This window comes from Cheilinus undulatus, linkage group 10 (genome assembly GCF_018320785.1).
Source record: "Cheilinus undulatus linkage group 10, ASM1832078v1, whole genome shotgun sequence".
In the NCBI taxonomy this organism is placed as follows: domain Eukaryota; kingdom Metazoa; phylum Chordata; class Actinopteri; order Labriformes; family Labridae; genus Cheilinus; species Cheilinus undulatus.
The window spans coordinates 866,263-990,000 of record NC_054874.1 but is presented as its reverse complement, the minus strand read 5'-3'; the positions used below and the strand labels follow the sequence as shown (position 1 = coordinate 990,000).

The window sequence follows — 123,738 nt, the reverse complement described above, 5'->3', positions numbered from 1 at the left end:
CAAGAATAGATTAAAATGCAAAGATATCTGTAAAAATGATGCATCATTTGTTGCTCGGCTAGCTGGATAAGGGGGCCCTGTGTGATAATCTTTCTGGGGGCCCTGAATCCTAGCCACACCCCTGCTCAGCTGTGTTTATAGAAGAGTTTAGTCACTGTTTATTCCTCTTTAGTTCAAAACCAGTTTGCTTTATCTTCCAGAATTAGAAATGTCATTATTTCTGTTCAAAGTTCAGTCATTCTTTAAAACCCATGTGATGTAAACGTCCCCCTCCCCTGTCCTTTTCTTTGAACAGTTTCTAAGTTCACCACCAGAGGGCGCTGTAGGATTCTCTCCTGAACTCAAGGAGAGAAGTAGAAAGAATGGGAGACCAGTCTGCTCTTGGATCAGAGAAACATCCGGACATGGCTTTAAGAAGAGTCAGCGTCAGGCTGTTCACTCGTTGGATTTCTGTCTGTTAATGTGTTTCACGAAATGCAGATTTATTTAGACTTTTATAACACCGCTGGATAATCAATAACCGAGGTTAATCAACCACTAATGGCCTGATTTAACGATGCAGGTGGGGGAAAATACAGGAGCCAACATGTGAAAAAAAATCTGGAAATTTTTTTGCACTGCAGATTGTAAACTATGGAAGATGATTATGGCTACTGATTTATTTATTTTATTTTTGAGATCTAACATTTCTGTGTGAAGGTCAGCTGTTTCATTGGTCAGGGTTAAAGTTAAAGACAGTTTAGGAGATGTCGGACCATGCAGGTCAGTGGGTACTGGACTGTTTTAGTTTTATGTGTAATGTTGGTACCAGGCAGCAGTAGGAGGAAGCTCTGGAGATCTCTGTTCAGCCCTGTGGAGGCTTTGTCAGACTGGGTGAAACAGACGACCCTGCTGAGCTGCTGGCTTTCATTCTGCACGGTTGTCTTGTGGAGGCCAACAGTAACGGATCAGGGATTCTTCACTGAGTCTGTGTGCTTTTGAATCTCGTGTTTTAATCTAAAATTCAAACTGTGAGGAAAAAAGGACGATTTTTGACTCACAAATCAGATTCTAATGTTTTTTCCCTCGACGAGACACGTTCAATTACAGACATAAAAATTTAAAATATCTCTGTCTGGAAAATTTTGAAAATATTTTAGAAAATGTAAGACCTGAATTAAAAGAAAAACAAAACAACATAGGATTGATGACTAAAAATATATATATTTCAGTGCAGAAATTCTACATATTGTATATTTGGTGTCAAACTTCTGAGAAAACCCCCTTTGAAGTCAAAATTCTGACTTTCCTCACAGAAATCCAACTTTAAAATAGGAATTCTGAATTTAAAATCTGAATTTTAAAGAGCCTCAAACTAAAAAAAATGACTGATGATGATTTTTATAAACTGGAAAAATAAGAATTCTGATTTTAAAGTCAGAATTTTGACATATTTTCCCTCAGAATTTGAAAAAAGTTAAATCTAAAAAAAAATGGCCTAAATCCTTTTCTGTTGTAAACGTTTATTTTCAAGAGTTGGATTATTATTAAAAAAAAAAAAATCCAAGTACTACTTTTCAAACAACTACGGGGCCTCTTAAGGGACATGGAGTTAAAAAATTCTCCCTTAAATTTTTTGAAAGAAAAAAAAAGAAATGGGAGGAAAAAAACTTGACAGTTTGCGAGATTTCGCAAACTGTTAAAAGTTTTTTTCCTCCCATTTTTTTCATGTCCCTTAAAAAAAAAAGAAAAAAAAAATCTCCCTTACATTTTTTTTCTCCATGTCCCTTAAGGGGCTCCGTAAACAACACTTATAAACAGGGAAACAGAAAAAAAAATCGTATAAAAATATAAAACTACACCTACGTTTAAACTGTTTAGAACATTTTTAAATGTTTTTTATTCAATAAACAAATTAACTAAAAGCATAAGAATCAACTGTAATTGAAAACACAGCGTTAACACGTAATGATTATAGAAACTCGTGAAAATATAAAACTAATAATTTCGCCGTGAATCTCTAAACCGCCCTTTTCTCTCCGTGAAGCAGCAATGAGGCTAAAAAAACAATCTTCAAAGAAGTCATGATCCTTTTTTTGTTGTCTGCTTGATTTATATATAGCAGCCAACATGGGCGGTGCTACCGTCAGTGTACCCACTACTCTATACAAACATAACGCCCCGTCCACTCGGAGCGCGCTTGTAAATAAAACACGCGAGCCGTCCGCGGTTAACACAAGCGCTGATTGGCGGACACCCCTTCACGCTCAGAGATTGTCAGTCAGCAGGAGCTCGACAAAAACAGCAGCTTGTTTTTATCAGTCGGCGACTATTAACCAGACATCGTTGTCACAGCGTTTATGCTACTATTACCGCATAATCACAGAGCATCCGACACGCTGTTTGACTGGCGGGAAGACCAGGATGTAGAGTTGTTGCCGTCGCGCACGTTCTTTAGCGAAAGGTAAGTACGCTAACATTAGCTGCTGTTAAATTGGTGCGTTAGCATGCGAGCTAGTTAGCTAGCTGTCGTTATTACAGGTGGCTTAACTTAGTTGTAAGAACACAGAGCTGTGCGATGATATCTGATAGCTCCTACTTTTATCTTATATATGTGTGCTGTTTGTTTTGAACGTAGTCGCTCAGGTTAACTAGCTTCTTTCTGGCTAAGTTGGTTAGCAACAGTCACTAAGCTACCCTCCACCTATTTGTCTCCAAGGTGACAGTGGATGTTGCTACCTCCATCTCCCCTCTCCAGTCCCCTCTCTGTCTGCCTGCTGGAGGACTCTCTTCTCCCGACACCGAAACAGGCTGGGTGTCCTGTCCTGCTGTCTGGGAGTGGATCGTGCTGTGGATGACTAAGCTGACGGGGCTCCGTGCCTGCGGACGCCGGGCGGCCCGATGCTAGGAGCGGGGAGGACGTAGAGGTGCGGGTCGGTGATGAGATGTCAGCGCGGGGATGCCTCGTCTTAGAGACTGTGCTGTAGTCCAGGGTATACACGAGTGTACCTGCCTGTCTGACCTGGATCACAGACTAGCTGACCAACTCTTGAGCCTAACTTGTGGTGATACATTTATGGATGGTGGGGTCGCAGCATGCCCACCCCCTCAACAACCATCACACCCCTGGCTGGAGCGGGTAGCATCGCTGAAGGGGGAGAGGAGCCCATGTCTGCCGCCTCCTCCTCCTCTTCTATCGGCTCTTCTTTCCGCTTCATCCCTGCTTTCTGCCTGGGCGTGGTGGCAGCAGTAGTGTTTCAGCTGGCCTGGGGAGGCTTGACTCTCACCTCTTTCTTCCTGAAGTTGTTCATCTATGTGTCCTTTGCCCTTCTGTGTTTCCTGGCTGGGAGCTTCGTCCTGCTGGTGAGGAAGAGTCCTCTCAAAGTCAGCTGCTTTCATAGAAGCAGGAGACAGTCAGCTGTACGGCTGGACTTCTTCACCAAGCTTATGGTAAGAAGACCTAACAATCTCAACATGTTTAAAAGCACATCATTACAGAAGGACACTCATGCATCTTATTTTACTCCATTTTCTCAAAACAGCATGGGAATTTTATCATTTCTTTAGGAATTTCCTTGTTATGTTAGGAAAACTAGCACTGCTATTTAAAGAAAATGAGACAAATAAGCAGAAAGCTCTAGACAAATGCTGAAATATGCACTTAATCATGGGAGTATTTTATAAATACATGTCTGATTTTACTCTCTGTCCATTTAGGGATTCTGTATATAGAATATCTGCCATGTTTTTTTCCTGGCACTCTGGGAAGAGCTTCACGGCCCACTTTTGGGTCCTGACCCACCAGTTGAGAACCACTGCAATAGATAGACATGATTTATATCTGACTGCTGTATAGGGCTGGGCAATTAATCGCAAATTAGATTAAATAGCAATACAGCCTGCTGCAATTTTCAAATCACAGAAGTTGCAATATTTCTTTAACCTGAAATGTGTCAAAATGCCAGTTTGATACATTCATTTTTTGCAACGGCAGAGATTTTGTGCACGTTATGCAAACATTCGAGTGTCAGTTTTTTATAATGGTTTTCAAAAATCCTCATTTTTGTGTTTTATGTATGTTTTTCTTAACCAAAATGATAAAAATGATGAAGTCCTTAAACAAAACAAATGACATCACATTTGCAATACGAGCAAAAATAGTTATCTCATTCGATCTAAAACTGATGAAGCCTTGCATTTCACCACGAAAGTCATACTCCAGCTGAGATCAGCTGGTAGCCAGCCTCTCCTCCTCCACCCCAGCCACCTCCTTTATAGCTTAAAGCTTGTTACACCCTCATATTCAGATTCATGCCACTATGGATTAAATGCATCAGAAATAATTTAATTGTTGTAATAGACATGGTCTTATTTATGGAACTATTTTTGCTTGAATTTGCTGAAAAATACATACAATTAACCCAAGAACAATTCCAGATTAAATTGCCATCATATTATTTGGGAAAAAATTGCAATTAGATTATTTTTGCAAATCGTTCAGCCCTGCTACTGTACAGTTTAATATAGTTTATTTCCACATTACACAAGGATAAGAAGAAAACAAAGTACTGAAAGTGGAGATTATAAGGCTCAGAAGCCTTCATCTCTAGAAAGAGGCTCATTTCTTCTTTTGCAGGTCATTCACAATCTCAGCCAGGAACACTACAGTACCCATAATTCCTAGAGTGTCACAGCAATATCTATGATTGATGGGGTCTACTGCAACCATGGAAATGTCTGTCTATGTTTATAACGGCCATCCATGCCACCGTAGTATGAGACGATAAATACTTATAACTAGGTATTACGTCTGTAAAATTTAAAATGTGAACACTACAAAAATGTGTCTTCTATAGGAGTATAAAAATGGCACATTGGGGTACAATATTCAGATCCCTTTCACCTTTTTCAAGTTTTATTAAGTTTCAGCCTGATGCTACAGTAAAAAAACTTTTAAAATTCTCTCATTAATCTACATGCAGTACCCTAACATGACAAAGTAAAATTGAATTTTTGAAATTTCTTTAAATGTAGGAAAAATAAGTCTCTGATCTTTGCTGAGATGTTTCTACACATTAATTGGAGTCCTCGTGTGGATCCCAAGAGAACAGTAGCCTCCAGAATTCTCTGATGAAAGAAGTTTGGACCAACCAGGACTCTAACAAGAGCTGGTCACCCAGCTAAACTGGGCAATTAGAGACCAAGAATCTGATGGTCCCTCTGACTGAGCTCCAGAGATCCTGAGTGGAGATGGGACAAAGTTCCAGAAGGACAGAGTGGAGAGATGGGGACTCTCCTCAGAGAAAAACACATGAAAGTCTGATTGGAGTTTGCAGAAAACTCCATATGAAAGCTAACCTTCCAAGCAGATGGGTAAGCCGTTTCCATGTTTCTCACTGGTGAATCCATCTTGCTAAGCTCCCGTCTGAACCGTTTTTGCCCAATTAGAAAGTGGCAGGACCAATCAGCGACGAGGGGCAGGACCTTCGGGAGCCAGTTTTATCAGATCTTGACGACATTTCTTCGTTAGAAGAAGAACAAAGAACAGCAGTGAGTTGTTTTCTTTTCAAAAACCACAAAAGTCGTGTACTGACATGTCTACAGTCGCCATAGTTGGCGTTATGCTGTTCTATATGGAGCTACGAACACACACCTCAGTGGTGGCTACGTCACGTGTTTTGTTGCTCTGATTGGCCCGTAAAGATGTGACAGACAGAACGTTCATCCAATCACCCTGTAAGTTTTTTTTTTTCAAAGACTCTGTCCTTTCCCAAACGCTGTCTGTCAGAGGTTTTCTAGATGGATGTGCCAAACCAATCCATCTGGCATGTCAAGTTACAAGTAGGCCTCAGTATCAGGAAAAAACCAAATAATACTCAACCTTAGCCCTGAATATTTTGAATGAAGACGCCGATGTAAAACAGACTGTCGACTTCCTCTCTCAGCTCTGACTGACTCAGCCTTTCTTTGACAGGAGACCGGTGAATTTGAATTTTAAAACTAATCTTTATGTTCCGACAAAAACATAGTAGGAGTACCCAGGATTATTTTTTCCTCCTTTCTCTCTTTTCCTCCCATTTTTCTCTGACTCTTGCTCTGCTGTTCTATAATAGATGAGCTAAAGTAAAGCTGCTGGATTTAGGCTCACTTAAACACACAGATATGCACTCAAACGGACACCAGGAGAAAATGCATGCAGCTCCTTTGACCTTTGACCCTTGGTTTCTGCTCTGATATCATTGTCAGCTGTGAGGCCTTCTATAGAGAGGGGCGTGGCTTTAGAATGTCCAATCAGGTTAATTTAGCACAGGTGGACTCCAGTCAAGGTGTAGAAACATCTCAACAAAGACCAGAGACATGGAGGAACCTGAGCTACGTTTACAGAGATGCTGGAAAGGCTCTGAATTTTGATGTCAGGGTGAGATTTCTGTTTTTAAATCTCTGATAAATTCTCTAAAATTCTGTTTTTACTTTTTCATGCTAGGGTACTGAGTGTAGATTAGGGCCGAACAATTTGGGAAGAGAATCTGAGGGTGCTTTCACATTAGGGGCCCGGTCCCGGCTCCAAGTGCACTTGAGCCCATAGTCCGGTTTGTTTTGGTAGTGTGAATGCAAACAGACCGCACCTGGGCCCACTTGGGAAGGTGGTCTTGGGTGCAATTCAAGTGGACTCTGGTACGGTTTGGATGAGATGTGAATGCAACTGCGCTCGGATACGGGACAGAGCGTCCAATCAGCTTTATGATGTCAGCATAAAAACTTAACTTCTTTCCGCAGTGCGGCAGTTTGTTCACATTTTTCCTCTATAAGGGGCGGAAATCATCAGAATCCAGTCAATAAACGGTCTGTTGTAACTCACCTTACAGATGAACACAAGTTGGTTTCAGTGAGAGGAGGTGCAAAGGCAATAAAAGTCTCCTGTCACCTTAAAAACCGCTGTATCTGCACAGCACGAGCCCATTTAATCCTCTGAGCTGTAGTAGATGTGCAGAAATGAAGAGTGAAGTTGCTGGCATCTTGAAAGTGATTTTAATCATCCATGGCTGCAGGATGGACTTTTTGCGGGGTCAAAGCAAAAACAATCTTCGCTCAGGTCATGACCACAGTGGTTTCCATGGTAGCTTCTTCTTCTTTCTCCTCCTTTGCGGGGTTGTAAACCAGCTACTTGCATCCCACCACCTGCTGTTTCAGACCGAGTAAATACGCAAGTGGGCCCTGGCACGGATCGATGATGCTAGTGTGAAAGCAAGCCGGGGGGGAAAGGGGAGGGTGAGGAATTGCGCCGCGGTGGTTCAAAACAACTGGACCTAATGTGAAAGCGCCCTAATTGTGATTTTTTTCCCCTTCAGAGATGCAAGTCAATATGCAATAATGCATTTGCATTTTTCAACAAACACAAGCAACAGATTATTCTATATTAGAATAAAACAATATTAGACTAAACTAGGGCTGAACTATCAAAAAGTGAACATTATGATTCATATTGCAAATTAAACATGATTTTTATGCTGTTCTCATTTTGATTAAGAAAAACGGCTACAAAAACAAGGAAAGTAAGATTTTTTTGTAAACTGTTATTAAATGACTGCACAATGTGTAGGCATAAACATGTCTCCTGCAAAAAAGTTTTAAACTGCTATTTTGACACTTTTCAGTTTAAAGAAAATACTGCGCCTTCTCCAATTTGAAATTGCAGCTGGCCATATTAAAATTTAATCTAAATTTGGATTATTTTTCCAGCCCTAGTGTTGATCAATGTGAATTAAAATGAATTTAAAAGACTGCAGTGTCAGGATGAAATGTAACAAAATTGGGAAAAATTAAGGGGTCTGAAAACTTTCTGAATGATATTTCTGTATAGCCTGAGTCCATGCATATTAGGGCTGAACGATTTGCAAAAATAATCTAATTGTATTCTTTTTTTCAATATTGCAATTGTGATTGAATATGTTATTATTATTTTGTCCCTCATCTTCTGTATTTTCAACAAATTCAAGCGGTAAATTATTCTATATTATAACCTACGTTCAGTCAGGAACTGTCATCATACATTTAACCATTTTATTGCTAAATGGATCTACAGTTTTACTTGCTGAAGGCTGTGCTTGAAAGAAGCTCCTTGGGTTGGTCAGGTAGATACATTTATGAGAATGGACAGTGAAAACAGTAAATTATTTTTGAAGCATTTAATCCATAGAATGGATCTGAATATGAGGGTACAGCCAGCCTTAAGCTATAAAGGAGGTAGCTGGGGTGGAAGAGGTGAGTCTTTGCCAGCAGCACTGTGGTGCATCAGCATTAATGCAAGCAGGGATTAGTGAGAAATATGTCGTATTTAAAAACTTATCTGACTGTTCTTTTTTCTCATACTGCAAACTTGTTATCAAGTGCTTTATTGAAGAGGATTATCATTTTTATGTCTCTTGTTTTGATTAAGAAAAACCTACATAAAACACAAATAGGGTTGTTTTTGTAAACCACTCTAGAAAAACTGACATTTGAATGTTTGCATAATGTGCATAAAAATGCTGCTGCAAAAATGAACGTATTAGAATTTGAATGAAACACAAGATACTTGTGCCCTATAAAGAGGATCAGTGCTCAGTGAAGAAATCCCTACTCCATTACTATTTGCCTCCGCAAGTCAACCGTGCAGACTGATGGGTAGTAAGAACCCCACACTTCACCCTCCTTCGTCAGTGTTTCGTTTAAACTGGTATGTTGACACCTTCAAAGTTAAAGAAATATTGCAACTTCTGGGATTTGTAAATTGCAGCTGGCCATATTACAATTTAATCCAATTTGCGATTAATTGCCCAGCCCTCATGCATATTCAGTTATTTCTCCTGACTGCCTGGTGGCATGAAAGATGCTGGCCAGCTACTGCCTCACACTTATGTTTGTTTATTTATTTGTTTGTTTGTTTAGTTTGTTAGTTACATGATCAATAAATGAAGATGAATCTGGGCTGGTGTGTTTGTCAGAATTTCAGTCCCATCAGTCACAGTTCTCTTCCTTTTCTTCCTGTCGTTGCTCAACATTTCCTGACTCTATCTGCCCTGAAGAGAATGGGAAGTGATGATCAGTGGTCTGATGCTGTTGTTGTCTTTCAGGCCAGATTTTTGGTGCCACTTCCTGAGTCCAGTCAGAGCAGGAGGGTGGTGGTGTCGCACAATGTGGACAAAGCTCTGAAAGAAGGTAACACAGATTTTCTGATATACATTCTGAAAGTGCTGCGGTTCGAGATGGGTTCATAAAAGTTAACTGTGTTTGGTGAAGAGAACACAGAAACAGCACAGCTATAAAAATACAGATAAACTACCATAATATAGGTGTACAAGCCTCTGCAGCCGGCTGCTTCATCCTCACTGCCGAGCTCCTTTTTTACATTTGGAGAGCTTTTTGTTATTTATAGAACAGTAAAGTGAGCACAGCAGAGTCAGGGTTTGTAAATAGATCAAATATAAAAGCTTTATTCACAGCTCTACTTAAACACACAGAATATAGGGCTTGAATCCAAACAGCAGGAAGAGATCCCATGACCCCCCCAGGCTACCATCATTTGATATTTTTCTGCTATCAATGCTGAGGCCAGCTGATGTTGGTGTTACAGATCAGTGTTGGCACACAGACACCCCGGTGTGCTGGTTTAACTGGTGTTGGATTAACTGGTGACAGTTCAGGCAGATGTTTATTAGTGCCTGCAGAAACATTCACTTCAAGTGTTTGCCGAGTAGTAAGAAAATTTAAAGCAAAAAAATGCTTGGACAGTAAATACAAGCGACTGTGCAGATGCCTGTTAAACATTTATATACCGGAGTGTACAGTGTTACTGAGCAGATGTTTAGAAATCACATTGTATGAGCACTTGTTGACATGCAAAGGCAAGCTTTAGAATTACTTGCATTGCACAGTGTAGCATGCTCCAAAATACTTTGAGTTTAAAAAAAAAAAAAACAACAAACATTTATGAGTGTGTGTTTGCAGGAGAAGTGCTGCAGGATTCAGCACCTGTTATTATGGATTAACGTCATCATCTCTCATCACTGATCTACACCCAGAAAGTAGAATTTAAGTGTTTTTAAACTCCTAATGTCACAGATGGAGATGTAAGAGAAGAGAAAGACGCAGTAAAAGACAGAAGATGACATCACATAAGAGCAAGCCTGTAAAAATTAGTTTTAAGAGGTGATTTAAAAGATGTCACTGATTCTGCATGCCTAATCACATTATTATATGACGTCAATAACAGGAGTTTTCCTTCACTTTTAAAGCAAATAACTAGGGTTATTCCGATTTTGATCAGTATCAGAAATACCTCTGATACTGCTTCAATGCAGGTATTGGTATCAGAATCATACTGGGAAGGAAAAAATGGTATCGAACATTTCTTCAAAAAACATCCACCCAATGTTGACATTTCTGTTGAAACCAGCAGATTAAAGCCTGGATAACAGTGATACTCAGCATGTGGCTCTGTTGTAGTGGTTTGTGGCTCATTATTCCCCCAGAAAACCTAAAAGAAAGGAAACTTTGACCTCAGAAATGATCTATCGCATGTCACATTAACCCGTTTGTTTCCCACACTTACACAGTCAGCATGAATTGTCAAATTTAATTGTCAACTTCTTTTTGTCTGTATATTTCTATCACCCTTACTTGCTGTTTTTTGCCCCCTTTTAAACCAGTTTTTGATACTTTAGTCCTGCTTTTTGCTATTTGCAGCCTTTTCCCCCTTTTCACCCAATCAAGCTGCCTTTTGCCATTAAGTGCCCCTTTTTCTAATTTTTTTCCCATTTTCCCACCTTTTGCTGCTTTCTGCCAACTTTAGTCAACTCATTTTTGCCATTTTCACCCAGTTTTTGCCATTTTATGACTGTTTTGCCCCTTTCACCCATTTTTACACCTTTGACTGATTTTAATGCCACTTTTAATCCATTTTGCCATTTTTGTCACAGTTATCCAGTTTTGGCCCCATTCTTCTGCTTTTTGTTGTATGCAAATTCACCTTTTTTGCTACTTGTTGCCACTTTTTCGCCCATTCAAGCTGCCTTTTGCAAGTAAATACCACCTTTTTTCTTCTCACCCAGTTTTTGCCACTTTTCAAAGTTTTTTTTTGCCATTTTATGCCTATTTTTTTCCCCTTTTACCCATTTTTTGCCCTTTTTTGCTGCTTTTTGACCATTTTTGCCACCTTTAACTTATTTTATTGCCGCCCATTTTTGCCACTTTTCACCATTTAGACTGTGACTCTTGCAAAGGTATTTTTCAACAGTTTGGCTCTTTGGTTGAGCAGGGTAGAGTAACACTGGTGAATAGGATGGTTCTATGTCAGAGATTGGCTAGAGGACATCTGAATAGGGCATCTCCAGTCACAGCCCTAGAAATGAAGAACTTCTAAGACTTTAAAGTTGGACATATTCCAGGTAATCCAGATATTCCACAGAGGTTTAGTCATTTTAGATTTATTAAGAAAGTGTAGGGCAAAATTACACTGATTGTACCTTTAACAGTAATGACATGATTATGATTGATCACAATTCGACATCATTGTTAAATAATGCAGCACTAGTCTTTATAGTTCTAAAATACATTTTTATTTTACATTGCCTTCAACAATAACGCCGACAAATGTTACATTAATATAGTTTTCATGAAATCAGTCTGAAAGTCTTTTGCCTTTTAGCTGATTTAGAACAAAACATCAGACCAAGGCGCTGTCTTTTCTTCCCTTTCACATTAAAATGGGTGAACTTCTCCCTGGTGTCTCAGTTTCCTTTTTAAAGAAGTGTTTGGTAGCTGCAGTGTAGGAATCTCCTTCATGAGAAGTTCCTGACACCACTGGAAAGTTTTCTACTTCTGCTTAGTGAAAACTGCTGACTGAGGCTTTCTGATGCACACGCTGAACGGACGCTGCTCCTTTTCGCTGAAGTAGGGCACAAAAGAAGACATTTCTGCTCATTACATCCCGTTTACACACACAGAGCCTCCGTCAGTAGAATGGCTCGTCTGTCTGCAGAGGAACAGATGGCTTCAGGATTTACACCAGGGGTGTGTGTTTGCACATTCTCCTGTGTTTGTTTTTTAAAGGTTATTGGATCACATTTGGTACAGACGTATAAATGATTCTCTGAGGCTCACAGTCAAGAGGGGCTGTGTTTGTAATTCAGTATTGTTTTATAGATCTAGTGTTTATTATTCAGTATTGTTTTATAGATCTAGTGTTTATTATTCAGTATTGTTTTATAGATCTAGTGTTTATTATTCAGTATTGTTTTATAGATCTAGTGTTTATTATTCAGTATTGTTTTATAGATCTGGTGTTCAGGTTCAGGTTTTTACCTTGACTCAGGCATCATTGTAATCACCTAATTGTTGTTTAATATTTCATAAATTACCACCTGCTGAAAATTATTTTTATATCCAACAGAGAAAGACATAAAAATGATGAAGAATCCTTCACATCTTGTCTTGAAATACTGAATAAACCCTGACATGTATGCATAAGATGGGTTAAACCATAACTAACCAGGCCTGCTCTAATGTTAGTCATGTGCAGGACCACTGTCCACTCATTAGCTACCCTCATAAACTGTTTATGTTTAAACTCTTTATGTTCATACAGATGGACCCATTTCCTCTAGTCACTGATCAGAGCAGAAATGATCAGTTCCACATCATTTATGGGTGTTTTCTTTAGTAATGACTCAAAGAGGAGGACACACCACACTCCCCCTCAAAGCTAAACTGAATTAGCAGCCTCACATGCTGAAATATTCACATTAATGTCAATTTCACTGTAGCACAAGTGCTGCTTAAAATACTTCAGCTGTTCCTCTCAACCACAGAGAGATAAATGAACCTTTATGCTGTGAAAATTAGATTAGTAAAATGAATAAATGAAGGAAGGAGCAAAGCCTGGGCAATATGGCCTAAACTTTCTATCAGGGTATTTTTATTCTTTCTCTTTGCAGTATATAATATCTGACATTACAAAATCGAAGAGAGATAATGCGTTTAAATGCATATTCAGGAGCTACAACCTCACCTCTGTCCCTAAACATTACAACATTAAACATGCAAATAAAGACAACAGGTTTACAGACTCTGTCTTTTTATTTAGGATCTTTAGATTACTAATGCCCTCACTGAGACCTGAAAGGTTCAGGGTTTTTCTCCAGATTGTGTATGTATATACACTATATTGCCAAAATTATTGGCTCACCAGCCTTTACTCACATATGAACTTCAGTGACATCCCATTCTTAATCCATAGGGTTTAATATGATGTTGGTCCACCCTTTGCAGCTATAACAGCTTCAGCTCTTCTGGGAAGGCTTTCCACAAGGTTTAGGAGTGTGTTTATGGGAATTTTTGACCATTGCAGAAGCACATCTGTGAGGTCACACTGATGTTGGACCAGAAGGCCTGGCTCTCAGTCTCCACTCTAATTCATCCCAAAGGTGTTCTGTGGGGTTGAGGTCAGGACTCTGTGCAGGCCAGTCAAGTTGATCCACACCAAACTCTCTCCTCCATGTCTTTATGGACCTTGCTTTGTGCACTGGTGCACAGTCATGTTGGAACAGGAAGGGGCCATCCCCAAACTGTTCCCACAAAGTTGGGAGCATGGAATTGTCCAGAATCTCTTGGTATGCTGAAGCATTCAGAGTTCCTTTGACTGGAACTAAGGGGCCAAGCCCAGCTCCTGAAGAACAAGCCCACACCATAATCCCCCCTCCACCAAACTTTACACTTGGCACAATGCAGTCAGACAAGTACCGTTCTCCTGGCAACCGCCAAACCCAGACTGGTCCATCAGATTGCCAGATGGAGAAGTCCGATTGGGCAGTCTAGAGAAGGCGCCTCCACTGCTCTAGAGTCCAGTGGCGGCGTGCTTTACACCACTGCATCCCACGCTTTGCATTGCACTTGGTGATGTATGGCTTGGATGCAGCTGTTACCATGGAAACCCATTCCATGAAGCTCTCTACCACTGTTCTTGAGCTAATCTGAAGGCCACATGAAGTTTGGAGGTCTGTAGCCCTTGACTCTGCAGAAAGTTGGCCACCTCTGCACACTATGACCTCAGCATCCTCTGACCCCGCTCCATCATTTTACGTGGCCTACCACTTGGTGGCTGAGTTGCTGTCGTTCCAAGTGGCTTCCACTTTGTTCTAATACCACTGACAGCTGACTGTGGAATATTTAGGAGCCAGGAAATTTCACCACTGGACTTGTTGCACAGGTGGCATCCTATCACAGTACCACGCTGGAATTCACTGAGCTCCTGAGAACGAGCCATTCTTTCACAAATGTTTGTAGAAACAGTCTGCATGCCTAGGTGATGATTTTATACACCTGTGGACATGGAAGTGACTGGAACACCTGATTTACATTATTTGGATGCGTGAGTGGATACTTTTGGCAGTATAGTATATGCATATATGTTTACAGCAACTAGATTCAAACATTTCTAGAGTGTTAGGACACAAACTTTGGATTTCACTTTACAGGGTCTTTAAAACTAAGAAGTACACTCACACTCACAAATACAAATATACAGAAACACTCACTCACTCAGACACTGAAATACGGCTGCATTAAACACTCACTGACTGCTCTACCTCACAGCTTTTTTTGCTAACTGTTTTGCTCATTGTCGTTCTGTTTATTGTGCCTCATATCTGCATGTACTGTTCAGGTAATGTTTGTGTTTCATGTCCGGTTGGTAAAATAAAAGGGAACACTGAAAGAAAGCAAGGCAAACAAACCTCAGGGCACACGTGAGCTGGTCTGGCAGCTTGGAGGTTCTCTGTGATGGAGCAGCTCCTTACATAGACTCTCAGTGTTGTTTTCCCTTTACATGTTGACAGGGCTGTTTATTTAAGTCACATTTTATTACTTACAGGTTTAATTTTAAATCCAAATAATAATTTGCACATATTTTTTTGAGCATGTTGGGGGTATGCAAGCTTTCACACCAGTCGATTTTTCCAATGTTTTGCTCCAATAGGTGTAAATCTGAATCAATCAATTATTCTCCTTCTTCATTGGATCAGTGTCTGTTGTTGAAGGCTGTCTGACTGTTCTTAGTGAACTCTGCCTGCCTCTTTAGTCGTGATTGTCTTGTGTATATCATAGTTTCTCTCCTTCTCTCTTTCCTCAGTGTTTGACTACGCCTACAGAGACTACATCCTGTCCTGGTACGTCCCGTTGAGCCATGATGAGGGCCAGTTGTACTCCATGCTTTCAGAGGACTGGTGGCAGATGATCGGACAGTTAAGATCGAGGCTCGCTGATTTCGACCTTGTCAACGTGGTGTGTTATGATAGCATCCGAATCCTGCACACTCACTTCACTGACCTCAAGGCTGCGTCTGCAAGGTACACAAACACACCCGGATTTCTAACTGTCGGTGGTTTAAAACTGGTTATCTTGGTTTTATTTTGATTGACTTCATGGGATGGCTGCCAGTGGTTGGATCAATCAATCTATCAATCAGTGGTCCATGTCAATGGTGTGAAGATGTGCAGATGGCTGCAGACAGGCAAAGGAATATGGTTGTTACCAGCAACATGCGTACTTAATTCTGCCACTACTAGACCAGCGCTGCCTTTTGAGTTGAGGACTGTCATTTGTCCACATAGGCTGCAAAATGTTCTGTTCCCTTATTTCTTTTAAGATTCAGAAAAAGTTAATCTTTCTGTGGTTTAGTTCTTTTAAAATCTTCAAACCAGGAAGTAATTTACCTTTAGTAAGAGACGCTTCAAAAATCCCAAATCACACACAACAGTCATTCACAGTTTTTTCAAAATATTGAGCGTAATTTTGATTTACCTGGAGAAATTTCAGAGATTAACCATGATGGGAAACTGTAATAGTGGGACAGCCCTGGTAAAAATAAAAACCTCTGCACTGACAGACTGTTTGTATTGTTTATAAAGGGTTAAGGAGGGTTTGAGTCTTATCAAATATGTTTTTGGTCATTGTATGTCTCTGCTGCTTGATATTTCCATTCTGTTCTGAGCTGACACAGCTGATCTGGAGCTCTAACAGCAGTGTTACTCTGTGTCACTGAAGCAGATTTTAACAGACTATCTTCTTTTCTCCAGACCGGAGGAGTGTGCACGGCCGTTTCCTCTCCATCCCTGTTTGGTCAGTGCAGACTCAGAGCTGGCCTTCCTCCGCTGTGTAGCCAGGATCCTGCTGCTATGTCTGCTGCCACAAAAGGATGCCAAGTCTCACACACTACGCTGCTGCCTCACTGAAGTCATCACTACTAAAGGTACTTCAGCTGTGTTTCTGTGAGGCTGTAATCTTCATGTGTTCACATGCAGTCGAGGATAAACTTAAAATATGAAATAAAGGAGTTCGACTGCTTAGGACTTACCAGTAATGTTAGTCAGCGGTTCTAGTAAGGATGTTTGTGGGTGAATAATCTCTTATCTAGTTGAATGCATATTTTATTGGCATATAACACTCAGGGAACAGAGTTTGGGTAAAGAAAGCGGTTAGGTTGTGGCAGGGTTCATGTCCGGTTTGTGGCTCCTTTTCTTCATGTCACTCCTCACTCTTTCCTCCCTGTTTCTGACTCTATCAACCTGCTCTATCTTCAGAAAACAGTCAAAGCTGAGCCACATTTATTTAACACGGGGTAACAGTGTTAGCGTTGGTTTGCAGAGTGTGGGAAGCTTTAGCATTGCTAGCCTTCAGTCGTCCTTGCGTGTTAACGTCCACATACCTGTGACTACAGTTTGCTCCAGATGAATGATTGTACCCTAGTATAACCTGTCCCAGCCTGATTTATCTCTGTTTATTGATCAGAATGCTGCCAAACAACACTGTTGCTGCATGATATGATCAGTTCTGTCCATTCAGTGTGTTTTAGTTTCACCCCGACTGTAGAGCATTATGGCAGCACGCTGCAGACTGCTGAGGAATCTAAAGGACCTTCAGACGTCCTTCTGCTCCCACTCCTTGTTTATTGATTGCATTAGACAGATGTACTGCTGAGCTAGCAGCTTAATAATGAGGAACAGCAGAGAAAAGTAATGTATGAAATACAGGATGTAGGCCAATTAGAATAAAACAGCTACAGTCAGAGCTGCAGAGGGTAAAATAAATCTGTGGCACAGAGGGAAGGATGAGTGGAGGAACATAATCTGGAGGCGTGCAGCGACAGCCGTGTTTGTTTCCAGCAGGAGTATTAGCAGAATCAATGTGTGCACAGCCAAAACTAGACCTGGAATAATAATGGAGGAGTAAACACACTGGAGCATCAGTTCTTCTTGAACTACATCTAATACTGGATTAAAAAAACTTTATTGACACACAGCCATCCTCTGAAACACAAACTGGATGTTCCAGATTGTATTAGTGGTGCGAAGGATCACAGATGTCTCTGTTTGAATTGGATCATGGATCAGACAAAATAGAAGTGTGCATAAAGGACTTCATTGTTTTTGGAGCAAACACAGCTTTCTGTAAAACTGTTTATTTATACGTGTACAGCCTTAGAGAACAGGCTGTTTAGTCACTGATGATACGTTTCTGATGTGTTCACCTGTAATCTGATACCGCTGTGATCATCGCCAATGTGGTCAGATGAAATGGAGGAATGCAAAAGCAGCATTTAAACCCCCAGAAACACAGAGACATCAATTTTAAGGTCTTTGCACACTCAGTCTGTTATTTTAGGATCCGCTTTTTGGGTCCATAATCCAAAAAATAAATAAATAAATAAAAAAATAAGAAAAAGAACATCCCACTCACTCAGACCTTGCTCGCTGAGTCTGATGCATTTATTTTTGTATTCCCTGCAAAAGTTTGCAGAATGTGGCAAATGGTTTTGTACTGCGAGGGTCAAATGATTTTAATGGGGTTGAAGACGAGTAGCATGTGTAAACATAGAAACTCTGAGTGATTCCGACAGGAGTGAACCATCCTCAGAGAATTCCTTCATTTAGTTATACCTTTTTAACTTTGCTCTTGTTTGTGTGCTCTAGTTTTGAAGCCCCTGGTAGAAGTCCTGAGCGACCCAGACTCCATAAACCGGATGCTGTTGTCTCAGCTGGAGCAGAGGGAGCAGCAGGCTGAGCAGCAGAAGAAAGCCTACACCTACGCTGCCTCCTATGAAGACTTCATCAAACTGATATCAACTTCTGCTGATGTCAATTTCCTCAAACAACTCAGGCACGGCATTTAAACCTTCACCCTCAGCATGTGGCTGACCTGAATAGAGATAAACTTCCTTTGATGAACCAGACCGCGGAGACAGCTCAGCTGTCACTAACCAGTAGTGTCTGAGCTGCTGTGGGGTTACCATGGCAACAGACAGTGTTTCTGCAGCAATGGTCTGGATGTAGAAGAGGGGTTGATGTGATACTGCTGTTGTCTCATCTGAACAGTGGCACAGTATGATAAATACAAGTGACACCTTAAACATAGACCCAGTGTTAGAATAACTGCACATGTGAATCAGCTGTTTAGATCTTATTTACATGGATCCATTAAGAATTCAGATTTTACCTCAAATGTGATTAAAACTCGACATGTCTGTATCTCTTTCTAGGTATCAGATCGTGGTCGAGATTATTCATGCCACCACCATCAGCAGTCTGCCTCAGCTCAAGAAGCAGAAAGGTACAGTGGCACCTTTATTTATACTTAATTTAGCAGGGAGGAGACCCTCATTTTGGTCCAGAAAAACTTCCACAATAGAAGGAATGTAGGAATTTTTGTAAAACATCCCTAAAAGATTACACTTAAATGTTTGCATGATGTGTTGAGTTTAATTTAAAATTTGATTAAATTACAGTGTGTGTATTTCTTTAACCTGAATTTATGTCAAAATACCAGTTTAAAAATATTTTTTTCAGCAGAGATGTTATGCATTACATAATTATACAGTCATTGAAGTGCCATTTTTAGAATAGTCTACAAAAAAATCTTACTTTTTTTTAACACCTCTTTCTTATTAAAATAAAAATAATTCATATCAAACTTGCAATACGACTCAAAATCATCACAGTTAGGTATTTTTCAAAATTGTTCAGCCCTGGTTTAGTCTATTATTGTGTTGGTTGTAAATAGGGAATGATGCATTGCTTGTGTTTGTTGGAATATACATAAAATGAGGAACTTAATGAATGATCGCATTTCATTACAATATTGGGTAAAAAAAAAAAAAATCCAATTTGATTATTTTCCCAAATCGTTCAGCCCTAGTGTAGAGCAGAACATCTCTGCTGCATAAAAGTTTTAAACCAGTATTTTGGCACACATTTCAGGTTAAAGAAATATTACACCTTTGATTTAAAAATTGCAGCAGGCCATATTGTGATTTAATCTAAATTTGGATTTACTGCCCAGCCCTGCAGGATACCAGGGAGGGCAGCCTCGCCATGCTGTGGAGATTATTCCTCATAATAGGTGCAGCTACACTGAAGGCAGACTAACCCCACTCTCCTAAACCGTGGGGGTTTAAAGAGATCCAAAAGAGATCTGGATGTACTGGCTGAGTTGTTTTTAGACAATAGTGTAGTTAGGGCAGGACGACCCCCCTGTTTACCTCCTAAAAGAGAGGGCACAACACAGGGGACTGAGAGCATTCAGGTAAACAAATATCAGAACCTCTGCAGCTTTACACCGAGCTGCTGGCAGTAAACAGTATGAACCAAAAACCATGCTAGAGTTGTCACCATAGCAGACCATACTACTTCAAATCACATGATGATGACATCCGCTTCTACGCCACAGGAAATGAAAACATATCTCCAGAAGCTCAAAAAAAAAACTGGTAAATTTATTGTAATTTTTAAAATTTCTACCTTCCTATTAGAAGAGTATTCAGGTCCTCCTGGTCTTACGCTGTTGTGAGGTCTGGATGTTGACTGATGGACTTCTTTGTGATGACTTATCTTGGGTGCATCTTTGGGTATTATTGTTAGACCGTGTGTCTAATGCTGACGTGATCAGGAGAGCGGGGGACACCTGGCATTCCCAGCCCTGACCAGCTCATTTGGTCGCCCATTGCTGGTTGAAATACAAGAGAAGAAATGTCTTTTTTTCTTCAAAACTTCAGAACTTTAAGTACTATTGAAGGTAAAAACACAGATATATCATTTAAGACACACGGTGTCAGATGTATTAAAGTCAAATCCACAGGAGCTAACTGTCAGACACTTTCATTAACAGCTCAAATCAGCTTTAATTTTACTGAAGGTCATCTGAAGGTCAGATACGTGACCTTTTGGCTGTTTCAGTAACTTGAATGGTTGCCTTTAGGCAGTAACTGACAATGATGACTGAACCTGAGAGGAAGTGACATAACAAGATTTCTGCCCTCCAGGTGTGCATGTCTCTGTCTCAGGCTGATGTAATATCGATGCTAATGGGATTACGATGCTGTCAGAATCTGAACGGTGTTTAAATGGTTGGCTGTTCACCAGCAATGTCGCTGTCTTGTGTAAATTTTTGACCAGATCTTTTCAGACTTTTCTTTGACCTGTTGCTTTTGCTTCTCTCAGATCGTAAAGGTAAAGAGTCAGCAGCCATGAAAGCAGACCTGCTCAGGGCCCGGGACATGAAACGATACATCAATCAGCTGACTGTAGCCAAGAAACAATGTGAGAAACGGATCCGCCTCCTCGGTGGACCAAACTATGAGAATAACGAGGATGGAGGAGCTGACGACAGCGATGAGCCTCAGAGTCAAAGGGTAGGACTGGTAGATGAGGACCAGCTCTACCAAGAACCTGCTGATAGCAACATTACCCGCACAACTAAACACCTGCAGTCTACTCGTAGACGAAATATGTGAGCTGAACACAGCTGAGGTTTTGTCTTTTTCCTCTCCAGATTCTCCAGTTTGACGACATCATGTGTAATCCAGGTTACAGGGAGCATTTCAGAGTTTACATGGAAAAAGTGGATAAGAGAGCTCTGATCAGTTTCTGGGAGCTGGTGGAAACACTAAAAACTGCTAACAAGGTAGGATTTAAGCACATTTTAGGGTGAATACACTAAAATCAGCTGTAGCCAGTCGTATTTAAAGGATTCACAGAGACATGCTACATGGATATGAGCTATTACCTGTTAGCAGGTGTTAGCAGGTCAGTAAACCACATCAGTAACTGGATATGTGTTTGTTCATTTGCGACAGAATGAAGTTCCCCAGATCGTCGGGGAAATCTACCAGAAGTTCTTTGTGGAGAGCAGAGAGATCCCGGTGGAAAAGTTCCTCCTGAAGGAGATCCAGCAGAGTCTGGTGGGGAACCGAGGAACCCAGGTGTTTGTGAGACTACAGGAGCAGGTAAGGGCCAGATATATGTGGAGGGAACGTTTACCACCACAGAAATGTTCACTGTTTCAGTTTGAATGCTCTCTGGTACTAAAACGCTTCTGCTCCTCCTCCAGGTGGCTGAGACGATGAGAGAGCGTTACTACCCCTCCTTCCTGGTGTCTGACCTCTACGAGAGGCTGATTAGACGAGACGAGCAGCTCAGCCAATCACAGTGCAGCACTGAGGAAAAGGAAGAAGGGGTCAGAAAAACAACGTTTCAGACCGGTTAACATCCTGAATAAGTTATTTTTGAATCTGTAGGTGTGTCTGAGTATGCTAACGGTTATTTCTCTCTAGTGTCAGGGTCTGGATGTTGGAGAGGAAGTGGGTGATGAAGGCAGTAAAGGAATCAATGAGCAGGCCAGTTACGCTGCTACCAAGCTCTGCCAACTCTATGACAAACTGGAGTACAAGCGACAGGCCTTAGGCTCGATCCAGAACGCCCCTAAACCCGACAAAAAGGTAAAAACTACGAGTGACAGTGACAAAAACAAACCCTGAAGTCATAGCAGCAACCGCTCAGAGGCTCACAGCATCAAACAGGCTCCCATCCTTTTTTCTCTGCCCCCCCTCCACATGTAGCTAAGAGAAGCTGAGCCCCCCTAGAGAGGAGCATTGCTGTCACAACTCCACATCAGTTTTAACTGTTTCATTTTTAAAACTCCTCCTCTGAAAATATCTCTGTATTTTACTGTTTAATAAGTCTTTCACCATAACTTTAATTAACGTATGCAAATCTGATTATGACAACCTCAGAGCGGACAGATCCTGTTACCCACCCTGAGATCTTCATTGCCCGCCTTTGGATCCTAACCTGGACTCCAGGTTGGGATCCAAAGGCATAAAACATAGATCCATAGGTCTGTGGTTCCCATCCTTTTTCCTTAGCCCCCCACCCCCAACCCGCTCATATCTAAAGCCGTTTTTACACAGAGATTCTGCAATAAAGGCAAAAAGGAATTCCCGTCTCTGTTCTGCAATTAGCAATTCACACAAAGGTGTAACAGAGTCGTGCACACCAGAGCTTACACACACACACCCCGGCGTCCTGTAATCAGATGGCAGCCACTGCCTGAGCTGCTGCTTTCAATGATCTTTCTGAGTTCGAGGCCTGACTTTAAGCAGTGTCACAGCGCACGTATTTACTTCAGAGTACCGAGCTCACTTGAACACATCATGGAACTTTTCAGACGCTGCTGTGAGCAGAGATGTGTCTGCTCTCTCCTCTCCTGTACAGAATGTGATCAGCTCTCTAACCTCAGTCTCTCCAGTTAATCCACATTATTTTTTGGTTTTATCCCACTGTTGTTTTCTCCGATGAAAAGCCACTTGATTAAACTGCGCTGGTTTTTAAATATCCCATTTATGGAGACAGCAACACACACTCGCCGTTGCGGAATGCCGTGACGTCCTTTCACACTCGTTGTGGAAAAGTCTGTTGCGGCTCTGATACTACCTCTCGATCCCGATCAGAGGTGGGGTGAGATTGACCCCCATTGCGGAACGGTCGCTTTCATACAGAACGGCGTTGCAGAACGAAGGCATAATAGACATGGAAAAGGGGGGCAGTGTGAAAGTAGCTTAAGAAAAGCTGAGCCCCCAGGACCCACTTGGAAAAATTAAACATCAGTTTAATGGTTTCATTGACAAAATACAAATGTAATAGGCCTACATACACCTGTTCTTGCTAAAAGATGTATTTATAAACTATGTATTATTATGACAGTGTATTAGGGCCACTCTTAAAAAGTAATGATAAAGAAGATTTTTTAATTTTCAAGAAAAACTTTAAGATTCTCGAGTCTTTGAGATTTCAAAGTAAGTTTAATTTATGAGAACATTTAAGATGTTTTCTTTTCAATTGAAAGTTGTGAATCTACATGTATGAACGCAGAATTTGGGGATTTTAAAGTTGAAAATCTAACCACTATTATCAGTTTGGTTTCTTGTTATTTTTTTAAGCTTAATAGGGGGCGACCTACCCGTTGCAAATATAGGGGTTTTGTTATAAATTTTGGATTTTTGTTGTAAATTTAGGATTAGAAAAGTTTGAGATCCTTATGTCAAAATGTAGGACTTTATAAACATGGAAATTACACGAAGTGATTTCTGGCAAATAAACAACTTTATAAACTCAAAAATTCTGATATTTGTTATCTCCTTTTGCTCAAACATGAACACATCCTCTTCATTTGTTATATATAAGGTTGCCCCCATCATATTTTGTTTCTAGAAATAATTAAAAAATATATATTTATTTATTTATTTTGACAATGTCAGAGCAGACAGGGTCCCGCGCCCCCCCTGAAATCTTTGGCCCTGGTTGGTAACTGATGATCCAGACCAGTGATTCTCAACTGTTTGGGTCCTGGGACCCACCAACAACTCCTCAAGGAGAGTTGAGACCCAATTTTTGGAGATGTTTTTGGTTAATCAGATGTATTTTATTAAAAAAATAGTAGAGCTTGGCCTAAGACACTACAAAAAGTGTAACAAAACAATGAAACGGGACAAAACATGCAAGTTTTCTAGAGTCTCAGAGACAATTTGGTGCAATTTTTTCCCAGGCACACATCTGCAACCCACTGAAAAGGGCTTCATGACCCACTTTTGGGTCTGGGCCCACTAGTTGAGAACCACTGATCTAGATCTTATAGTTGTTCATCCCTGAACTTCAGTGAAGTTTGGAGTTGTCCTCTCATTTGTGGTGGATTTAAAAACTGAATGATCTTTAAAAAGTGATCTGCCATGAATCATTTAAATGTTCAAAAACAACCAAAGATCAGCCGTGTTTCACTCTGAATGCTTGTCAGGTATTCATCCCTGTGTGGTTCAGTCATTTATCAGTCTTTGTCCGCTGGTTTGAGCCCTCTTCCTTGTGTGTTTGTAGATCGTGACCAAACTAAAGGAGGAGATCGGCGCAATGGAGAAAGAACACAGTGAACTCCAGCGGCACATCAGCAGGACTGACTGGTGGTGTGAGAACCTCGGACACTGGAAGGCAACCATCACTGCTGCAGAGGTGAGGGTCTGATTTCAATGTCATATATGTTTTTATTATTAAAACAATAAACGCTACCAATACCAAAAAACAAGGCAGAAAAAGAGAGACGTGTCCTCAATCAATGCTTTAGAAAAGTAGGTTGAAGTTTCAGCCAGAGGCCTCACAGCATTTACGTCCAATCACCATGGATCCCTCAAACAGAACAACAACAGAAGATTTCCTAACATCCTTCAGCCTGTTGCACCAGCTATATGAAAGCTCTGTCCTCAGTTATGATGAAAAGTTAGCTCTGGTTCTGTGGTCATGGTGTAGTTTCACCATGGAGACAGGAGGTTGATCTGAACTTTTAGAGTGTTACGTCCAAACTCATTCAAATATTTTTGCAGATATGACGTTTTCTGAAACGCTGACATTAAATTTTACTTTAAAGGGGACTAAAACTTCAGCGTTTTCTTCGAAAGACTGAATCTAAAATATGTGCTAGAGTAAAAACTGCAGGAAACAAACAACAGATTAGGGCTTAACAATTTGCAAAAATAATCAAATTGCGATTTTCTTGCCCAATATTGCAATGGCCATTCAATATGCAATTATTATGAGAGTTCCTCAACTTATGAAGATTTTAAAAATCTTATCTAATTGCAGTTGATTTTGTTCTTGCTGCAAATTTGATATCAATTGCATTATTGGATAGGTATTATCAATTAATGCTATTCTCGGTTTGATTAAGAAAAACATGCATAAAAACCAAAAAGGAGGATTATTGTACACCATTCTAAAACATTTGAAACTTGAATGCTCAAGGTTCTTTATTAGTACCCAAAAGGGTAAATTTGCCGTGCAGGCAGGAGAACAGCATCACCGCGACAAAAGCGACAACAGTAGTTCACAATTCAAGACACAGTCCACAAAAATATATTAAAAAACTGACATTAAAATTTTAAATAAAACATTGCTGATTAAAACCAGGTCATGATAAAATGCTCTAGATGACATCTATTCTAAAATAATAATCCAAAATGTTTGCGAAATGTGCACAAAAGTTCTGCTCCTGCAAAAAAAAATTAATGCATCAAACTGGAAATTTGACATATTTCAAGTTAAAAAATATTGCACTTTCTGCGATTTGTAAATTGCACTAGGCCATATTGCTATTTAATCTAATTTGCGACTAATTGCCCAACCCTAAAACAGATTAATCTGCATGCATTTCCATCAAACCCTCAATTCTCAGCTGGTGAGTCATAAAGCTATTTTCAGCAGGTCTCAGATTTGTGCCTGGAAAAAAACCTGCAGCAAATAGTTTAAGATGTGCTTTTATTTTGTTACAATTGAAAAACTGAAGACATTAGGTGATGATCTGTCTTTAATGAAGTGTTGGTGGGTCCTGACTAAGGCTGGGCAATTAATGGCTAATTAGATTAAATTGCAATATGGCCTACTGCAATTTACAAGTCACAGATGGTGCAGTATTTCTTCAACTTAAAATGTGCAAACATTCAAGTGTCACTTAAAAAGAAATGCTTAACAAAACTCCTTCTTTTCTTGTTTTATATCTGTTTTGTTTTCGTCAAAATAAGTGAATTAAAAATGATAATCCCCTTCAACAAATCAATTGGTATCAAATTTGCAATATGAGCAAAAATAACTAGTTAATTCTAATATTGACAGAAGTCATACCCCCAGCTGCAGTCAGCTCATAGCCAGCCTCACCTCCTCCACCCCAGCTGCCTCCATTATAACTTAAAGCTAGTTGCACCCTCATATTCAGATTCATGCTACGATGGATTAATTGCTTCTGAAATAATTTAATTGTCTTCAATAGATATTGTCATTTATGTTTCCATACATATGGGAGCATCTAGTCATGTGCTTTCTGGAAAGTCAAAGCGTGGTGCTGACTAACCCAGGGAGCATCTTTAGAGCAGAGCATTCTCCGACAAGTTAAACTGCATAATAAAATGATTAAATGTATGAATGTTCCTGACTGAATGTAGGTTATGATATAGAATGATTTATTACTTGAATTTGTTGAAAAATGCACAAGTTGAAGAGCCTAATAATAATCGCATTTTAAATTGCAATTGCAAAACGGGAAAAAAATTGCAATCAGATTATTTTTGCAAACCGTGCAGCCCTGGTCCTGACACTAGTCCAGTTGTGAACCGCTGCATGAGACTTGTGTTCCTCATATGAAAACGCTGTCATGGTCCTTGTCTTTGTCTCTGCAGTGAAAAGCTTGTGTTGATAATGTGTTTATGTGTGTGACTGTTCCAGGCCACAGAAGAAGGTGGTGAGACGGTAGCTTCTTACAGTGTTTGTGTCAGCCTGACGGAAGGAGAGGAGACAGAAAACAGTCGCTGGAGCGTTCAGAGGAAACTCACCGAGTTTCAGATGCTGCACCGCAAGCTCACCGAGGTAACGCCAAAGCAGCGCCTCCAGAGGAAACCCTTTCTGTGCTAGCATCAGTCAGGAGTGAATTAAATGTTTTCTGCATTAACACTCAAAGTGCTCTGGCTTTTCTGACTGCTCAAATTCCCCTCCCACTGTTAGCAAACAGTACATCTGTGCATTAGTGCTTTACAAAGGCTGTTAAAACCACCGTCACTGATCTGATAATGGATTTATTCAGACTGCACACATTAAAGGCTGTTAAACTCATACTAAAGAGTTTGCATGTCCTCAACTGCTTATATGTGAGCTAGATAACTTAAATGATGTTTTCTCTTTGCTTTTGTTTGTTTTCATATTCGTACGCTTACTGATTTTTTAATTCCTCCGACTTTTTCATTTTTACTTTGCATGTTTGCACCAATCTCCATCTCTGGAGTAGGAGTCCATAAATATTCTCTGCCTTTATTATCTTCCTCTCTAAAATGAATTGGTACAGATTATATAGTGAACTGTTTAGTTTTTGATGACTGTACTGTGGTAAATCTATTACTTGTTGATCGTATATTTTAATCTTTCTGTCCTCTCAGTGTTTCCCATCGTTGAAAAAACTCCAGCTGCCGTCCATCAGTAAACTTCCTTTCAAGTCCATCGATCAGAAATTCTTGGACAAGAGCAAAACGCAGCTCAATGCCTTTCTCCAGGTAAACATGCCAACAGTGTCCTGATGACTTTGCTGCTGACTGGTGAGAGGGAAATCTCAGCCAGCATCTGCTGGGTGGAGTCTGGCTCCCAACCTGAGGTCTAGGGGGCGCCAAAGATCTAGGGAGTGCAGGGTTTTTTTGGCTCCAAGATTGTTGAAATGAGAGTTTGCATGAGAACTAAAATCATTATTGCACACCTATTAAAGAGTTTATACCAAGGTTTTATGATAAAAACATGTGAAGGCCTTTTTCTAGGGCGGAGGTCATCAACTCCATTTGCACAAGGGCCAGATTTTTCTTAACAGGTGCTGGACTTGAAATTAACGACAATAAAAATCAATATTTTGGTCTGAGTAATATTTTCTTTTAAAAATATTATGTCCTTCAAAAATTAACAGAACTTTTGAGCCTTTTAAGATCAGTCCCTATCACCTATACTGCAGCCAGCCACAAGGGGGCGATTGAAATATTTTTGCCACATATTTCTGGACCCCTCATGATGCCCATTACTAAGTTTGATACTAATGATATGTCATGGTTGGCCAAAAACACAGTGAGGAAACAGATCTTCAGTGTAGATTCTCAGAAAGGGAAATTGCATCCTCAAAGAGACTTGCTTGGAAAGTTGATGTCAAAAACCACAGCTTTAATCAAGATAAGACAGTTAAGTATACGTTTTCTGTGCCAACTATACATGTGTGCATCTTGTTTGATAAGTTGCTGGACTGAATGTTTTATTTAAAGTGTAAAGAAAAAAGTTAAACAGTGGAATGCTGGGGTGCAAATGGCCTGGCGGGTCGTGTACGCAGGTAGGCCAGGTTCAAGTCGGCGGCTCCTTTCCTGCATGTCTCCACCCCACTCTCTCATTCCTGTTTATTATTCTATCTACAGTCCTCTATCAATAAAGGCATAAAATATATACCTTTAAAAAAATATTGCATGCTTATTTATCACTCTCAAATTTTCTGAATTTAATAATCTTCTGAGGGCCGGATGGGAAGCTGTGGCGGGATGATCACTGTTCTAAGGGTTTATCAGTGAAACAGCTTTTTTTTAAACATCTCTTTATTGACCAAAACTTGTCGAGTTTGTTCGTTGTAAAATAACTGATGTTTTCAAGAGCAAGAAAAGGGTCATTCCTTTCAACCACTGAGACACACTGAGCAAATAATCTTTTAGCCGCCAAGAAACACACATTAAGCAGTGACTTTAAGTTGTTTGAAATTTACAAAATCAATCAGTGAACAGTTAATGTCAGTGTTGATTTTTGACAGTGGTGTGCGACTTTTAATTCCTGTTGGTCTGAGGGGGGGGTTCTGAGGAGAAAGGTTTGGAACCAGTTTGTTTAGAGTTCAATAATGCCTGAATTTAAAAGATAAAAAGGTGATATTTATGAGCAACTGATTGGTCGTAACGGATATAGGCTTGCAACAATTAGCTTAGAGCAGGGTGTCAAACTCAATCACAGCAGGGCTGAAACACCAGAGAGAAGCACCCAGGGCTCTGTTCTGCTAGTAATGTATTGCTGCTAATGTCTTACTCCATCTGTACTGCCTGCTGGACGATGCTAACGTTTTGTCTTTGTGTGGTTTCAGCGTCTGCTGACAGATGAGCGATTGTGCCAGTCAGAGGCTCTCTACGCGTTCCTCAGCCCGTCCCCCGAGCATCTCAAGGTATCGTTGTCTTTAAATGTTTGGTTTTATGGTCTGGATATTAGGAATTGTTCCTGCAGACACCTCAAACATGGTTTAACAGTGCTGAAGAACCAAAGTAAGGTCACAGTTTACACGTGACACTGAAGAGACTTATCAAGGTGAAAATGAGTCTAACTGGAAGTGACTTGGTTTGTATGAGGAAAGCTCTCTGATTGGTAGATCAGCAGACCAATCAGAGGGTCTCTTATATGGTTTGTGGCCCTGTATTTATACTTTAATCTTTATTCATCGGGGTAAACTTCATTAAAATTGTTTTATTGTGAGATTTGTGTTTTATTTTTTAAGGTGATGTCAATCCAGAAGAAATCCTCCTTCTCTCTGGCCTCCTTCCTGGAGAGGTTACCTGGAGATTTCTTCTCTCATACTGAGGTACACATTCATGAATCTCTACAGCGTTAATAAACTGTCACTGAGGCTGAGCTCTAGTCTGTGTAGGCCGTGAGTGACTGGTATTCTTGGTGTTTCCAGGAGGAGGCTGATGAAGACAGTGACCTGTCAGACTACGGTGATGAAGTTGATGGAAGGAAAGACGCTCTGGCTGAACCCTGCTTTATGCTCATAGGAGAGATCTTTGAACTCAGAGGAAGTGAGTGGGTTTGGTTCAGTACTCTTTTTTAAATGATTAAAGAGACAGAGGCGACACGGAGGAGCCAGGAGTCTCCTGAAATACGAGACAACAGACAACATGATCTTCATGTCTGCTGTGGTGATCACTGTCTCTCTCCTCTCTCTCTGTCTTTGTTTTCAGTGTTTAAGTGGGTGAGGAAGACTCTTATTGCACTAGTCCAGGTGACATTTGGACGAACTATCAACAAGTAAGTTCAAGAAAAACAGCATTTGTTTCTGTTTTATTTACAAAATGACCAATATATGAGTAAAAGAGGAGAGAACTGACCTGGAACGAGTATCAGGAAGTGAGCAGGAAGTGAAAAATTACAGGACTCAATAAAAATGGAGGAGTCTAGGACTGAGACCAGAGTCTAGAGGAGTCTAGGACTGAGACCAGAGTCTAGAGTCTAGGACTGAGACCAGAGTCTAGAGGAGTCTAGGACTGAGACCAGAGTCTAGAGGAGTCTAGGACTGAGACCAGAGTCTAGAGGAGTCTAGGACTGAGACCAGAGTCTAGAGGAGTCTAGGACTGAGACCAGAGTCTAGAGGAGTCTAGGACTGAGACCAGAGTCTAGAGGAGTCTAGGACTGAGACCAGAGTCTAGAGGAGTCTAGGACTGAGACCAGAGTCTAGAGTCTAGGACTGAGACCAGAGTCTAGAGGAGTCTAGGACTGAGACCAGAGTCTAGAGGAGTCTAGGACTGAGACCAGAGTCTAGAGGAGTCTAGGACTGAGACCAGAGTCTAGAGGAGTCTAGGACTGAGACCAGAGTCTAGAGGAGTCTAGGACTGAGACCAGAGTCTAGAGGAGTCTAGGACTGAGACCAGAGTCTAGAGGAGTCTAGGACTGAGACCAGAGTCTAGAGGAGTCTAGGACTGAGACCAGAGTCTAGAGGAGTCTAGGACTGAGACCAGAGTCTAGAGGACTCTGGGACTGAGACCAGAGTTTAGAATCAAGGACTGAGACCAGAGTCTAGAATCAAGGACTGAGACCAGAGTCTAGAGTGTCTAGGACTGAGACCAGAGACCAGTGTCTAGGACTGAGCCCAGAGTCTAGAGGAGTCTAGGACTGAGACCAGAGTCTAGAGGAGTCTAGGACTGAGACCAGAGTCTAGAGGAGTCTAGGACTGAGACCAGAGTCTAGAGGAGTCTAGGACTGAGACCAGAGTCTAGAGGGGTCTAGGACTGAGACCAGAGTCTAGAGGAGTCTAGGACTGAGACCAGAGTCTAGAGTCTAGGACTGAGACCAGAGTCTAGAGGAGTCTAGGACTGAGACCAGAGTCTAGAGGAGTCTAGGACTGAGACCAGAGTCTAGAGGAGTCTAGGACTGAGACCAGAGTCTAGAGGAGTCTAGGACTGAGACCAGAGTCTAGAGGAGTCTAGGACTGAGACCAGAGTCTAGAGGAGTCTAGGACTGAGACCAGAGTCTAGAGGAGTCTAGGACTGAGACCAGAGTCTAGAGGAGTCTAGGACTGAGACCAGAGTCTAGAGGGGTCTAGGACTGAGACCAGAGTCTAGAGGAGTCTAGGACTGAGACCAGAGTCTAGAGGGGTCTAGGACTGAGACCAGAGTCTAGAGGAGTCTAGGACTGAGACCAGAGTCTAGAGGAGTCTAGGACTGAGACCAGAGTCTAGAGGAGTCTAGGACTGAGACCAGAGTCTAGAGGAGTCTAGGACTGAGACCAGAGTCTAGAGGAGTCTAGGACTGAGACCAGAGTCTATGACTGAGACCAGAGTCTAGAGGGGTCTAGGACTGAGACCAGAGTCTAGAGGGGTCTAGGACTGAGACCAGAGTCTAGAGGAGTCTAGGACTGAGACCAGAGTCTAGAGGAGTCTAGGACTGAGACCAGAGTCTAGAGGAGTCTAGGACTGAGACCAGAGTCTAGAGGAGTCTAGGACTGAGACCAGAGTCTAGAGGAGTCTAGGACTGAGACCAGAGTCTAGAGGAGTCTAGGACTGAGACCAGAGTCTAGAGGAGTCTAGGACTGAGACCAGAGTCTAGAGGAGTCTAGGACTGAGACCAGAGTCTAGAGGAGTCTAGGACTGAGACCAGAGTCTAGAGGAGTCTAGGACTGAGACCAGAGTCTAGGACTGAGACCAGAGTCTAGAGGGGTCTAGGACTGAGACCAGAGTCTAGAGGAGTCTAGGACTGAGACCAGAGTCTAGAGGGGTCTAGGACTGAGACCAGAGTCTAGAGGAGTCTAGGACTGAGACCAGAGTCTAGAGGAGTCTAGGACTGAGACCAGAGTCTAGAGGAGTCTAGGACTGAGACCAGAGTCTAGAGGAGTCTAGGACTGAGACCAGAGTCTAGAGGAGTCTAGGACTGAGACCAGAGTCTAGAGGAGTCTAGGACTGAGACCAGAGTCTAGAGGAGTCTAGGACTGAGACCAGAGTCTAGAGGAGTCTAGGACTGAGACCAGAGTCTAGAGGAGTCTAGGACTGAGACCAGAGTCTAGAGGAGTCTAGGACTGAGACAAACTGAGCTCTATCTCTGTCCTGTAGTGACAGAGTTTAAAACTACGTCTTCTCTTTAACTTCTCTGTTTAGAGATCAGCCTAACGTTCCCTCTGCCTCCTTTTAGACAGATCCGGGACACGGTGAACTGGATCTTCTGTGAGCAGATGCTGGTGTGCTACATCACGGTGTTCAGAGACACATTCTGGCCAAATGGGAAGTTGGCGCCACACGTCAAAGTCCGAACCGATCCTGAGCGCAGTGAAACGAAGGAGCGGGCTCAGCAGAAACTACTTGACAACATCCCAGGTGGGAGGAGCGCGTTTCCTGTTCATCCTCCTGTATATTTCATTCTTTTACGTCGTCTCACTCTGATTTTTTTCTTCCTTTAGATGCACTAGCAAATCTAGTTGGCCAGCAGAACGCCCGCTATGGCATCATCAAGATCTTCAACGCCCTGCAGGAAGCTAGTGCCAACAAACATCTTCTCTATGTAAGAATGACACAGACGATGTAAAACATCAGGGCACCAGCTGGGTGTACACCTGGGTATAACATTACTCCAGACGTAGAGCTAGAAGTTACTGAAACAACAATGTAAACAATGGCTGCTGGTGAGGAGGTCAGCATGGATGCAGCTCACTTCATCAGAGCAGGGCAGCATTTTTTAATTTAGGCAGAACAAGAACAGCAATGAAGGTTGAAAAGGTGGTTTTGCTTTTCTCCTGACTCAGGCTCCACTGATGGTGAAGACAGTAGAGTCCAGTGGAGCTCCTCTGCGATGCTGCATGTCTCCGTTGTCTTATGCTTTGTGATTCTTTTTGGCCTGTGAATAATTTGACAGAACGTTGTCCAATCACCTTCTAGGATTTTTTGGACGGTTCTGTGCTTCACAAATACTGTCTGTTGCAGGGGTGTCAAACTCAGTCACAGCAGGGGCCGGATTCTGGATTTAGGACTAACCTGAGGGCCTAACAGGATCAACATTTAACCATAACCTCATTTCACCAGTAATAAAATACGAAAAAACAGCATGGATGATAAATCATTTGGAAATTCAAAAAGTAAAAATGATAAGTTTAAAGGCTCACAATCTGTGATAAAAATTCCATCTTATTGGTTCAGAAGATCAGAAGACAATATTAAAAATAGAAAAATAATGTTTTAAAAGAGTAAATATATGAGGAAAAAGTTGCAGTCATAAGTTTGAAAGGTCAAAATATGAGATCAAATTTGAAATCATGGGTTTAAAAGTCAATATATGACTTAAAATTTTAAATTGTGCATCTGATAGTTAAAAATATGGGCTTAAAAGCCAAAAATTAGGAGTTTCAAATGTCAAAATATGAACTAAAATTCAAAATAGTGACTAAAACAATTAAAAACATCATTTAAATAAAAAATTTGGACTGTAAAAGGTCAAAATATGATATAAAAGTAAAAATTATGAATTTAAAATGTCAAAATATGAGAAAAAATTGAAATCAAGAGTTTAAAAGTCAAAATATGGGATTAAAAAGCAAAAAATTAGGAGTTGCAAATGTCAAAATTTGAGCTAGAATTCAAAACAGTGACTAAAAAAAATTAAAAATATCATTTAAATTCAAAATTTGGAGTGTAAAAGGTCGAAATATGACATTGAAAGTAAAAATTATGAATTTTAAATGTCAAAATATGGAATGAAAAAGCCAAAGTAAGAAGTTGAAAGGGTCAACATATGACTTAAAATGTCAAAATATGAGAAAAATTGAAATCAAGAGTTTAAAAGTCAAAATATGGGATTAAAAAAAAATTAGGAGTTGCAAATGTCAAAATTTGAGAATTCAAAACAGTGACTAAAAAAATTAAAAATATCATTTAAATTCAAAATTTGGAGATGCAACATTGAAATATGACATTGAAAGTACAAATTATTTTAAATGTCAAATATGGAATTTTTATGAAAAGAAAGTCTTTCTTTCTCTTTAAAATTTTTCAGATAAATTTTAATGGCTATAACAACTTATACTAGTAAAATCAGCAGACCTCATACTGGTGTTCTTGAGATGCAACATTGAAAACATGAAATAAAGCACAAATTATTTTTTTCCCCCACATTCTTGACATTTTTATGAAATCTTTCTTTCTCTTTACTTTTTCAGATTTTTTATGGCTTAACAACTTATACTAGTAAAATCAGCAGACCTCATACTGGTGGGCCAGTTAGAATACAAATATGATATGACCTTGCGGGCCGGATTTGGCCCCTGGGCCTTGAGTTTGACACCTGTGGTCTATGGTTTTTTTTTCCCACTTGGATGTGAAATATCTCCCTTTGAAATGTGAAACCCAGTTGTTCCTTAATTTGCTGAGTGGTGTAAGTCCTGAGTATTAAAACCTCTAAGACCAAAGAAATGGTGGTGATTTCAGGAACACTCCTTCCATCATGTCTCCTGCTCTGATTTACAACCAGGCAGAGGGTGTGCAGCGTTATGAAGACCTGGGGACTGTTATTGATAATAAATTAATTTTTGAGCTTCAAACAGATGCTGTCTGTAAAAACACCATTAGTGCATGCACGTTTTACTGAAGTACAGAATTTTAATGAGAACACTTTTCTGAAAAAGTTTTACACTTGTTTTATCAAATCTGTTTTATCACTCAGTCCCTCAACATTAAAAATCAGAGCAGACTGTGGGGTATTGTCAGAGTCTGTGGAAAACTGCTGGTTGGTCCGTCTTTGCTGATCCCAGCCTTCCAGAGTTTAAGTTGCTTCCATAGATTCGGTCTGCCAGCTTGCAGGACAGAGAGACTAAAAATCAGTTTCATCCCAGTAGCCGTGGCTTTTTAGATTGAATAATTGTGAGCTTGTTTTATGGTATTTATGGTTATTTAGTTATTTATTGTTCTCTGTTTGTCTGTTGGCCTGATGGGTGGATGTGTTTGCTGGATGTTTCGGCCAAATGACCTACATGTGGGAAGAATCTCAGATTTTTTATTAATGTTTTGATTGCTTAGGATACCTGTCCGACTTTGTGCCTCCCATCCTAGACACGAAGTCGGACATATTCCCGGTGCGTGTTTACCTCCAATGCTCCTTCTCTCCGATTGTATTTGGGATTTTCTTGGACAGGATGTCGAGGTGCAGTAAGGGGGAGGAGGTATTTCGGTTGGTTGACCTCAGAATTTCATCTCTGCTTTTCGCAGATGATGTGGTTCTGTTGGCTTCTTAAGCCAGGGGTCAGGATGAGGGTCAGCCTCCAAGTCTGAGGCCAGGGTTCTCTGCCAGAAAATGATGGATTGCTCCCTCTAGGTGGAGAGGGTGTCTTTGCCCCAGGTGAAGGAGTTCAGGTATCTCAGGGTCTTGTTCACAGTGAGGGTTAAATGGACTGTGAGGTCGACAGGCAGCATCAGGAGTATTGCAGATGTTGTACTGGACCGTTGTGGTGAAGAGGGAGCTGAGCCTGAAGCCAAAGCTCTCTATTTACTGGTCAATCTTCAGTCCTGTGGTCCTGGATTCTGGGTAATGACCGAAAGAATGAAATCATTGGTTCAAATGGTTGAAATGTGATTCCTTGGGAGGGTGTCTGATAGGGCTGGGGCTGCAATTTTCAAATCGCAGACAGTGCAATATTTTTTCAACCTGAAATGTGTTAAAATACCAATTTCATAAATTTTTTTGCAGCAGAAATTTCATGCTCTACACATTGTGCAAATATACAGGTGTCTTTTTTTCCAAAATATTTTAGTAAAATCCTACTTTTCCTGTTTGTGGATATGATTTCCATGATCAAAATGAGAATAACATAAAAAAATTATAATCCCTTTAGTATAGCAATCTTTAGCAAATTTGCTATAAGAGCCAAAAATCACAATTAGATCTTTTTTTTTCAAAGCTTTCATCCCCAGTTTAATTTATCTAGTATTGCATGGGTTATAATATTGAATGATTTATTGCTTGTGTTTGTTGAATATTACATAAGATGAGGAACCTTAAAGTAATCGCATATTAAATCGCAATCACAATATAAGGGGAAAAAATTGCAATTAGATTATTTTCTCAAATCGTTCAGCCCTAGTGTCTGGGCTTGGTCTTAGAGATGGGCTGAGAAAAGCTCAGATATCTGGAGGGTATTGGAGGTATTCTGGGTGCGTCCAACTGGGCAGAGACCTAGGGGTAGACCCAGGATTGCTGTAGAGATTATATGTCTCATGTGGCCTGGGAATGTCCTTGGAATCCCCCAGGAAGATCTGGAAAATGTCACTGGATAGAGGAATGTCTGGACTAGCTTGCTTAGCCTGCTGCCACCACGGCTCAGAATAAGCAGAAGAAAATGTATGGACGGTTTTGATTTGCACTCCTGACTAAATAAAAATGTATTTTCTTCCTCCCCCCTCAGGTGTTGATGGAGATGTTACTCAAGGAACTGTGCCCTGAACTCAGCGCGGAGGTGAACATCTGAACTCACACAGACACACGGAGTCTCTGGATCCTTTTGGCCTTTCTGTAGCTGATCAATCAAACTGCCAAGCTAGACAGTGAGACGGCCTTTTGGTTTAAGCTTAGACAGAGGGCAGATGGTCAAACTTTGCTGTGAAATGAAGAAACGCTGGGCTGACACCAGGCTGATGTTTGACTTTGTTGTGGTACAGATCTTTTCTGTCTGAGCGGGGAGAAACCACGTGGAGTCTTCCTATTTAGTCGTTTGTCTTCATATTTGGATCAGATCTGATAGTTCACATTAACATGAGAACTAAGCGGACTTCTGTGACCTGTTACTCCAGATCTGTACCACAACAGGACCAAAACTAGCTGCTCTGTCCCTGCGCTGACAATGGCGGTCTGTAGATCACAGGGCAGGGTATGAATCTGCTAAACAGAACCACCTGATTGTTTGTTTGTCAGTTTTATGGCTGACAGTCGAAGACCCTGACTCGGTCCAGCACAGACGTCATAGTTCACGGTTTCATGGTCGTCTGAAGGCAACAGCGTGTGACATCGCCCGCGGACCTCTGAACATTCCTCCTACACACAACCTGAGCAACAACACATGTGTTCTGTGATTCTTGTTGAGGCTTATAATTGTGCAATATAATGTCATGTAAAAGTCATTGTGATGATTTTATTTATGATTATTATTGATAGATTTTATTTTTACCAAAAATTGTTTAGAGAGCGTTTATATAAGCAATAAATTGCAAAGAAAGAGATGTGAACTGTTGGATTTCTTTAATGGTTTTCAGGAGTAATTCTAATGAATAATTATGTTTATTCATGTTTATACAGAGTTGAAATAGAGCGCTGAAACTGAGGACGTGAAGAGACAATTGGATGTAAAGGCTAGGGTTTTTTTAGAGGGGACATACTATGCTAAAATGACCTTTTCAGGCTTTTCTAACAAAAATATGTGCCCCTGGCCTGTCCACAATCCCCCCAAGTACTAGAAAAATCCATTCCATCCCCCCTGTCTTTCTCCACTTTTCAGAAAATGTGTGCTGAAACAAGCCATTCTAAGATTTTCCCCTCATGATGTCATGTGGGGAGTTAGCCCCGCCCCCAGGTTCATTTGGCCATGCCATTTGGAAGAAAGTTCCGCCCTCCTCTACAGATCTGAGAGGAGGATCAGGAGAGTCACTTTTATTTAGCCACATCCATTTCCTAGGAGGGGCGGAGTCAGACAGCTCATTAACATTTAAAGCCACAGACACAGAAACAGCTGGGTCTGAGCAGGTCTGAAACAGAGGGGTTTTTAAAATCCAATACTGGAGTTTTTTTCAGTGGCAGTCCTCACAGGCATGTTTTGGGGACCTCTGAGACTGATATAAACTTGTATTTAAAGGGTTAAATATGTCCCTTTTAAGGATAGACCCCCACCATTGTAATCCATTTCACCATGAAATCTCAGATTAGAAAAGCCGATATTATAGTAAAATTTGTCATTTGTGGGGATTCAGAATCTTAGATTTTTGTCGATATCTGACATACCACTATTTACAAATGCAGTTTAGCTGATCCCCATATCAAAGTTGATAAATAAATGTACTTAAAACCTAAAACTTTACTACTTGAAACACATTTTGTAGTTTAGATATTTACAATTGATAAAGACAAATATTTACAGCTGTTTTAAGTCAGTATTGAAGTTGAAAAGGGCAGATTGCAACTGTTATGGCCAATATTGATAGCTCAGTTAATCAATAAATCATCTTTATTTCTATAGCAATTCAGAACGGAATCAAATCAAGATGCTTTACTGAGACCACACTCTTGGATTTATTACAAAGATCCAGTGTTAATCACCGTGTGCTCAAGCAACATCTAATAAAGGCCAATAATTAAAGCCTGTTAAGGCAAATATTAATTGAAAAATGCCTATATTTACAGCTGACAAAGGTCAGTATTTGCAGTTGATAAGGACAAATATTTACAACTCATTAAAGCAGATGTGCTGATATAAACAGCTGGTAATGGGCAATACTTGCAGCTAATTAAGACACATATTTACGGCTCATAAAAGTGGATATTTACAGCCAACATAGACCCACATATACAGTCAATGAAGGCTAATAACTACAGCTGATAATGGCCAGTATTTACTGCTTATATATGAAGAAATATACAGATAAAGGCTGATCTTTACAGTTGATATTGGCCCATTTTTACAGATTAAAGTCTGTATTTAAAGTAGAAAAAGGCAAATTGCAGCTGATTAAAGCCAATATTGACAGTTTAGTTGATAAATTAATCTTTATTTGAATTGCACCAATTCATAACCTAATTATCTTCATACACTTTACAAAGATGGTCTTGACCATACTCTGATAAATATTATTTTATAGACACTATATTAATGTCCATATGCTCAAGCAACAGCTAATAAAGACAGGTACTTACAGCATATACAGGCAAATGTTAACAGTTAATAAAGACCAGTATTTACATTTGTTAAAGACAGATATTTACAGTTTGTTTAGCTGTTAACTGAAGTCACTTCAAAATATTTTCTCACAATTATTGCTTCAAGAAAATAGCAAAAGCCCTCATATTGCTTTATGCTTGGGGCCTCTGAATGTAAAACCACCTCTGTCTGCAGATATCAGGTATAAAGTAGCCATAAGCTTAAGGTTTTGACTATTTAGAACAGCAGTTTTCAAACTTTTTTCACCCAAGGCGCACCTAAAGTTAAAGCCAAACTCTCAAGGCACACCATATTCATATCAAATAAGTGATGAAAAAAGGCACAAAAATAGGCAAAAAACAGCAAAAAAAAGGTAGCAGAAATTGGTTGAATATGGCAAAAAGCTCAAAAAAGTTGCAAAAATTGGTCAAAAGCATTTAAAAAACGTTGCAAAATTGCCAAAAAAAAAAGCACCAAAAATGGTTTAGGCTGTCAAAATAAAGGACAAAATGGGTAGAAAATTTGGTTAACTTGGTTAAAAGCAGCATGAAAAAAGATAATTTCAACATCAACTTATGCTTTCCAGCTCTTAGTGAGGTAACTGTTAGCCAGGATGCTACTGATCCAGCACACATACACTGATATCATCAATACATCCCAGCTGGGGAGGACACAGTCTCTGGGTTTTTCAGGGGCCCAGCCAGATCCCCATGGCACTAGGCCCGTTTGAGAACCACTGCTCTAGAACACACATGACTAGCCACCGTTATGTACTGAACTGTGAAATGATGACACTGGAATAACTCACGTTCAGTCTGCAGCTTTTCTTTTTTTAAACACAGAGTAGTTTGTGAAGGTGTTTAAAATGTCCTGGTGCTGCTGAATGCCACATGTGTTCTGTGAAGTCTCAGGGGGAAGGGTGTGTGGAAACGAACAGCTGAGCTGAGACATGAGAGGCTGGAAAACGGAAGAGAACTTTAAAAATAGCTCCAAGTTTAGCAGTCTGACATTAAATACGGTTATTAGAGTAAATGAAAACAATGGTTTTAAATGCTAACTAAAATATGTGTCTTTTAGACTGATAAGAAGTGGATAAAGGAGCACAAACATAATGATGTCAAATCGTTGTTGCTTTTTTTTCCTTAATCGGGCTTTTATTTTGAAACGTGATAGCGGAAGTGGAGGGATAAACTTGCCAGTGTTGAGCTACAGAAGATGACTAAGAAGCCGCCAACATTTTCGAGCTGACAAACACAGTCTTACTAGGTATCTTCACGTTCAGAGGTGAGTTTATTTTACAGTAAACGACAGTGAAAGTAGGAATTAGCTCACAGAGCTAACGCTAACTGTGAGAGATGCTCGTCGTTAGCCTTGTTGGTTATTCTGTGGGTTTCTTTTCCTTAAAGCTAACAAGCTAGCACACGTAACCTACAGGCTACTTTAAACCAACAATACTATTACTCCATACACGCATTAAACCACATGTGTCGTGTTAACCATGAGAAGTGATTGAATTTAATGATAGTTGGGCTAATATGGTAAAGTGGGTTAACGGCATCTGGGAGGAATGTGACGCTATCGTGTTCATTGTGGTTGCCTGACAACGGAAGATTTAAAGAGACAGTACCGCTAATTAATACAGTCGGTCTGTATGGAGACAGCTTTATCAGCATCATGATGGTAGGACTCAAAACATTTATGTAGAGAGCGGGAATGAGACTGGAACTGAATCCTACACAGTAATGACAAGAAGAATCTGTGCTGTAAAACCAGCGCCTGCATAAATATTCCTCCTTCTAGTCAGTATTTAGTAGAGTCTCCTTTGTCTGCAGTCTCAGCTCTGAGTCTGTGTGGATAGACCTTAAAATGTCTTGTCTGATGGTCTCAAAGCTCCATTCTGGTCTCATCAGACCAAAGACCTTTCTTCCTCTTGACCATGGAGTCTCCCACAGTCCTTCTGGTGAACTCTAGTCCAGATTGAATCTGAGTTTTCTTCAACAGTGTCTTTCTCTTTGCCACTCTCCCATAAAGCTCTGACTGCTGAAGAACCCGGCCAACAGTTGTTGTCTGCAGAGTCTCTCCATCTCAGCTGCTGAAGCTTGGAGCTCCTTCAGAGTAGTCATAGGAGTCTTGGTGTCCTCTCTCACTAGTCTCCTTCTTGCACGCCCACTCAGGTTGTGAGGACGGTCTGATCTAGGCAGATTTACACATGTGACATATTCCTTCATTTCTTCATGATGGATTTAACTGAACTCTGGGGGATGTTCAGAGACGTGGAGATGTTTCTGTCTCCATCCTCTGACTTAGACTTTTTCAATAACCTTTTCTCTGATTGTTCTTTTGTTTTCATGATGTAATGGTAGCCATGAATACTGATGAACCAGTGCTGGACTGTCCAGACTCAGGTGTCTTTATACTATCACTGAGACACATTCACTGCGCGGAATATTTATGCAGTACCTTGTTTTACATTACAGATTGTTTTTTGTCTAGTTGACATAAATTTGTAGAAATCTGTTTTAATTTTCTCGTTAAAGTTTTTGTTTTAACAAGAAAGCCAAATTTTATTGACCATGACTGATTTATAAAATGAATAAAAGGGTCAAACATCCAAGGGGGTGACTACTTCTATATCACGAATGGCTATTCAGTCAATTAAATTATAAAGATGTGATTTTCGGTCCAAACCTTCCAGCTCTTAGTGAAATATGTGAAGTATTTCTCTCCTCCTTGCTGACTTTAGTTCTGCACATGCTTGTATAAATGACTATAAATGTGTTTTAAGTAATAAGCCAGTATTTATGTTGATAACAGCTAACTCTCTCTATGCGTGTTTAGAAATAACTTAGATATGAATCTTTCTTTTTCATTAACCATCCTAGAGCTGACCGACGCCTGCTGACCTGTCATGTTAACTCCCCATGCATTCCTTTCTCCTGTGAATTTTTCCAGGAAATTCCACTCTGCTATAAACGACAGCGGGCGGAGGGAATCTTCTATTAACAGCCAAACAGTTTCCACTCATCTTCCTCAGAGAAGCCAAGCTGCCTCTGCTGTCTGTCCTGTGTTACTGTGGAGATGGCTAAAGGCTAGCGTGGCTGAAGGCTAGCGTGGCGTTTTGTGCTCTCAGCGTTGTATGAGTCAGCCCGGAGGAGATGGATGATGAACTTGGGAACTTCATCAGAGAGCGAAAGGCCAGAGTGGCTGAGGATAAAGCCAGCCTAGAACAGGACCCTCCGTACATGGAAATGAAGGTGGGCTGGAGCCGCAGGTTTTACCTGCTCTCTCTGATAAAGCTGCGAGTCCACCAGTTGATTGATTTATTGGTTGATTCTCTTTATTTTAACATCCCAATAGAACAAAAGAATCCTTCTCCCTTAGTGGCTCAGTTTGGGCGCCTCGCCCTTGGGCATTAATGTAAAATTTTTGCATGCCAATAACTCACACAGAGTAAACAATGAGGCGTTTCTTTCTGTCCTTCTACCACATGATTGGTTTGAATATTTCTCCCCTTTTGAAATAAATGTTGGGAATGTGAAGTTAAATAAAGCACCCTTCTGTATTAATGTTATCATATCTATTTTTGACTTCTAGGTGAAACCTCCTAAAAGCTATGGGTCTACTGCCAAAGAGAACATCCCTCCCTATTCAGAGGCACCTGGAAAAGGTTGAGTCCTTGTCAGCATGTTCCTTTTCTTCATATTTTAGTTTTATAGGATGAATTAGCAAATGTATTACATCTGTCAGCAGCCGTGTGAGCGATAGACTGATGGGTGGGTTAGTAGTGGGGCTCATTTGTTCCGCACTTTGTTCCTTTAAAGCAGCTGTTGTTTTGGACTGAAACTCACCTGGTGCTGCTTTTAAATATTAATGTTTGTGCTTTACCAGAGGAGAATTACAGCGTAGGTCTGCCTCTGGGTGTCGAGTATGAGAGGAAGAAGCAGAGGCTGCAGCATGAGCTCCGTATGGACTACAGGCGCTACATGGCTCAGGTGACTTTACCTGTTTAGCTACGAGTGAACTTGAATCATTTGTACTTAAACCTTTAGCTACAACTAGAATCATGCTCCATCTTTGACCTTCCATAACAGAACCACAGACATTTATGCATGAGTGATGGGACCATTGAAGGCATGGTTTTCTAATCTAAAAAGTACTGTTCACAACTTTAGTCTGATGTCAGCCATTCTTAAAGTTCCTGCTGATTTAATAGATATAGAAATACGTAGAGCTTAAACTCTGTCTTCTTAATGTGTTAATAGTCTCTTTATTTAAAGAGGGTAAAAAGTGCAAATACTCTGTCTGCTGCAGTGAAAGTGATCCTGAATGGCTCAGTTTGCTCAGATAGTTTTCATGATGTTAACTTTGTCTGTTACAGAGGAGACACTTTGAGCCTGTGCAGCCTGGAGCATTAATGCACCTCAATAACAGAAGACCTGTCAAGGTAAACATCTTCTCCTGATGCGTATTTTCACTGTCAGTTACTGTACATCAGTGCTTCTTAACCATTGCTCCTTGGAGCAACACCTATATGCACCTAAGAGAAGCAGAGCCCCCCCAGGACCCAAGAGGGAAGAAAATGTGACATTTTGCCGCCAAAAATCAACATAGATTTAAATGTTTTCACTGACAAAACCCCGAAAAAAGGCCCATGCATGCTTTTCTTATCAAAAGATCTCTGTATAAACCACTGTATAAACTCCTTGATAACTGCTTTTTATGGATTTAGTCAGTATTTGTCTATCTGATTTTGGCAGCCTCAGGGCAGACAAAGCCCCAGATCTTATGTGCCCCCTGGGGGGCCTCGGACCCCAGGTTGGGAACCAATGAGTTGTATAAATGATGCTAATTTAGAGGGGTACTAGGACTGATTCAGACATCTTTGTTTTTCTCAGAGGGCCATACTCAGACCATTCACACATTTACAAAGAGCAGACAGGAAATGTCAGAGGTAAAAGTCCGTCCATAGACAGAGCTGCTCATTGGAACGTTGACCCCCTTATTTGGGAGAAGGAGAGAGAAGGTGATGCTGAAAGGCATCTGTCCTGGGTCTCTTATGCATGTCCTGTCTGTAGCATTACAGCAAAGCAGCATTATACCGACGTTTTAGTGGAGCAGTGTTGTAATAAACGGTTTAAAAAAAGGAAAACAGTAGATTTCTTTTATTTACTCTGTCTTTCTGAAACCTGGCTGCATCAGCTTGCCTACCCTGCATAATCTTACTGGGACTTTGGACCCTCATGGAAATGCAACAACAGAAACAGGAACCATTTAAGAGAAATCCCTGGAACTGAAAGCTCTGGGTACTTTTAGTCAAAAAGCACCCAAAGAAACAGAAAAAAAAGTGTTTATTCTGTAGTAAATTTGCTTTCATATGTATTGAATATTGACCCAGCACTCAGCTAGGCACATGCTTTTATGTGTCCTCCAGAAAAACCTGCTTGGAGACCACACGGCTGCTCTCAGACAGGAGCCTCTCCTCCACAGGGATGCTGCCGCTCTCACTGAGGACAGCAGGGGGTTGCAGAGGACTTTGCATCCTACAGAGGTCCAGCATGTACACCCTGAGGAGGATGAAGAACGGTCTTCAGCTCCCCTCAGACGTCGTGACAGGCTCGGGAAGCCAGAGGATAAAGAACCAGAGGAGGAGGATGAGGATGACTACTTCAGGGAGGAGCTGGAGCAGACTGGAGGAAGATCTTCAGGGTTTGAGGACATTTATGAGAGGAGACGGTCTAAAAGGATTGAAGCCAGGTAATCAGGATAGAAGCTCACCTTTATTTTTTTTTTTAACTTGTTTTAATTCTTTGTTTGTCATCATTGATTATTTTTTCTTTTATCTTTTGTAGGGAGAAAGGGGAGATTTCAGTTGTCGCTGCTAGAGAAGGCTGGAGATCGAGAGCTATGACCAGAAAAGAGGACGCTGAGTTTGCCACTGGCCTCATCATAGGTTAAAGACATTTCTCTGACAAACTGAGAGTTTATCTAGAAATTAAAGATTTCAGTGTTTAGTAAAAATGGATTTGGCATTAATCTCATTCTGATTTTCGTCCCTTCTTTAAGGATTTGCAGACACTAAAGATGCCTTACAGAGAAGGAAGGAGCGCTACCGGCAGGAGCTGCAGGAGCAGATCGCTGAGCAGCACAGGAACAGGAAGAGGTACTCTGACAGGTGACAGGGATTTTAGAAAGACTGGCACCACCTTCAACAGTGCTACAAGCAATTTTAAACCATTTAAGACGTGGAGAGCTACAGTCTCTCTGACAATTTTCTTGTCAGGTGTCTTTTTTTCTTCTCAAATTGAGCGAAAACCTTGACACTTTACATGAACGCTGGCTGAACCCCTCTGGATGGAGGCTGTTAAATACATTTAGTCTGATTCTAAGAAAAAACCCTCTATATGTCAGTAAAAAAAACTGTAGAGTCAAGCCACTTGATGCCAGAAGCCAGACTGATGAGGAACAGAGAGCTGCTGAAAGGACTGGGGTTGTAGCCATAACTGTAAGGTTTATCTAAAAGAAACAGTTTAACCCAGTGATACTCAACCCGCGGCTCTCGAGCCCCATGTGGATCTTTAGTGACAAGCTGCGGCTCTTTTAAGGCTTACTTGGGAAAAAACCCCTAAAAATCTTTATGAAGGTAAACACTGTCATCAGTAAAGATTATTATAAGTCACATCAATGAATTCTTACCCACACAAAAAAGACAGGCTTAAACTACCAAATTGAAACCTTTATTTTTTCAATCTGTATATTTTTACCGTCAGTCGCGCTTGACGGAGGAGCGTGCGTAAGAGAAGAGAGCAGAGGAAGTCCGCTGGTGGTGAGTCTCTTCAGGAAGGTCTTTCATTGAGCTGTGCTGTCTTGTGTTTATACTGAAGCTTCCTAAGCCCTTGTTTTAACATTTTTCCTCCAGTCACTTCTCCCGATGCTCTCTCAAACTCATGTTTTATGGTGATTATGCCCATGCGCATCACCATCAAGGAGCATAACACACACAGATCACATGTTGAGATACTGTAATATTCAGTAGCCTAAAACTTGTCCAAACGTAGGGGGTTTGTTTGATGTTGAATGTACTACTAATAACATAACTCTCAAAAGAGCAGAGATTTAAAACTAACGCTCCAAAATGAGGAAGGGCTGAACGATGGGTCTGGTAGATCTGCAGGTGTGAGGCAGGGCTGGATTTAGTCATTTGGAGGCCCAGGGCAAAGAGCAATATGAGGCCCCTCCCTCTTTAACTAAAGAATTAATAATGAGTCAGAAAAAATGAGAAAGTATCTTTTTTATGTGAATAAAGCCACAGAACAACAGTAAATGTCCCAGTGTGAGATATAAATACCCAAATAGCCAACCATCATCATCAGCTCTTTGAAAAGCATCTCAGAGCTCAAACTCAGCTTATTCTGATATCTTAAAAAAATCTTCAGCCCAGGTGGAACTTATGCAACGCTGGTGTCTGCCCAAAGACTTCAAAATCACCACACTTCAGGGATTAAAAAGCACATCTTTTGACATTTTTTTTTATTGCTGTGCAGATGTGGCCCGATGTCCGTGATAAATGAAATAAATAGCCTATATTCTCATTATCAGTGACATATTGTTTCTTCTGACACCATACAGACATTTTTGTACCCTATTGCATCACATTGAAGCTCACAATTATCCAACAATTTACAGTTTCATTTCATTTCAACTATGGATTAATTGACCTATAATCTACCTTCTACATCTACATCCCCGATTTGGATTGTGGCTCTCACTAAAATATTTTCAAGACAATGGGGCTCTTTGGTAGAATAAGGTTGGGTACCACTGGTTTAACCTATATCAGCATAAATAGAGGGTGGTCTAAGCCTGAGTCAGTCCTTAGTAGAAGCTTTACTTAGAAGGAAAGTGTGCAGCTTACAGCAGCAAAACCAGGAGCTGGTCTAGGCCTAAGGCAGCACTAAATATAAGCTGTATTCCACTGAGCAGTCTGGTTCAGCTTGGTCTGGTACGGCAGTGGTTCTCAACCTTGGGGTCGGGAACCCCTTGGGGGTTGGGAGACACTCCAAGGGGGTCACCAGATGCTTTAAAAAACTACGAATATTTTTTAAAATACGCTGTTGCCACTTTTCACCAATTTTACCAAATATCAACCATTTCCCCCCACTTTTTAACATAGATTTTGCCAATTTTAGAACATTTTTGACACTTGAAACCCATTTTTGTCTATTTTAAACCCTTTCCATCACTTTTGTCTGCCTGTTTTTGCCACTTCTAAACCAATCTTTGTCACTTTCTGTTTATGTTGCCTCTGTTGACCCATTATTGCCTGTATCAATCACTTTTTACACCCTTTTTATGCCCATTTCAACCACAGTTAACCCATTTTTGCCATTTTATATCAAATTTTCATCCCATTCCACCTAAATTCCACTAATTTTTGCACTTAAAAGCCATTTCAGCAAATTTTTAATCCCCTCTTACCATCTTTTGTGCCTGTTTTTGCTACTTTAACCCAAATATATTCTTTAGAAATACAATGTCACCACTTTTTTCCACCATTTTTTTTGCCAGTATTAACCAATTTTAGCAATTTTAACCCATTTTAAATATGTTTTTAACAAAAGTTATTTTCATTTAAAGAAGGCTAGTCACTACACAAATGAATAAATAAAGATATTTGTTTCTTTGATAAGAGTTATTATCATTCAGGTGAAATGTAGAATATGGTTATCACAGCTTGGACCATGGTTTCGCTGACCTCCATGGGCCCCCAGTGTGGCTGGGTCCCAGAGACCTTCCTCTTTTTCCCCCTTGTCTGCACTATTCTTGAATGTGCATGGCTGTGTTCAACCACCTTTAGGTACAGTGGGGGTCCCCAGTCCCTGGCACCTTTATTTTCGAGGTCGCTGGCTGAAAAGGTTGAGAACCGCCGTGCTACAGTACATGTTTATGTCTGTTTCCGTAATAAAATGTTGGAAAGGGTCCCAAATAACTGACCCGTACTGTCCCACTTTTTTGGCACCCTTCTGTCGGGGTGGCCAGGACACTCTTGTATATTAGATTCTTGATCTCAGTGAGGTTTTCCTGGTTAAATAAATGAGTCACTAACTAAGGACTGGTCTAGGCTTAAGGCAGCCCTCACTATAAGTTTTATCAGAGGAACGTTTCAGCCTGCTCGTACAGGTAGAGAGGGTGACAGGTAGATGATTCCAAAGGAGAGGGGCCTGATGACTGAAGGATCCACCTCCTGTTCCACTTTCAAAAACTGAGGCTGCCACTAACTGCAGGTTTGTGTGTCTTTGTTGCAGGGAGAAAGATTTGGAGCTGAAAGTTGCAGCAACAGGGGCTAACGATCCTGAGAAACAGGTGAGCAGTATCCCAACATTCTGTCACACACACACATCATCTCAGTCAACTTCCAAGCCCTATCACTCCAACTCAGATCCTCCTACAGACTTAATTTTTACTTTAAAAAGTGGGGAAATTATTCAGCTATTTATGCTGGATTCACCTTTTTGCTGTCTTTTGCAGATTTTTAATAATTACTGTAAAAGTCTGATGATGGTTTTTGTCTCTCAGATGTTTACTGTATGTGATAGGATGTTTATCGGGGGAAACTGGACTTGATTGAGGTTCTTAGAGATGTTTGCCTCTCCTCCAGAATATTCTTTAGTTCTTCAGTGATAGAATGTGGGGACTCTCTCAGTGAGATCAAAGGAAATGCCTCCTGGAGAACAGCATAGCAACAACGGGCAGAGACAATGTGATTGGCCCAGCCCCTACCTGTTTCCTATTGGTTGGATCATCAAACAATCAAAGAGCAGGACTATGTTCAGAGTGAACAAAGTTTCGTATGCATGCATGGGGACCCTTTAACAAAAACATTAGATCCTGTGGAGCCCTCCTTAGTTTTCCAGGCTCATAGAAATATTTAGTAATGCTGCTGATAGACCTCTGTGTTTTTAAAGATCATGTAGAGGCATCAGAATTAATTTCAGCATGTTTAAAACTTTCAGAACTTAAAAAATGTTCGGACATTTCCTGCTAAGTTAGAGTAGTATAAATCCTGCTTCCTGTTTTTGTGCTTTCCCCATTAAAACTGGAACGGTTTCTTCATCTTTCAATATCTTCTCTGTTCAGCCGGACCGAATCAGACAGTTCGGAGCGAGCCGGAGGAAAGATCATCTGGTCCTGGAGCCGTTAGCGACAGCAGAGGACAAACCCTCACCCAGACGTCTGTCTTACCATGAGAGAACATGTGCAAGAGACCGAGAGATGTCTCCACCTGAGCAGCCTCACGTGGCCTTCCAGTCCCCTCTGCTGGAGTACAGCTCTGCCCTAGGCCTGTCCCCCAACAGCCAGCCTGCAGCGCCCTCCTTCCCCAGAGCCGTGGACACCCCCAGGTACACCTAAGACTCAAACTTTAAGGTAGAATCCAAAATATAAGTCCTCTTTGAGGATCTGGAAGCTTCTGTTCACTGTTCATCCTGGTGAATTCTTTGTGTTTGCTGCTGAAAAGTGTAAAGAACTAGTCCCTGATGTATAAAGGACGGGTGGTTAGAAAGTGCAGCTCCGTTTCCTCCTCCTGTTGGCTGCGGTGGGTGCACAGTCATTCCTCTTTAGGGATCCAGCTGTGTCTGTGGCGTCCGCCCTCTCGATGGCGAGACTGCACGGATAGCAGATGATTTTGTACACCTGTGGGAACAGATCTTATTGAAACCCCTGAAGTCAGTAACTAACAGGTGTAGACAAATACTTTTGTCCTCATAGTGCATAAGAGAATTAGGCCAAATATCTGAAGAAATCTTCCGAGATGTTCTGTTCTGATGACCACTAATGAGAGGTAAACTTGATCATTAAGTTAGGTGGTTATTTTGACTATAGCACATCTAAATCTTTGGATACAGCCAGAAAAATAACACCCTTAGAGGGCTGAAGATGTATAAACAAGACACTGTTTAAAATTTTATTGTTTATCAAATATTGTGTTTGCTCCAGGCTCCCCTTGTTCCCTCCTCATCCTCCCTCCACTCTCAGTGAAGCCTACAGGAGCCCTTATGGAGAGCCTTATTCCTACTACGGCAACAGAAACCTGCTGGACCCACACACGGCCTACTGTAAGTAAACATCCCCTCTGTTAAATAAGGGATAAACTGTTATTATAACAAAGATTTAGTGGATGTACTCTGCAAAATACAGCCTGCATTAACTCTGAGATATTTCTGTTCAGATGGTCACCTCCCTGTTCCCACTGCTGGCCTCCCCATGTCTTACTGGAACGTACCACCAGGGGGAGCCGTGCCCAGCCAGTTTGGTAACCACAGCCCTCACAGCCAGCAGAGCGGAGGCAGCTTCCCAGAGCCTCCAATACAGTAGGTATCTCCTCTACAGTAGTGGTTCTCAGGCTGGGACACCTAACAGGAGTCACATGACCTCAGATGGAGATGTGGTTATGAAGTAGGCTTCTAATGACCTATTAGACTGAAGAATTGACTAGTTACTCTGACGGTACTGATCATGTTAAATGAATGTCATTTTTACTGTGGTAAGTCACGATGCATCCTGGTCAGATCTAACCGGAGAGATTCTGTGGCTCTTCTGGCAGGTTGAGCTCTGAGGCGGCGACTGTGGACTCGCAGGTCGGAGTTTACCATTCGGACAAACCCAGACCAACCAGGGTTGGAATCATGAGCTACAGAGACGCCCTAAAGCAGCAAGTAAGTGTCTTTATTATTGATAATATTATCTGAAATTAAAGTAAAGCCTTCTCCAGGTCTATATTTGTTCTTCCATCATCTTACATCACCATAGTCTCGCCAACAGGAAGTTGTGTTTCTCATCTGAACTCTCAAGAAAGATTTCAAAACTTTCCTGTATTTATCAGTATGGTTTTTCCTTGCAGCCTTCTTAGGCACACAGCTTTTGCCTTCTTCTTAAAACAGCCACATCTGAAAAGGAGAAAAAAAACCCAAAACAAAAAAGTAATGAAAAAGACATAAAATCAAGGAAATATTTCTGTCTGACACTCTTGATGCCTTGTCGTTTCCCTCTTTCCCTGTTCTTTGCCCATCTCTGCAAGCAGCAGAGGAAAATAGGAACAGGCTGATGGAGCAAAACATTGCATTATCCAACACTGCATCACTTTCATACTGTCAGGATTCTACAATAGGGAACAACTTCCTCTACAACTTCTTATTCTGCAAGGATTTATGAAAAACAGAATAGTTTTTTCTAGAAAGTACCCTGTCCAGACCTGTTGAATGAATAAACACCTTAAATGGAACCTGTCTGACAGTGAAGTAGGCTAGAAGATCTCCAACACATCATGGAGCCATCTAAAGAAATTCAATAGCAGATGAGAACCAAAGTCACTGACATCTATTAGTCTGAAAGGGTTACAGAGACATTTCTAAGGCTTTGGGGCTCAGTGAGAGCCATTATCCACAAATGGAGAAAACTGTGAACAGTGGTGAACCTTCCCAGGAGTGGTCGGCCTACCAACATGACTCCAAGAGAACATGGACGACTCATCCAGGAGGTCCCAGAAGAACCCAGAACCACATCTAAAGACCTGCAGGCCTCACTGACTCAGTTAAGGTCAGAGTTCATGACTCACCAATCAGAAAGAGACTGGGCAACGATGGCATCATGGGAGAGTTCCAAAGACCAAAACCACTGCTGAGCAGAAGGAACACAACGGCTCGTCTCACATTTGACTAAAAACATCCTGATGATCCCCAAGACTTCTGGGAAAATATTCTGAGGACTGACCAGACAGAAGAGGAACTTTCTGGAACCCTCACTCCTCAACAGTTCCACCACCTTTTACAAAAGTTTCCAACTATGGCGAATATGGCGATCTCATTTCATCTTTGTGTTTTGCACACAGACCAGTCTAGACCATGTTATTCCAGTCTAACCAGTACCCTACAGGATTTATAGCTAAAGTAAATCAGAGTGTCCTTTAAAATCATGTTTATAACAACATGAGGGAGAAAAGCTGTTAAACTAACCCAGCATTTCATCAGTCTAGTCAAAGTCTGGACTTAGATCTGACTGAGATGCTGTGGTGTGACCTTAAACAGGCCGTTCATGCTGGAAAACCCTCCAAAACTGTTCTGCAGAGAAGAATGGGACAACATTCCTCCACAGTGATTTTTTTTAGTTCAATTATCTGAAACACTTAAGTGTGGATTCATTTTTGGGTCCTGACCCACAGGTTGAGAACCTCTGGTTAAAGACATTGGTGGGCAGTGTGAATAAAGAGATGTGAGGTTAGTTTCACTGCATCCTAGCCTTTGGTATTTTGGCAGGAAGCCTCTGGAAGAGTGAGCAGCGAGCTTTACAACAAGGTAAACTTGATGTAGTTAAAAGTTGGAGACATAGTGTGAGAGAAACCCCTTTACCCTTTTCCCTGGATCACCACAGTCCTGTCCACGTCCTTCTCCTCAGTCCTTTAGTCGCCTTTTTAAACAGGCAGCTGCTCTAGGCTGTGGTAGTGCTGTGGCGTCTGCTTTTGTAGCTGTCTTGTGAGTGTGATCTTCAACCCCCAGCTACCAGCATGTGGTGTTTTTAAGATCCAAATCTAAATTCATAGATAGTTGATGATGGTGGTTATCTATCTGATATTTCTGTTGTTGATGAACTGGAGCTCAGAGAGTTAAAGTTTCCTTTAAAGCAGTGAAATATGCCCCCCTGGTCCAGTATGGGATAATTAAACACAGAAGAAGCATCACACAGGTTTTAGAGCATTGCTTAGTGTTTGAAAATAATAAAAGGTTCTTACATAAGCTTGAATACGTTCCACAGATCCAGGAGCAACAGGAACGGAGGCGTCAGGAGAGGGAGGAGACAGAGCGTTATGAGGCCCAGCTGGAGATGGACATGAAGAACCATCAGCCCTGGGGTCGGGGAGGAGGAGGAGCGCCTCTCAGAGACAGCACGGGGAACCTCATAGGTACGCCTCAGACTCCCACGCCCTTTTCAACATAGTATGTACAGAATATTAGAGGATTTATCTTTGAATTTAGAGGAATTTAAACACAAAATTTTGTCAATGAAACTAAAACAAAAGCTGACGTTGAGGGTAGTGGAGAGATAAAGGCCGTGTTGGACCTGTAACTGAACTTTTACGAGTAAAATAGTCGTGAACTTTTTCCACCCCTGATGTAAAATATAAAAACTTTCAATGGAGGTGGAGAAATACAGTAAAAAAAGTACAGTCACTTTGGCTCAAATTGACTGAAGTAGAACTTAAAATAATGGTCTATGAATTTGGTCAAGGAAAGTAAAATGTATTGAATTTAAAGTTTAAGAACTGAGTTTACTCAAGAGTTGTACAGTAAAAATGATATTTCCTGATTGATAATAGCATTATCAGAATATGGATCTCATATAATGTTGTTGAGGTGAAGTCACATGTCATCATACAGGGAAATAAAACCATCGGCCAGTTTTATGTCCCTGACAGAATGCTAGAACCTCCTCATTTTGAATTTTAGATTATGCTGTTTTTTATATAGTTAATTACGCTTTTTAAACTGCAAGTAAGTGTAATACCTCTCCCAAAATAAACTTAATAGAAGTGGAAATACTGATTTCAAAATATACTCAAAAAAGTACAAAACCGTGTAAAGCATTGGTTCTCAACTGGTGGGTCAGGACCCAAAAGTGGGACACAGGGCAGTTTTGTCCAGGTTGCGAACACTGTTATTATAGTTAACTAAAACTGACTAAATAACTAAAACTAACATTCAAAACATTTTTTAGTTAACTGAAACTAAATAAAAACTAGAAAAGCACTCGGAGAGCGCAGACCTCCATCATTAGCCCCTTCTCCCAGTGGTATAGAATCCTTAAAAAAATTCCTGGATCCAGACGGTGATCCGGATCACTCCCAAAATTAAATCAGTGTTTCCTTATGCCATTTCTGACATTTCCTGAAAATGTCATCAAAATCCGTTCATAAGTTTTTGAGTTATGTTGCTAACAAACAAACTAACTAACCCAGCCGATCACATAGCCTCCTTGGCGGGGGTAACTAAGCTGAAGCAAGAAACTAAAACTAACTACAACTGTATAGTGCGCTTACAAAACTAACTAAAATAAAATGGAAATGGAGACAAAATTTCCTTAGTTTTAGTCTTTGACACAGCCAGACAGACTGGCACCTACACCAGAGTCTGGGGAGAGTAAAATGGTCTGATCTGATTGGTTAAGACTTCACACAGTGGTGGAGTTTTAATCAAACGTCATCATTGAATAAATAAATGATAAGTGAAGAGTAGCCTGTTTGAATATGTTTTTAAAAACGTAGGATGCTCACTCAGCCCTGACCTGTAGCCAAAAAAAAAAATAAAACTATGAAAACTAAACTGAAACAAAGAATTTTTGCTAAATAAAAACTAAACTATCAAAGCAGCAGTCAAAACTAATAAAAACTAAACTAAACTATCAAAGCAGCAGTCAAAACTAATAAAAACTAAACTAACAAACTAGCAGTCAAAACTAATAAAAAATAAACTAAACTAACAAACCAGCAGTCACAACTAATAAAAACTAAACTAAACTAACAAACCAGCAGTCAGAACTAATAAAAACTAAACTAAACTAACAAACTAGCAGTCAAAACTAATAAAAAATAAACTAAACTAACAAACTAGCAGTCAAAACTAATAAAAACTAAACTAAACTATCAAAGCAGCAGTCAAAACTAATAAAAACTAAACTAACAAACTAGCAGTCAAAACTAATAAAAACTAAACTAAACTAACAAACCAGCAGTCACAACTAATAAAAACTAAACTAAACTAACAAACCAGCAGTCAAAACTAATAAAAACTAAACTAAACTAACAAACTAGCAGTCACAACTAATAAAAAATAAACTAAACTAACAAACTAGCAGTCAAAACTAATAAAAAATAAACTAAACTAACAAACCAGCAGTCAAAACTAATAAAAACTAAACTAAACTAACAAACCAGCAGTCAAAACTAATAAAAACTAAACTAAACTATCAAACCAGCAGTCAAAACTAATAAAAACTAAACTAAACTAACAAACTAGCAGTCACAACTAATAAAAACTAAACTAAACTAACAAACCAGCAGTCAAAACTAATAAAAACTAAACTAAACTAACAAACCAGCAGTCAAAACTAATAAAAACTAAACTAAACTAACAAACCAGCAGTCAAAACTAATAAAAAATAAACTAAACTATCAAAGCAGCAGTCAAAACTAATAAAAAATAAACTAAATTAACAAACCAGCAGTCAAAACTAATAAAAACTAACTGAAATCAAACACAGGAAGTGAAAATGAAATAAAAATAAAAAACTAATGAAAAATTCAAAACTATTATAACTGTCTCGTGAACTGGTTTCAGGAACAAAAAAAGTCAAAATATCCCTGATATTAAAGCCCTAAAGGCAGAAATCTGTCCATTTATTTATTCTGCAGGGAAAGTAGTAAATTGTGATTGTTTTCTTGAGATTGTCACTTATTTATCCTGTTATCTTAAATGGAAATATTTCAAGAAAGTTATTTTTCTTATGATAATTTGTAAATGTCTTGTCCCCTTAAAAAAAACAAAATAAAACAAAATATGTAATAGTGGTAAAGCATAGTGAAATACAATGTTTGCATGCATTGTTCAGCCTCTTGTTGTGTTTCTTCCAAGGTCCAAATTTCTGCATTTTTGTTGAATTAATTTCATAAAAATCAGAGATTTTTGTCCCTACTTTGCATTGCAGTAGGTGGTGGGTCCTAAGGCTGGATCAGTGGAGAACCACTGCTGTAAAGGACAAAAAAAGTACCTAGATATGAATTTTGGCCTAGAGAGCACAACAATGGCCTCATCCAAGTCAGTTATTCAGACCATATATAGATGATTAATGGTGTATTAATGATTATTTATGTAATAATGATGCAAACCTAATGTTTGTTCTGCCCAGCTGATCTAAACCAGATGCACAAGCTGAATGAAGAGGCTTACACCAACCCGGAGCAGTGGCAGAGGAGAGCTACGGCCGCCACAGCAGCCCGCCGGGCGGAGCTCCCCGACCCCAATGAGAGGGTCTCTGGTACGGTATCAGGATGGAGAACTCACATCAGTAACAGACGGTCCTGCAGCGATCCCTGCAGAATATTTAACAACAGACGTAACGAAACACCTTACTCTAGACTGGAGAAATAAATAGTTTAACTGACAGTGAGACTAAGGAAATATTACAACCCCAATACCAGAAAACCTGGGACGCTGTGGAAAATGTAAATAAAACAGAAGTCAATGAATGTTAAATCTCATAAACTCATATTTGATTCACAATAGAACAGAAACAACAGATCAGATGTTACACTGAGACATTTTAACATTTCAGGAAAATATGAGCTCATTTTAAATTTGATGGCAGCAACACATCTCCAAAAAGTAGGGACTATTTGTGAAAGGTCTGGACTGCAGGCAGACCACTTCAGGACCCAGACTCTTCTCCCGTGAAGCCATGCTGTTGTGATGGATGTGGTATGTGGTTTAGCATTGTCTTGCTGAAAAGCTCTCTCTACTTTCCAGTATTGATAGTTGCTTTCCAGATGTTAGAGCTGCCCACGCCATAGGCACTAATGCAACCCCATACCATCAGAGATGCAGGCTTTAGACCTGAGCCAGGAGAACAAGCTGGATGCTCCAGATCCTCTTTAGTCCACAGGACACGGCGTCTGTGGTTTCCTCTGACCACAGAACAGTTTTCCATGTTTCCTCAGTCCATGTTAAATGAGCTTTGGTCCAGAGAAGTCGGACCACGGTGTTTCTGGATCCTGTCCACATCTGGCTTCTTCTCTCCATGATCAGCTTTAACTGTCATTGGTGGATGGCACGGCCAATTGTGTTGACAGACGATGATTTCTGGAATGTTCCTGAGCCCATGCAGGGATTTCAGTCCAGAATCATGCCTGTTTTTAATGCAGTGGCCCCTGAGGGCCCCTTCAGCCCTGTCCCTTGCTCACAGAGATTTCTCCAGATTCTCTGAATCTGTTGATGATATTATGGACTGTAGATGGAGGGAGACTCAAAGTCTTTAGGAATATTATTCTGAAATTGTTCCACAATTTCAGAATAATTTTTTGTTTACAGATTGGTGAACCTGTTTGTCATCAGTCCCACTTACTTTTCCAGCCTTTTGTGGCCCTGTCCCTACTTTTTACCTCTGCCAGAAGGTTATGTGATCGGGTGGGTTTGTTTGTTTGTTAAGTTTTTGATGAAATGTTAAAATGTCTCAGTTTAACTTCTGATCTGTTGTTTCTGTTCTGTTGTGAATCAAATATGAGTTTATGAGATTTATAGATCATTGATTTCTGTTTTTATTTACATTTTGCACAGCGTTATAACTTTTCTGGAACTAGGGTTGTACTTTGTCAAATTTCTTTGGTTTAACTCAGTGCAGAATTAGATTTTTTTTCTCTTCTTAAAGGTTTCACCCACGTCCAAACCCCCCAGTTTGCGAGGGGTAATGTCTTTGCTAACCAGCCGTCCCAGCAACAGCTGCAGGAGCAGGACAAGTACAAGGCTTACCTGAAACAGCAGGTACGCCTTTGACCACCTGTGTGTTTTTGTTCATCCCTTAATCAAAGATATGGAGCTGAAACATGCTGCATTATGATATCTAGAGCCAAAAGTTCCAGTGTTTTGTGTTTTTATTGGTTTTTGCTTTCTTATTATCCCTGTTTTATCGCAGATCGATGAGAAAATGCGTAAAAAGGCAGAGGAAAGGGAACGGACACGACTAGAGGAAGAGAAAGAGGAGAAGAGGCTGGCGGAGCAGAGGGCTCGCATCCAGAGGGAGTATGAGGAAGAACAGGAGAGGAAGAAACGCAAGGAGATGGAGGTGAGGATAAGCAGCACTCAGACATTTGGGGTTCATCACTTCTCATGACTTCTGAATTATTGAAGGGCTTCATTTCACTGGGAAATGTTCTTAATTTCCATTTAAAGAAGCTAAAATCTGCTCTTCTCTTGTTGCCTCTCTCGTCTTTGTCTCCCAGCAAAAGGCCAAGAACGAGGAGCTGATTCAGCTGGCAGAACAGAGGAGGAAGGAAGCAGAGAGGAAGAAGAAGGAAGCAGAGGAGAAGGAGAACGCGGAGCTGAGGAGGCAGTACGAGAGGGAGAGGCAGGCTCGAGTAGACGAGGTTCGTAGGAAGAAGCATTTCCTCTGCTCTCACTCTCTTTTCATCATGAGCAGTAAAATTCTTCAGCTGCTGTTTGGGTGCAGAATCAGCCAGAGGCAACAGATCGCTCTGCTAGAGCAAGAAGAGAGAGTTAAAGCATTGTCTCATTATATTAATATTCATTCTTCTAGTTTAAGGTTGAATCAGATGATAACACCTTATATAAGCATCAATATAAACTTTTAATAATAAAGCCAGTCAGGGTTTTAGTTTTGATTTGAATATTTATCTAAATAGATCCTCATTCCTGCTCCCTACTGAAGTCTAGTGTTATTTTACCAAATGTTTTAAATGTGTGTGTGCTGCTTACAAATCCACACCAGGGTGTTGAATCTATCCTCCTGGGATTCCCACCATAAAACAAATATTGTGCAGCAGCACTTCAACTGAATGAACTGCCAGCTTTTTAATCTTTAATGTGCTTAAATGGATGTCTGTGTGTTCTTAGGTGTGCAGGGAGCCCTCACCTCCGATCCCCACCCTGCAGAGAAGACATGGCCTGCACCAGTACACCCCGCGGCCCCCTACTGGGAACAGCCTGCACTCTGCAGCCCCCCTCTCTGTGAGTGTCTCCTCTTTTGAGAGGGTATCTCCAGATGTTTATTCAGAGTTTAGCTAAGGTTAATGATGGATCTTTAAATATTTTTCTCTCAGGAGCGCTCATTGTCTGGTCTCCAGTCTCCTCCCGTCCCTGCTTGTAGGAATCAGCTCCGAGCTGCAGGTACTCCACCCTGACCCATCATCTGTGACGGGAAGCTCTGGGAAGTGGTTTTGGTTTTATTCTAAAGAGTTTGTGTTTTTCAGGAGATCAGCACAAAGTGTTCAGCGAGCTATCAGCGCTACGCCGTCAGCTCCGCAGTGAACAGAAACGCCTGGAGGGTCGTCTGCAGCAAGGCGACTGGGAGGACTCGGACTCTCCTCTGAGTGACAGGTCAGACCTGAAGGATGCATTCATGCTAACTCAGATATTTAGTCCAGATCAATGATTAGCGTCAGGATCCTTCTGAGCTGAATGACTTTAGTTAGTGTCTTCATGTCCTTATTTGCGCAGACATCGGGAGCGTCTCCCCTTTGACGTCTTCGACATGGCCAGGCTGCGGCTCCAGGCTCCCGTCAGACGACCAACATCCAGAAACGCCGAGCCCAGAAACCTGCTGAGAATCCACGACTCCCTCCAGCTCAAACCCACGGGTAAAACGCAAATCTAACAGCTGAGTCCGTTTCAGACAAACACTCTTGGATCTGACTAATCTGTCTGCCTCTGTGACGTAGACGGAGAATCCAGACTGGGGTTCAGTGACACTCTGAAGCTGGAGGGGGGAGGTGCAGCCAGCAGGAGGAGGCGGGACTACGGGGATCCTTATCACCAGTTCAGCAGCCAGAGGGTGACGGTCCACGGCGGTGAGAGCTCTTAGCGTCGTCCTTTTTATTCGTGGTGCTTAAAAGCTTTTAAGACGATAAGTCCAGGAGAGACTAAAGGTTTAGAATAGCTGAGAGAGCACTGAGTGGAGATTAATGAGAATAAAGATGTTTTTTATATAACATCAGGATGCAACATGCATGAAATGAGGGGGTCTGAATACTTTCTGAATGAACTTTAGACAAAGGTGCTGCAGTCTGGTTTAGTATGATGCACAGTTCTGATGTTCTGGTTTGCTGGAGGTGAAGTTTTCTGTAAAGTTTCTGCAGCTTCCTCTGATATTTAAGTCTCTGCTCACTAATGCAACCAAACAAAGATTTCACCAGAGTTTGCAGCTGTTAGAGGTGTATTTTTGTCTCACTATTAACTCATCATCATGGATAAAAATGTCCCTGATGAACATTTATCATCATTTTTATTGATGAAATTAGAATAATTTTAAGGGCAATACTCATCCTGCTTCAGATTTGATGTCCAGTCACAGTTAACACATTAAATCCAGTAATAGGTTACCTTTTAGTATTTATTTGGTATTAATCTGAAATTGTCCTCCTGTTTTTTAGATTATCGTGATCTGTCCCCACCACAGCAGAATGACTTTATGGTGAGTCACAGTGGTCTTGGTCTCTCCTGTTTCTGAGTGTTGAAGCATCTCTAACCAGTATAAACTGGATATAAACTGGCTCTAACTACTCACTATCATGTTTCTGCTGCAGAGGAGTGCCAGGGGATCTCTACTGGAGTCAGAGAGTGCTTTCATTGGTAAGCCACTGTGGTTTATGTGTGTTATTTTTATTTAACAGAACACAGCATACAGGACTTTAATCCTGTGAGGGAAAACATTTAAAAAACCTCAGAGCAGCTACCAAACTGTTATGCTTTTGGGTGGCGTGTTCAGACCCCCTAGGAGAGGCGTATCCCGTACCACGCACACCGGAGCTGGAGAAGACCCCTCTGCTGTCGGCCAGGGAGAGGAGGAGGGCAGTGAGAGAGTCCCAACGCCCTCAGGTACTCACCTGATCACAGCTTTCACTACAACAGAAATCTGAATTATGATGCAGGTGAACAGGGAAGGAGAGACACCAAGCCTCAATACTCCTAGACCATCACAGATCCTGAACCCGGTCATTTTAAACCATGATGGCAGTCTCTCTGTGAGGATGGAGTCAGAGCTGGACTAGTGTCTGCAGTTTGGGGATGTTTGAACATTAAGAGGCTAAAATCTACAACGTTATAATGAACTTTCTAAACAATTTAGCAACAGTTTTGGTTAGTTAAACCTTCATATTTGTCCTCCATACTGGTGAGAACCCAGATTTAAGTACTGGTATCTGTGTATGCCTATGCTGAACAATTTGGTAAAATAATCTAATTGCGATTTTTTTTTTTTACCCAATATTGCAATTACAATTTGAAATGTAATTATTCCTTAAGTTTTTCATCTTATTTACTTTCCAACAAACACAAGCATTCAATTATTCTATATCACAACCAACCCAATATTTAACTTAACAAGGGCTGAACAATTTTGAATAAATACCTTTTTGTGTTTAAATTTACAATATTATTAATCTAATCTTTAGAGATGGTGGATGTTAGATTTTCCTGAGCTGTAAGTCATAATCATCAAGATAAAAACTGTTTTTCTTTAAATTTCACTTTGTGTGAGATAAATCTAGAATAAATGCAAGTTGCAGGATAATAATGAATTTTTGAATGTTATTTTAATTTTTTGAGATGCACTTGTTTATAATAATCTCTTGAAAAACTTCTTCATTCTACATGTCGCTGTTTTGTTTGTATGTACTGACGCTAGCTCTCTCTAAAGTCACCTATCGTTTCTCTCTCCAGTTTTGGGTTGAATTATGACTTTTAGCTTTTTTATTGATAAATTTGGCACATTTTGATGCTTTTGAATGGGAGATTAACAGATATTGTGTTCTTTAAACACATGGTATCAAAAAGGAACCCTCCTTAGACAGCTCACAGGTCCTTCAGGTTTCTGCAGAGGGTCGTTTGCCTCAGTGACAGAACCGCCGTGGTTTAGGCTCCAACACTGACGTGCATTAGAAAGCTTTGTTTGAAATTCCCGTCCTTGTTGTTGGATCGTTTGTTCAGGAGAGAGCAGCTTTCAGTCAGCCCTTTGGACAGCAAGACCACCACAGAGGAAACAGACTGACGGAGGAGGCTGAGTTTGGCATAGAGAGGAGATGGAACAGGACAGGTGGTCTGAGGACTCTCAGTCACCACGGTAACCCCACAGGTAACCCTAAATAACTGACCTCTGCTGGTTTATCTGACTAACCTCTGATAGTTTCAGTCTATTAAGATGATTTCAGATCTGAGCCGAGTCATTTTAGGACCATAGTCGTGTTTTTCTCAGAGTTCTGACTACATCAGGGCTTTAATAGCTTCATCATTAGATTCATGCAGGTTCATAGTAACCATGGCAACAGTAGAGTCCAGTCAGACCAGTCATTACTGCTGGTATTCTGTAGTAAATATTAGTCGACAGTGTGCTCTGCAGCGCTCTGTCAGGGTGACAGTAATGAGGACCTCTCTCTCTGCTCCTCTTCCTCAGAACCAGTCGATCTGTCTGACGACAGCTCCTCCCCTCCCCGCTTCTCCCTCCACAAACTCAACCATCACAGCTCAGTGGAAACGCTCGCCACGGACCCGTGGATGCGGCCGGGAACGTCGGACAGCGAGCGGCTGATGACGTAATGTCAGGACTCAGAGGTGCCTTGGTCTGCAGACGGGTCGTCTTTACAAAGACGTCCCCTCTGTCTGTCAAACGTGATTGTTCTTTTAATTCTTTTAAATTCTGAGAGTCAAGATGTCTGAGGGTTCAGATACGAGGACGCCGTTTCTGTGACGTTTATGCCAGAACCACAGTGAGATTGATGTTATGGGCATTTTCTTGTTTTATCATTGTTAAGTTATGTCAAAAATAAATTATATTTTAATTATACAAATGTCTATGTGGATTGTTTGGGAGGTTTGACAAACTAATTTTTCGCCTCAGATCAGGTAGTGTCTGCATTTCCAAAGGGAACAGTACCAAAATAAGTGATCTAAACCACAGACCGCGGCGTCTCCGTTTGCTGTGCTGCAACATCATGCGATTCTTTTAGACTCTGCTCCATGACTCAAGGACTTGACAATCGAGTATTTGGGGTTCCTATCTTAATATTCCATGAAATGTTAGTTGTGGTGGGTCCAAATTTGTGCAGAAACGGCGGTCTAAACTACAGTATTCTGTCACGTAAAGTAAACGGGGTGCTCTGTTTGCACCTCCGGTAAATGACCATGTCCCTAAATACCTGTGTGTGTCTGCAAGAATACTGTCCCACTTTCTTGGCATCCTTTTAATGAAGGACCTCTCCAGGCCTAGAGGGCAGTCCTTGATTTTACGGTGTTGCTTTGGATTATAAAAAAGTCTTGATCTTAACTGTGAGGGCTTAAATTTCAGAAGACACACTGCATAAGATGTGTCTTTATCCAATCTTTGTTTTTTACCTGAATTCTTACAATTAAAGTCTTTCTCTTGAAGTCAGCAGTAACACCACACCCAGGTGTATGACCACGGTGCTCTCAGCCCTCGCTGTCTGTGGTAAAGACTTCACACAAATCTGCACAATCAAACGTGAAGAAAAAGAAACTTGGAGGACGATCAAAGCCCTCTGCAGGCTGTCCTCTACCACAGGGGCTCTTAACCTTTTCAGCCCATGACCCCCAAAATGAAGGTGCCAGAGACCGGGGACCCCCACTGTACCTGAAGGTGGTTGAACACAGCCATGCACATTCTAGAATAGTCATGTGGAGACAAGGACGCCCATAAGGGGGGATAAATGGGAGAGCTTTAAGGGGCCAGCAAAATCATGGTCCATTGTAAAGTTAAGTTGTGGTATTTTATATTTAACCTGAATAATAACCACTCTTATCAAAGAAACAAGTTTTGACTCATTTGTGTAGTAAGTAGTCCTCTTAAAAATATAAATCCTTTTGTTAAAAACTGAATGAAGATACATTAATAATAGCTTAAATGGGTTAATAATGGCAAAAAATGGTGGGAAAGGTGGTGAAATTGGATTTTAAAAGTAGCAGAAATGGGTTAGAAATGCCAAAAGTTAGATAAAAGTGGCAGAATGACCAAAAAAATGGCAAAAACTTGCCACTTTAACGCCATTTCAGCCACTTTTGAATCCCCTTTTACCACTTTATATGCAACAATAGGTGGAAATTTAGTGAAATGGGATGAAAATTGGTATGAACTGGCAAAAAAGGGTTAGCTGAGGCAGAAATAGTCAGACACTGGCAAAAATGGGCATATCAAATTGTAAAATGTGGCTTTAAAAGGGGTTAATAGTGGTAATAATGTGTCAACAGAGCCAACAATAGGCAGAGAGTGGCAAAAACAGGCAGAAAAAAGTGGTGGAAAGGGTTTATTTTCAAAAATGAGTTAAAATTGGTGGGAAAAGTGATGAAAATGTGTTAGAATTAGGCAAAATTGGTGTAAATTGGCAACAGTGTAATTATTACCCACGCCGATGAAATCGGCAGGGGGGTCATGTAAAGGGTTCCAAATCTTTGTTTGTTTGTTTCTTTGTTTGTACGTGTACAAGATAATTCGAGAACGGAAAGTCTTCACCAAGCTTTCAGGGAATATTGGGATAGTGACAGGGAAGAATGAATTAGATTTTGGTGATGATCCGCGCACCCGTTCGGTTTTTCTCAGACTTCAAAATTTTGAACACCATAGTAATCAATGGGAGCGTGAGTTCCTCGGTGGCGCTGCTTAGGCGTTGGTCTGCCGCCTCAGACGGCCATACTAGTTCAAGAATGTTCTTAGTTTTTTAAGGCATCTGGAGACCCCCTCTCAGTGTCTCGCAACCCCAAATGGGGTCCCGACCCCAACGTTGAGAACCCCTGCTCTATCAAACATGTTTGATATTTATGATTCCATGTCCAGGAGGCTCCAACAGCAAAGTAATAACAACTGAGTGGACGCCACACTCCTGAGGAGTATTTGGACTCGTTGTGACTAACTTCAACCTGGGACACTCCTCCTCTCTGACCGCCAGAGGGGGCAAACCTGGCCTACATTCAGGTTTTATTTGTTCATTGTGAGGCCTGCAGTAGTCTTCTGTAGTCCTGGTCTGACCTTGTGATGGATCAGAGATTAGACTGTTAGCATTCATGAGGTTTAAGGGTTCTGTTCTGGCTGAAAGAGGAAGAGAACAGTCCCGACATGCTGTCATGTTCTTAAAAATTGGAAACAAATATGGCATCTGTCTGAAGAGATTCATACCCTCATCTGTTCTATCACCTCTCATTAATCCTGCATCTCTCTGACCCTCTCCTCTACCATCGCTCTGCCCCCCCCCCCCCATCTCTCTGGCTCCGTCTCCCTCTGCCTGTATGAGTGATGACCTTCTCCAGTGTTGGATAGGAAGGAGGATAGAAGCCATCTAAACTCTGCTACGCCCCCATTACTCAACCAGACACCCCAGTGTCAATATACCTGCACCCCCCCCCTCCACTAAATCCCACTCAGCATTACACTGACTCAGGACGGCCACGGCAGCACCTCCATCCAGAATTGATTGTCCAGCCAAAAGTCCCCTCAGCTGGTTAAATTATTACTTTAAACTCATTTAACGGTCTTCACTTTGGAGAAGACTGAACACAAGCACACAGGATGATCTTAACGGTCCAGTTTAGATCATTTAATGAAGGATCGGAACATTTAAATATCTCAGTTAGATAACCAGCTATGAATTATCCCGTCAGAATGATTCTACTGTCTTTAGCTATGATTTTAAAAAGTCTCTTAATTACAGCTTTCAGTGAAAATCTCCCATTAAGGTCCAAAAGTACAGCAGTCACATTAATTCTGTTTACGTGATTTAATTCATAATATCATAATAATTTTATTTATATAAGTTTATAGATGTTTCTTTAACAGACACGACAAAGGCAGTAACATGTTAACCAATAAAGACAGTCTGATGTGATAAAGTGAGCAATAACATAATGAATACCTGATTAAAGAGAAAAGCCTCCAAGTCTCTGCTGCAGAGTTCTGAACTTCCTCTGGCATTAATGTAAACACTGAAACTGAAGCAGGAGCTTCATGAATGGATTTCCATGGCAACGGCTGCATGCAAGCCTCGCATCACCGAGTCCAACGCCAAGCATCAGATGGAGTGGAGTAAAACACACCAACACTGGACTGTGGAGCCTAACCCTGGGTTTGGAGGATGCTGGGTGAACGTTACCTGTCTGACTGTGAAGTTTGGTGGAGGAGGGATAATGGTATGCGGCTGTTTTTCAGGGTCTGAGCTAGACCCCATCTCCAGTGAAGGCCAGTCTTCAGCAGACCAAGACATTCTGGACAATGCTATGCTTCCTGGTTAGTTCTAGTTTTCTCTTGTCTTATAAACATGTTAATGTTTCTAGAAGTGTGTAAAGCTGGGAGATACGGTGATGGAAAGATGCACCAAACTGATCTAGATGACAAATTTCCACGCAGAGTCCCATTTTAGTCTCTACTGTTGGTTTACACAGACAGGTGTGCATGTGAAAACACCTGTCTGCCAGTAATCAGGAGAATATCTGCTCACTAAACCCCGCTGTAGACTGGAGGCCTCTTCACACCAGGCTCTTGAATTCTGATGAGCTCTGTAGTGAAAAGGAACACGCTCACCAGTGATTAGCAATGTAAATGCTGCTTTTGTGCATCACTCTGTGATGAGCCTTTTATCTTTTACATTCGGTCGCTCCATCCGTCCGTCCCTCTCCTCATTGAGCTGCTGTCTGTCCATCCATCCTGATAAATGTGTTACTGATCACTCCTCTGACAGAGAAGGTCAGCCGCTCAGCTGGAGACCATCAGATCTGGAGGAAACCCATCAGGTTAGCTGGTTTTTAACACCCCTCTCTGCTGTTGTCATAACTACTGTAGAGCTTGTTGCTATGTCCTCTGGTTTCTGTGGTGATGTCTGATACAGGATGGATTCATCCTGATGACCTCCTGTTATAAAGCTGTGGGTCTGTCAGCCTCTCGTATGTCTGTTAGTCTTCTATGAGCCTGCATGTCTCTGTAATGTGAGCTTTCTTTGTATGTTAATGCATGTTTCCCTGCTTTATATCCATCGGTGTGATGAAGTCAGCTCTGTGTTTAGTATGACAGGTCCAGGTCAGGATTCACAGAGACTGTCTGTGAAAACATGGACGGAGGAGGAGAGCGACCGAGCAGACAGCACACCGAGCAGGTAAACACAATACACACGTAATCTTTAGTACCAGCAGATATGTGGATATATTTAAGGAGTAGTCAGAGCCTTTAAACAGCTCTGTAAGTGGAGCTCAGGCTCCTCCATGTCTCTGGTCTTTGCTGAGATGTTTTTACACCTTGACTGGAGTCCACCTGTGCTAAATTAACGTGATTAGACATGATTATAAAGGCTAACACCTGGAGGCCTCACAGCTGACAATGATATCAGAGCAGAAACCAAGGGTCAAAGGTCAGAGGAGCTGTAGAGACAGGATTATTGACAGGCACAGATCTGGGGAAGACTACAGAAACATTTCTGCTGCTCTGAAGGTTCCCAAGAGAACAGTGGCCTCCAGAATTCTCACATGAAGAAGTTTGGACCAACCAGGACTCTTCTAGACCTGGTCACCATTGGGGGGGGGAAGGACCTTAGTGAGAGAGGAGACCAAGAACCTGATGGTCCCTCTGACTGAGCTCCAGAGATCCTGGAGGAGATGGGACAAAGTTCTAGAAGGACAACCATCACTGCAGCCTCCACTGATCTGGAGGAGAGGAGAGACTCTCCTCAGAAAGAAACATGAATGTCTGACTGGATTTCATGTGGAGTTTTTACAGGGAAGCTGGATTTTCTCCTCCTGTGTTTATAATGATCAGTGTGTGTTTCTGTGTGTGTTTCTGTGTGTGTGTGAATGTGAGCAGAGCTCAGTCGATGTGTGACGATACGTCGTCAGAGCTTCAGAGAATGGCGGCCAATGACAGAAGAGATAACTCCCAGACTTCTCTCCGTGGGCGTGGTGCTCTGTCCAGGTATGACAGCTGGTCAGGTCACTAAACAATAAGAGCATTTATTTGTTTATTTATTTATTTATTTTGGGCCTTTCTGTGGAGATTAGACAGAGGGTAATGTCAGAAACAGAGACAGAAGGACCTGGACCACTGGTGTAGTCTTCCTGTCCTCTGGTCCGCGGTGGCTTCACTTCTGTGGGTCGTCTCTCTGTCCGTCCTTCAGGATCGTCAACATGGTGATGACACTCAGAGAGTGGGCTCAGAAGAGTCTGACAGAGGAGACGGAGCGGCCCGATTCCTTCTTGGAGCGTTTCAGAGGCCCCACCAACCTGGACCAACAAGCCCCGCCCAGCAGGTTCAGCCATACCGGCTCTGATGTGGATCACGAAATCAGACGCTCCAGACGCAAGTAGGCCAACAAAAACCATCCAGATCTGAGATAACAGTTAGCCTGACTACTGACTGACATCATCACCTCCATTTTCTCTTCCTCCCGTCCTCTCAGGAGGAGGAAGTTTAACCTGGTGGTCTTGTCTCCTTCTGATGACGCGTACTACCATTGGCTGATGGGGATCGGAGCGGCGGTCTTCTATAACTGGACCCTCCTTGTTGTCAGGTTGTCAGTAGCTCCAACACCCTCTGTACTCACTGAGTCCTTTCTCTGAGGATGACTGCCTTTATAGTCCTACCTCCATTAAATCATATAGACCTACAACTGCTGTAGACCAGGTTTCTGTAGACCAGTCTGGTTTCTGTAGACTGTTCAGGTTTCTGTCAACTAGTCTGGTTTCCGTAGACCATTCAGGTTTCTGTCAACTAGTCTGGTTTCTGTAGACCATTCAGGTTTCTGTAGACCAGTCTGGTTTCTGTAGACCATTCAGGTTTCTGTAGACCAGTCTGGTTTCTGTTGACTAGTCTGGTTTCTGTAGACCATTCAGGTCTCTGTAGACCAGTCTAGTTTCTGTTGACCAGTCTGGTTTCTGTAGACCATTCAGGTCTCTGTAGACCAGTCTAGTTTCTGTTGACCAGTCTGGTTTCTGTAGACCATTCAGGTTTCTGTAGACCAATCTGGTTTCTGTAGAATGTTCATTTTTCTCTAAACCAACCAGGTTGTAATTGTGTGTGTGTGTGTGCGTGTTTGGGTTGGGGGCTGGGGTGGTGGGGGGGCTGAACCTAGTAGCGTATGGATCCAGCCTTTCACAGAGGAAAGAACTAACCATGATCACCTGAAAGCACAAATACTGCTAAATAAGTGGGGGACATGGGATGCCACTGAGTCATTGTGTACATGCACTCTTGAATATTTCTTTATGCAAAACTGAGTCAAACAGAATTAATGCTCCCAATCTGTCTCCAAGCTCTAAGTCATTGTTTCAGAGCATACTAGCATAGCAGAGTATTTAAATCATCAATCCCACTCTTCTTTGACTTCACAAATCAGCATATCAGTTAGAATGGCTTTATACACTTAGAAATGTTCTAAACATGTTTGTCCCGTGTTCTACAGGGCCTGTTTTGATGAGCTCCAGATGGGTAGTGTGTTGGTGTGGATGGTTCTGGACTACCTCTGTGATGGAGTCTATATTCTGGATATAGCCGTTCGTCTTCACACAGGTACTGAAAACATGAGTGATATTTCCTGCTATTCATCATGAAACTTTTAATTTATTAACTATGACAGACTAAAACAGGACTGGTCTAATCTTGCCGATATTTCTGAGGTGAAAAAAGGCTACTCTTGTCAGCTCTTTGACAAAAATCAAATGAAGAGTTTGATCAAAGAGCACACCAAGATTCTTGACTCTGTCTTTACAATAAATAACACAGTCACCCAAAGACAGAGTGAAATTATCAAACAGATGATTGAGTCTCACAGGTCCATTAACCATCATTTCTGTCTAAGCAGAGTTCAGAAGCAGGACATTTGTTGATAACCACCTCCTAACAGCTGAAAGACCAGCCTGAAGATCATTAGTGTCAGATCCACTTGAAGGACTAAAGGCATGTATAGCTGTAAATCATCAGCGTAACAATGAAAAGAGATCCCAAAAAACGCAAAATTTGACCCAAAGGTGTCACATAGAGAGAAAACAACAGTGGACCCAGTATAGACCCCTGTGGTACCCCATGCTTAACAGCAGAGGACTCAGAGAACACGACACTTTGAAATCTCTGACAGGTAAGACCACAACCACCTGAGTACCTGGCCTGAGATGCCAAAATGATTCCAAAGTCTGTCCAATAAAGTACAGTGATCCACCCTATCAAAAGCAGAACGTAGATCCAGCAACAATAGAACAGATGATGCCTCTGAGTGAACAGTTAGAAACAAAGCATTTACCACCTTTGTCAGCGCTGCCTCTGTGGAGTGATAAAAGCTGACTAAAGAGGCTCAAAAAGATTATTAGATGACAAATACTTCAAAAGCTGATTCAAGACCACTTTCTCACATGTACTGTGTCTATGATGTTTTCTGATGTCAAAGGTTCCTTTATGTTCTGATGTCTGAGAGTTCTTCATGTTCTGATGTCTTCTAAGGGTTCTTTATTTCATATCTAAGGGATCTGTATGTTGTCTCTGCTCAGGTTTCTTGGATCAAGGCTTGATGGTGAAGGACGTGCGTCGTCTCAGAGAAACCTACGTCAGAACCTGGCAGTCTAAGCTCGACATCTGCTCCATCCTTCCCACCGACCTCCTCTACCTGTCCGTGGGAATCAGCTACACTCCCCTCCTAAGATTTAACCGCCTGCTCCGCCTGCCTCGCCTCTTTGAGCTCTTTGAACGCACCGAGACACGGACGAGCTACCCCAATGCTTTCCGCATCTGTAAACTGGTTCTCTACATCCTGGTCATCATCCACTGGAACGCCTGTGTCTACTACAGCTTCTCCAAGGTCCTGGGACTAGGCTCAGACTCCTGGGTCTATCCCAATGCCTCAGACCCTGAGTTTGGCTCTCTGACCAGGAGCTACATCTACTGTCTGTACTGGTCCACCCTGACCCTGACCACCATTGGAGAGACCCCTCCTCCAGTCAGAGATGAGGAATATTTGTTCCTTATCTTTGACTTCCTGGTAGGTGTGTAGTAAAGGTTCCCTCTGGCTGATAATGATGGATGTACTGTGACCCCCATGTTTCTGTCCCAGGTTGGGGTTCTGATTTTTGCCTCCATCGTGGGAAACGTCGGCTCCATGATCTCCAACATGAACGCCACCAGAGCGGCTTTTCAGAGCCGAGTAGACACCCTGAAACACTACATGCACTTCAGACATGTCAGCAAGGGGCTGGAGCAGCGCGTCATCCGCTGGTTTGACTACCTCTGGACCAATCAGAAGACCATCGATGAGCAGGAAGTGCTGAGGAGTCTGCCCAATAAACTGAGAGCAGAGATTGCCATCAACGTTCACCTGGACACTCTAAAGAAGGTAAAGACATTATCCTGTTTACATCTGAGTCAGTAGGATCTATATAACTGGATCTATTTGAATTGATCTTTTTAACTGGATCTATTTAACCTGATCTATTTAGCTGGATCTATTTAACCGGAGCTATTTAACTCGAGCTATTTCAATGGATCTATTTAACTGGATCTATTTAGCTGGGTCTATTAAGCTGGGTATATTCAACTGGATCTATGTAACTGGACCTATTTAACCTAATCTATTTAACTGGATCTATTTAAGTAGATCTATTTAACTGGAACTATTTAACTGGAACTATTTAAATGAATCTATTTCACTAGATCTATTTAACTGGGTCTATTGAACTGGATCTATTTAACCTAATCTATTTAACCTAATCTATTTAACTGGAACTATTTAACTGGATCTATTTAACTGGGTCTATTGAACTGGATCTATTTAACCTAATCTATTTAACTGGAACTATTTAACTACTTTTTTCTAAACTGTAGAGTAATTTGGATTTAATTATCCCAGGGAAAATATACTGTTTGAGAAATTGATTTAAACACTGCACACATTTAAACTCTGCTCCCATCTTTGTGAATCAGATGAAAACACATGCTAAAGTCCCTGTGTTCTTATTTTTGAATTATTCTTATGAGCAGTTCTGTAAGTAGAGACAAATTCTCGTAACTTCAGAATTAAATCCTTTTAAACAGAGTCACTGCTGTGGAGTGATCCATAGTCTGCTCCACTGACAGGCTTTTAGAGCACAGGGACCCGTCCTGTGCTCGTCCCATCATGAATCTTTGGTCTTTAGGGGCTTTATTGTCACAGTACCACCTGTTTGTGTTTGAACCAGCTGATTTAAACCTTCTATACTGTCATTAATCTTCCAAGAACGTCATTTAACACCAAACTGACTCTGTGTGTGTGTGTGTGGACATAGGTACGTATTTTCCAGGACTGTGAGGCGGGCCTTCTGGTGGAGTTAGTGTTAAAGCTTCGACCACAGGTCTTCAGTCCTGGAGATTACATCTGCAGAAAGGTCAGTATCACTTTAACCCTTTATGGCCCTCCATAGAACAATCAGCCAGAGAATATCTTTACAATTTTACACACAGTAGTGACATTTTTGGAGTATTTAAATTGACTATACATCAATACAACCCTTATACATACCATTAAAATAGGGGTTCTAAGTCCATAGTAACATATAAAATTGCTCAAAAGTGCAAGAAAAACAAGTAAAATGAAAAGCATTTTTTACACATCTTCCTAAACACAGAAATGTCATAGCTGTATCCCTCAAAATTGTGATTCCAAAAAAAGTTGCATACGATCATTTCAAACCACAAAAAATGATTTTGAGTATGTTCATAACTTTATTTTTTAAATACACTCATCTTTATGAACTGTGGCAAAAACAAAAATAAAATGAAATAGTGCTCAGTTTGCAAAAAGACAAATTTCTTTTTAAAAATAAACTACTTACAGTGGTGCACTTAAATCTGTAAGTGTGCCAGATACTTTTGAGCATTCATGTTTGCAGAAGACCGTGCTGAACCAATAACAAGTGCGACTCGTGACCTGCAAGAAAACATCACATTTATAGCCTGGATTATATTCTATTATATTGTTTGTGATGTGTGCGCTTTATTCTACATTTCTGCAAAAGAAGGAAGGATCTTTCTCGAAGGAAACAGGACTCTGGAACACATTGAGTGTGTGATGTGTTTGTGTTTCTCCTCTGGTTTTATTTGCAAAAAGAGTTATTGATCCGTCTAATTTGGTTACAATTCTATCCGCGGTTAAAATAAGATATGCAAATGGGAGTGCCGGTGATCCCGGAGGTTTCAAAAGGTTAAGTAAAGCCAGTATTAAATGTTCACTAAACACACCCTGATTAAGTTTCCTCTGAATTAAGGAAACTCTAACGAAACAACCACATCCTCACCACACATAACGGTGCCACACATGGATAAAAAAAATCAGCTGAGAGTCTCAGACTTGTTTCATTCCTGGTTATAGTTAGTAATAGCTATGTCAGAGTCATTTTTACTTATTTACACATTATTTTTTTTAACGTCTACAGAGGTTGAATTGTTTCCTGATCTCTGGAAAGTTCATGTATCATAAAAACTGCAGCAAAGCTCTAAAAGACAATAAACTAATCTTTAATGCTGTGCTGTTACTGTCCTCATCATCAGTACATCATGCAGTAAGGCCAATTTGCATGGAAAAGAATGGTTATCCCCAATTAACTGCATAATGGCTCAGCATCTCTGCACGCCAGTTCATATGTGTGGTTATTGGCCAACAACACAATAAGAAGAGTAGCTGTGTCTTTTAACTGATTTACAAAGTTTTGGTGCATGCATGTTTATCTGGAGCTTTTATAAAGAAACACACCGGAGATCTTGGAGCAGGTCTACCATCTCAAATCTGTGGGCGTGTTTCAACAAAAACCAGTTGTTTTCCAGCTCTGTTACTCTCACAAGCACAAAGCAAATGGAACACATTCAACTCAGATTCAACATCTGATTTCTGAGGTAAATCAGGAAAAAAAAGAACTGTTTCCTGATGTTCTGATGTCTTTTAAATGCACCTGTTCTTGTGTCTTCGGTTCTTTGTTCCAGGGAGATGTGGGTAAAGAGATGTACATCATCAAAGATGGGAAGCTGGCCGTGGTGGGGGAGGATGGAGTCACCCAGTTTGCTGTTCTGACTTCGGGCAGCTGTTTCGGAGAGATCAGCATCCTGAACATCAGTGGCAGCAAGATGGGGAACCGACGCACGGCCAACATCCGCAGCCTGGGGTACTCGGACCTCTTCTGCCTGTCCAAACAAGACCTGATGGAGGCGCTGCAGGAGTTTCCCCACGCCAGGGCCCAGCTAGAGCAGAGGGGGCGGGACATCCTGCAGAAGGAGGGGCTTCTGGAGGAAATAAACGTGTCTGCGGGGGAGGAGCTGGAGGAGAAGGTGGAGAGGCTGGAGACCAGTCTGGACCGGCTACAGGTTAGGATTCTGCAGCTAAGTTTCATACCACAGGTGGTTTGCAGATGATGTCCAACTATTTGGCAAAAATGTAGCCCACAACATCCTCAGCTTCACCAACATTCCATCCTTGCTTTTTGCATACAGCCCAGTGTAGACGCCCGGTTGTCATTCCAGTCCAACCAGTACCCTCCGGGTTTAATAATAATAATAATAATAATAATATAATATGTTGAATTTATATAGCACCTTTCAAGAAACCCAAGGACGCTTTACAGGAACACATAGACATGGACAAACTATGTGAGGGTAGGATGAGTGTGAGGGCTGGTTTAGTGAAGACTGTAGGCTGTGGTGAACAGGTGGTGCTTGAGACGTTTTTTGAAAATGTCCAGAGATGGAGCGCTACGGATGTCTGCAGGAAGAGTGTTCCAGAGGGTGGGGGCTGCAGCACTGAAGGCTCTGTCTCCATAGGTTCGGAGTTTGGTTTTGGGCATGGAAAGTAGGCCGGTGTCTGAAGATCAAAGGTTGCGGGATGGTGTGTATGGATGGAGGAGATCAGAAAGGTACTGGGGAGCCAGAGCATGGAGAGATTTGTATGTGAGGAGGAGGACTTTGTAGTTGATACGGGACTTGATAGGGAGCCAGTGGAGGTGGATGAGGGTCGGAGTGATGTGTTGCCAGGTCTAGTGCGGGTGAGAACTCTAGCTGCAGAGTTTTGGACGTACTGAAACCTGACCAGGGTTTTGCTGGGAACTCCAGACAGGACTCCATTACAGTAGTCCAGGCGGGAGGTTATGAAAGCATGAATGAGTGTTTCAGCCACAGAATCAGGGAGTGATGGTCGGAGTCTGGAGATGTTCTTGAGATGATAGAAGGCAGATTTGGTGACAGACTTTATGTGGGACTGGAAGGAGAGGGTGGAGTCCAGGATGACGCCCAGGTTTCGGACCAAACAAGGGCAACAAAACAAGGGAGAAAAGCTGTTAAAGAGGCTCAGCTAGCCTCTTAGCTCAGTCCTAGACCCCTCTAGACTCTGGTCTCAGTCATGGACTCCTCTAGACTCTGGTCTCAGTCCTAGACTCCTTTAGACTCTGGTCTCAGTCTTGGACCCCTCTAGACTCTGGTCTCAGTCCTAAACTCCTTTAGACTCTGGTCTCAGTCCTAGACTCCTCTAGACTCTGGTCTCAGTCCTAGACTCCTCTAGACTCTGGTCTCAGTCCTAGACCCCTCTAGACTCTGGTCTCAGTCCTAGACTCCTCTAGACTCTGGTCTCAGTCTTAGACCCCTCTAGACTCTGGTCTCAGTCCTAGACTCCTTTAGACTCTGGTCTCAGTCTTGGACCCCTCTAGACTCTGGTCTCAGTCCTAAACTCCTTTAGACTCTGGTCTCAGTCCTAGACTCCTCTAGACTCTGGTCTCAGTCCTAGACTCCTCTAGACTCTGGTCTCAGTCCAACAATTTGAAGTCATTTAGAAATATTCTCTTTTTGGAGGGCACCTGGCAACCCCTCCATGGGGTCCCAACCCCCATGTTGAGAACCACTGGTCTAGACCACATAGCTGTTCAGACAGGCCTCGTCCTAAGATCTAATCTCAGTCTCCTTTATTTTTATCAGACTTCTCTGGCCCGTCTTCAGAGTGAGTTTAACTCCTCCCAGCTCCGTCTGAAACAGCGAATCACAACGCTGGAACACAACACCTCCACTGCTGTGACAGGAAGTGGTTTCCTGTCAGATGCTGACGGCAACGAGAGCGTTTCTGGAGGAGACGGCATTCGCAGTGAAATCAACATCCGCCTCTGAAGGACAGGCTGAAGAAATATAGAAATATAGAGCACAGATCAGAGCATCAATCTAGTCATGGACTCACTGTACTGCTTAAAAACACAGATCTATAAATGTAGAGAAACTTTAACTTTAACTTCTGATTCTTAGAGGAAATCTAAAAACAGACCCTGAACTTGACCTGTACTGTCATCACTTCTGTTTTTATCCACCAGGGGGCGTAACACCTCCATAGATCTACAGTTCTAATGTTTGAACTGAATCCATCGGCCTCTTTATTCTAACAGCTGATTTTCTCTGGGACAGTGCCGCTCCATCTAAATAACCCTGTTCTCACTAACTATAGACAATGTTTGACACACTGCTCAGCATGATTTTAGTTTGCTTTAAAGGGACGTTCACTCCTGTAAACAGATACTCTGTTAACCTTCACTGTTAGTTCCTCAGGTTCTCTCATGTTCTCTCTCCTCTCACCTCTAATCCACTAGAACTCAGATATCCTCAGTATAGTGGACTTTCTGTTTATCTTGGCTGCATGTCTGACTGTTAGAGGTTCTGTGTTTTATTAGAGATTTGCTTTTATGCCTCTGTGGTGAGAGCCAGACTCTGCCCATGCATCTGGTCGTAGAAGTCGCAGATTTATGAGGGGACCTCAAAAAAATGTGGTTAAAAAAGTTTTACATCAACAAGACAAAGACATTTAATTCTAAAAACTCTGTGATTTACATGAAAATTTCAAAAGTTTGGATGAAAGAAGTTCGTAATAAAAGTGTCAAACCCCCAAATACAAATGAAAGTCCTTCTGACTTCAACAAATAAAAGTCCTGGTTTTATTTAAAGCAGGTTTCTTGTAAAAATAATGTTTTATATATTATTGTAGTCCTGGTTTTACTTAAAGCAGGTTTCTTGTATAAATAATGTTTGTATATATTTATTATAGTCGTGGTTTTATTTAAAATAGTTTTCCTATATAAATAACGTTTTTAATTTTATTATTGTCCTAGTTTTATTTAAAGCAGGTTTCTTGTATAAATAATGTTTTTAATTTTATTATAGTCCTGATTTTATTTAAAGCAGTTTTCTTTTATAAATAATGTTTTTAATTTTATCATAGTCCTGGTTTTATTTAAAGCAGTTTTCCTATATAAATACTGTTCTATTGTTTACTGATACAGGGCTTTATTGGTTTCTTTATATAAATACTACTTTTTTAATTTTATTATAGTAAATGATAAAGTGACATGGCTGCTCTGTAACCATGAGGGCTGATGGTCCTGCAGCATGCCTGCTGATAACAGTGACTTAGCCCTCTGCTGTGCTCAGAGCACGCTCTGCTGCCAGGTAAACAAGTCCTTCTGGACCAAAGTCCAACATCACATGACCTGCAGGTACCAGGAAGTGTCTTTAAGGAGTAAACTGAAGAATCCCAGTCTGTTAAAGGTAGAATCATGAGCAGCGCTTCTCTGACTCTTTCTCTGTCTCTGTCCTACAACTCCTCCATCTCTCTCTGTTTTTATTCTGTGTTTTTGTTCCACTCTGCTTAGTTTTGCACGTGCATGCCTCTGTGACTGTCCTTTCTGTAAAGCTCAGCATGCTCCTCATGGTCTCTAAATCCCTCTGAGTGAACCTCAGAGTCAAACATCAGACATGTAGAGAAGGAGAACCTGATCCCTCTGTGTCTGATGTGTCTATACTGTTTCAGCATGCTAATATATTTGTGTGTTTATCTGAGTTCTCTGTGCAGAGTGTTTCAGACATGGAGGTCTACTGGAGGGTCCTGTTGCTGTGCATTATACTGGTTACCAGTATGACACCAGTCTCTGCAGCAGCAGAGGTAAGATGTTCTTTAATTAGAATTATAAAAATCTTTTCATACAACATACAGAGCTGTATCAGACAAAGATCACCTGAGTAAATACATAAACCAGTTCCTAAATGATGGTTTCATTTATTAAGGGAAAATCCATCCAACCCTCCCTGGTCCTATAAGAAAAAGTCACTGACCCTCTTTGTTGAATCATGAATTTACTCTGATTAACCACATTTTTTAAAAAGCTGATCTCAGTTTGACTATCCAGACCCACACCTGATTACTGCCAGACCTGTTGGATCCAGAACCCCCTTTACTAGAACCTGTCTGATAGTGAAGTAGGCTAGAAGATCTCCAACACATCATGGAACCATCTACAGAAGAACAGATGAGAAGCAAAATTACTGACATCTATCAGTCTGAAAAGGTTACAGAGACATTTCTAAGGCTTTGGGGGTCAGTGAGAGCCATTATCCACAAATGGAGAAAACTGTGAACAGTGGTGAACCTTCCCAGGAGTGGCCAGCCTACCAACATGACTCCGAGAGAACATGGACGACTCATCCAGGCGATCCCAGAGGAACCCAGAACCACATCTAAAGACCTGCAGGCCTCACTGACTCAGTTAAGGTCAGAGTTCATGACTCACCAATCAGAAAGAGACTGGGCAACAATGGCATCATGGGAGAGTTCCAAGGCCAAAACCATTGCTGAGCAAAAAGAACACAATGGCTCGTCTCACATTTGACTAAAAAACATCCTGATGATCCCCAAGACTTCTGGGAAAATATTCTGAGGACTGACCAGACAGAAGAGGAATTTTCTGGAAGGTGTGCATCCCGTTTCATTGGAGTCAGATGAACCCAGCATTTCATCAGAAGAACATCAGACCAACAGTCAGACATGGTGGTGGTAGTGTGATGGTCTGGACCAGGACCTGGACCACTAGAACCATGAATTCTGCTCTCTAGCAGAAAATCCTCAAGGAGAATGTCCGACCATCAGACCATGACCTCAAGCTCAAGACCACTTGGGTTATGGAGCAGGACCATGATCCCAAACACACCAGCAAGTCCACCTCTGACTGGACTAAAGACGACAAGAAGGTTCTGGAGTGGTCTAGTCAAAGTCTGGACTTAGACAGATAGAAAGACTCAGTGACAGTTATCACAAATGCCAAGGATGGAACAACCAGTTATTAGGTTTAGGGGAAATGACTGATAAATAGGTTGGATTTATTATGAACAGGTCAGACTTTCTTAACCTAACCTCAGACTTGACTATTTCTGTTTGTGTGTTTCAGCCCGGTCTCATAGAGCGCCTCCTATTGGCCACCCACCAGCGCCCCTGGCTCTGGGGCATCTATGTCTTCTCTGTTGGACTTCCCATCATTCTTTTTATCAGCTTCATGTGGCCTGACAAGGTAGAGGAGTCTTGTTTATCTGTGTGTTATTGTTCAGCCTCAGAACTACAGGAAGTCCACTCTAAAGTCTGTGTGTGTTTTTATAAAGAGGTTTGGACCCCCTGACCAGCCGTACTATTATAAGAAGACTGACGAGGACCAACCTGATGACCCTGAGGTCTCAGGGCAGACACGCTCAGTCACCAACAAAGGTAACAGCTTCAGTTTACAGGACAGGTGTTAGCTTTAGCAATGATGGGATTTATCTAAGACAGGGGTGTCAGACTCAGTCACAGCAGGGGAGAACCTAAAAGGATCAACTTTTAACCATAAACTGTCAACCTCATTTTCACCAGTAATAAAATATGAGAAAACAGCACTGATGATAAATATTTTGGAAATTAAAAAAAAAAAAAAAGATAAATTTAAAGGCTCAAATCTGTGATAAAAGTTCCAACTTATTAGTTCAAAAGATCAGAACACGATATTAAAATAGAAAAATAATGTTTTTAAAGAGCAAATAGCAAGGAGGAAATTGATATAAGTTTGAAAGGTCAAAATATGAGATCAAATGTGAAATCATGAGTTCAAATGTCAAAAAATGACTTAAAATTTTAAATTGTAGGTCTGATAGGTCAAAATATGATATAAAAAGTAAAAAGTATTCATTTAAAATGTCAAAATATGGGAAAGAAATTGAAATCATGAGTTTAAAATTCAAAATATGGGGTTAAAAAGCCAAAATAAGGAGTTAAAATGGTCAAAATACGACTTAAAATTTAACATTGGGAATCTAAAAGATTAAAATGTGACAAAGTCAAAATTCTGAGTTGAACAGGTCACAGTATAAAATGAAAAGTCAAAATCAAGAGTTTGAGTTGTAATCTTGAGATGCAAAATTGAAAACATGAAATAAAAACAAATTAATTTCTTTTCCGATATTCATGACTTTTATAAAATCTTTCTTACTCTTTACTTCATCAGATTTTTATGGCTTTAAATAATCAAGTTTAAGTTTACATTTTTATACTGGAGGAAATCTGCAGACCTTAGACTGGTGGGCCAGTTAGAGTACAGGCCAGATATAATCCTTCCACAGACCGGATTTGGCCCCCGGGCCTTGAGTTTGACACCCCTGATCTAAGAGAATATTTCAGCAGCACTCTCCTTTACCTGGTCTGATCTGGACTGATCTGGACTGATCTGGCCTGGCCTGGCCTGGTCTGGTCTGATCTGATCTGGACTGATCTGGTCTGGTCTGTTCTGATCTGGTCTGGTCTGGTGTGATCTGGTCTGGTGTGATCTGGTCTGGTGTGATCAGTCTGGTCTGGTCTGATCTGATCTGGTCTGGTGTGATCTGATCTGTTCTGGTCTCTTCTGATCTGGTCTGGTCTGGTCTGGTCTGGTCTGATCTGATCTGATCTAGTCTAGTCTGATCTGGTCTGGTCTGATCTGATCTAGTCTGATCTGGTCTGTTCTGGTCTATGTTTAGGAAAGTCTGATGGATCTGTCACCAGAAGGAGAGAACCTCGTGGTCTTCAGAGGAAGTCTGACTTAGACCAGAAGGTAATCATCAGGATAATGTTCAGCTAATGCTGACTGATAATCTGCTAAAGATATTAATGCAGCAAATATCAGATATTTATTTTTATATTATCTATATTTATTCAGCCAAAAAGACTGTTACCATAGAAACAGAGCAGGTTTAACTGTTAAAGATAGAGCTAATCAGGATAAATCACTGATTAATAGTTAATTACTGTTAATCACATTTTAAATGCATGTTTAAATGTCTGCCTCACTGCGCCTTCTGTGTTTGCACACTCCTCTGCAGTCTCATGCCCTTATATGGGCATTAAAAGGGGCGTGTCGATATGCTAACTAGTATAAATGAGCCTAGCAGACGTTCTATGTAATTCTAAATGTCAGAGGTCATAACTGGTCTACGTTTGTCTGTGTGCATGTGTGCCCTTCAGTAGGACTATGGACCGGTGCAAAGGCCTTCAGAGAGCAAACCTGGACCACCAGGCAGGAGGAGGCTATCATCAGAGACCGATCCAGTCTAGACCATGTCTGGATGAAACCTCATGATGGAAACAGCATCAAGATCCTAGTAGTTTGATTTTAATGACTGATGAATAAATAAATAAATGTGTTTTTATTTACGTTATTATGGTCTGCCTGAGTTTGTTACCTTCATCGGTCTCTGTGGATCTGTCTCATCTGGAGTTAGAAAAATGTAAATTTGGCCGTCCACACAAACACATTTTTAAAAAGTTGGGACGTTGAAAACTGAAAACTGAAAAATGCAGATAAGAACAGAAGTCAATGATTGTCAAATCTCATAAACCCAGATTAGGTTCACAGAAACAACAGGTCAGAAACTGAGACATTTTAAAATTTCAGGACAAATATGAGCTCATTTTGAATCTGATGGCAGCAAAACATCTCAAAAAAGTAGGGACAGGGCAACAAAAGGCTGGAAAAGTAAGTGGTACTAATGAAACACTGCTGGAGGAGCATTTTACAGCTAATTAGGTTAATTATCAACAGGTCAGTCACATGACTGGGTATAAAAGCAGCATTTTAGAGAGGCAGAGTCTCTCAGAAGTAAAGATGGGCAGAGGTTCACCAATCTCCCTCCATCTACAGTCCATGATATCATGAACAGATTCAGAGAATCTGGAGAAATCTCCGAGAGCAAGGGCCAAGGCTGGAGGGGCCCTCAGGGGCCCTCATTAAAAATCATAATTCTGTAGTGAAATCACTGCATGGGCTCAGGAACATTCCAGAAATCATCGTCTGTCAACACAGTTGGCCGTGCCATCCACCAATGACAGTTAAAGCTGGATCATGGAGAGAAGAGGCCATATGTGAACAGGATCCAGAAACACCGTGGTCCGTCTTCTCTGGACCAAAGCTCATTTAACATGGACTGAGGAAACATGGAAAACTATTCTGTGGTCAGAGGAAACATGGAAAACTGTTCTGTGGTCAGAGGAAACATGGAAAACTGTTCTGTGGTCAGAGGAAACCACAGACGCCGTGTCCTGTGGACTAAAGAGGAGAGGGAGCATCCAGCTTGTTCTCCTGGCTCAGGTCTAAAGCATCTCTGATGGGATGGGGTTGCATTAGTGCCTATGGCGTGGGCAGCTCTAACATCTGGAAAGGAACTATCAATGCTAGATGTATCACAACAGCATGGCTTCACGGGAGAAGAGTGCAGGTCCTGAACTGGTCTGCCTGCAGTCTAGACCTTTCACTGATAGAAAACATTTAGAGCATCAGAAAAGGACAAAACCAGCAAAGAAGACCCAGATAGAGTCCTACTCAGACAAGAATGGGACAACATTCCTCTCCATCAGCTGGTCTCCTCACTTCCCAGATGTTTTCAGACTGTTGTTAAAGAAGAGGAGATGCTAAACAAAGGTAAACATGGCCCTGTCCCTACTTTCTGGGAATTGTGGTTGTTTTCCACACAGATTCTGTTATTACGGGAATTCTGTTTGCTCTCTTTCCTAACACTGCTGCCTTTTAGAGCCGTGTTCCTGACCCTCCCTGCATATTTGTGTGTATATTAGGACCAGAGAGAATCTGGTATTCCACCTGGTCTTTATTATCCTGGGTCGAGCTCAGTCTGGGTCCAGATGTGAGGAAACGGCTTTCTGGGAATATAAAAAAGACACAGCTAACCTCGGAGAAGCACATTATCTTCTGATTTCTGATCCTTACATTTATCTCTTTTATAAAGCAGAGCATGATGGGACTCTGGCGGCTGCAGCTGGGAGGTCTGATGGTGATCACGGCTTATATCCAGGCTCTCTGTGTGAGTACTCGGACAACACTGTTAATAATCTGGACTTAACTTTAACATTACAAATGTTATCTTTAGTTCATTTTCAGTGCTTTCAGACCTGTTCAGGTGTTTTTACACGAGGTGACTGTCGTTAGTATTAGACCAGTGATACTCATCGCGTGGCTCTAGACCAGTGGTTCCCAAATGGTGTGGTGGCAAGTCAAGATGTGCCTTGGGGATCTGACTTAGCCCCTGAAAAAAAAAAAACCCAGAGAATGGGTTCTCCCCAAGGAAACAGGCGTATCCATCTGCTTTGCAAGGTTATGGCAAGCTATTATTGACTTGAAATTGGTGTTAAAATTATTAATTCATGCTTTTTTTTTTTTTTACCAAGTTAACCAATTTTTCTACTCATTTTGCCACATATTTTGAGAACTTAGACTATTTTTGCTGCTGTTTTATATACTTTTAAAAAACCTTTTTACATATTTTGCCAATTTTTTTGAACTTTTTGCCAAATTTCACCAATTTTTGCTACCTTTTTGGTGTTTTTTGCCTACCTTTGCTATTATTTGGACATTTTTTGCCCATTTTTTTTAACACTTTCAACCATTTTTACCACCTTTTAGCAACTTTAACCCTTTTCTGCCACTTGTAACCCATTTTTGCCACCTTTTTGCCAATGTTCACTCACTTTGACTTTGTCTGGACAATTTTGCCCATTTTTAAAAATTATTTTTAACCCGTTTTAACCACCTTTTTACGACATTTAACCCTTTTTGGACACTTGTAACCCATTTTTACCACCTTTTGACAATTTCAACATGTTTTTTGCCACTTTGAACCCGTTTCTTGGTCCCTTATGCCAATTGTTACCCATTTTTGACTTTGTCTTACCACTTTTTGCCAAATTTTGCCATGGTTATTTCATTACTTTTTACTGATTTTGCCACCTTTTGCCCACTTTTGCAACTCCCATTTGGCTGGGTCCCAGAGACCTCTCCCCTTTATCCCCCTTACAGCCCACCTTGACTTTTATATTATTCTAAAAGTTTGTTTTGTATTGATATGAATATGGTGTGCCTTGAGATTTTGGCTTAACCTTAGGTGTGCCTTGGGTGTAAAAAGTTTGAAAACCACGGCTCTAGAGCCTCTTGTGGCTTGTTTGTGTCTTAATTTGAAATATCATTCCCCCAGAAAACCGTTTATAAAGGGAAACTTTGACCTCAGTTTGAATCCCCACATTAGTACAGTTGGCTTTAGTTTTTAACCTTTATTTTTTGTGTGTATATTTGCATCGCCCTAATTTGCAATTTTTTGCCAAATTTTTTCTATTTTTTTGGTCACTTTTAATCCATTTCTACTGCTTTAAGCCCATCTCTGCCATTTCTTTTTGCCACTTTTTGCCCATTTTTACTACTTCTATCCATTTTTTTGCCACCATTTTTTTTTTGCCAGTTTTTATCCTGCTTTTTGCAATTTTTTTTCTTCTTCTTTGCAATTTTTTGCCACTTTTTCCCCACATTTTTGCCTATTTTAGTCACTTGGACACTCATATTTTTGTCATGTTTTTGCTGTTTTTTTGGCTATTTTTTGCCACCTGGGACTCATTTTTTTGGTAACCTCTCACCCTGTGTCACTTGTTCTCCCTGTTGTTCCACTTTTCACCCACTTTTTGTCATTTTATGCCTAATTTGCCCCTTTTTTGCTGCTTTTTGACCATTATTTGCCATCTTTAACTTATTTTTATTGCTACTCTAACCAGTTTTTGCCACTCTTCCCCTCTAACATTGTGGCTCCTGCAAAGGTATTTTTCAATACTTTGACTCTTTGGTTGAGTAACGCTGTGTTAAACAGACGGCTGTGTTTAAATGTCCACCCTCACTGAACAGATCTCCGCGTTTCTGACAGTTATTGATGGTTTTTCTCTTCCAGATTCTTCTTGTTTTACTTTTTAACTGTAAAATTATTGACAAGCTGTGTCAGAATGTTGACAGGCTGTTGTTTCTGAACTCAGTTAAAGGAACAGATCTGTATTTGCATTCTTTCTTGTACAGGATTGTTTCAGATCATATCTGCACTCTAAAATTAGTCCATATTCACCTGTTATGCTGCTGAGAAGCATCCCCACAGCACCATGCTGTGAGGATGCTTCTCACAGCATGGTGCTGTGGGGATGCTTCTCAGCAGCATGATGGAAATTTGGCTGACTGAACTTTATATCATTTGAGATTTTTGGTGGTTTAAAGTAAAAATTTCAGTCAAATATTACACCAGGATGCTTCCATTTTTCCACCACACTAAGTCTCTCTCCAGCGTCTAGGACTCATGGTTGTTGGCAGGATAAAAATCTGCCTTTGTTCTTTTTGGTGGTGAGATGTAAAGTGGAGCTCTGAGTCAGAGACACTGCTAAGCCAGGGTTGGCGACTCTTTCCTGCTAATGATTGTTTAACTCTGAGCTTATTTTCCTTAAAGATCTACAGCAGGAAAAGCATTTTATTAATAACCTCAAACATGGAATGATCCACGTGTTTCTGTAGGCGTCAGACATCTGCAGTGAGGAGGTGGCTCGGCTTCGTGAACAGGAACGGCTTCTGAAGATCCAGCTTCAGGACCAAGAGCTCCTCCTCCAGAAATTACGACATCAGAACCAGCCTGACCACAAAGCTGGAGCCGGATCTGACCAGAACCAGGACACGCTGCACACAGGTCAGTCTAAGAGTACAGTCTAATGTTCAGGTCTGTCCCAGGTCAGAACCAGATCACCGGGGTTTACAGCTTTTCTTCACTGTTAACTCTTTAAAGTCCAGAGTAAAGTCCACGAGGAGCTGGTCCAGGTATGAGGGGCTGCAGGCTGGGCAAAAAGAGCCTAGAAAGTTCCAGAACCATGTTTTACTGAATATACAGGTGTTAACAGGCAGGTATGACCTGAGGTAGCTGCAGTTTGACAGCAGAGAGGATCCATCATGGCTGGGCTGAATCTCTACGATAGACTGGTTCCTGTGTGATAATTATTTTAGATAGAAATCTAAGATTCATGCTTCTGTGTCAGACTGTTCTCAGCTCTTCAGTTCAGGCTCCAAATCCAGTGGATCTTACAGGATCAGGCCTCTGAGCAGTCCGTCTCCTCTCAGAGTGTACTGTGACATGAGCGATGGAGGAGGATGGACCGTCATCCAGAGACGGATCAACGGGACTCAGCGCTTCGACAGGTGATAACCTCATCTGCTAACGTCTACCCAGCATCCTTTACTCTCCTCATGAGACATCTAATTAGAGTTTATACACAATTATTTATTTACTAACATTTATTTCCTGTTCACTGAGAGCAAAGCTAACCAAAGTCTCAGTCAGCAATACTCAGTGTGTGTGTGGCTCTTTTGTGTCTTAATTTGAAATATCATTCCTCCAGGAAGCCTTTAAAAAGGGACACCTTGACTTTAAACATGATCCATTGCAAGTAGCATTAATCAGTTTGTTTCCCACACTTACACACTAGGCTTTAATTGTCAAACTTAATTGTCAACTTTTATTTTATGTCAGTCTCCATTGCCCTTATTTGCAATTTTTGACACTTTTAATCAGTTTTTAGCTGCTTTTTGCCCATTTATGCATCTTTTTTTGCCACTTTCTGCCAATTTTTGCCAATTTTGTGCCATTTTTGCCATTTTGACCTCTATGCCTCTTTTATCCTGCTTTATGCAATTTTTATATTCCCCTTTTTCCCATTTATGCTGCTTCTTGCCATTAAATGTCACCTTTTCCCATCTGTTTGCCCATTTTTCCCATCTTTTTGCTGCTTTTTTACCATTTAAAACACTTTTCACTCATTTTATTGCCACCTTAATTGCTGCTTTATCACCATTTCTGCCATGTGTGACACATTTTTTGTCACTTCTCCCCCATTTCTGCCACTTTTTACTCAATTTTTGTGACTTTTCACCCAGTTGTGGCCGTTTTATGCCTATTTTACCCATTTTCAGCAACATTTTTGCCACTTTTTTTTTTTTTTTTACCTTTTTTTTAACCAGCTTTAACTTATTTTTTTTATAGATATTTAACCCATTTTTTCACCACTGTTCATCACTTAGATTGTGGCTCTATTTTTCAACAGTTAGGCTCTTTGGTTGAGTAACGCTGGCCCCATTCTCGTCCTGTGAGTATCGATCAATTTAGCTAACTCTCCATCAGGTCATGGGCGGAGTATAAGGCGGGGTTTGGAGACATGGAGGCGGAGCGAGGAGAGTTTTGGCTTGGAAATGACAAACTGCATGACATCACAACCCAAGGTAGGAGAGTTTTCTAAACATAGATATAAACTGAAAAATTCAGCAATTTCCCCTCAGACTGGGACAGTCCTGATCAATAATCAGACTTAGGGGTGGATAAAAATATCGCTGTGCATGTGCTTCGCGTTGTATGGACGGAGGCCGCACTCGACCAAACAACAACCAACCATAACCATGTTATGTGAGGTTTATCATAATTTCCAATGTGAGGTTTATCATAATTTCCAAGAGGAAAGAAATATTATTTAAGCTTACATGCTCTTTACTTTTTCAGTGTTTATACAGAACTGTCATGTTTTTTACTTTTGTAATCCATATGCACAAATAAGTTATTATTGTGCAGATTTTTATTTTCAGATGTTTTATTGCTCAAAAATGTGAGGTGACTTATCACATATGTTCACATGGGCATGGGCATTTCTTTAATAAATTGTCAACAGGTTATTTGTGTATTTCTATCCATCCATTTTCTATACCCCTTATTCTGTTCTGGGTCGGGGGTGGGCTGGAGCCTATCCCAGCTGTCATTGGGCGAGAGGCGGGGTACACCCTGGACTGGTTGCCAGTCAATCGCAGGGCTGACATATAGACAGACAACCAGGCACACTCACATTCACACCTACGGCCAATTTAGAGTGATCATTTAACCTAACGAGCATGTTTTTGGTGGTGGTGGGGAAACTGGAGTACCCGGAGAGAACCCACACGTGCACGGGGAGAACATGGAACCTCTGCACAGAAAGGCCCTGTTCGGGACGCGAACCAGCAACCGTCTTGCTGTGAGGCAACAGCGCTAACTGCTGTGCTGCCGTGCCGCCCCTTGTGTATTTCTACTATTTACTGAATCGACATTGAAGCATTTAAATCAATATCGAATTGAATTGAATCACAACCTAAAGAATCGAAATCGAGACAAATCGTGAGGTTCTCAACAATACCCAGCCCTAATCAGACTCACAGATGATTCTGTTTCTCTGCATCTGATTATTCAGCCATACTTTAACCACTACTGTGCCGTCTTTAACCCTCGTCCTCTGGTTCTAACAGGGAACTATTCTCTGAGGATCATCCTGGAGGACTTTGACGGGAACCTGCGCTACGCCGAGTACAGGAACGTCAGAGTGGCCAGTGAAAAGGTGAGACTGAACCCATGACTTCTATTCACAGATTCTATGTAGAAATGTAGAATCTCCTCAGCATGGACAGCTCTATGGTTTCTCTCTGGTTTCTACAGGCTGGACTGACCAATCAGATCTCAGGCTTACAGGATGTCAGGGTTGGAAATTAACCTTTTCTCTTTCCTGCTGGATTCAAAAATCTACCAGTGAGAATTATAATATTTAATATCAGTATTTAGTTTAAAACAGTGTTACTCAACCCTGATCTAAGTGCTGAAAAGTGGCAAAATGTGTTAAAGGGGCAATAAAAATAAGTTAAAGGGGGCAAAATGGTCAGAAAGCAGCAAAAAAGGGTGAAAGGGGGCAATATCGGCATAAAATGCCAAAAAATTGGGTGAAAAGTGACAGAATTGAGGAAGAAAATTTTGCAAAAAAGGGTAGAAAGTGGCAAATTTTGAGTGACAAGTGACAAAAAATGAGCTACAGCTGGCAAAAATGTCCAAAAAGTGTTTAAAAAAATGACCAAAAAATGAGTGGAAAGTGACTAAAATGGGCAAAAAGCAGCAAAGAATGGCAACATTTTTGAAAAATAGTGCATTTAAAGGCACAAGGCAGCTTAAATGGGGGATAATTGGCAAAAAGAAGTGACAAAAATGGGCTTAAAGTAGTAAAAACGGATTAAAAATGGCAGAGAAATTGCAAATAAGGACAATGGAAATATACAGACAAATTTAAAAGTTGACAATAAAAGCCAACGGTCTAAGTGTGGAAAACAAACTGACTGGATTTTCCTGCTTTATCAGAGTCCGACTCTAGAGCAGGGGTGTCAAACTGAATCATAGAAGGGGCGGGATTCTTAATTATGGTCTAACCTGAGGACCTAACAGTCCACATTTAACTGTCAACATCATTTTCACCAGTAATAAATAATGGGGAAAAAACTAGCACTGATGATAAATGATTTTCAGATTTAAAAAATCGTAATAATTAGTTAAAAGGCTCAAAATCTGAGATAATAACTCAAACTTATTAGTTCAAAGGCACAAAATTAGATGTCAAAATAATGCCTTTAAAAGGCCAATATATTAAAAAGAAAGCCACAATCATGTTTTTAAGGCAAAAATATGACTTAAAATTTAAAATGGTGCAAAATGTGAGATAAAGGTTAAATAACAAATTGAAAAAGTCAAACGATGAGATAAAATGTCAAAATTATTAATTAAAAAGCTCAAAATATGAGACAAAAAGTGGAAATAATACATTTAAAATGGTTAAGATAAAAGATAAAAAGTCCAAATAATAATGTAAAAGGTCAAAATATGAAATAAAAGTCCAAATAATAGATTGAAGTCATAATTGTGAAATGCAAAATTGAAAATATGAAATAAAAACACAAATTGATTTATTTTCTCACATTTCTTTTTTTCTAATTGTTTTTATTCCTTATTTTTTCTCATATTTATGACTTAAGGATATTTGATATCATCAAAGTTAAGTTTACATTTTGATACTGGAGGAAATCTGCAGACCTCATATTTTAGGGCCAATTATAATAAGAATATGATATGATCTCACGGGCCGGGTACCACGGGCCGGATTTGGCCCCCAGGCCTTGAGTTGGAAACCCCTGCTCTAGAGAATCAGTTATTTTGTGCACATTTTCTGCAGTCTCATGCTGGATTTCAAGCCCTCTTTAACTATACTGGACTAAAGATGAGTGGGACATCATTTTAAAGACCTTTAGCAGATAGAGCAGCTGCAGCTCTGACTCAGGGAGGAGGAAGAGGAGCGTTCTTCTCTCAGTTCCTGATTAGACCTGCTTGGTTCTCATCACAGAGTCCATAAAAATGAAACCCAAGTCATGCCTGAACATCACAGAATCAGACTTTTATCGACCTGCTCTGATGGCTGGTAGGTTGAGAAAACTCACCTGATATGGCTCAGAAATACCTGAATTAGTCTGGTGGTGGGAGCTCAGTGCACAGGGTCAGATTCAGCCTGTGGCTCCTCTCCCTCATGTTGCTGCCCTCTCTCTCTCTCCAGTTTCTGACTCTGTCCACTCTCCTGAATGAAGGCATTCTTCTAAAACACGGACATGAACGACCATCTAACACGCTCTTTAAAGGGAGAATGGTATTAACCTTCCTCAGACTGCACTCTTCACCCTCTCTGTCTCTCTAGGATCAGTACCGTCTGAACTTTGGGGCGTATGTGGGCACGGCGGGGGACGCTCTGTCTGGGACGTATGAGACTGGAGTGTCAGATTGGGCCAGCCACCAGGGGATGAAGTTCAGCACCTATGACCAGGACAACGATAAGTACGGCGGGAACTGTGCCAAGGAGGACAGCGGAGGCTGGTGGTTCAACAGGTACGAGCTCAGGAATCTACCTTTAGACTCATTTATCAAACATGCAAACATAGAGGAGGGTTTATGGAGAGGTAGGCCATGCCTGAGGCCTCAGGAGGTAAAGGCTAGGACGTAAACCCAGAGATGTTTATCTAAAGTCAGGTTTACTTAAATCTGACTCTAACAGTGGAGATGAGCAGTCAGGTGTGATGTAAATGAGGCATTTATAAAACAGTTTCAACAGACCTCCTCCTGTAAAGTCCTCCTCTGTTTCTGTCTGCAGACCTCCTCCTGTAAAGTCCTCCTCTGTTTCTGTCTGCAGACCTCCTCCTGTAAAGTCCTCCTCTGTTTCTGTCTGCAGACCTCCTCCTGTAAAGTCCTCCTCTGTTTCTGTCTGCAGACCTCCTCCTGTAAAGTCTTCCTCTGTCTGCAGACCTCCTCCTGTAAAGTCCTCCTCTGTTTCTGTCTGCAGACCTCCTCCTGTAAAGTCCTCCTATGTTTCTATCTGCAGACCTCCTCCTGTAAAGTCTTCCTCTGTCTGCAGACCTCCTCCTGTAAAGTCTTCCTCTGCCTGCAGACCTCCTCCTGTAAAGTCTTCCTCTGTCTGCAGACCTCCTCCTGTAAAGTCCTCCTATGTGTCTGTCTGCAGACCTCCTCCTGTAAAGTCCTCCTCTGTTTCTGTCTGCAGACCTCCTCCTGTAAAGTCCTCCTCTGTTTCTGTCTGCAGACCTCCTCCTGTAAAGTCCTCCTATGTGTCTGTCTGCAGACCTCCTCCTGTAAAGTCCTCCTCTGTTTCTGTCTGCAGACCTCCTCCTGTAAAGTCCTCCTATGTGTCCGTCTGCAGACCTCCTCCTGTAAAGTCCTCCTCTGTTTCTGTCTGCAGACCTCCTCCTGTAAAGTCTTCCTATGTGTCCGTCTGCAGACCTCCTCCTGTAAAGTCCTCCTCTGTTTCTGTCTGCAGACCTCCTCCTGTAAAGTCCTCCTATGTGTCCGTCTGCAGACCTCCTCCTGTAAAGTCCTCCTCTGTTTCTCTCTGCAGACCTCCTCCTGTAAAGTCCTCCTATGTTTCTGTCTGCAGACCTCCTCCTGTAAAGTCTTCCTCTGTTTCTGTCTGCAGACCTCCTCCTGTAAAGTCCTCCTCTGTTTCTGTCTGCAGACCTCCTCCTGTAAAGTCCTCCTCTGTTTCTGTCTGCAGACCTCCTCCTGTAAAGTCCTCCTCTGTTTCTGTCTGCAGACCTCCTCCTGTAAAGTCCTCCTATGTGTCTGTCTGCAGACCTCCTCCTGTAAAGTCCTCCTCCGTTTCTGTCTGCAGACCTCCTCCTGTAAAGTCCTCCTCCGTTTCTGTCTGCAGACCTCCTCCTGTAAAGTCCTCCTCTGTTTCTGTCTGCAGACCTCCTCCTGTAAAGTCCTCCTCTGTTTCTGTCTGCAGACCTCCTCCTGTAAAGTCCTCCTCTGTTTTTCTGCAGACCTCCTCCTGTAAAGTCCTCCTCTGTTTTTCTGCAGACCTCCTCCTGTAAAGTCCTCCTCTGTTTCTGTCTGCAGACCTCCTCCTGTAAAGTCTTCTCTCTCCCTCTCCAGGTGTCACTCGGCTCACCTGAACGGCAGGTACTACCGTAACGGCCACTACAGCGCAGTGACAGACGATGGGATAGTCTGGTACCCCTGGAGAGGATGGTGGTACTCCCTGAAGACCAGCATCATGAAACTGAGACCAAATGACTACAGACCTGATCCTGTGGATGACCCCAACACAGTCCAGCAAAGACAGACAGATTAAGTCCTCTTAGACCAGGGTCGTCAAACTCAATCACAGCAGGGGCCGGATTCTGGATTCAGGACCAACCTGAGGGCCTAGCAGGGTCACCTTTTTAACCAGAAACTGCCAACCTTGTTTCACCGGTGATAAAATATTTAAAAAAACCTTAGCACTGATGATAAATGATTTTGGCATTTAAAAAGTTAAAGATATAAGTTTAAAGGCTCACAGTCTGAGAAAAGTGAATTTATTAGTTCAAAAAGGTCAAAACATGAAATTGAAGAATCATTTAAATAATGTAAATAAATAATATATATTTTTAAAGGCAAATATATTAAAAAGAAAGAAAGTCGAAATCCTGAGTTTAAAAGGTTAAACTTTTAGATAAAAATTGTAATCATGAATTTAAAAGTCAAAATATGATTAAAATTTTAAACTGTGAGTGTAAAAGGTCAATCTATGGGATTATGAAGTCAAAGTTTGGAGTTGAAAATATGAGGTAAAATACAAAATAATTGGTTAAAAAGGTCAAAATATCTCTTAAAAATTATAAATATGAATCTTAAAGATCAAAATAGTCAAAATTATGAGTTGAAATGATCAAAGTATGAAATTAAAAGTCAAAATCCTAAGTTTGAGTCCTAATTGTGAGATGCTAAATTTAAAATATGAAATTAAAACACAAATAAATTTCTTTTCCCACATTCCTGACTTCTTATCTACATATTTTTACTCCTTACTTTGTCAGATTTTGTTACTTAACAAGGATTTCTTAAACCATCAGGATACGTTCACATTTTTATCCTTGAGGAACTCTGCAGACCTCAGACTGATGGGACAGTGAGAACAGAAATATCAGATCATCTTGCGAACCGGATTTAACTGTTCCATGGGCCGGATTTGGCCCCCGGGCCTTGAGTTTGACACCTGTGTCTTAGACTGACTATCCTGGGATAAACAGCTCCGCTCAGGTTCTTCTGACTGCTGTTGAATCAGGTTTCACATTTAAAGCACACAGAAACATTTATCTACTATTTTACATCACCTACTCTAAACCCACTGATCTTAGAAATCAGGGCGCTGTGCTTCCACACTGATATATCAGACCTGTAGCAGAGACAGCAGCCTCAGCACATGAACAGGTCAAACTTCAGAAACATGAGAGGTTTAGTTTCTAGGAGAGCATACTGAGAGTCCTTAGAAACAACACAGATTACCTTCACAGTTTACTTTCTCGTCTGTGATCGCTCCCACCTTTACTGTCATCTGCATTAAAACTATTCACTCAATGAACACTGAGTCCTCATGTCTTCTTATTTATTACAGTGGTTCTCAACCTTTTCAGCCCGCGACCCCCAAAATAAAGGTGCCAGAGACCGGGGACCCCCACTGTACCTGAAGGTGGTTGAACACAGCCATGATCATTCTAGAATAGTCATGTGGAGACAAGGCCGTCCATGAGGGGGGGTAAGGGGAGAGCCAAACTAGAGTGGTCCACTGTTAAGCTGTGATATCTATATTTTATATTTAACCTGAAAAAAATAATCACTCTTAGCAAAGAAAAAATATCTCTGTTTTTGATAATTTGTGCAGTAGAAAGCCTTCTTAAAAATGTCAATCCCTTTTGTGCAAAAAAAAAATTAAAATGGGTTAAAACTGCTAAAATGGGTTATTAATGGCAAAGAAAATGGTGGAAAATGTGGTGAAATTGGATTTTAGCAGCAGAAATGGGTTAGACATGGCAAAATTAGATAAAAATGGATAAAACTGATAGAAAAAAAAGGTACAAATGAGTTACAGTGGCAGAAATAGTGGTAAAAGGGAGTTAAAAGTGACTAAGCAGCCTTAAATTGATCCATGGGTAAGCCACGCCCCCTCCACTCACTCGGACAAACAATGAACTAGTGATGGGAAGTTCAGCTCTGTTCAGAGAGTCGGCTCTTTTAACTCGGCTCCCAAAGAAGGGCCAGCTCTTTCGACTCCCAAACGGCTCTTTATGTAGGATCCTTTGTAGCCCTATATTTTACCTTAATGTTGCAAAAAATAATGGTTAGTGTGTTGAAACCCCTTTTGCATTCACTGTTTTTATGAGAAGCCTTATAACTGCCTAATTCTGAGCATTTATTCTGCTACAAAACCATTCTTAGGTTTCAGCATTTAAATTCCACTGGTTAGGGTTAGAACTAATGCTGATGTAGACGTGAGTGCACATGCGCAGTACAAGTCAGGTTTCCGGGACGAATCGGGTAGTGACACCCCCCTCTCTGTTTTCACATAACGGTATAATCCTTTATCTTCACATGTGATTGGCTGCATGGCATCCATGCTGGCCAATCAAAACAGAGTTCTGACCAGAGCTGGGGCTGAGCACTGTGACAGCTAAGCAGCTAAAGGAAAAAAAAACTGGGAGCCGGCTCTCACTCTATGCCTCTTCTGATTCACTAGAAGGCGTCGGCTCTCAGAGCCGCAGCTTTGGAGCATGACCCATCCCTACAATGAACATTCAGTGACAGAAGCTATTGCAGGTGTCACAGTAGGAGACATTTCACTGATGATATTTAGAGACACAAAGATCAAATATAATGTGGAAGTCACCAAAAGGGTCTAAACTAAGCATTGGAGGGATATATTAATCATTTTATTGACGGGAAGGATAAAAAGCTTCAGTTAAAAGCCAAAATTTACAGGTCCCAGTGCAAACGTGATAAACCGCATCTCGTTTCCATCACAATCTCAGACCACAAGATAGAGGATCAGCATCAGAGAGCCGCTGAAGCTCAGGTTTCTGGCCTTTTACCATCTTTACCTAGAGTGTCTCTGTTAGCTTGGTGCTTCGGCATTTACATTGAATCATTCAGCATAACGTTAGCCAACCTTTGTTATGTCGGCTATTACAGATAAGTTCATGAAGCTAAGCTCCAGAAATTAACGTTAGTTTAACTAGAGCGCTCTGGACAACAGCTAACAATGATGAACGACCACCAAAGAACAAAAACTAGAACAAAGTAGGCCAACAAACAACGCAGCTAGGAGCTAGCGTTAGGCTAACTTTAGCTAATGTCGGAGATGTTAAAGATAACTTTATATTTATTTCCAGCAAAGTGACAATATGCTGCTTCAAACAGGATGTTGGCTTACCTTAGAACAGATGTTAACTTTACTGACGCTGAGTTGATGCTGTGGTCTACCGCACAATTATATCCAAAGAAGACACTTTTCTCGGTTTAGATGTGGCTCAGGAAAGGGTAAAAATACACTCCGTCGCCCAGCCTCTCAGGATACCGTGTGTTGGAGTCACATGTACCCCATGAACACCGTTTGACCATTTCTAAACTTAAAATCTCAAAATAACCTCATAAAACCGGACAAAAACTGAGTTTCTCCCATTCATTTCAATGGATGTCCAGGCAGCCGATGTCCGAGTGTATGGAATGGCTATACGCACTGTGATTGGCTCATCGCGTTTGAGGGCGGGACTTAGCCATAGGTCAATTGACAGAACTGGGTGGAAATTTGGTGAAATGGGATGAAAAATTGATATAAACTGTCAACATATTGTTGACTGATAAAGGGAATATAGGCAGATATAGGCAGAAACTGGTCAAACTGGCAAAAATGGGAATATCAGATTGTGAAATGTGGTTAAAATGGTAAAATTTAGGAGTAAAAATTGGTTTATGGTGGTAATAATGGGTCAACAGAGGCAACATAAGAGTGAAGTGGCAAGAATCGGTTTGGAAGTGGAAAAAATGAGCAGGAAAAGAGCAGTGGAAAGGGTTTGAAATGGGCAAAAATAGTGTTTAAAATTGGTGGGTAAAAATAAGGAAAATGGGTTATAATTTGGCAAAATTGTTGTAAAGTGGCAACAGTGTAATTAAAATATTCATAGTTATCTTTACATCATTTGGAAACCCCCTCTCACTGTCTCACAACCCCAAATGGGGTCCCAACCCCAAGGTTGAGAACCACTGATTTATTACACTGTTTCAGCATGATAGATTCTGCTGTCTTACATTTTTAGGACTTTTCCTCAATCTTTGTACAGATGAGAAAGGTCAAAGGTCAAGGCTGTTGATCCATTTAGCCTAAAAAAAAAACTGAGTAATTTTCCATAAAACTAAAGAATGAACTGCTTTTGGAGGTCAAAGGTCAGGGTCACTAGCTCTCATGTTTATCTCTTCATGAATCATTTAAGAAATAAAATTTCTAGCAACAACAGACCTACAGAGACTTTAACCTGATAAGATATTCCTTTATTAGTCCTGGAAGGGAAAGCACACGAGAGTAAAAAGAATATTCAATTACCATGCAAAACAAAATATGAAATACAGAAATGTAACTTACAATTCAAAAAATACATAAATACAATTTACAGCTCTTATGTACATGTTGAATATATTACAGATTGGATACCCTTGACCTTTTAGAGGGTTAAATAAGGTCAGACAGACCCTTGACCTGTTAGAGGGTTAAATAAGGTCAGACAGACCCTTGACCTGTTAGAGGGTTAAATAAGGTCAGACAGACCCTTGACCTGTTAGAGGGTTAAATAAGGTCAGACAGACCCTTGACCTGTTAGAGGGTTAAATAAGGTCAGACCCATGACTTTTTAGAGGGTTTAATACGGTCGGGCAGACCCTTGACCTGTTAGAGGGTTAAAAAAGGTCAGACAGACTTTTGACCTATTAGAGGGTGAAACAAGGTCGGACAGACCCTTGACCTTTTAGAGGGTTAAATAAGATCAGGCAGTCCCTTGACCTGTTGGAGGGTTAAACAAGGTCAGACAGACCCTTGACCTGTTAGAGGGTTAAATAAGGTCAGACAGACCCTTGACCTGTTAGAGGGTTAAATAAGGTCAGACAGACCCTTGACCTGTTAGAGGGTTAAACAAGGTCAGACAGACCCTTGACCTGTTAGAGGGTAAAATAAGGTCAGACCCTTGACTTTTTAGAGGGTTAAACAAGGTCAGACAGACCCTTGACCTGTTAGAGGGTTAAATAAGGTCAGACAGAGCCTTCTTTAAATGGTTTCATGTTCTTTGGCTGCAGAATCGGGACAAACAGGCAGGTTCTCTAGCCATGTTTGATGTTTCACATGCTTTTCTAATTCAGCATCCTCTATCTGTTAACCGTTGCCTTACATGTGAGTTTTTCTGAGTCTTTAAAATTTTAACAAACTTGAATTAAAAAGTTCCATTTTAACTGGGATGTCCCCGCCATGGTTTCCTGTGGTTGACTCTTACAGGGTTTCTGATATTTGCGTTTTCCTGTCAGCACTTTCAGCTTCAGTCTCTTTGAGAAGCAGTTTTCTTTCCTGTCTGAGGATTAGAACCAGAGACCTGGTTCCTGAATGGTTTTTCTTCCAGCCGGCAGAGTAGAACCAGACTCAGAGATGGACCCAGAGCGGGAGACATGTCCCCTTTAAAGGCTGAAAAAAATAGAACTTTTCAATCAATAACGTGCTAATTAGACCACGGTGTTTATCCTGATTTTATTTAAAGTCCGTCAGCATCATCCCAGAAAAGCTGGCACGTATAGGTCTAGTTCCTGACCCCTGGAGGAGGGCCAGACTTTGGCCTCAGTGTTAGTGAGGAAGATGAAGTTTCTCAGTGCAATCAGTAAAGCTGGAATAATCAGCGATCATTTTCCTGAGAACAGAAGGAGGACGTAGGTGTTTGGTGACTCCTCAGCCTTTTCTGTGAACGTCTCAGTGACTTCTTCATTAAAGCACACTGATCACATCCTGTTACAGCTGTTACCAAAGATAGGATCAGAAATCTGCGTAAGACTTTCCAGATAAAGAAACCAAAGCGTTGCAGTTCCAGCTGCAACATTACAAACCTGTGACTAACAGCCACTCCTCCTCTGAGTCTGATAAGATTTCCACATTTGTGACAGCTGCCTGGAGCTCTGCAGAACTGTTGTAATAACTGAGGTCCAGTAACAGTCGCGCATAGAACGCGGCATGGTCAACCTGAACAGATCAGCGTGTGGAGGATCTGTGGGCGAGATTCCCAGATATCTCAGACACAGCCCCACGTAAACGTCTTCGATGTAAAGAGCTCTAACGTGTGCAGACGCCTCCAGGATCCTCTCGGGTAAATCCAGGGAGAACACGTAGCCCAGTCCCAGAGCGTAGGGGGGGTAGAGAGACTCAGGAAAGGCTGAAACTGGAACATACCACTTTGAGTGAACGTCTCTGAGAACAGCAGCTCTTCTGACCAGCATTCCTGTCATGTAGAGATGTTGAGGGGCTTTCAGGAGCATGCCCACTAAATTCTGGACATTCAGGAAAATGTCTGAGTCTACCTTCATGGCGTAGGAGGTGTTGGGACAGTGAGAGAGCACCCATTCAAACATGATCATGGTTTTAATGGTGAGGTTTCTGTAGGAGTCCAAGAAGTTACTCTGGAGAATATCATGATGTCTTTGGCTCTCCAGGAAAATCTGCAGGAGGGGGGACAGAGAAGTACGACAGAGTATTAGGGCCAGACTAAGAGAGAGAGAGAGAAAAAAGAATCAAAGTATATTTTTTTGACATTACGAGAATAGTCATAATATTACAAGCATAAAGTCTTAATATTACAAGAATAAAGTCTTAATATTAAGAGAAAAAAAAATCATAATATTATGAGAATAAAATATTACAAGAAAAAAGACTGCTGTTAAAATGAGCAATGTTGAGCATCTTGTGAAGCAATACTTTAGTATCAGTTTCACAAATAAGGAAATACTTCATCTTTTGGCACATCAGCATCAAATTATTTTCAGAATCAGGACAATACTCCATCATAGATCTCCTCTCACCTGCTCCTGAAGGGGATCTGTCCCATTTTCCAGCTTGGACAGTCCCAGTAGGAAGTAATGGCTGACCCTCTGACCCAGCACCAAGGTCTCCTTCCCCCATGTGTTGCGGATGGCGTCCCGGGCCTCACTGTTGTGTGGAGCTACTGGGATGATGAGGACTAAGAAGGGACGTTCCTGCTGACATCTGTTTGGCTCATCCAACGTGAAATGATACTTTCCAGGGTAAGCCACAAAGACCTCTGATCCCGCAGGGTCAGCAGCAGAGATCTGTGGAAAGTGGACTGGTTTTAGAGAACTGAAGCTCAGCTTTAAAGGACTAATCTGTGCTTTTTGTTATTCACATGGTTTCATATGACAGGACAGGCTGTGGATTGTTGCAGGTGTATTCAGAAAAGAAATACTCACACTGCTAGCTTTAGTAGTCACAGTGGCGTCAGAGGGGCTTGATCCCGACCTCCTGGTCCAAAAGTCCAAAGGCCACAATACCTGGAGTCCCGAACTATAGAGAATTAACATGAGAGTTCCCGTCAGGAGGAAGACCATCACAACACACAAGCGCCGCCTTACCCCTGTCCACCAGGATTTCTCACTGCCGAGACAAAAGCAGAAGTCAGCATCTTTAATGGGTCTGACTGCAGAACACAAGCACTAAGAGTGGAGCCAGATCAGGAAGCTCTGACTGACTCCTCTCATGCATATGATCCTTCCTACCAGCCAGGATGTTAGTGGGACTGTTTAGAACTGAGGAAGGAGCTGCACTAAAATCTGCAATCAGAATCTCTCACATACTGGAAACACTGGAAATACACAGCAGGGGTGTCAAACTTGAGGCCTGGGGGCCAAATCCGGCCCGTGGCACGGTTATACCCGGCCCACCAGAGCATATCATGTTTTTATTATGACAGGCCCACCAGTATGAGGTCTGCAGATTTCCTCCAGTATAAGGATGTAAACTGATTTAGAATAGCATTTTTAAGTCATAAGAATTACAGTAAAGAGTTAAAATAATTTGATAAAAAGTCAGTCATGTAGGAAAAGAAATTTGTGTTTTCATTTCCATCTATCCATTTTCTATGCCACTTTTCCCGTTAGGGTATTTTCATTTCATATTTTATAATTTGCATCTCACAATTCTGACTTAAAGTTTTGGTATTGATTTTTTTTTCATATTCTGACATTTTCAAATCATTATTTAGACTTTTAGCTCATATTTGGAACATTTAGATTCATGATTTTAATTTATAAGTAATTTTTTTTTGACATTTTTAACTCCTAACTTAAAAATTTAATCCCAAATAATATTTTTTATCTCATCTTTGGACCTTTATAACTCAGTATTTTTCATTTTATCTCATATTTTGTTATTAAAAACTCATTATTTAGAATTTTACCTCATATTTTGACCTTCTGAACTCTTGATGTAGAATTTTTCTCAGGAGTTGACCTTTTCAACTCCTAAATATAATTTTTAATCCATAAATTGACCTTTTCCATTCAAATGTAATTTTTTATCTTATCTTTTGACCTTTCGAACTCATGGTTTTGAATTTAACATCATGGTTTGACCATTTCAAATCATTGTTTTGTCTTCTATCTCATATTTTGACCATTTCGATTCACAATTTTAATTTTTAAGTTACATTTTGACATTTTACACTCATGAATTTGTATTTTATCTTACATTTTGATAGTTCAACTCCTAACTTTAAATTCTAATCTCAAATAATAACCTTTTTGATGTAAAATTTTACATTTTTTGAATCTTTGGACCTTTATAACTCAGTATTTTTCATTTTATCTCAAATTTTGACATTAAAAACTCACGATTCAGAATATTATCTTATATTTTGACCTTTTAAACTCTTGATGTAGAATTTCTTTCTCAGATGTTGACCTTTTCAACTCCTAAATACAATTTTTAATCCCAAATATTGACCTTTTCCGTTCATATTTTTAAGTTTTTTTTCTCATCTTTTGACCTTTTAAACTCATGGTTTTTAATTTTATCTCATGTTTTGACCATTTAGATGCACAATTTTACTTTTTAAGTCATATTTTGACATTTGAAACTCCTGAATTTGTATTTTATCTTACATTTTGACATTTTCAACTCCTAACTTTAAATTGTAATCTCAAATAATAACCTTTTTGATTTTAAATATTAAATATTGATCTCATCTTTGGACCTTTATAGTTCAGTATTTTTAATATTATCTCATATTTTGACCTTTTAAAACCATTATTTTAGTACTTTAACTGTTAAAATCATGATTGCAATTTTTGCCTTTTTTTAAAATCACAAAATCATTTGTCATTAATATCTTGTTTTTCCTTATAATTAGCTACCAGTGAAGATGAGGTTGACTTCCTATGAAACCTTTGACCCTGTTAGGCCCTCAGGTTAGACCCAGATTTAGAATGTGGCCCCTGCTGTGATAGAGTCTGACATTTCTGCTATACGGCACCCAGGCCTGTCTGACCTTAGGTCTGAGAGAAACGTCAGGTCTGAATGGGCTAAATATTCCCCCTTAGGCATTCAGATATCTCATTTTCTGTGTTGTACGTGTGGTTAAAAACTATGTTTTATTAAATTAACAAGGAGACAGAATACTCATGTTAGTATTTTCTTCTGAGATTAATATTTGAATGAAAGTTTACAGCCTCACAATCCCAGTTCTGCATGAGGACATTAGTAGATCTCAGCACTGATCCGTACTAACAGAGCTACACTGCACCTTCAGAGCTAATCCAGCTTAAACGACAGATGAAATCCACTCACCCTGTAGAAAGAGAGGCCTCCAGCATGGTGAACAGGCAGAGAAGAATGCCCACATCAGCTCAGTCAGCTACAGACAGACAGCAGGTAGAAATGGGGATGTAGCTGCTCTGTCAGTCTGCTCTGTGGTCTGTGGTGAAGAGACCAGCACATAAAGGCCGTTTCCTGCAGACAGTCATGCGTACGGCTCTCTGCTCTCGGAAATAAAGTCAGGACACTTAGAGCTGAGCTGAACCCAGCCTGGTTCTGAATCAGGAGCTGTCGATAATCTAGAGTCTGCAGCCCCTAATTCAGACTCAGACTCAGTCTAGAGTCTGCAGCCCCTGATTCAGAGTCGGACTCAGTCTAGAGTCTGCAGCCCCTGATTCAGAGTCGGACTCAGTCTAGAGTCTGCAGCCCCTGATTCAGACTCGGACTCAGTCTGGAGTCTGCAGCCCCGGATTCAGAGTCAGACTCAGTCTGGAGTCTGCAGCCCCTGATTCAGACTCAGACTCAGTCTGGAGTCTGCAGCCCCTGATTCAGAGTCAGGCTCAGTCTAGAGTCTGCAGCCCCTGATTCAGAGTCAGGCTCAGTCTAGAGTCTGCAGCCCCTGATTCAGATTCAGACTCAGACTCAGTCTGGAGTCTGCAGCCCCTGATTCAGAGTCAGGCTCAGTCTAGAGTCTGCAGCCCCTGATTCAGAGTCAGTCTCAGTCTAAAGACTGCAGCCCCTGAGACAGATTCAGACTCAGACTCAGTCTGGAGTCTGCAGCCCCTGATTCAGAGTCAGGCTCAGTCTAGAGTCTGCAGCCCCTGATTCAGATTCAGACTCAGACTCAGTCTGGAGTCTGCAGCCCCTGATTCAGAGTCAGGCTCAGTCTAGAGTCTGCAGCCCCTGATTAAGACTCTAGACTGAGTCTAGAGTCTGCAGCCCCTGATTCAGAGTCAGACTCAGTCTAGAGTCTGCAGCCCCTGATTCAGACTCAGGCTCAGTCTAGAGTCTGCAGCCCCTGATTCAGAGTCGGACTCAGTCTGGAGTCTGCAGCCCCGGATTCAGAGTCAGGCTCAGTCTAGAGTCTGCAGCCCCTGATTCAGACTCAGGCTCAGTCTAGAGTCTGCAGCCCCTGATTCAGACTCAGGCTCAGTCTAGAGTCTGCAGCCCCGGATTCAGACCCAGACTCAGTCTAGAGTCTGCAGCCCCTGATTCAGACTCAGGCTCAGTCTAGAGTCTGCAGCCCTGGATTCAGACTCAGACTCAGTCTAGAGTGCACAGCCCCTGATTCAGACTCAGGCTCAGTCTAGAGTCTGCAGCCCCTGATTCAGACTCAGGCTCAGTCTAGAGTGCACAGCCCCTGATTCAGACTCAGGCTCAGTCTAGAGTCTGCAGCCCTGGATTCAGACTCAGGCTCAGTCTAGAGTCTGCAGCCCCGGATTCAGACCCAGACTCAGTCTAGAGTCTGCAGCCCCTGATTCAGACTCAGGCTCAGTCTAGAGTCTGCAGCCCCTGATTCAGAGTCAGACTCAGTCTAGAGTCTGCAGCCCCTGATTCAGAGTCAGACTCAGACTCTGACCCAAGACTGAGCTAGGACCTGGGCCCCCCTAGAGGGGGTCTGGGGGGTCTAGAGGGTTGTCAATCACTTGTACATACAATTTTTAAATCATGATTAGAAACATGATGTATGACGGCTGCTGGGCCAACATAACGCAGACGGATTTGTCCGTTTCCGTGTTTCTCTGGTGAATCCATCTTCAAAGCTCCCATCTGAACCGTTTGGGCCGGTTAGAAAGTGACAGGACCAATCAGCGTTGAGGGGCAGTACTTTTGGGTGCGGTGGAGTCGTGACGTAAGCGAGCAGCAACAAGAGGCCGGTACAATTATGGAGGAAGAGATTAGCGTGGATGCTGCTAAAGCGACAGTTTGATCAGAACTTGACGACATTTCTTGGTTAAAAGAAGAACAAAGAACAGCAGTGAGTTGTTTTCTTTTTCAAAAACCACAAAAGTACTGACATGTCTACAGTCGCCATGGTTACTGTTATGCAGTTTGGAGGTTACTCCTCAGTAGCGGCTACGTCACGTGTTTTGTTGCTCTGATTGGCCCGTAACGATGTGACAGACAGAACGTTCATCCAATCACCCTCAGAGTTTTGTTTCAAAGGCTCTGCCCTTTCCCAAACGCCGTCTATGAGAGGTTTACCGTATGAATGTGTGATACAAACCCGTCTGGGGCGTCAGGTTAGGGCCAACCTAAAGATGAAAATAAAAGGATCTGCAGATTTTTGAGAACAAAAGTCAAAACTTTAGAGTAAAAAAATTAACGTCTGAGGTCACAGAAATCTATGTTTACAAGGAAAAAGTAAATATTCAAGTTTAAAAATGTGTAAATTTTGACATTCTAAACTAAAAACTGCCTGGATTTAAAAAATCATAGCTCTCTGAGACTGTAAAATCAAAAATACTGAATGAGTTTACAGAAATGTCTCTTCATGAATCACGTGATGAGTCTGGGCTGAAACCACAAACACTTCCTCATTACTCAGAAGTTTCATTCCTCTGATTTTCTTCCGGTCAGCTGTTTTAGACTTTATGATCTCAGAAACGTCCAGTTTTAGTTCACACAGCTTCATGGCTTTTAAAGAAGAAAACTTCTAGTTTTTTCTCCTTAATGTACAACTATTAACCCTTGAACATTTTCTAAAGATTACGATCCTCTGTGTGCTTTAAGAGTCCTCCTTGTATGCTGTCTAGATCACGGGCGTCAACCTCATGGTTTAAAGATCATATCTTATCTTAGTTAGAAGTGGATCACTGGAACGAGGTCTGCAGATTTCCTCCAGTATAACAATGTCAATTTAACATGGAAGATTAAAAAACATCCTTGTTAAGTCATAAAAATCTGAAAAAGTAGAGAGTAGAAATAATGAGGAATGAGGGAAAGAAATTAATTTGTGTTTGCATTTTGCATCCCGATTTTATGACCTAAACTTAGGATTTTGAATTTTTATTTCATATTTTGACCTTTTAAATTCATAATTTTGACCTTTTCTCTCATATTGACCTTTTAGGTTCACTTTTTTTTTCATTTTAAATCACATTGTGATCTTTTAAACTCCTAACTTTGACTTTTAATCCCATATTGTCACTTTTTAAACTCCTGATCTAGAATTTTATCTCATATTTTGACCTTTTAGAGTCACTATTATGAATTTTATTTCATATTTTGACCTTTTAAACTCTTGATTTTGTATTTATCTCATATCCTGACCATTAAACTCATGATTTTAAATCTCTATCTCATATATTTGCCTTTTAAAACCTTATTCTGACTTTTAATTTTGTATTTTGACCTTTAGGACGTATAAAGTTGACTTTTTATCTCAGATTTTGAACCTTTAGCTCATTTATTTATTTATTTAGCATTTATTTGACATGGACACAGTAACATTGATGCTGTGATATTTAATCATTTTGAATTTTTTCTTTTAGAAATCCTAAAATCATTTATCATCACTGTTTAATTACCTGTGAAGACTGTTTTCAGTTAAATCCTGACCCTGTTAGGCCCTCAGATTAGACCTAAATTCAGATTTTGGCCCCTGCTGTCTGACACCCCGGATCTAAAACTGCACTGATCTGAACTCTGTAGCTCATAGAACCAGTAAAAACTCTGTTTAACTCTAACTCTGTCAGGGATCCACTTTTAATGGCCAAGGAAAGAGAATAAAACACATTAAAACTAATATGAATCATATCATCTTTATATATCGTTCTATTTATATCAGCTCATGAAAATAATATCAATCAGATATAATTATTACTGATAAAATATTAAATAAAACACATGCATGATATAAAAACAAAATTACACATAAATATAATAATGAGAAGATTTTTTATGACACATTTCAACATATTTTCTTGATTACTGTGTATTTTCTCCATATTATTTCTATTCTTACATATTTTATCAGTAAAAAGGTTATATCCATTTATGCAAAATATTTTATAATGTTTTAATCTTCCAATCTTAGATGAAGAGTGCATCCTTAATCCTAAATTTAGTTTAATCTGGGGAAACAAAATGAAAATATAAAAAAATAAAAAAACAAAAAACAAATTAATTTCTTTCTCTCATTCCTGACTATTTCTACTCTCTATTTTTTCAGATCTTTATGACTTAACAAGTTTTTTTTTTTTTTTTTTTTTTAAATCTTCCAGGTTAAATTTACATTTTTATCCTGGAGGAAATCTGCAGACCTCATTCCAGTGAGCCACTTCTAATTTAAATGTAAAATGATTTTTCTGGCCGGGTAAAACTGCAGCGGGACTTTTACAGAAAACTGAAAAACAAGAAATTTACCTTCAAGCTATAAGAAAACACTTTTCTAGAAATCTCTGCCAAAACATCCCAAACTGATGAGAATTATGGTGATGCTCTGCTGGTGCTGTGGTCACATGACTGATCATGTGACCACAGCACCAGCACATTCCACTTCAACCAAAGAGCCACTGTTGAAAAATGCCTTCATAAGAGCCACAATCTAAGAGTGGAAAGGTGGCAAAAAAGGTTTGAAGTGGCTATAAAAATAAGGAAGAAGTGGCAAAAATGGTCAAAAAGCTGCAAAAAAGTGTCAAAAACTGGGTGACAAAGGGGAAAAATTAATGTATAATGGACAAAAATTGGTGAAAAATGACAAAAATAGGTGCAAAGTCACAAAAAATTGAGTTACAGGAGGTCAAAAAGCATCAAAAAATGGGTGAAAATGGACTAAAATGGGCAAAAAATCTGTAAAATGGTGTGAAGATGGGGGAAGGCACGGCAAGTTTATTTGTACAGCACATTTCAGCAACAAGGCAATTCAAAGTGCTTCACACAGGTCATTAAAATACATCGACAAAGGGAAAAAGAAACACAATGAAAACATTTTAAACAAAGATAGACACATCCCTAGTGTCATTTGTCTGAACTTCATATGTATAAAATCCAAAAAAGATAAAAACACACATAAAAAGTTTTCTAAACAGAAAATAAATAAATAAATAAATAAATAAAATAAAAAAATAAAGCTAAAGCAGAGTTGGAGCAAAAATGGAAAATTAGAAAGGTAAAAAGTTTTTAGTCAAAGGCAGCAGTGAACAGGTGAGTCTTCAACCCTGATCTAAACGAACTCTCAGCAGACCTGATGTTTTCTGGGAGTTTGTTCCAGATATACGGAGCATAGAAACTGAACGCTGATTCTCCATGTTTGGTTCTGACTTTAGGGACACAGAGCAGACCTGCACCAGACCACCTGAGCGGTCTGGATGGTTCATACTGGACTAGAAGGTCTCTGATGTATTTTGGGCCTAAACCATTCAGGGCTTTATAAGCTAACAGGAGGATCTTAAAGTCTACTCTCTGAGAGACAGGGAGCCAGTGTGGAGACCTCAGAACAGGACTGATGTGGTCCACTCTCCTGGTCTTAGTGAGGACTTGAGCAGCAGCGTTCTGGATCAGCTGCAGCTGTCTGATGGACTTTTTAGGCAGACCAGTAAAGATCCTGTTCCAGTAGTCAACTGGACTGAAGATAAATGCATGGACCAGTTTTTCAAGGTCCTGCTGTGACTTTAGTCCTTAATCCTAGAAATATTCTTGAGGTGATAATACGCTGACTTTGTAATTGTTTTTACGTGGCTTTTGAAATTTAGGTCTGAATCCATGACAACACCCAGATTTCTGGCCTGGTCTGAGGTTTTTAACTGAAGTGACTGGAGCTGCATTCTGATTTTAAGGGATTCCTCTTCGGGTCCAAAAACAACTACCTCAGTTTTTTCTCTGTTTAACTGGAGAAAATTATGGCACATCCACTCAGTAATTTGTTCCATGCATTTACCCAGTGCTTGTAAGGGGCCATGGTCACCTGGGGACATTGAAATGTAGAGCTGTGTGTCATCTGCATAGTTATGGTAATTCATTTTGTTGTTTTCTATGATCTGATCAAGTGGAAGCATGTAGATGTTAAACAGAAGAGGCCCCAGGATGGAGCCTTGAGGGACTCCACATGTAATTTCAGTTTTCGGGTTTCAAGATGGCGTCGTAGCGGCAACACGGTGTTTCGTTGAGCTCCGGTAGTTTTGTCAAATTATCAGAATATTTCTCAGACTTACAGGGCGAGAATTGCCTTTTAAGGTGTAGGAGTGACTTATAATGAACATTGACGACTACTTTTTGCAAATGCCAAGAAGGAAAAATACGAAGGCTGCTCAAGAAATGGAGAAGCAAAGCGAGGTTGCTAGCGAGGCTGCTAGCGCTACTGCAGCAGCGGAGGGAGAGATCGGTAATGTTGGCAGTGACCCGAGCTTTCTTCAGGCAATGGACAAAATAACTGCAAACATCACAAAAGTTATTGACACTAAAGTTGGCATGGTGCTGGCAGCCATAAAAGAGCAAACAACCCAAATTCAAGCTCTGGGGGCACGAGTTGGCGAGGCGGAAGGCAGGATTGCTAGCGTGGAAACAACGGCTGAATCTCTACAGCTAAGGTGACATGTCTAGAGAAACAGGTGGCTGGGATGCTGGATCATATCGATGATTTAGACAACCGAGGCCGCAGATGCAATGTGCGTGTGGTTGGCTTGCCAGAAGACACCGAGGGATCTGATCCTGTTAATTTCATGGAAAAGTGGTAACCCACTCATCTTAAAATACCAACCAAAAACGGCAGGATCAAACTGGACCGTGCACACCGCTCCCTTGCACCAAAGCCTGGTCCCAAGCAGCGACCCAGACCGATGGTCGTAAAGTTTCACAACTTTACCGACAAGCAGCGTGTTATGAACGCAGCCCGCCGCCTCGGAACTGACCCGGACCATCCCGCCCGTACTGGACCACGGGTATCCTTCTACAACGATTACTCAGCAGCGGTCGTTAAGAAGCGCAAGGCGTTTGACGAAGTAAAGGTGCAGCTGAAAAGGATGAATATTGACTATGCATTGGTTTATCCTGCCACTCTCAAGATGACTGTTAATGGGGTAGAGAAGAGGTTTCACACCCCCGAGGATGCAGCCACGTTTTTGGGCTCTGTCGGCTGATCTGTCTGGATCAGTATATATCCCACACATTGATCATTCCCTTTTCTTCATAGCTGATATTCCACTAACGGACTGGGACTTTGGCTTGTAGTTGTATGTGAGTATTTGCTTTGCCCTACCCCTGACACCTAGTTATGTATGTGTGTTCACTCCTGCCGTTATAAGGTCGCCAGGTAAATTAATATCGTACTGCAAAACGGTAAAACGGGACTTGTGTTTCGTCTATGGTAAGTTGTAAGTGTAGTAGTTTGTTGATCCATCAGCCTTTAGCTGTGGATAGGGTGAAAGTTTTGGTTCCCTGCAGGGTAAGCAGGAGAGGCCCCGTTTCTCTTTTTGGTTTCGATTTGTGTGTGTATATAGTTCTGACTATTGTGTTCATGTACAGCTCAGTGACTTTATTTTACCATTACTTGCAAGAGGTTTTCAGGCTTATGCTTACAGGAATAGGTTAGGTCTATGGCAGATAAACTCCGTATCTGTACTTGGAATATAAAGGTGTTCACAGTCCCTTAAAATGTAGGAAAGTACTAACCTTCTTTAAAAAAGAAAACATAGATATAGCACTTTTACAAGAAACCCATGTTGATGATAAAGAACATGTAAAATTAAAACAGGGTTACTTTGGTCAAGTTTTCTTTTCATCATTTACAACTAGAAGTAGGGGTGTGGCTGTGCTTATGAAGCGAAATCTACCTTTCAAGGTGATAAACTGTGTTCAAGATAAAAATGGCCGATACGTTTTACTTAAAGGCACTTTACAGGGGTAAGATATTGTAATAATGAATGTTTATTACCCACCTGGTCACTCCTTTGATTTTCTTACAAAAATATTCCTGGAACTAGTGGAAATGACAGCTGATTTAGTTATTGTAGGTGGTGATTTTAATTGTATATTAAATCCGCTTATTGATAGATTCCCTCATAGCACTAGGGCTCCCTCTTGCCAAGCAATTGCTCTCCGTAATTTATGTGAAGATTTTGGACTTGAAGACGTATGGAGAAATATCCATCCCTCAGACAAGGGATATACATTTTTCTCTGCACCGCATGGATGCCAGACCAGAATTGACTATTTTTTCCTCCCCAGAACCAAATTGCAATCTGTTTCATCTTGTAATATTGGCAATATAACTATATCAGATCATGCTTGTGTTATTATGGACATGAAACTCAAGAATCTCATCAACAAAACTCGGCAATGGAGAATTAACACTGCAGTCCTTAAAGATAATACCTTCACTACCCATTTCTCTACTGAATTTAAGGTGTTCTGGTCTATTAATTCAAGTTCAATAGATAATCCCTCCCTTCTATGGGAAACCTGTAAGGCCTTTGCAAGAGGATTGATTATTTCTTACTCCGCCACTAAAAAGCGCCAGAAGATAGAAAAACAAAAATCTCTGGAACGTGAACTGTTTGACAAAGAAAAGACATACATTACCGGCCCATCACCTATTTTATGGAGAGAAATTTTGGCTCTCAGGTCAGCTATAAATTGTCTACTCACTGCTGATGCAGAGAGGAAGATTATATATACTAAACAGAAGTTCTATGAGTATGGAGAGAAACCGGGGAAATGTCTTGCATACTTGGTGAAAAAGTGAGTAGAATCCCAGTCTATAGCTGCTATAGCATATAGAGCCTATAGAGTATTTGAAAATAGACGGATAAAGGAATGTTTTAAAAAATTCCACATGGACTTGTACTCTTCTGAACAAACAGAGGATGCATCTAAATTAATGGAAAGTTTCTTTACTCAGATTAATCTCCCAACAATAACAGAACAGCAAAGAAATGCTCTCAGTGGTCCTGTTACAAAACAAGAGTTCATTAACGCTATTAAAAGTTTACAGAATGGGAAATCACCTGGACCCGACGGGTTCAGTGGTGAATTTTATAAAGAGTTCCAGGACCTTCTTTTGGAACCCTTACTGGGAATGTTAAATCATTCATTCAATGCCGCAGAACTACCCCAAACTCTTAAAGAGGCTAACATATCTTTGATATTAAAAAAAGGTAAATGTCCTGAGTCCTGCTCATCTTATAGACCTATTGCTTTATTAAATGTAGACCGGAAAATACTCGAAAAAGTTTTAGCTGCTCGACGAGAAGATCTCCTACCATTTCTAACTAAAGAGGATCAGACTGGTTTTAAAAGGGTCGAAACTCAATAAACAACATGAGACGCCTCTTGAATGTAATTCAAGCCTTTAAGCAAAAATCTGTAGATGGTCTGGTGCTTTCTCTGGATGCAGAGAAAGACTTTGACCGAGTCGAGTGGTCTTTTTTATTTTACACTTTAGGAAAATTTGGGCTTGGTTTAAACTTTATCAAGTGGGTGAAAATTCTTTATAATGATCCTTAAGCAGCAGTTGTGACTAATGGCCTCAAATCAGATTATTTTCGCACACATAGAGGCACCCGACAGGGTTGTCCCCTTTCCCCCCTTTTATTTGCACTGGCTGTTGAGCCATTGGCTGAGGCCATTAGAACGAATCCCTCTATACGTGGTTTACAAATCGGTGATTTCTGTCATAAAATAACTTTATATGCCGATGATGTGTTAGTTTTTTTATGTGATCCTGAGATGTCTGTGCCAGCGCTAATTAATGTCATCAGCAGGTTTAGTAAATTTTCAGGTTATAAGATCAACTTAAATAAGTCAGAAGCCCCTGGGAAGTCTTACCACTATACCCAAGACTACACCATCTTTCCCATTTAAATGGTCTCCCTCAGGTTTTATTTACTTAGGTATTTTTGTTACCCCATCGTTTGACCAAATGAACAAAGCTAATTTTGTTCCTTTACTTGATAAAATAAGACAAGATTTAGAAAATTGGAACTCGCTTCCTGTTTCTTGGCTGGGACGTGTAGCCTTGATAAAGATGACTGTATTGCCCACACTGCTTTATCCCATTCAGATGATTCCTGGATTGTTCTCAAAAGGGTTCTAAAGGATTTGAACAGCTGGCTGAGCTCTTTTATTTGGAGCAAGCGTAGACCAAGAATCAAATTGGCTGTTTTGCAACTACCAAGTTCAACGGGTGGTTTGGATTTGCCGAACATTAAAATGTACCAATTGTCTACTCACTTGAAGTTTATATCTGAATGGATAAAGAACAAATCTTCTTGTATCTGGCTGGATATTGAATCATCCTTATCTAAATGTAAATTGCAGAACATGCTATTCTTTAAGAGTTTTAAGAATATTACAGATAACTGTTCTAATCCAATAACACTTAATGCTTTGAAGGCGTGGAGGTTAGTGCGGCACCTAGAGGGAAGGTCTAAGTTAACTTCAATGTTTACTCCTATAATAGACAACCCAGACTTCTTGCCAGGCATACTGGATTCTGGTTTTCAGCACTGGTGTGACAAAAATATAAGTATATTAGGGGACTTATTTCAGAACAATGGTCTGATGTCATTTGAACAGTTAATAAATGCACACCAGCTCTCACAACAGGATTTTTTCTGTTTCTTACAGCTAAGGCATTATATTACCCAGAGTACTACTCTTACAGAACACCCTGAAGTATCTGTAATTGAGAAAATGTTACTACAGCATCCAGAGAAAGTGTCTCTACGAGGTAATTTGTGATATCTCACCTATTGGCACGCAGAGGGTTAAGGGTGTATGGGAGAGGGAATTATCAGTGACTATTGATGATGAGACGTGGGATAGTATTTGGAAATATGCTAAAAAGATTTCAATATGCTCACGAACAAAGTCAGTCCAATTCAGAATTATACATCTAACTCATATGTCTCCCAGTCGCAGGCATTCCTTTAATCCATCGCTTTCCCCTCTGTGTGTTAAATGTAAAACAGAAATAGGCACTCTGACTCACTGTTTATGGTCATGTGGTAATGTGCAGAAGTATTGTCACAAATACTTTTTGAAAGGGAGAAAATATTTCATAAAAGTTTTGAGTTGGATGCCATGTCTTTGATTTTGGGTCTTCCAAGTCAGATGTTAGGCACTGAAGCAAACAAAAGATTGTATAACATTCTCACTTTTGCCACAAGAAAAAATCTTTTGTTACAATGGATTAGTGATAAGAGCCCTACTGTTAAAGGATGGAGTAGACTTGTGTTTGAACTGGTCCCTCTTGAATATCTTACAAACATGTTACATGCAAAGAAACACCACTTTTACAAAGTCTGGCAGCTCTCTGCTATTATTGTAAGGGGAGCTTCTTGAGCCTGGATTGTGACCTGTTGTTGGCATATTGGATGATTGCCTGTATCTTTGTGTATAACTGGATCCACCTGAGCTGTTTGTTTGGTCCTGTTTTGATTTGTTGGTTATTGTGCATACTTGTTGACTTATGTACAAAGTCTGGCAGCTTCTTGAGCCTGGATTGTGACCTGTTGTTGGCATATTGGATGATTGCCTGTATCTTTGTGTATAACTGGATCCACCTGAGCTGTTTGTTTGGTCCTGTTTTGATTTGTTGGTTATTGTGCATACTTGTTGACTTATTGGGTCATTGCCAATGTATGTAATATTTTATTTACTGTATAAACTAAGAAAATTCAATAAACAAAATGGAAAAAAAAAAAAAAAAGAACTGTGCCAGACAGTCCCACCCAGTTTTCCAGTCGGTAGAGTAATATATTGTGGTGGACTGTGTCGAATGCAGCACTGAGGTCCAATAACACTAAGACTGAAGTTCTGCCATGATCTGTGTTTAAGTGAATGTCATTAAACACGTTGACCAGAGCAGTCTCAGTGCTGTGATGTGGACCAGAGCGGTCTCAGTGCTGTGATGTGGACTAGAGCGGTCTCAGTGCTGGGATGTGGACCAGAGCGGTCTCAGTGCCGTGATGTGGACTAGAGCGGTCTCAGTGCTGGGATGTGGACCAGAGCGGTCTGTGATGTGGACCAGAGCGGTCTCAGTGCCGTGATGTGGACCAGAGCGGTCTCAGTGCTGGGATGTGGACTAGAGCGGTCTCAGTGCTGGGATGTGGACCAGAACGGTCTCAGTGCCGTGATGTGGACCAGAGCGGTCTCAGTGCTGTGATGTGGACCAGAGCGGTCTGTGATGTGGACCAGAGCGGTCTCAGTGCTGTGATGTGGACCAGAGCGGTCTCAGTGCTGTGATGTGGACCAGAGCGGTCTCAGTGCTGTGATGTGGACCAGAGCGGTCTCAGTGCTGTGATGTGGACCAGAGCGGTCTGTGATGTGGACCAGAGCGGTCTCAGTGCTGTGATGTGGACCAGAGCGGTCTCAGTGCTGTGATGTGGACCAGAGCGGTCTCAGTGCTGTGATGTGGACCAGAGCGGTCTGTGATGTGGACCAGAGCGGTCTCAGTGCTGTGATGTGGACCAGAGCGGTCTCAGTGCTGTGATGTGGACCAGAGCGGTCTCAGTGCTGTGATGTGGACCAGAGCGGTCTCAGTGCTGGGATGTGGACCAGAGCGGTCTCAGTGCTGGGATGTGGACCAGAGCGGTCTCAGTGCTGTGATGTGGACCAGAGCGGTCTGTGATGTGGACCAGAGCGGTCTCAGTGCTGTGATGTGGACCAGAGCGGTCTGTGATGTGGACCAGAGCGGTCTCAGTGCTGTGATGTGGACCAGAGCGGTCTCAGTGCTGGGATGTGGACCAGAGCGGTCTCAGTGCTGTGATGTGGACCAGAGCGGTCTCAGTGCTGTGATGTGGACCAGAGCGGTCTCAGTGCTGGGATGTGGACCAGAGCGGTCTCAGTGCTGGGATGTGGACCAGAGCGGTCTCAGTGCTGTGATGTGGACCAGAGCGGTCTCAGTGCTGGGATGTGGACCAGAGCGGTCTCAGTGCTGTGATGTGGACTAGAGCGGTCTCAGTGCCGTGATGTGGACCAGAGCGGTCTCAGTGCCGTGATGTGGACTAGAGCGGTCTCAGTGCTGGGATGTGGACCAGAGCGGTCTCAGTGCTGTGACATGGACCAGAGCGGTCTCAGTGCTGTGATGTGGACCAGAGCGGTCTCAGTGCTGGGATGTGGACCAGAGCGGTCTCAGTGCTGTGATGTGGACTAGAGCGGTCTCAGTGCCGTGATGTGGACTAGAGCGGTCTCAGTGCTGTGATGTGGACTAGAGCGGTCACAGTGCTGTGATGTGGACCAGAGCGGTCTCAGTGCTGGGATGTGGACCAGAGCGGTCTCAGTGCTGGGATGTGGTCTAATTTGTGGTAGTCATCTGTAGATAGAGGAGCCATCTTGAAGCTAATTAGCTTAGCAGAGCACTGCGTTTCCAAGTGCTGTGGTACAGGCTCGTGCTGTTGACAGGCCACGGTCTAGTAGCACTGAAGAGGACTTAAAACGCTGAAAAATGGCAAAAAAAACTCCATTGCTTTTTAAAAGTATGACTCCAGTGACTAAAGAATGTCAAAGACCTTCTGTCTGCAACTTTTAGTCCAGATATAATGAAAAATCAGGGTAATAATTGCTAAAACTGATGAAAAGGGGGAATGTCTCTCCCCAGGCAATCTCAATCCCATAAATCACTTGCTCAAATGCATCGATGAAATAAACCACTGGATGTCACAGAATGTTCTTCAGCTCAACACAGATAGAAATCCTGTTTGTTGGTCCACAAAAACAGAGACAAGAATTCATTTCACTTTCATCTTCATTTCCTTTTCAGCACAGTGAGCACGTCAGAAATCTTGGAGTTATAATTGATTCAGACTTAAACTTTCAACAACATATAACTGCCATCACCAAAACAGCCTTCTGCCATTTAAAAAACATTTCCAAACTTCGGTCATTCATGTCTCAGTCTGATTCAGAAAAACTGGTCCATGCATTCATATCCAACAGATCAGATTACTGTAACTCTCTATGCTGGACTTCCAAAAAAGACAATAAATCACCTTCAACTCATCCAAAACGCTGCAGCCCGCGTTCTAACAGGAACAAAGAAAATAGAGCACATCACACCAAGCCTGAAAAATCTTCACTGGCTTCCCGTCTAATACAGAATGGGTTTTAAAGTGCTACTTCTTGTTTATAAATCACTGAATGGTAATGGCACCCCATCACATTTCTGACATGCTCACTCACTATCACCCACCAGGTCGCTCAGGTCTTCAGGTATGGGCCTTCTAAATGTAAAATACTAATCAGGTGAAGCTGCATTTAGCCACTATGGTGCTGTTCTGTGGAATAAGTTGCCAGTTGACCTGAGGTCAGTAGACACTTTAAGTTGTTTTAAAAGTGGTCTGAAAACACTGCTTTTCTCTTATGCCTTCGACTGTTAGATAAAGTATAATATATTAACATTTTGCCTGTGTACTCTAAGGAGTATACATGACTTGCACAGTACATATGTGTGTGTGTGTGTGTGTGTGTGTGTGTGTGTGTTGGGGGGGCGCAATTTGCTTGAATTGCTGATTGCTTTTACTGTTTGTTTTTAATCTTCTGTAAAGCACATTGAGTTTATGCCTGTATGAAATGTGCTATACAAATAAATTTGAATGGAATTGAATTAAAACTGATGAAAAAGGGCAAAAAATCAGGATAAAGGTGTCTTCAACTGATTTTAAAAAGGGCTAAAAGCAGGATAAAAGTGTCAAAAAAGGGGAGAAAACTAAAAAAACTCAGGGTAAAAGTGGCTAAAACTGATGAAAAAGTGCAAAAAAACAGGATAAAAGTGGCAAAAAGGGGGGAAAACAAAAAAAGCAGGGTAAAAATGGCTTAAACTGAAGAAAAAGGGCAAAAAGCAGGGTAAAAGTGACAAAACTTGTCAAGAAGTGGCTAAAAAAGTGGTAAAAATGGGCTAAAATCAGCAGAAATTGATTAGAAGTGGCAGAAATGTAAAAAAGGGACAAAAATAGCCAAAAGGGGGCGATGTAAGAATACAGAGAAAATATAAAAGTTGACAGTTTGAGTGTTAAAACTACATAAATGTGGAAATCAAACTGATTAATGTTAATAATTTCTGAGGCCAACGTTGTCATTTGATATAATATTTCAAATTAAGACATAAGAGAGCCACAAATCATCACAAAGAGCTCCATGAGGCTGTAGAGCTACACGCCAAGTATCACTGTGATAGAAGGTCAACATTTGGCCCCGCCCCCCTACTCTGCCACCTCAGTATTGATCTCTAAAGATTATTAACCAGCAGCTGAATGATTTATCTCTGCTAGTGGTGTTATTTCTACCAGAGGAGCTGTAGAAGGATGCTGTTAAAGCTCTGCTGTATGAAGGAGAACGTTTGTTCCTGGTTCTCACCCTCACAGGTTCCTTCATTCTTCACTGCCGGTCTCAGGTCTCAGGTCTCAGGTCTCAGGTCTCAGGTCTTAGGTCTCAGGTCTCAGGTCTCTGAATGTCTAAACATCAGAAACTTCAGCAGAGGAACCTGAGTGACCACAGTCTGAGACCATCTCAGCTGCTCTCATGAACTTTGAACTCCAGTCTCTGCTTCCTGAAATGCTGCTGATCAGGAACAGAGGCACAGCGCCCTCTGGTGGACAGTTTGGCTGTGATGGTGCTCTTTCAGGTGTTGATTAGGATTATAGAGCTGGATTACCAGGCTGAGTTTGTCCTTCTCTATCTCTGCCTCAGCTCCTCTTAAACCACACGGTCACTATGATCATGAAGAAGATTGTTGGTGTTCTTCAGCGAGCAGGAACAGACCTCAGACCTGAGCCCTCAGACCTGAGCCCTCAGCCTGGTTGAGCAGAGAGAAAGAGGACCGGTTAGTGCAGGCCTTCTCAACCTTTTCAGCCCGTGACCCCCAAAATGAAGGTGCCAGAGACCGGGGACCCCCACTGGACCTGAAGGTGGCTGAACGCAGCCAGGAACATCCTAGAATAGTCATGTGGAGGCAAGGCCGTCCATGAGGGGGATAAAGGAGGAGCTTCCTGGGGCCCAGCGAAACTGGAGGTCAGCAAAATCCTGGTCTATTGTAAAGTTGAGCTGTGTTATCCATATTTTATATTTAAACTGAAAAAATAACCACTCTTGTCAACGAAACAAATCTCTTTTTAAATCATTTGTGTAGTATATAGCCTTCTTAAAAATGTAAATCTATTTTGTAACGAAAAAAAGAGTTAAAATCGGTTAAATATAGAAAAAAATTGGTTATTAATGGTAAAAAAATTGATGGAAAAGGTGGTGAAAATGGACCTTAAAAAAAGCAGAAATGTATTAAAGTGGCAAAAATGGGCATAAATAGCGGTAAAGGGGAATTAAAAAGTGGCTGAAAAGGCTTTAAATGGGCAAAAATGGGCGGAAATCTGGTGAAATGGAAAGAAAAATTGATATAAACTGGCAAAATAGTGCTGACTGAGGAAGAAAGAATAGGCAGATATTGGCAGAAATTGGTCAAACTGGCCAAAACTGGCATATCAGATGGTGAACTGTGGTAAAAATTGGTCATAAAAATTGGTAAAATAGTGGCAATAATGCATCAGCAGAGGCAACATTGGGATTATGTGGCAAGAATCGGTTCAGAAGTGGCAAAAACAGGCAGAAAAAGTGTGTAAAGAGTTTAAAACTGACAAAAAAAGGCATTTAATAGCAAAAATGTGTTAAAATTTGTGGAAAAAAATTAAGAAAACTGGTCATAATGTGGCAAAGTTGGTGTAAAATGGCAACAGTGGAATTTAGAAAGTATTTTAGTTTTTTCTTTTTCTTTTAAGGAATCTGGAGACCCCCTCTTAGTGTTTCCGACCCCCAAGGGGATCCCAACCCCAAGGTTGAGAACCACTGGGTTAGTGGAGTTAGGAGACCAGGAGACTTACCGTACCTCAGGACTGCCAGCATCCAGCAGACAGCGGCGATCGTCCTTCATATTTGCCGTCCTTCCCGGTCTGGGTTAGGGTCAGATCTAGAGTCTGAGTCCACGTGGATCAGTATTATAAACTGCAGGGGTCGCCCTTTGGTCCGGTTGAATTATCCTGTGTGCTTCCAGAGGATTATAATGATAAAAATGTCCTGATGCCTGCAGTATTTAAAAAAGGTTAAAAATGGAGAAGAACCAGCTGATTCAATGACGAGCCCACGTGTAGAAAAAACTCATATAACTTTTATTGTTCTCAGTTAAATTAATCCAACCAATATATCCAAAGAAAAGTCAGAATAAGGAGCAAAATCAAAGACAACCACTGTACTAGATATTGCCATTGAATATTACAACTCAGATAATTAATTATTGTTTCAAACAACCTCAAATACCCAGAATTCATTGGTTCTTATGAGACGGCGACAGTTCCTCTGTGCAAAATTAAACATGAGAGTTTCTCCAGCAGTAGCTGACTCCTACAGCTCAGACCTAACCATGAGGTCTGTAGGAGTCCACCTGTGCTGGATCTGAGCGGGTTGATAGTGGTCTCAGGTCCAGAGAGGTCTAACACATCAGCAGAGGTCTGCTGCCATCTCCATCCACCATTAATACAGGAACAGAATAAAAGTGATAGATACAGTCAGCATCAGGGAGAACGCCACAAAAACACCTCGCCGAGGGGGGAAGAAACCAGTCTGGATGGTGGTCATTCTACCAGTCTGAATGGTGGTCATTCTACCAGTCTGAATGGTGGTCATTCTACCAGTCTGATTGATGGTCATTCTACCAGTCTGATTGATGGTCATTCTACCAGTCTGAATGGTGGTCATTCTACCAGTCTGAATGGTCATTCTACCAGTCTGAATGGTCATTCTACCAGTCTGAATGGTGGTCATTCTACCAGTCTGATCGGTCATTCTACCAGTCTGAATGGTGGTCATTCTACCCATCTGAATGGTTATTCTACCAGTCTGAATGATGGTCATTCTACCCGTCTGAATGGTTATTCTACCAGTCTGAATGGTGGTCATTCTACCCGTCTGAATGGTGGTCATTCTGCCAGTCTGAATGGTGGTCATTCTACCAGTCTGAATGGTGGTCATTCTACCAGTCTGATTGAGGGTCATTCTACCAGTCTGAATGGTGGTCATTCTACCCGTCTGAATGGTGGTCATTCTACCAGTCTGATTGAGGGTCATTCTACCAGTCTGAATGGTGGTCATTCTACCAGTCTGATCGGTCATTCTACCAGTCTGAATGGTCATTCTACCAGTCTGAATGGTCATTCTACCAGTCTGAATGGTGGTCATTCTACCAGTCTGAATGGTCATTCTACCAGTCTGAATGGTGGTCATTCTACCAGTCTGAATGGTCATTCTACCAGTCTGATCGGTCATTCTACCAGTCTGAATGGTGGTCATTCTACCAGTCTGAATGGTCATTCTACCAGTCTGATCGGTCATTCTACCAGTCTGAATGGTGGTCATTCTACCAGTCTGATTGATGGTCATTCTACAAGTCTGAATGGTCATTCTACCAGTCTGAATGGTGGCCATTCTACCAGTCTGAATGGTCATTCTACCAGTCTGGATGGTGGTCATTCTACCAGTCTGATCGGTCATTCTACCAGTCTGAATGGTCATTCTACCAGTCTGAATGGTCATTCTACCAGTCTGAATGGTGGTCATTCTACCAGTCTGAATGGTCATTCTACCAGTCTGAATGGTCATTCTACCAGCCTGAATGGTCATTCTACCAGTCTGAATGGTCATTCTACCAGCCTGAATGGTCATTCTACCAGTCTGAATGGTCATTCTACCAGTCTGAATGGTGGTCATTCTACCAGTCTGAATGGTCATTCTACCAGTCTGAATGGTCATTCTACCAGCCTGAATGGTCATTCTACCAGTCTGAATGGTCATTCTACCAGTCTGAATGGTCATTCTACCAGTCTGAATGGTGGTCATAATGGTTAATTATTCTAGTTAACTGAGGTTCTGTCTTTCAGCTCGTTATGTGGGAAGATCTATAAACCATAAATAAAAAAACTTCTATGGCTACAGATTTTTCTTGTCTGACTTTTGTATTCATGATGAGAAATATTATGAACACAATTTAAAAATATGCAAACTTGATCACTTGAAATGGTTGATTTATAAACTCTTATCACTCTAACTTTAACATTTCAAAATACCAAAACAAATGCAGTTTAAAAACGGACTGATTTAGTGTTCCTATAGAAAATGGAAAAGAAAAGAAACAGGCTGTTATATGTGAGATGATAATTGTCATCAAGGTTACAACAGTTTTGGGTTTTTCATTAGTTTTGATTATTTCTTTTTTACCTTGTGTTTTACATTTCAGTTATGTTTTGATAATTTTCCTCTGCAAGGTTGCTATTTAAGTTTGGTTTTAATTTTGCGAGAATGCTTCATTTTGGTTGTGTTTTTATTAGTTTTAGTCTTTTTGGACCATTTCTTTTTCCCTGGCGCAAAGGATTTTGGGTCCTCTTCCTATCTCTCCTTGGGTAAAGGAGGGTCCAGTGTTTCCTAGGTTAAAAGAGAGAATAAAGGAAGTAATGAAGCTCCTTGAACAGCCGTTATCAGCTGTAATACTGGACATGGCTGCAAACTGACCCCGGGTGTTTATCAAAGGAAGCATGTCTATGTCTCTTTTTAGACTACGTTTGATTCATTGTATAGGTGATCCAGCCTGATAGAGGTCTCTGGGAGCGATGCACCAGCCTGAGGACGATCGGAGGCTAGGCTAACAGCCCCCCCCATCCTCTCCTGGTCTGATGCTGACTATATCTACGGAGGCTCTGGGTCACAAACACAGAGATGGAGTCAACAGAAAGTGTAGGAACAAATCACTGCCATGTTCAGGTCTATGCAGAGTCGATGAGAGCTGTACAGAGATTATTGTAACAAACAAACATTAAAAACAGCGAGAGGCTGAAACAGAGAGAATAAATATCAAAATGTTTTTAGAGGGACGCCCCCTTTCCTTTATCGGCGTTATTCATAACCTCAGAGAGAAATCAAAGTACCAACAGAAGACAGTTCTTCTCCTCCAGACTAGCAGAGGCTGAGAATGTGTCGTTAATCTTTTATCTATATTTATTAAATATTCTTTCAGTCTAAATGGTGGTCATGCAAATAGAAAGAGCCAAGTCCTTAATGCTCTAGCCTCAGGATAAAAACAGGCAGGTCACCTCTTGGCCAGCTGACCTGCAGATGAATTTACTAGTTACTAGAATTAGAGTCTGGTTGGTGGTCTCGTGGAGCTTCTCGGGTCTCCACTATCAGGTAAACCAGCTCTCTGTTCAGTCCTCTAAGTCAGAGACCAGACCCTGCAGCTCGCTAGGTAGTCAAGAGCGTAGTTCAGGAGGTCGACTAGTTGATTTAAGGTGGACTGGTATTCCAGAATCATTGCTTGAGTCAACAGGTAGATGGATTTACTCACAGACTTGGCGAGAGATTTCCCTCAGCACCCTGCGGGGCCGCTTTCATTCTAAGAACTACACGGCTGGGTCCACAGCCCAGTACCTGTGGAGCTTTGACTCTCCACATGTTCAAACCTTCCGGTTCTGGCCACAAGTCCACAGTCTGTACCCAGATCCTGGACTAGCAGGCAGTCTTCAGCCCGTATAATCCACCAGAGTGAATCTCCAGTCTTTCAGCAGTCACAACTTAAGATGAAGGGACCCAAAACTATTTTGCAGTGCACAATCAGTCCCTCCTTAAAGTGAGGCTGTACACCATCCAAAAGTCCGATAAAATCTGTCAGTGAAGCCCAGACTCGTGAGAACCAGTCTGACGGTCTAGAGCGCCCCGTCTACCAGATGTCAGAGCTTAGTTCTCTGCTGGTGAGCGGTCCGAAGGTGCTGTTCAGATGGAGCTCTGGCTTCTTCCCAAGCGTACTGCTCTGAGTCACCTAGAGAGGAGAAAGACAGCAGAGTTAGACGGGAGTCTCTCTCCCTCCACCAGTCTGCAAAAGTCTATCAGAGAAAGGGTCTGCAGGCTAAACTTTAACTAGTGTTTCATGCATTTAGTGCTCCTAGAACAGAAACATCCCAGTCTGTTAAAATAAAACATGGAGATACTGTCTTTTATCCAAACAGACCTCTTGTTCCCCAGTGAACTGCTCTGAACCCCTGGGGAGAAAAGAGGGCTTTGGTTTTTAATGGGTTTAAACTCCACAGACATGCACATCAACAGAAGAACGCAAATCAAAAAGGATTTTAGCTAAAATTAACTAATCACTAACAAAAACATCAGGCTGTCCCGCCTTTTCCCCAACCTGTCCGTTCAGAAGCGTCATCGGGATGTTGCAGTAGACGTGGCGCCCCCCAGGGCCCAGTGTGGAAAACTGCACGGTGGAGGGGATGGGGAGGGGCGGAGACAGAGAGGACGGCTGCGTGGGGAGCTGGAACTCATAACTCCGGCAGAAATGCCGCATTTGTGCTGAGTGACTGCCCCCTAGTGGCAGCGTCATCTGGTTGTAGTCGGGGATGTCTGTTGCCAAGGTAACCTATGACGAAAAAAATACATAATTATTTTAAGTGAATTTATCTTTTTGTGTTAAACTGCCTTCACACTTCAGTGAAACATTTTATCAGCAGGTAAATAAGAGTTTTAAAAACTCTGTCTTTCCTCCTGTCTGTCCTCCTGTCTGTCCTTCTCTCTGTCCCCCTGTCTTTCCTTCTCTCTGTCCTCCTGTCTGTCCTTCTCTCTGTCCTCCTGTCTGTCCTTCTCTCTGTCCCCCTGTCTTTCCTCCTGTCTGTCCTCCTTTCTGTCCTCCTGTCTTTCCTCCTCTCTGTCCTCCTGTCTGTCGTCCTGTCTGTCCTTCTCTCT

General features: G+C 41.3%; 7 protein-coding genes across 9 annotated transcripts in view; 5 read left to right on the top strand and 2 right to left on the bottom strand.

Moving 5' to 3' along the window:
- The first annotated feature begins 2,235 nt into the window (after positions 1–2,235).
- On the top strand, positions 2,236–37,384 carry snx25 (sorting nexin 25). Its single transcript, XM_041797848.1, has 22 exons — positions 2,236–2,443; positions 2,699–3,429; positions 9,093–9,177; positions 15,146–15,362; positions 16,092–16,264; positions 17,985–18,171; positions 18,551–18,621; positions 20,508–20,698; positions 20,839–20,970; positions 21,143–21,292; positions 21,397–21,522; positions 21,620–21,784; positions 24,213–24,344; positions 26,604–26,744; positions 27,308–27,421; positions 29,017–29,094; positions 29,422–29,505; positions 29,605–29,722; positions 29,885–29,951; positions 32,324–32,505; positions 32,589–32,689; positions 36,576–37,384. Exons 2-22 carry the CDS (start codon positions 3,076–3,078, stop codon positions 36,636–36,638), a joined length of 2,931 nt encoding a protein of 976 aa, XP_041653782.1. The 5' UTR covers positions 2,236–2,443; positions 2,699–3,075; the 3' UTR covers positions 36,639–37,384.
- A 2,896-nt stretch (positions 37,385–40,280) lies between these two features.
- On the top strand, positions 40,281–62,621 carry LOC121516410 (centrosome and spindle pole associated protein 1-like). 2 transcript variants are annotated; one of them, XM_041797695.1, is made up of 28 exons: positions 40,281–40,358; positions 42,027–42,328; positions 42,669–42,741; positions 42,963–43,066; positions 43,453–43,518; positions 44,506–44,828; positions 44,924–45,024; positions 45,138–45,234; positions 48,377–48,434; positions 49,209–49,471; positions 50,067–50,185; positions 50,299–50,440; positions 50,674–50,785; positions 52,878–53,025; positions 56,025–56,153; positions 57,540–57,652; positions 57,804–57,953; positions 58,111–58,254; positions 58,742–58,855; positions 58,948–59,014; positions 59,098–59,224; positions 59,345–59,484; positions 59,566–59,694; positions 60,277–60,317; positions 60,430–60,475; positions 60,612–60,721; positions 61,832–61,976; positions 62,295–62,621. In XM_041797695.1, the coding sequence occupies exons 2-28, from the start codon at positions 42,230–42,232 to the stop codon at positions 62,435–62,437; spliced, it is 3,303 nt and encodes a 1,100-aa protein (XP_041653629.1). In that variant the 5' UTR covers positions 40,281–40,358; positions 42,027–42,229; the 3' UTR covers positions 62,438–62,621. The 2 variants fall into 2 exon arrangements, 1 of the variants encoding a protein (XP_041653629.1); XR_005992471.1 differs by lacking the exon at positions 60,612–60,721 and having other exon boundaries at positions 62,295–62,434.
- Positions 62,622–66,901: 4,280 nt separating this feature from the next.
- Positions 66,902–75,980, top strand: LOC121516731 (cyclic nucleotide-gated olfactory channel-like). The gene is made up of 10 exons (XM_041798133.1): positions 66,902–66,990; positions 67,692–67,799; positions 68,002–68,187; positions 68,284–68,394; positions 69,286–69,392; positions 70,364–70,851; positions 70,924–71,202; positions 72,131–72,229; positions 73,821–74,198; positions 75,795–75,980. The coding sequence occupies exons 1-10, from the start codon at positions 66,902–66,904 to the stop codon at positions 75,978–75,980; spliced, it is 2,031 nt and encodes a 676-aa protein (XP_041654067.1).
- A 1,399-nt stretch (positions 75,981–77,379) lies between these two features.
- LOC121516846 (calnexin-like) lies at positions 77,380–81,269 on the top strand. The gene is made up of 6 exons (XM_041798270.1): positions 77,380–77,402; positions 77,707–77,796; positions 79,076–79,195; positions 79,284–79,386; positions 80,667–80,740; positions 81,151–81,269. Exons 2-6 carry the CDS (start codon positions 77,719–77,721, stop codon positions 81,151–81,153), a joined length of 378 nt encoding a protein of 125 aa, XP_041654204.1. The 5' UTR covers positions 77,380–77,402; positions 77,707–77,718; the 3' UTR covers positions 81,154–81,269.
- Positions 81,270–82,791: 1,522 nt separating this feature from the next.
- Positions 82,792–92,646, top strand: fgl1 (fibrinogen-like 1). Its single transcript, XM_041797935.1, has 7 exons — positions 82,792–83,000; positions 85,511–85,679; positions 86,023–86,182; positions 87,162–87,259; positions 88,307–88,395; positions 90,559–90,746; positions 92,304–92,646. The coding sequence occupies exons 1-7, from the start codon at positions 82,932–82,934 to the stop codon at positions 92,500–92,502; spliced, it is 972 nt and encodes a 323-aa protein (XP_041653869.1). The 5' UTR covers positions 82,792–82,931; the 3' UTR covers positions 92,503–92,646.
- A 5,681-nt stretch (positions 92,647–98,327) lies between these two features.
- LOC121516729 (beta-1,3-galactosyltransferase 2-like) lies at positions 98,328–102,092 on the bottom strand. Its single transcript, XM_041798132.1, has 4 exons — positions 102,067–102,092; positions 99,693–99,786; positions 99,288–99,554; positions 98,328–98,915 (listed from the first exon to the last, which is right to left on the bottom strand). The coding sequence occupies exons 1-4, from the start codon at positions 102,090–102,092 to the stop codon at positions 98,328–98,330; spliced, it is 975 nt and encodes a 324-aa protein (XP_041654066.1).
- A 20,590-nt stretch (positions 102,093–122,682) lies between these two features.
- The window catches only part of il1rapl2 (interleukin 1 receptor accessory protein-like 2), a 515,311-nt gene continuing 514,255 nt past the window's right edge, over positions 122,683–123,738 (bottom strand). For both annotated transcript variants that reach the window (XM_041796951.1, XM_041796950.1), the window contains 2 exons: positions 123,185–123,415; positions 122,683–122,818 (listed from right to left, as the gene is read on the bottom strand). In XM_041796951.1, coding sequence (XP_041652885.1) covers positions 122,720–122,818; positions 123,185–123,415 — 330 coding nt within the window. In that variant the 3' untranslated portion in view covers positions 122,683–122,719. The remainder of the gene's footprint in view (positions 122,819–123,184; positions 123,416–123,738) is intronic.

Excerpts from the sequence above, each read along its gene's own strand:
- snx25 (XM_041797848.1), top strand. The coding sequence starts at position 3,076 with ATGCCCACCCCCTCAACAACCATCACACCCCTGGCTGGAGCGGGTAGC. Across the intron at positions 21,293-21,396 it reads TTGTGAGACTACAGGAGCAG|GTGGCTGAGACGATGAGAGA; the intron begins GTAAGGGCCAGA and ends CTCCTCCTCCAG. Across the intron at positions 29,506-29,604 it reads ATTTCTTCTCTCATACTGAG|GAGGAGGCTGATGAAGACAG; the intron begins GTACACATTCAT and ends TGGTGTTTCCAG.
- LOC121516410 (XM_041797695.1), top strand. The coding sequence starts at position 42,230 with ATGGATGATGAACTTGGGAACTTCATCAGAGAGCGAAAGGCCAGAGTG. Across the intron at positions 53,026-56,024 it reads CAGCACGGGGAACCTCATAG|CTGATCTAAACCAGATGCAC; the intron begins GTACGCCTCAGA and ends TGTTCTGCCCAG. Across the intron at positions 61,977-62,294 it reads TCACCACGGTAACCCCACAG|AACCAGTCGATCTGTCTGAC; the intron begins GTAACCCTAAAT and ends CCTCTTCCTCAG.
- LOC121516731 (XM_041798133.1), top strand. The coding sequence starts at position 66,902 with ATGACAGGTCCAGGTCAGGATTCACAGAGACTGTCTGTGAAAACATGG. Across the intron at positions 68,395-69,285 it reads TGGACCCTCCTTGTTGTCAG|GGCCTGTTTTGATGAGCTCC; the intron begins GTTGTCAGTAGC and ends CGTGTTCTACAG. Across the intron at positions 74,199-75,794 it reads CCAGTCTGGACCGGCTACAG|ACTTCTCTGGCCCGTCTTCA; the intron begins GTTAGGATTCTG and ends TATTTTTATCAG.
- LOC121516846 (XM_041798270.1), top strand. The coding sequence starts at position 77,719 with ATGGAGGTCTACTGGAGGGTCCTGTTGCTGTGCATTATACTGGTTACC. Across the intron at positions 77,797-79,075 it reads CAGTCTCTGCAGCAGCAGAG|CCCGGTCTCATAGAGCGCCT; the intron begins GTAAGATGTTCT and ends TGTGTGTTTCAG. Across the intron at positions 79,387-80,666 it reads ACGCTCAGTCACCAACAAAG|GAAAGTCTGATGGATCTGTC; the intron begins GTAACAGCTTCA and ends GTCTATGTTTAG.
- fgl1 (XM_041797935.1), top strand. The coding sequence starts at position 82,932 with ATGATGGGACTCTGGCGGCTGCAGCTGGGAGGTCTGATGGTGATCACG. Across the intron at positions 86,183-87,161 it reads GGGACTCAGCGCTTCGACAG|GTCATGGGCGGAGTATAAGG; the intron begins GTGATAACCTCA and ends ACTCTCCATCAG. Across the intron at positions 87,260-88,306 it reads GCATGACATCACAACCCAAG|GGAACTATTCTCTGAGGATC; the intron begins GTAGGAGAGTTT and ends TGGTTCTAACAG.
- LOC121516729 (XM_041798132.1), bottom strand. The coding sequence starts at position 102,092 with ATGCTGGAGGCCTCTCTTTCTACAGG. Across the intron at positions 99,787-102,066 it reads GAGGCCTCTCTTTCTACAGG|TTCGGGACTCCAGGTATTGT; the intron begins GTGAGTGGATTT and ends AATTCTCTATAG. Across the intron at positions 98,916-99,287 it reads CAGATCCCCTTCAGGAGCAG|AGCCAAAGACATCATGATAT; the intron begins GTGAGAGGAGAT and ends ATTTTCCTGGAG.